This window comes from Pleurodeles waltl, chromosome 5 (assembly GCF_031143425.1).
Source record: "Pleurodeles waltl isolate 20211129_DDA chromosome 5, aPleWal1.hap1.20221129, whole genome shotgun sequence".
NCBI classification, from domain to species: Eukaryota; Metazoa; Chordata; class Amphibia; order Caudata; family Salamandridae; genus Pleurodeles; species Pleurodeles waltl.
In genome coordinates, this window is record NC_090444.1 from 965,780,492 (window position 1) to 965,924,670 (window position 144,179).

The window sequence follows — 144,179 nt, forward strand, 5'->3', positions numbered from 1 at the left end:
GGCCAGAAAGCATGGAGGGAGCAAAATGTGATGAATGCTGTTTGAATAAGAGTACATCAACTATACTATTCAACAAAATCTTTGAAATCAATAAAGGTGAAAATACCTCTCATTCACTTCTAAAATGCTTCTATTTACAGGTTTTAAAATCTCAGTGGTGCATCGTTTTAATGAAAATACATAATTGTGTTAACACGATGTAATTAACATATAAAGAGTTGAACATATTCAGCCGAGCAGCTGTGTTTATTTTACCATTGATAATGCAGGCCGTGCTTCAAAACCATTGTCGCTATCATATTTATGTCTTTTCCTTATCATCCATTCAGTGTGTAATAGATGTTTTGCAAACAATTTTTTGAAACACCTCATTTTCCCTTGTACAATATGATGCTTAGTGCCAGATGTAGCAAAGGTTTTTACCCATTCTGTGTCTATGGGAAAAAGTGTTCGTACATATGGCCCCTAGTTCTCAAACTTCGTGTCCATGCTTTGTTAGCACTGGGAATGCTTTCCCACGGTCTCACCTTTTGGGATCACAATGTGATTCTCATGAGGGCTTAACATTGATTTGTTCTAACTACTGAAGTATCACACAAGCACTGACGTGATTTTAAACTGTATTGTTCTTTCTTTAACATGATTGGATGGGCTTTTCAGACCTTTGCCCATACAAAATGTATGCATCTTATTGTATTTCACTCTATAAAATAAGCACTACCCAGAGAGTGCTGGGTGGACTATCCCCTGTTTTTCAGAAGGCAACACTAACCTCTGATTTATAACTGATTTATTTTCCTTAGAATATAACTCTCCTGGATTCTGTTAATTTTTCTCCTTTTATTCTGAGCTTTATGCCACATTATTGATTTAAATGACTGGATTCAACAGTTGATTTTACCTTCTGTAATGATCTAAGCCTTTAATTAACCTCCATGGGTTTCACTGTAATACTTGTTCGTTTTATTGTGAAGTGAAGGCTAATGTGCTTTACATTTAAATACGAAATTATATTTGATATTAACTAATTGAAAGGCCAGATCCAGAGAGGAGCAACAAAATCCTAAGTGCAGTTTGTGAATCAGATCCAGCATGTCTGATATCTGCTTCCCATTTTTCCCTTAGTCTAGCCATGTTTTCAGGTGAGGTAATAGTCAGCGTCTTACAAAGATCTGATATTTTCCCAGAGATGGAGAGGGGAAACATGGTCAGTTTGGCCTCATGGGGGCTAAACTCTTGTTTGGCTATTGAGTCATTTAGGTATTGCCTGGTCGCATGTCTGTGTTGTAGGTATGTGTGGAACTGGATATGAAGTAGCCCAAATTCCTCCTGTATGTGATTGAATGTTTTAGTCTCCTTTTAAAAGCCATGTCTCCCACAGTGGTGATAAATTTGTTTTTGTTTTTTTTAACAAAAAACTGTATTTAATACTTTTTCAAACTTGAAACAATTTCAGCATTACATTCTTGCATACCATTGCCCCAGAAGGGGACAGGATAAAACAGACCTCCAGTTGATCTTCCATGAAAGTGGTGTTCACTCCTCATTGCCTCCCTTTTAATCCATGCCCTCCTTGCGACATGTCCAGTTTCCATTGTAGTCGTTCTCATGTAGTTGCCTTGGTGGGGGCCAATGTTTGGTGACGGATTTGCATTCCACTCAAGACCAAAATGAGTACTCCATCTATCCCACACCTGCCTGAAATTCTGGGTGCATCCTGTCCCCTTATATGTCACCCTTTTGGCCTCCACGCATATGTTCATGCCGGCAAGCCTTAGTTGTATGGTTGGTGCTTGTTAGTTGGACCTAAATCTAGCTAAGTCTCTTTTTGTCATTATAAAGTCTAGGACACAGAACAGCATTGTAGACCACAGGAGATCTACATCACAAGGTATGCCCAGCATAATAAAGTGGGGTGTGAGTGGTATGTCAATGGCTAATATGGCTCCTTATTCAGAGGCTACTGCCCTCCAGTAGGCTCTGACCAGTGGACGTTCCCAGGTAGTGTGGAAATATGTTCCATCGGGAAGACTGCATTTAATGCAGGTTGAGTTTGTGCCCTCCCCTTCTTGAAAAGTCTGCTCATGTTACAATAAATCCTATACAGGTACTTCAACTGGATTAGAGATTGTCCGCCCTTTGGGGCAAGCACTTTGGTTTGCATCTAGACCACCTTCCAGTCAATGTCTTCCAATGACCAAGGCTCCCTTCCCACATCTTTCTAGGTTTCTGTAGGGTGTCAGGGCATTGTTGATGAAAGTATGGTATATCTGAGACACGGTTCTCTAGTCATCTCTACTGTGAAGATTCTGGCCTTGAGGGGACTATAGTATTGTACCTCCATCCACTCTACATTTTCCACCACCAGGGCATGGGTCAGCAGCAAATATATGTAGGTGTGGGTGAGCACTAGATCCTACTCAGCTTGCACGTCCGCAAAGGATTTCAGTCTCGTACTTTCCATGATGTCACCTTGCTTGGACGTGTCTGTGTTGTCCACTCACCAAAGCCTGCCCGTTTCCCTACATCTTTGAGCACTGCCCCCTTCCGTAAAAGTGTCTCCTTTGTTATTTTCTTCTGCCAGTACAAGTATTTATTAACCCTGTCCCAACAGCAGAGGGCAGTTTGGATGGGTTATTGTAATGTGTTCTGGGTTGCCTTCCCGTACAATTAGTGATCATAGGTCTAAGATTTCCTGTGGAGTCTTTCAAGTCTGAGTGCAGGAGCATTTCTTGAAGCGAATCCTCAATCGTTGACGCTCTGGACTTGGGAGGTCTAGTAGTACACCCACACATCTGGGAGTGCAATCCCCCATTGTACACTGACCTTCAAAGGGTCTGCAGGGACATTCAAGAGATACCTAAAGGAGCATGCAGAGAATTGTTGCTCTTGCCAAAATAAGCATCTGGGATCATAAGTATAGTAACTTAGGCGGTTTATTCATTTTAAAAATAGAGGCTTTGCAATAACGACAACCTGCACCACCTTTCCAGGTCCACCCCTAAATCTTGTATAATGCCTGTCTAGGTTGTTTACCAGGAATTATTTTTTTTCCATTGTCATCACAAAACCTAGCTATTTGAATCCATCTGTGGGCTCTTCAGGTTAGTATTCCACTTACCCTCATTGCCTCGCAATCACCTATCTTTGTAGGACAGATTTATTCCACTTGATGCAGTAACCTGACTGTATGCATTGTTAACATGGCAACTATCCCTATTTTTTATTTCATATTAATTTAGTAAATAATTTTCTAGTGGCTAATGTTGCTGATTTTGGAACTGGGGGACCATATTGAGATTTTGCCCATCTTGATTAATCTTACTATGCCTAAAAGATGTGCCATATAATCCAGTTCTCAGGAAAAGCTTTTAATGAACATGAGTCAAGTATACGTTCTATAAAACAGAAAAAAATAGACAACTCTAAAACGCTTTTTAAATGCTTTTGTCTTATATTTGCTGGTTTAAGTGTAGGAAATATTTTATTTGTTTTTAGCTGTTTCACACCATGTGGCGCTCCAATTGGCCTAAACAATACTTCTCGTTTTTAAAGGATAGGTATTAAAAGACCGGTATAGGGCATGGACAATTCTGTGTCAGGATTGGAGGCGAGGATGATGCATGTCTTTCTTCACTTTATTCTCTTCAGCAGTTGATTACGAAGTATGTTTCTAAAACAACAATAAGCACCACATTTTCCAGTAGACACAGGGAAATTAAATTGCAACAAAAATAACTAAACAGTCCACCAATGAGGGCATTCAGTCCATAATAATGGCCTTTGTCTACTCCATACCCTTCTTTTTCTTCACTGCTTAGAGAAAAGTTAAGTCACTGTTAGCCTTTCTCCTCTATGTATTTAGTTGCTTCTAGTAGGAAATCGCTCCAGCTGCTTCTTCTATGGAGTGAGGTAGATTCTTTCATTAGGATACTTGAACACAGCAAGTTAATTATTGTGGTTCAGGATGAACCTCTAAAGGTTGCTGCTGTCCTTGGTCACCCTGACAGAGTGCATGCCCAGGAGGAGAAGGCATGGAGGAGAAAATATCTTCTAGCTGTTGTGTCAAGAATTTGTAACACTATCAAGGACTAGGAGGTGAGGATTATGCTTCTCATTCCTTACTGCTCAAAACATAGCAACAAATAAAAACATTACAAACAATAAACTTCCTTTCCTATGAACCCTTTCAGTCTTGTCATGGCCCCATAACCACCAATTAGAGTGTGTCTAGCCCTACAAATACTTAAGACACCATAGTTCTTCCTCTGTCTTTGCACTTTCTGGCACAAAATACACAAAGATCCACAATTAACTGTCTGTAAAACCAACAGAGAACACTTAGACATCTCAAGTGTGCTTGATCATCCTCCTTCATCACAACAACAACTTAGGGCCTGATTTACAACCTGGTAGATGGGTTACTCTATCACAACGGTGACGGATATCCTGCCCGTCGAAATCTGAATCCTATTATATTCTCTGGGATGTAGATTTTGGTGGACCGGATATCCATCACTGTTGTGTCAGAGTAATCCGTCCGCTGAGTTCTAAATCAAGCCCTTGGTCTATAGACTGGAAACTTAGCAATTCACTCTGGTAATCGTGTCACTATCAACCACAACCATGATCCATTTGGATGCTGTTGAACCTCAATCTTGTTTCGGTTCACCTCCTGTGAAATAAATGTATAGCCATAACTCCAGATGTGGAAACACTTCATAAAACACCATGGGGGGCAGTGGCATGTATAACTTCTAAATTATTACAACAAACATCAAATATAATAGCTGCATACAACATTAAACCATACTCATACATAAATATCCAATAGGGTGGAATAATCCTCACCTCCTTAATTGAATCGAAAATTCTTGACGCAAAATTTAGAAAACTTTTAATTCTAGGTCAGGACCAGAGGCTCTGATTATGGTTGTTTAAGGCTATTTCACAACAACAGATGCAACATCAACAACTGGGTTATGATTAAATACGATAATCGATTATGAAGACCAATCCACAGCACACATGATATCTTCTAGGCAAGAACCCAAAGAATAAGTCGTAAAGGCCATATCTCCTGAAATCAAGTAATCCTCAACTCCCACTTCTGCAAGAAGACATCTAAACCATCTATCTAACGTGGCTGAGGTCACTGGTCTGAAGGGTTTCTGTTATCCAATAAGTAGTTGGCCAGATGAGTCGTGCCTCAATTCCCTGATTCAGTCTTCATATACTTACAGACATTTCACCACAAACAAATTAGATTGGCCAGCCAGGAAAGCCAGATAAGACACACATCTTGAATTTGTTTTCTGTTCTTTTAGAAAGTGGGAAAAAATATATCATTAGAGGAAAATACTCTACCTGCTAATTTGAGAGCTTGAACGTCAGGCTCTCGGGCATGAACTGAGACATAACAGAATTCTCAGCTTTGCAGATAGCTGTTTCTTTTTCATATCTTCATTAGCAAGCTATCTTTCCAAGAAGTTCAAAACCAGGTTCACTTCCAACAATATTGTGTACTTAGGTGTGAGAAGCTGAACTAATCTAATGCCTTTCAACAACTTGCAAACCAAAGGATGTTTCCCACTGGTTTGCCATCTATCGGATGAGGACCCTTCGAAACCAGATCTGAAATTGTTTACAGATCTGTACGCCAAACCATTCTCATCTAGTTGGGATAAGGAATTTATAACCATGTGTACTCTGCCCCCAAGGGATCCGAAGCCTGTTCATCACACCAACCAACTCATCTACTCCAGGATGAAGAATATCTTTTCCTGGTACTGGCTGAGCACAATACTTAATTTGTAAAAAACATAAGTCCCCAAAGCTATACAAATGGCTCAGTGACAGCACTTGTTGTGCTCATACCTAAATTAGGCAGACAGTGCCACCATGTGGTACTCTGTCACAAGCACCGGTGTTGACAAGTGCTGGGGCCAAACACCAGAAACCACTGGCAGAAATGAAGCACTGGTGGACCAAGATTGTTGGGAGGTGCCAAGAATTTTGCAACAGGCTTTTATCTCCAACATCTCCTGAAACCTTCCATAACACCAAGAAGAACTGACCTGTCATGTCAATTCATGGGGGTGCCCCATGTGGTCTGTCAGAAGTCCCTGAAGATTGGAACCTGCACTTGGTAGTGACAGGACAATTCCAGCAGAACTGGGAACCAAGGCTTAGCTTTCCACCTTAGTGTCAATAGAATCAATTCAGCCAGCTGAGACCTCAGTTGAGACACTACCCTCTGAATCATCACAAACAGGGGAAAGGCATGATATAGGTTCCCCTTCCCATTCTGCAGGAACGTGTCAGAGCACATTGCTAATGCGTCTGGTCTCCAGCTGAAGAAGACTGGTAACTGCTTGTTGAAATGGGATGTAAAGAGGTCTATTGCACATGGACCCACCATCTGATTGAGACTCTTGAATATTTGAGGGTGCAAAAAGCAATAGCAGCTGTCTCGTAGGTATTGAGAGTTCCAGCCCGCTTTCAGATTCTGCTGATCCGGAATGTATTCCACCACCGCTGAGATCTGGTGTTAAAGGCAGAAATGCAGGAAGTGCTTGGCAATTTCTGTCAGCAAACAGGACCATGTGCCTCTCAGTTTGTTCATATAGCTTACTTCTGACATATTGTCCATCTGCAACTGAATACAACAATTTGTCTTGTGGGGAGAGAGGGTCTTGATGGCAAAACAGTCAACCAGACGTTCCAGATGGATGGTATGGAGCTGTAGCTCTGAAGGAACCATCTACCCCCATGGAATGGGGTGGCATCTCACCGCTCAACCACATTTGCTGGCATCTGATTCTATTATTACTTCCGGCACCTGGCTAAACATGGCCCTGCTGTTCCATACCTCTATGTATTTCAGCCACCAAGACAGTTCCCTCTTGGCCTCTTCCGACAGGGAATCCTGCTCTGAAAAGAATATATATTTCTGAAGATGCATAATTTTCGAGTGTTGTAGGGCCTGATAATGTAGGGGCCCTGGAAATATTACATAGATGGAGCAAGCCAACAAGCCTATTATTATGACAAGGGCCCTTAAGGATATGCTCTGGATTGACAATGCAGCTCTCAACTCTTTCTTGATAGATATCACCTTCTGCACTGGAAACCTTAGTTCTGACTGAACTGAGTCCATTTGGAAATCCAGAAAAACTATGCATTGAGCACCAACACCTACTTCAAGATATTTATAATGAAGCTCAGATCTTGAAACAGCTGGCACATCAAAGAGAGGTGTAACATGACTGTGCTCTGTTCTCATGCCATAATGATCAGATCTTTCAAGTATACAATCAGCCTTATACTCTTTGCTCTAATCTCCTGTGAACTCTGAAAATGGGAATGGAGAGATGGGTGTCTTTGAGATCTAGCGAATCTTGTTCCTGCAAAAGAGCTCTCAAAAGATGAATCTTGAAATGACAGTATATGATCCAGGAAATGATGATAAATTATCCAGGAAACTCCCAAAGATTCAGGACAAGCCTGTGCCCACCCCTTTCCATTTGAAGTAATAAGACATTGCTGGTAAAACCTCGGGTGCGGATGTGTGAGACAAATCGCTTCTTTGGACCGTAGATCCTGAATTTCAGAGTTGATAAAGACTCCCTCTTGTTGGGAAAATGTAGAGATCTGGGGGGTGTTCTGTTGAGGAGTTGCAATGAACTCTAGTCTGTACCCCTTCCATGGCTCTAGAAACCAAACATCCTGAGTAAATGTCTGCCAATTGTGTGCAAGTGCAAAGTTTCACCCCATACTGCCTAGAACAACTTTGGATAGAGTAATAATGTTTATCTATGAAGTTGTAGTTAGTAGCTCGCCTCTGTATCCTCTTCTGCAAAATTGTCTCCCCCCCTCTGGATCTGGAGGGTTTAAAAAGGTGTTCCCTCATCTGCTGTTGGCCCAACCTACTCATCTCTGTGAGGCAAAACCTCTTTCGTAGATTGTAATACCCTTAGCCTGGCGATCGAGCTCTAAATTGCCTGGCCTTGGCAAAAAGGCAAGCCTGACTAAAGTGTCAGGATAAGGAAGTCAGGTCTAGGTTAAGGGAAGAATACCTCAGACTCTCTTGAGAGGGCAAGATGACCCAGATCCCAGAGGTTAACACCAGGCTGGGCACTTTCTTTTAACTACATCGAGGACCCAAAACAGGGGATTAACCACTCCTGGAGGACCTGCAAAGATAAGTTCTAGAAGTGTCAGGCTAGCTCGCCACGATTATGAAGTTTGCAGCAAAGGAAGCCAGCACTTCGGACACTTTTTTGTCTGTCGAGGTAGTTTAGTGGGCTCAAGGGGCAGTGTGTATACTGGGTAATGCCAGTTGCACACTGTTGGCAGAACGATGTAGTTCCCTTCTTATTATATTAAATCAGAAAATTTGTAATCTGGCCACATTTGAAGCAGGATCCATCACCCAAGGGAATCTCTTCAGAGAGCCTTTTGTCAAAGAGTTGGGGAAGTTTGTTGCAACTTACGCAGCCCTGCACAAGGTCTAAACATCTAGCAAAATGATTTTCCACGGAAATCATTTTTCAGGGGCCTGAAGAGGCAGAGGCCATGCCTCCAGCTGCCCTTTTAACCAATCCTCCTTTAGAGGGTAGAGCAAGAGAAATGACATTTAGCAGGATACTCACCAAAAAGGAATGTTCTTCCCTTCATGAACCTACTCAAGAGGGAAGGGAGGCAGAGAACCCTTCAGAGACCTATAAGAGTTTTGGAGCAAGAGGAGAACCTTATAGACAAAAAGGTAAGAAATGCTCAAAGCACAATTTACAGGTTGAAATTGCACCCCAGGGGTTTCATAGGCAATATTTTCCTGTAAGGAAAAAGAAAAAGGGTTCAGTTCAGTTTAAATCTTAAGTAATTCAACAAGTGGCTACTTTATTGCCACTTCAGATGGAAGGCCTCCAACTCTTGAGAAATATGCTTCTTATGGGACACTAGATGGTCATGCTCATTCTGGAGGGCGCTTACCTGAACTGAAGGTTCCCATCTCTCCTCCACAAAGGAGATTTTTCCAGCTCATGTGGTAGAATGTTTAAGTTTCAAGCACTGTCATCTGAGCTGTCTTGAGCCCCACAATGCTTTACCAAACTCATGCGCCCTGTAGTAGATTACTTGAGAATGAATGGAGTCAAACTGATCATACATCTGGAAGATCTACTCCTGATGGATCAATCCCGGCACCAACTTTGCACCAACTTCAGTGTGACTACTGTATTGTTACAAGACCTGAGGTTTATCATCAACCAGGAGAAATTAGAGCTATACTAGAGCCAGGCAATGTCATTCCTAGGGTTTATCATAGAATGGGTGAAGGCTACCTCCAGTCGTCCAGCGAAGAAAAGGACAGCCATAACAAAAGAATTGTGAACTGTTGTTCGAAGAGGCAAAATGTCACTCAGAAAACTGGCCAGGGTTGTAGGACTGCCATCATTGTCAATTCAGGCTATTTTTCTGGGGTCTCTACACTACAATGCCCTGCAGAGGTTTAAGGGGAGCCATCTCAGGAGTGGTGTGAAATTCTCAGAGCTCATTCATTTATCTACGGAAGCCAGACTAGAGATCCAGCAGTGGTTGGATCATGTCAAAGCAATGAATGGGAGAGCGATCTTCTAGGCCTCTCCAGATATGATCAATCACCGGAATGCCAGCTGATGCAGTGGGGGAGCTAGATGCTGGGAGATCTCCATGGGGGAGGTGGACAGAGGATGAGCTACAGTTACACATAAACTCTGGAGCTACTGGCAAAGTTGTTTATGATCAGGTTCCTGAGAACGAAAAAAGTGTTTTGTTGTGTGCCCCTGAAAGTGGGTAATATATCATCTGTAAGGTACATCGAACAACTGGAAGACACAGGATCAAGAAATTTGGCAGAATTAGTGAAGAATTTCTGGTACTTATGTCTGGAAAAGAAAACTCAGTGTCAGTGGAGTATCTGGCAGCCAAGCGGAACGGATTGCGGTTTAGAACTCCAAATTCAGATGGGACTCCGGTGACTTGAGGCAAAACCACAAGTTCTTCGAAGCACTCATGTCCAGATTGGGTCCTTATAAGTTGGACCTCTTTGCATCCAGAACCAACAGCCAGCTTCCAAACTACTTCAGCTGGATCCAGGGGCAGCAGCAGAAGATTATTTCTTACTGGAATGGTTGGGAACTCAGAACTATGCCTTTCTCCCTGTTTGCCATGATAGCCAGGATCTCGTCATCAAGTGAGATGATGGATAGCTGATCTGATCCTGGTGACTTCCTTTTATAGACTGAAAGTGTGGTTCTATGGTATACTAGAGCTAACATGGGATGCCCAATAGCGCTTCTGGTCATTTTGAATATTTTAATGGACTGCAAAGGTCTTTTCCACCCTCTGGTTCTGGGAGGGTCATTTCAGACTTATGGCATGGAGGATTTTAGGGGACATTAGACAGACTAAAGAATTTCAGGTGTTTCTGTAAACGTTATCCAATGAGCATGGGCTAGAAGCAAGGTATTGATATTGATTAAAAAGTGTGTGATTGCCCATAGGCGTATTGCCACTATTGTCTGCTAGGCACCATAACTTGTTCATCTAGTTGAGTGGCAGAGAAGTGAAAAGACAGGTTTTACATTGTTTTCTAAAACCGAGATAGTTGGGCTGGCCTCTGAGGTGACTCTGAGGTTCCAGAGTTTACAGGTGTTGGAGGTAAAACCTCAGCCATCCCAAGATGCTTCATTAGTTTTAGGGGTCTCAAATGTTCTTGAAGAAGCAGAAGGAAGGGTTCGACTGGAGGTGTACCATTTAAATTTTGTTTTGAAGTACTCAAGGCCTGTATCATGGAGAGATTTGTTGGCAGTGCATTGTGCCTTAAAGGCAATTCAATTCTTCATAGGAAGTCAATGAAGCCTAAACAAAGCGTGTGAGGTTGATTTAAAATTTGGAATGTTCATTAGGAGGTGGGCAGCTGCATTTTGGAGAATCTGTAGTTTATCCAAATTTTGATGCTGGATGCCCAGGTAAAGTGTGTTGCAGTAATCGAGTCTGGATAACATCAGAGCAATGACTACTGATTTTTGCAGATCGAATGGAATAAATGGGAAAATCTTCCTCAAAGATTTTAGCAGGAATAACCAAGTGGAGGTGAGCTTGCCAATCTGGTCGCAGAAGATCAGGTTTACATCAAAGATTACTCTCAGGTTCCTGACTTTCTGGACCGGCATGGGGAATGGGCCCAAATATAGGAGCCACCAAGATGAGTTCCAAAAGAAGGTTTCTCTACCAAGCAAAATAACTTTGTTTTTTTGTAATTAAGTTTAAGACTATTTTCTCTTGTGCACCGAACAACCTCAGTCATGCAGTTATTAAAGCATGTAATGGTGTCATCAATATCAGTAGAAATTGACACCACAATTTGCTTGTCATCCGCTTACAAAATCATGAAGAAACCAAAAGAGTGGATCAGTCTGGTCAAGGGAGCAACTTTAACGTTGAAAAGGGTGGGGCTCAAAGACGACCCCTGCAAGACACATTAGGGTAAAGAAAAGGGTTGCAAAGTAAACTCTCCCATGGAGATGGACTGTTCTCTGTCTAAGAGAAAAGAACGTAGTAATTCAAGCTATCAGTGCTATGATTTTTTCTGAACCCATATTGTGTCATGTCTAGAAGTCCATTGTCCTCTAGGAATCTAGACAGTTCAGAATTAAGATGTATTTCAAGTGTTTTTGCAGGCATAGGTAGGCATGAAATAGGGTGGTAGCTTTTTGTCTCATGAAGGTCAAGGAAAGGTTTCTTTATTGGTGGATGATTGAATATCTTTTTCCAAGCTTTGGGGAATCGGATCTTGAGAATAATACCGTTCAAAAGGTTAGTAAGAGGACCTGCTACAATGTCTGCTGTTTCATGAAGAATTTTTTTGGGGGGCAGGGATCCATCACGAAATATTGCTCAGCTTGGAGGAATTGGTAAATGTATGGAGAAATGTCTGGACCCTTTGGGGGCAGCAGTTGTCCATATATTAAAAAATGTTTCCAGCTGGAAAGTCTTGACATGTCTAGCCTATGGAATGGTGAATACGTTCAGGTCATGCAGTATACGTGGGATATGGCTGAGTGAATAAGACCCCTGTGGGGGAACACTCAAGGTTATACAAATGAATAGGAGCCATATGATTATCCAAACCTCTGGAGCCTAGGTAGTGTAGCCTATTGGATGTAGATAAGGTCCTAAACTTGTTACTGTATTGGCAGAACAATTATTTTTTATCCAGAAAGGAGCTTTCAGCAGAATTAGGCTATGCTGCTGTGTCTAGTGTCTTTTCACAGGGTTTCTCATGTCAGGGCTTAGGATATTTCCAGATTTATGTTCATGGCAGATGGGGTCACCTTTACTGTTGCAAGAAGGCCCAGACAAATACCAGGTCTATATAATATCCATCTTTTGAAAATAACCCAAAGCTGTGTATACTTTGATGTGTGAAGACCTTTATGAATATAACAGCGGGGTCAGACTGCAGGGTGAAACACAACTATTCATCACCTTAAAGACATCTTTCAAAGCGGTTTCATCTTCATCCATTGCCAGGTGGGTATGGTGGCTTATGCAGGAGGTAGGCATACATATGACACTTTTTGGAGTACATTTAGCAAGGTTGTTATGGCATCTAAAGTAGTTGCAGTAGGATAGTGATTCTAGTACCTCATGAATGCGGCAGACTGGTTGTCAGAATCAACTTTTAAGAACTTTTACTTCATGGCCAATTCAGAGGCCGTATCTTTGCTATCAAGAAGGAAAGTTTCAATTCTATTAAAGACATAGAGGAGAGTATTATCCCACTTTGAAATCTTAGAAGGAAGATTTTTCCTTCCTATGATATATGTCATTGAGAGTAAGTCTATTCCAATGTATTGATTCATTATTGTAATGTATGTGTATGATAATTAATGAAAACACTGGTATAGCTGAAATCAGTTGTTTTTCATTGTTGAGTCTATAATACAGCATATGATGTTACTATTATCATGTTCAGGGAAAGGTGTTCTTCTGAAAGAACGAGATAACAATTTTGCATTGCCTTCTTATATTTGGACCAGAAGAATGGACTGTGAGGTGAAAAGTTAGGATTTCCTAGAAGAAAGCAGAAGTTATGGAGCAGACAGAGGACACTATTATGGACTGAACATAAGGTTGCTTCCTTTCCCAGAAAACACCAGCCATTTGTTCACGTTTTAAGTTTCCATGAAGGCCAGAATGTGATACTTATATAAAACTTTAAATAAAGCTGCTTTATTTTTTGGGAAATCTTTTTATTGCAATTAGTACAACCAAAACCACAAAATCAGTAAACACAAAATCGCGTAGCATCATGACTCTTTCATAAAATAGTGATTTCCCCTCATTCCACTGAACCCTCCTCCCTCTCCACCTTCCCCAATACAGTTTAAAGTGACTCAGTAGACACTGAAAGTCCCCAGTGTCGAGCATACTGAGCAGTGTTCTCAAGATGGGCACAAGTCCCTCCCCGATAGTCGTTCCACCGTACCCATATTTTGCCCCAGATTTTCAGACAGCTTCTGCCCTCATATACCACCCTTTCTGCCACCATGCATTAATCCTTGCCTTTCTCCCAGTAACACAACTGTGGTACCAGTTCAGCCCTCCAGTAACTTGCAATGTTGTGTTTGGCCAACATCTAACCCAGCGTCATCCAGATCTGGACCACTCAGGTAAGGTCTGTGTTATCCCTGATATTCAAGAGGCATCACTTAGCAGAGGCCTTTGTTACCCCCACTTACTTTATTAAGGCAAGTTATAACTGACTACCAGTAGTGCTAAATGACAGGACAGCCCCCAAAGCATGTGAAAGAATTAAACATTTTCTAGCTATCGCGTCAAGAATTTTAGATTCTATTAAGGACACGGAGGCGAGGATTATGCTTCTCTTAACTTTACTGACAAACACAGCAGCCAATAAACAAACATTTTTTCCAAAAACTACATTTCCCATGAGCCTTAGCCCACCAATCATAGCACGATAATGTCCATAAATAGCTCAGACACCACAGTCCTTCCTCTTTCTTTGCGAAACAGTTCAAACATGCGAACTTGCCAACTTGATCTAGAACTCCTTCCAACTCTTTAATGAAGATCTCCCGAACTGGAAGATGAACTCAAAACACCTGCTTCCTTGATATCCTTCATGAAGTCGTATTAGGATTTCCTGAAGTAACGAAAAAACACAACCACTAATATCAAAGTATCATGGGTGGGCATCATTCTCATTATTTAAAAATTATGACAATTGATCATACTCATATTATTGACTTAAATGACCATCAAACCTTAACCATCTTGATAATATAGCTAAAAAACTGGGTGGGATAATCCTCGCCTCCGTGTCCTTAATAGAATCTAAAATTCTTGACGCGATAGCTATAAAAATTTTAATTCTATGTCAGGACCGGAGGCTTCGGATTATGCTAGTTCAAAGTCTGTTTACCACCTCCGATACCACATCCACAATAGGCTTATGATAGAAAACCTTAAATGTAGAATCATTAGACCAGTCAGCTGCAGCCATGATGTCTTCCAATCTGGCTCCTGTCGCATAGGCTTTGGAGGCCATGGCCCCTCTAACTGAATGAGCACCGAACATATTTATGTCAATGCCTGCTTCGGCTAAAAGCCACTTGACCCATCGGGCTAACGTTGTTGTAGATACAGGCTTAAACGGTTTTTGTAATGAAATCAACAGTTGCCCTGAAACATCCTGTCTGAAATCTCGTGTGACTTCTTCGTAACACTTCAAACATTGAACAACACATAACTTTTTGTTGTGTGGAAACGAAGGGGAAGAAATGCATTTGGATGAGGTTTTTGTACGTCTGGAAATAGAAAAGGATACCCCAGTAGGAGTGAATACTCTACCTGTTAGATCCAGAGCTTTAACATCCGACACCCTTCTGCAAGATAATAAGCATAAAAGCATAGTCAATTTTGCAGACAGTTGTTTACGGGATAGCTCCTCATTGTCTGGCCAGATCCTGAGGAAACGTAAAATAACGTTAACATCCCACAACGCGGAATATTTTGGTTGTGGTGGTTTTACCATACGGATACCTCTAAGTAACTTACAAATCAAAGGGTGTTCACCTACCGGTTTCCCTTGGATGTGTGGATGACCGGCTGAAAGGGCTAAACGACAATTGTTAATTGTCCTATAAGCCAGACCCTGGGAAGCCAAATCCGACAAAAAATTGGCTATGACGTGAATCTCTGACCCCAGGGGATCCACACTCCTTGAATCGCACCAACGTAACCATTTCCTCCAGGCTTGTTCGTATCTTTTGTGCGTGGAGGGGCCCAAGATTGGGATAGGAAAAACAATGCTGATTCCGAAACTCCCGGCACTTGCCATCGTCGCCTGAAAGTCTCCAGGCCATCAGGGTTAACAGACCTTGTATCACCAATGGATGAAAGCTGCTCGATGGGTCTAATAGAAGATCTTCCGACCACGGAATTCTCACCGGAAGGTCGCATGACTGATTCATTGTGGAAGGGAACCATGGTTGAGCACTCCACCAGGGAGTCACAAGAATGATCTCCGAACGTTGGCGACGCACTTGTGCCAGGACGCGCGGGATCATCACAAAGGGAGGAAAGGCATAGAGAAGGACTCTTGGCCATACTTGCATGAATGCGTCCGTCCCCTTCGCTTGAGGGTCCGGCCTCCAACTGAAGAAACAGTTGATGTGATAGGATAACTCCCCCGGGGACCAACGGCCTCCTGTCTCCACCCGGCCGCACCGGGCTCCCCAGCCACAACGACTGGCATCCGACTCTATCACTACGTCTGGGGAGGAGGGAAAAATCGCTCTGCCATTCCATGCATCCATGTGATCCAGCCACCACGATATTTCCATCTTGGCTTCCTCTGAGAGGGGAACCAACTCTGAATACTGAAGACCCTTCTGAAGGTGACGAATCTTCAACCTCTGAAGTGCCCTGTAGTGTAAAGGCCCCGGGAAGATCGCCTGAATGGATGATGCTAAAAGACCGACCAGGCGGTCTAAAGTCCTCAAGGATATAGTCGGAGAGGCAAGCGCTCTCCTCAACTCCTTCTTGATCAGGTTCCGTTTGCTGACTGGAAGAATCAGTAATGACGTTAAGGAATCTATCTGAAAACCCAGAAACTCCATATTCTGTGAAGGGATCAGGCTGGATTTCTCTGAATTCAGGACAAACCCGAGGTCCTGGAGCAATTTTATTGTCCAATTTAGATGAATCAGCACTAGATCTTTCTCCTGGGCCATGATGAGAATATCGTCTAGATAAATACTTAGACGTACTCCTCTCTCTCTCAAGTATTGCACTACGGGTCGGAGGAGTTTGGTGAAACACCAGGGTGCTGATGATAGGCCGAACGGAAGTACTTTGAATTCGAACCATTGGGAACCCCATTGGAATTGGAGGAAAAGTCTGTGTGGGGCGAATATTGGAACTGAGAGGTAGGTGTCTTTGAGGTCTAATCGAACCATCCAGTCCCTGTCCCTCAAAAGATCCCTGAGCAGGTGAATACCCTCCATCTTGAAATGGCGATACACCATCCAGGAATTGAAATATTTTAAATTCAGGACTAGTCTGGCTCCGCCGCCTTTCTTTTGCACCGAAAAGATAGTGCTGACGAAACCTCGAGGATGAGGGGAGGATTCCACCACCGCCCCTTTCTGAATGAGAGAAAGAATCTCTTCTTTTATGAAATTGCGATCTGAGAGGGAAAAAAGGAGGGGCGTGGGAAGGTTCGATTGTTTTGGGGGTGCGTAAAACTCTAGATGGAAACCCTGAACCGTCTGCAGAACCCAAGGATCTTGCGTAATGGATTCCCAAATCGGAAGAAACAGACCAATTCTGCCCCCCAATATTACTTCTGAGGGAAGAATGATTCTCACCTGAGTTAGTGCTGTCTTGAATGGAGTTAGCTCCCCGGTACCCTCTTGAATTTCTACCTCGACCTCTGTATCGATTGGGATAGAAGTTGCCTTGGTTTGAATAACTTCCTCTATTACCCTGGGAAGCATATCTGGGGTTCTGGAATCTTCGGCCCGGCGCTCGACCCCTGAAGAGTCCGGCCCGAAGAAAAAGAGTATTGTTGAATACCTTTTTTATGTTAGACTGGGCCTTATCAAGAGCTGTGAATGTAGCCACATATTTGCTTAAATTGGAGATGAATTTCTCTCCGAAGAGCATTCCATTAGCTGCCGGACCGGCTTCGTTAATGGCCAATTCGGCCAGCTTTGGGTCCAAGCGAATCAGGAAGGACCGCCTGCGCTCCGCTGACATGGCGCAATTTGCGTTGCCTAAAAGGCAAATGGCCCTCTGGGCCCATTGAAGAATAGCTTCCGTATCCAGAGGGGTTTCGGATTCTTTGGATTCTACCGCTAAATCCAAAATTTTTGTAAGCGGGCCGGATAAATCTAATAATTTGTCCTGGCAGCCTTTCCAGGCCCGGTCTAGGCCCTTCTTTGGATCCTTAGCGAATTTGCGGAGAAAGGATGCCATGTTGGGATCCAGCTCTGGCGTGTCTGCTACCTTGCCCAGTAGGGAGGGGCGGGGACACTCAGATCTAAGAGTGTTGCGCACATCTTTCTCGAAGCTTTTGCGCAGCCTGTCCTGCACATAGTTTGCAACCTCTTGATGAGGAACCCACTCGGTAGAGCGAGGATGGATGATATCTTCCGGGGAGAATAAAAGGTTCTTGCCTTGATTAACGACCTCTTTAGAAACGCCATGCTTCGTCTTGCGCCGTTTTTTGCGCGGTTGGGGATCCACCTGCGACTCATCTGAGTCCGATTTTGAGGATGACGGGTCGTGATAGCTAGATTGTGATGATGCTTGCACCGGGAAGGAAGATGAGCTTTGAGGAGGCAATAGACCTCCATATGCATGTTCGCGCAACACTGAAGTTGCCATTTGAGACAATATTTCCGCAGAGGAAGTGCCACCTGAGCGCTGTACGTTAAGATCCAGCACCTCACCAGACTCCCCGGTCTGCCTGCGAGGTTGACTACCTTCGCCTAGAAATTCCCTTCTAGCAAAATTAGATAGAGGTTGGGTAAATGGCTTGAGAGCCTGAATTAACGCCCAATTCACGGAATCTTGCACATGGAAACCAAGTGTTTCCACCAGTCTTTCCTCCATATGATGTTCGGAAGGATTCTCTTGCAGTTGCTCATACTGCTCTTCTTCCTCGGCGTAGTACGCCATCCTTAGATTATAAAATTTTGATCTGCTAGGAGGAGTTAACAGGGGGAGGCGCCCTGGACAGGTGTAACAGTTAGAGACTGTATTTCTATCTATATATAGTGGAGGGAGCCACCTGTCCTAATATTCAAAAAGTTTTAAGTCTTATAACAAAAAGCCTCCTGAGCCAGGCTCAGACAGTATTATTACAGCCCCTACGGGCGCTCTGAGGCCACAAAATTGCACGAGGTGCCCAGCGCGTAGCTCGCGTCGCACCAAGCCGGTCGGAAAACTCTTCCGATCGGGAAATGGTGCGCGCGCGCATGGGCATCAAAAGAGGACTGCGTCCTCCAACACGAACGAACGCTCGTTGCTTAAGGCCTGCTCCCACTCCACAAATCAACTGCAATGGTACAGGGAGCAAGAGCTCCTTAAAACAATACAATAACACTTATTAAAACGCATTTCGAAAACATTAGCAATCAAACTTAGACGCGCCGATAATTCCCTAAATAGCTTAAACAAATACAGAGCGCAGCGTGCGTGACTTAACTGGCTGCTGGAGCAGCAAAGAAAGAGGAAGGACTGTGGTGTCTGAGCTATTTACAGACATTATCGTGCTATGATTGGTGTGCTAAGGCTCATGGGAAATGTAGTTTTTGGAAAAAATGTTTGTTTATTGGCTGCTGTGTTTGTCAGTAAAGTTAAGAGAAGCATAATCCGAAGCCTCCGGTCCTGACATAGAATACCCCACTTGACCACAGTTCCTATGACACATTGCATTTGGTGTCTTCTCCATCTTTTCCAAAGAAGTACAGACATAGTAGCACGAATGCAGGACTTTTAGTTGTCTCAGCCGAAACCTATATCATATGGCCACTTCTCGAGTCACTCCTAACTGTTCTAATTAATAATGTGTTTTTTCCGTCTTTGTTTAATCTAATCATCAGTAAGAGCTCATTAAGGCAGCTCCAAGAACACATCTTAAAGTGTTTTCTTCTTGTAATTACTGTTTTAAGTATGTACTCATAAGGGTCAAAAGTACCCGCTTTAGACGCGTTTACTAATTTTTGTACCGTCAGGGACATTAAAATAGAGCTGATACCGGTAAAAAAAAAAAAAACACTCAGCGACGTGGCAACCTTCTACGATACTGTGATTGAGGTACTGTATAGTTATTTTGTTGCAATTTGAGTCCCTTGTGTCCTTTGATGAATTTAGTGTTTACTGTTTAAGAACTGCATGCTGAAGGGAATAAGGGGAAGATAGACATGCATGTCACGGTCTTTAATCCCTAATGGCATTGAAACTTTCCTTCTCGGTAGCTAGGAAATGTTATGAGCCCGTAGAAAAAACACACATTTGATCTTGTCATTAGGTCTGTCTCGTAAGAACCGCAGTGGATTCCATATCCACTATTCTACCAACATGGCGCTCACGAACTGCGCTCTATATCGGGTCATGCAGAAGAACTAGCACTTCCAACCTTTATTAGATCGGTGGTTTTCATATTGCCAACTAGTGTTTGTCCTTTTTCTGTGTTTGTGTTGCAGGTGTCACGTGGAGAGGGTTTTACTTCACGCTAAAGCCCGTATTCAGGGTCACCGCGCATGCGCTGTCTACGTACGCTTTCTTTTACCCTCGCCGGTGCTCCGCTTGGGTCCGGACACACCACCGTCCCGCAGACATGTCGTCTCCCGCGGGCCTCACCTCCGCCAGTTCGGCTCGGAAGAGACTATTGAAAGACGAGGACATGACCAAGGTGGAGTTTGAGACCAGCGAGGAGGTGGACGTTACACCTACTTTCGACACCATGGGCCTGCGCGAGGACCTGCTGCGCGGCATCTACGCTTACGGTGCGAGGCTGGGAGACTATGGGGCCTTGGAGGGGGAGGGGAAGTGGTGTTTAGAAAACCCTTGAAGTTCGCATGACCCTTTTTTTGGGGGGGGGGGGGGGGGGGGGGGGGTAAGGAATGTTGACCGAGTCACATGGAGCTCTTGGGGATGGTGTGGTCATGGGCGAGAGTTATGTGGAATTTTGTTGGTTATTTGTGGAATTGGTGGATGACTTCTGGGTAGCGGCGATCAGTGGGGTTATAAAGATCTTACGGGTGTGATTTATTTTTATTTTTGGGAGAGTTGTGGGGGTCTGGACCTTTTTGAAAGAAAGGATACTCGCTTTGGGTGGTGTCAGCACCTTGAGTGTGATCTCTTAAGGGAACGACTGAGTTTTGCAAAACCTCTTAGTGTGGGGCTTGGTCAGAGCTGTTGGTGGAGTTTTTGAAAGTCGGAAGTACAGGCTGTTGGGGCTTGGAGTTTGGAAGCGCTTGATATTAGACAAGGCCAGGGTGACACACAAGTTAGTACTGGACAAGTGTTATTTATTGCAGGATTTCAGTAGGATCCTGTTAGTGAGGATATGTACGGGCGAGACGACAGCTTTGAGTTGCAAACATTTGAACCTGGTTATAGCTTGCGATATAATAACGATCTCTGCAGTTATTGATAATATCAGCCTTAGTGTGGCGCATTACAACAACTGGAAGGACATTCTGACGCCCCTTTAACCATTGGAAGGGAATCGAGGCGCCTTTTTCATACAATTCTGTCATTCTAATGTTGGAGCTCAAGGTGTCTGGTTTTTTGGTAAGTAGAATTGCTTGTTTTTGGTAAGTAAAGATTGGCGTCTCCAGTGGATTGTTGATTAGTTTCTATTTTGTTAATCTAAAAAAATATTGTATCCAATCCAGTAAAAATCAGCTCTTTAGTTTAAGCTACTTGCAAGGTTAATTTTTCTGAATATTTTGATATACTTGGGGTCAACAGTCGTCTGATTATTAATCTGTTGAGCAATACGGATTTCTAGTTGTAAGGCTTAAATACAGAATGCTGAGGCATGTTTAACTTGTCAGCCGTTCTAAGGTGCATGATCCTGTAAAGAGAAATGTGCCAAATATATCAGTTTGGTACTCTCTTGTGAAGTTGACGTTGTTAGGATGCCTAAACTGTTCTGTGTAGAGGCATAGCAAAATTAGTATGATTGCAATAGAATAAATTTATTGTTGGGTGTTCAGTGATCGCCACCTATGTGTGGAGGGTTTCTGAACTGTTTTGGATGCAAGTTAGAAGTTCTAACTTCTTTTGCTGGTCGATTGGCCTCTGGGGCTAAAGGGAAGAATGCAGAGAATATAAGTAGTCTAATTTCTGGAAATGTATATGTAGTAAGGTAGCCTCTTTCAAGCCTTGTTACCCCCACTTTTGGCCTGTTTGTGAGTATATGTCAGGGTGTTTTCACTGTCTCACTGGGATCCTGCTAGCCAGGGCCCAGTGCTCATAGTGAAAACCCTATGTTGTCAGTGTGTTTGATATGTCACTGGGATCCTGCTAGCCAGGACGCCAGTGCTCATAAGTTTGTGGCATGTATGTGTTCCCTGTGTCGTGCCTAACTGTATCACTGAGGCTCTGCTAACCAGAACCTCAGTGTTTATGCTCTCTCTCTGCTTTAAAATTGTCACTGCAGACTAGTGACTAATTTTACCAATTCTCATTGGCACACTGGAACACCCTTATAATTCTCTTGTATATGGTACCCAGGGTATTGGGGTTCCAGGAGATCCCTATGGGCTGCAGCATTTCTTTTGCCACCCATAGGGACAATTCTTACACAGGACTGCCACTGCAGCCTGAGTGAAATAACGTCCACGTTATTTCACAGCCATTTTTCACTGCACATAAGTACTTTTAAGTCACCTATATGTCTAACCCTCACTTGGTGAAGGTTAGGTGCCAAGTAACTTAGTGTGTGGGCACCCTGGCACTAGCCAAGGTGCTCCCACATTGTTCAGGGCAAATTCCCCGGATTTTGTGAGTGCGGGGACACCATTACACGCGTGCATTACATATAGGTTACTACCTATATGTAGCGTCACAATGGTAACTCCGAACATGGCCATGTACCATGTCTAGGATCATGGAATTGTCACCCCAATACCATTCTGGTATTGAGGGGACAATTCCATGCATCCCCGGGTCTCTAGCACAGAACCCGGGTACTGCCAAACTGCCTTTCTGGGGTCTCCACTGCAGCTGCTGCCAACCCCTCAGACAGGTTTCTGCCCCAGGGGCCTGGGCAGGCTGGTCCCAGAAAGGCAGAACAAAGGATTTCCCCTGAGAGAGGGTGTTATACTCTCTCCCTTTGGAAATAGGTGTGAAGGGCTGGGGAGGAGTAGCCTCCCCCAGCCTCTGGAAATGCTTTGATGGGCACAGATGGTGCCCATCTCTGCATAAGGCAGTCTACACCGGTTCGTGAAACTGGACAAAGGAAAGGGGAGTGACCACTTTCCTGACCAGCACCTCCCAGAGGAGGTACCCAGAGCTCCTCCAGTGTGTCCCAGACCTCTGACATCTTGGATTTAGAGGTGTTGGGGCACAATGGACAGCTCTGAGTGGCCAGTGCCAGCAGGTGACATCAGAGACCCCTCCTGATAGGTGCTTACCTCTCTTAGTAGCCAAGCCTCCTTTTTCAGTAGCCAAACCTCCTTTTTGGGCTATTTAGGGTCTCTCCTCTGGGCTATTTCTCAGATAACGAATGCAAGAGCTCACCAGAGTTCCTCTGCACTTCCCTCTTCGACTTCTGCCAAGGATCGACCGCTGACTGCTCCAGGACGCCTGCAAAACCGCAACAAAGTAGCAAGATGACTACCAGCAACATTGTAGCGCCTCATCCTGCCTGCTTTCTCAACTGTTTCCGGTGGTGCATGCTCTGAGGGCTGTCTGCCTTCACCCTGCACTGGAAGCCGAGAAGAAATCTCCTGTGGGTCGACGGAATCTTCCCCCTGCCAACGCAGGCACGAAACGTCTGCATCACCGGTCCTCTGGGTCCCCTCCCACCCTGACGAGCGTGGTCCATGGAACACAGGAGCTGGGTCCAAATGTCTCCCACATTCCAGTGTCCCTTCTGTCCAAATTTGGTGGAGGTAAGTCCTTGCCTCCCCACGCCAGATAGCAAACCTGTGTACTGCGTGATTTGCAGCTGCTCCGGCTTCTGTGCACTTTTCCAGGACTTACTTTGTGCACAGCCTAGCCTGGGTCCCCAGCACTCTGTTCTTCATTGCCCAACTCGCTGAGTTGGATTCCGACGTTGTGGGACCCTCCTTTGTGACTCTGAGTCGACCGCTGTCCTCAGGTCTTCTAAGTGCCTGTTCCAGTACTTCTGCGGGTGCTGCCTGCTTCTGCGGGGCCTCTCTGAGTTGCTGAGCGCCCCTCTGTCTCCTCCTCCAAGGGGTGACATCCTGGTGCTTCCTGGTCCCCAGCAGCACCCAAAATCCTCAACCGCGACTCTTGCAGCTAGCAAGGCTTGTTTGCGGTATTTCTGCGTGGAAACACTCCTGCATCCTCCAGCACGCCGTGGGACATCTTCTGACCAAAGGAAAAGTTCCTGGCACCTTCCGTTGCAGAATCTTCGGCTTCTTCTACCCGGAGGCAGCCCTTTTGCACCTTCATCCGGGGTTTAGTGGGCTCCTGCCCACCCTGGGCACTTGTGTGACTCTTGGACTTGGTCCCCTTCCTTTACAGGTCCTCAGGTCCAGGAATCTGTCTTCAGTGCTTTGGTAGAAGTTGTGGTTCTTTCAGAATCCCCTATCTCGACTATACTGTCTTTCTGGGGTAGTAGGGTAACTTTACTCCTACTTTTCAGGGTCTGGGTGGAGTATTTTGGACACCCTTACTGTTTTCTCACAGTCCCAGCGACCCTCTACAACTTCCCATAGGCCTAGGGTCCATTCGTGATTCGCATTCCATTTTTGGAGTATATGGTTTGTGTTGCCCCTAGGCCTATGTCTACCTATTGCGTTCTATTGTGATTCTACATTGTTTGCACTACTTTTCTTACTGTTACTTACCTGTTTTGGGTTTGTGTCATATAATTTGTGTATATTACTTACCTCCTACGTGAGGGTATCCTCTGAGATACTTTTGGCATATTGTCACTAAAATAAAGTACCTTTATTTTTAGTAACTCTGAGTATTGTGTTTCCTTATGATATTGTGCTATATGATATAAGTGGTATAGTAGGAGCTTTGCATGTCTCCTAGTTCAGCCTAAGCTGCTTTGCCGTAGCTACCTCTAACAGCCTAAGCTGCTAGAAACACCTCTATTCTACTAATAAGGAATGACTGGACCTGGCACAAGGTGTAAGTACCACAAGGTACCCACTATAAGCCAGGCCAGCCTCCTACAGTATATCACTGCAGCAATTAGTCACCACAAAGCATGAAACAAAGGTAAGTTACCAGCCATTTCATCCTAGGACTGGCACTGATGCAGAGAATGTGAGAATGAGATGTTCCCCATTACTGTTCTACAGGGGACATTATGCCATTTATAATGTTTATACATCTTTTATGGCAGCTATGATCAAGTCTTATTTCTCTATTTTTATGCATATGCCACTGACAACCAGTCTGGCACTCGAGCAGATGCTTCTGTTTTTGTTTCTTTACAGTCTGGTAATCGGATGGCCACAGCACCTTAAAACTCAACTTCAATGAAACGGTGGTTGTAGTTCAAGGTGCTCCTTTCCACTAACCTTTTTCTGGACCTTGGTGGCCAACTAACATAGGCCAGTTATTCTCCAGAGTCTCTACCTCTTGCAGTCAAGGAGTGCAGCTACACTGTTCGATTTTCCTCCACCAAACAAGGTTGCTTCAGTCTGCTGTAATTTTCCAAGAACTCTTTAAAAAAAAAAATAATAATAATAAACCTTAATTTCGAAGGTCTCGTCTTAATTGTTAGAGCCACAATTTCTACCCAGCTGGACTATGGCAACGTCATGAATATGGGTTTGCCAAAATATCTGCACAGCAGTTTCAAAGTCCAGAATGCTGCAAACATATCTCATTTTGGGTCTAAGGAAACTTGGTCCCAGGCCATTGTCAGACTGAACAGGCTAAATATGCCTAATAGGGTCACTTTTAAACCACAGTGCCTAAAGCAGGGGTCTCCAATGCATAGATCACCAGTACCTTGGAAGTAGCTCTCTGAAGCCCAGTACATAATTCAGAGGGTATCCGTATTGAAAAAGGCAGCACTACACCTTGTATCTTTTTGGTGATCGCTAGCCAAATCAATAGCAGGGAGGCATCTTTACTCACAAAAGACACTGTGACACCCTGCAGTATCTGCAGCATGACCGACTGTGTCAACTTTCAATTTAGCAAAGTCACATGGAGAATAGTCATTTTGTAAGCCTTTTCCTATCAGTCCTACAGTTTCTGTGAAAAGTGGACCAAAAAGCTGATAACAGTAGCCAGATACCAGTCACCAGAGTGTGGGAATGCCAGAGATGTTGGCTAAGGTGTGAAACCGTACATTAGCAAACCTGCAGTCAAGTAGATCAAAGCCTGAATTGAGTGGAGACATGTAATGGCTTTGTTTGTTTCAGATGGTCTGGCAGTCCCACACTTTAGTGACTAGAGTCTGGCTATTGCTAGCAGGTTTGCTTTTGGTCCACTGTGTATCCGGTGCCCTGGATATAAGTGTTTAACCGGTTCTGTGCCTTGGACGAGATGATCTCGTCTAAGGCTACAGTTCCCCTGTGCCCCCGTGCACCCCCCTTCCCCCCCCCCCCCCCCCCCCCCCCCAAGTCGGGATGGAAGGGGAAGACCTTCCCCTTCCACCCCCCCCCCCCCCTGTGACGTCTGAGCGCGCGCTGATTAGTCACAGGGGCCTCCCTAGTCGCGCTGGAAGCTCTGCTTCCAGCGCGATTGAAAAAGAAATGCAAAAGCATTTCTTTTTCAATCACTTGGGAGGCCCGGAGGGGCTTCAAAGGGAAGGAAAAGTATTTCCTTCCCTTTGAAGTCCCTCCGAGGGTTTCAAAAGCCGGATTGCTTGCAATCCGGCTTTTGAAACCCCACTAGACACCAGGGATTTTTTTTTTTTATTGAAACTGACAAAAGGGAGCGACCCCTTGGGCAAGGGTCGCTCCCAGGGGGGGGGGGGGGCATTTTTTTGAGAAGGCCTTTTCTGCCCCCCCCGGGGGCAGAAACCTTTAGGCACCAGGGACCATTTTGTTTTTTTTGTAATTTTTTTTTTATGTTTCATTTCTTTTTTTTTTTTTTTGGTGGGGAGCGACCCCTTAGGCAAGGGTCGCTCCCCTTGGGGGGCAGAAACCACTAGACACCAGGGAGTTTTTTCTTTGCGTGAATTTCACGCAAAGGGAGTGACCCCTTAGGCAAGGGTCGCTCCCTTGGGGGGAGGGCAATTTATTTTAGGCCATTTCTGCCCCCCAGGGGGGGCAGAACCCTCTAGTCGCCAGGGCAATTTTTTTTTTTTGTGTTTATTTTATTTTATTTTTTTTTTCTTTTTTTAGAGATGGGGAGCGACCCATCAGGCAAGGGTCGCTCCCCTGGGGGGCAAATTGTATTTAGACCATTTCTGCCCCCCTGGGGGCAGATTGGCCGATTTTAGGTCAATCTGCCCCCAAGGGGGCAGAAACCACTAGGCACCGGGGATTTGTTTTTTGGCACCAATGTCACGCAGGGGGAGCGACCCCGTAGGCAAGGGTCGCTCCCGGGGGGGAGGAGTTGGGGGGGCAATTTTTTTTTCAGGCCATTTCTGCCCCCCCGGGGGCACATCGGCCTATTATTAGGCCGAATTGCCCCCGGGGGGGGGGGCAGAACCCTATAGGCGCCAGGGCAATTTTTTTATTTTTGTTTCTTTTTTCAGAGATGGGGAGCGACCCATCAGGCAAAGGTCGCTCCCCTGGGGGGCAAATTGTATTTAGGCCATTTCTGCCCCCCCTTGGGGGCAGATTGGCCGATTTTAGGTCAATCTGCCCCCAAGGGGGCAGAAACCACTAGGCACCTGGGATTTGTTTTTTGGCGCCAATGTCATGCAGGGGGAGCGACCCCGTAGGCAGGGGTTGTTCCCGGGCAGGGGGGGCTTGGGGGGGTCAAATTTATTTTAGGGCATTTCTGCCCCCACCCCCCCCCTGGGGCCGGCTGAGCTAGAGGCCAAACTCCACAGGTAGGCACTTTGCAAAAAGCACCTCTGTTTTCTGTGAAAAAATATGTTCTGTCCACGTTGTGTTTTGGGCCATTTCCTTTCGTGGGCGCTAGGCCTACCCACAGAAGTGAGGTACCATTTTTATCGAGAGACTTAGGGGAATGCTGGGTGGAAGGAAATTTGTGGCTCCTCTCAGATTCCAGAACTTTCTGCCACAGAAATGTGAGGAACATGTGTTTTTTTAGCCAAATTTTGAGGTTTGCAAAGGATTCTGGGTAACAGAACCTGGTCCGAGCCCCGCAAGTCACCCCATCTTGGATTCCCCTATCTCTCTAGTTTTCAGAAATGCACAGGTTTGGTAGGTTTCCCTAGGTGCCGGCTGAGCTAGAGGCCAAAATCTACAGGTAGGCACTTCGCAAAAAACACCTCTGTTTTCTTCCAAAATTTTGGATGTGTCCACGTTGCGCTTTGGGGTGTTTCCTGTCGCGGGCGCTAGGCCTACCCACACAAGTGAGGTATCATTTTTATCGGGAGACTTGGGGGACCGCTGGGTGGAAGGAAATTTGTGGCTCCTCTCAGATTCCTGAACTTTCTGCCACAGAAATGTGAGGAACATGTGTTTTTTTAGCCACATTTGGAGGTTTGCAAAGGATTCTGGGTAACAGAACCTGGTCCGAGCCCCGCAAGTCACCCCTCCTTGGATTCCCCTAGGTCTCTAGTTTTCAGAAAAAGGTTTGGTAGGTTTCCCTAGGTGCCTGCTGAGCTACAGGCCAAAATCTACAGGTAGGCACTTTGCAAAAAACACCTCTGTTTTCTTCCAAAATTTTGGATGTGTCCACGTTGCGCTTTGGGGTGTTTCCTGTCGCGGGCGCTAGGCCTACCCACGCAAGTGAGGTATCATTTTTATCGGGAGACTTGGGGGAACGCTGGGTGGCAGGAAATTCGTAGCTCCTCCCAGATTCCAGAACTTTCTGCCACAGAAATGTGAGGAACATGTGTTTTTTTAGCCAAATTTTGAGGTTTGCAAAGGATTCTGGGTAACAGAACCTGGTCCGAGCCCCGCAAGTCACCCCATCTTGGATTCCCCTAGGTCTCTAGTTTTCAGAAATGCACAGGTTTGGTAGGTTTCCCTAGGTGCCGGCTGAGCTAGAGGCCAAAATCTACAGGTAGGCACTTCGCAAAAAACACCTCTGCTTTCTTTCAAAAAAATGGGATGTGTCCACGTTGCGTTTTGGGGCGTTTCCTGTCGCGGGCGCTAGGCCAACCCACACAAGTGAGGTATCATTTTTATCGGGAGACTTGGGGGAACATAGATTAGTAAAACAAGTGCTATTGCCCCTTGTCTTTCTCTACATTTTTTCCTTCCAAATATAGGAGAGTGTGTAAAAAAGACATCTATTTGAGAAATTCCCTATAATTCACATGCTAGTATGGTCACCCCGGAATTCAGAGATGTGCAAATAACCACTGCTCCTCAGCACCTTATCTTGTGCCCTTTTTGGAAATGCAAAGGTTTTCTTGATAGCAATTTTTGACTCTTTATATTTCAGCAAATGAATTGCTGTATACCCGGTATAGAATGAAAACGCACTGCAGGGTGCAGCTCATTTATTGGCTCTGGGTTCCTCGGGTTCTTGATGAACCTACAAGCCCTATATATCCCCGCAACCAGAGGAGTCCAGCAGACGTAACAGTATATTGCTTTCCATAATCTGACATTGCAGGGAAAAGTTACAGAGTAAAACGTAGAGAAAAATTGATGTTTTTTTCACCTCAATTTCAATATTTTTCTTTTTCAGCTGTTATTTTCTGTAGGAAACCCTTGTAGGATCTACACAAATGACCCCTTGCTGAATTCAGAATTTTGTCTACTTTTCAGAAATGGTTAGGTTTCTGGGATCCAGCATTGGTTTCATGCCCATTCCTGTCACTGACTGGAAGGAGGCTGAAAGCACAAAAAATTGCAAAAATGGGGTATGCCCCAGTAAAATGCCAAAATTGTGTTGAAAAATTGGGTTTTCTGATTCAAGTCTGCCTGTTCCTGAAAGCTAGGAAGCTGCTGAGTTTAGCACTGCAAACCCTTTGTTGATGCCATTTTCAGGGGGAAATCCACAAGCCTTCTTCTGCAGCTACTTTTTCCAATTTTTTTGAAAAAAACGTAATTTTCACTGTATTTTGGCCAATTTCTTGGCCTCCTTCTAGGGAACCCACAAAGTCTGGGTACCTCTAGAATCCCTAGGATGTTGGAAAAAAAGGACGCAAATTTGGCTTGGTTAGCTTATGTGGACAAAAAGTTATGAGGGCCTAAGCGCGAACTGCCCCAAATAGGCAAAAAAAAAGGCCTGGCACAGGAGGGGGAAAAGGCCTGGCAGCGAAGGGGTTAAAGTGTGAGACAATTGTTTCTATTTCTAACATGATGTAGGCATTGACATAGTAAATTGTACATCTTGAGATATCCATTGCCTTATCATAGCCTAATAGCACCCATCTTTGCCATTCTGTGTAACCCCGGCAGGTGGGACAGCATCTGTGTGAAGCATTTGTACAAGGGAGTTTACAAGTTGACAGTTGAAAAACATGCACGATATCTGATTTAACTGGCAAAATTGTTACTTTTTCCCCGAGGAAAGGCAAGATTTTCTTTGTTTGTGAACCCAAAATTGAACGTGCGTATTTTCTAGAAAACCATGCAATGAGAAATTAATACGCCAGTGTTCGAAAGCAAATTATAATTGAAAATCCGAAACATAATTAAGCTGCTCTTCGAATGATAGTTGTTTCTGAGTTGTGGAGTTTCATAAATTTTTGTATTTCCTTTGTGCCACTGGGATATTGCTGCTGTGGTTGTATTGTCGTTAGTTTTGTGGCTGAATTTTATTTGTACAAAGACTTTCCTGAACATGTTTTTATTGAGCTTTCTAAAATGTATCTGTCACCACAACAGTGCACATCATGAGCTTGGTGCAACAGCAGATGTAATAGAACAAGGTATAGGATGTTCATCTGTCCGAGCCAGGGGGGTGCGCCTAAGTGGCACAGGCAAGTGTGTGCACATAGTCACGGGAGAAAAGAGAGCAACAAGTCAGGGGTAAGCAGTTAAAAACAAAAGGCACACAACTAATGCACAAAGGTGAGTGGTCCCTCACAACACATACATGGGGCAACATCATTGTTAAAGAAAAAATTATTATACTAGTAGAGCGGCTATATTGCAGGTGAGCTTCTGATGTTGGGGAAGGGAGGAGAATGTGGAGGATAAGGAAGGCAGTGGGCTAGGGTTTTAACAGATGACTAGCAGAGTGACGCAATAGGCGAGACTGTGGTGGCGGTCAACAGGTCAAGGGCACCAGTCAGGAAGGCAGGTTCTGCATTGGGGTTGGCTGGTTAGGGATGTGAGAGGTGGTTGTCCTGGATTGGCATCCCATTGATGTGAGAATGGATATTTCTGAAGGCCCTGTAGTCCTTCTGGCTTCAAGGCCGTGCCCTCTGCCACCACCCACATCTCCACCGATCCGGCCCAGGCACACGTGATCCCTCGCTTTGCTGAGAGAAATGCCAGGTCAAGAAACCTGGCGACTGCCCTGTTGTGTGTTTTTTTTTTTTTTTCTTCACCCCCAAAAATTTGTACCCGAGTAAGGGTGCTCGCATTCACCGCAGGTGTTCAACGACGGAATCCCAGTAGTGCGAGAGAGGCAGTTGGTAATAGCTAGTAATCAGTCAGTTGAGGGCATGATCAAAACATGTTCAAAGTTCGCAACCTCACACAAGCAGCAGGGGCAGGAGGTGTCAGTGCGAGAAAGAACCGGTTAAACTGTTCGGGAGTGAGATACGCACTGTGCAAAATATGGGGCTGTATTAGATTGAATTGAGCATTCCTGGAGACATTGGCAGGGCCATCCAAGATTGTGGCCTACTCCGCTTCGCTGGACACACTGCTCAGGTCATCCCACCACAGATCATTAAGCATCAGAAGGGCAGGCGGGTATGTTCGCGCAGTGCTTTGGTGAGCCACGTGACCAAGTGACTCCCCTTGCCCAGTATGTGTAGGTTTTGGAGGACCTGATGCAGTCTTGGTTTGGGCTGCAGTGCTCCCCGCGTGACCGAAAGATATCTAAGTTATATATAAGGAATTGTCCGGGGGAGGAGTGTTGTGGCAGTGTGGATGCTCAGCTCCATGAACAGAGCAAGTGCAGTCACAGACCCATACAGTCAGTCACTCACACACACAGCCACTCGCACACCTACTCATAGACCCACAAAACCACGACCACACCCAGTCACAGAGCTGCACAACCATCTACACATCGACTATCACACCCATACAACTACTCGCACACCCACTCACAGAGTCACTCATACAACCTCAAAACACTCACACACCCAGTTAGCTACTCACATACCGCCTCATACACTCACACACCCACTTACACACCCATACAGCCACACACTCACTCACAGACCCACAGCTTGGGGTTGGCTGCATTTGGGGGATGGGGCATTGGTCGCAGGGCCGGTTTGCAGCTGCTGATAACCTCCTGCAGTGCAAGGCGGTGGTTCGATTAATGTATGGTAATTAAATATTACTTGATGTTTAAAAAAAAAAAAAAAAAAAACCTTAGAAATTTAGTAAAAAACAAACAAACAATGGTTAGTTGAGTTCAAATTTTACACACACACACCCATAGAAATTCAGCAGTTAGTTGCACTTATTTCAAATAGCTCTTTCCCCAAGGTAACTATAACTGGTCACTGCTAATTACTCATGTATTACATCAGTCATGACATCATAGATAATCACTGCAACATTTGCATTAAAATTGGTGAGGGTGGGAATTAGTTACTAGGCACAAGTTATAGTTTCTTGAGATAATTAGAACTGTAACTGCTGAGTTTCTATGGTTGTGTGGAAAGTGAGGAGTGCTGCATGATTCCTTCCCCCGGACCTTAAAAAGGCCCTGGGCTCACCATCCCCCCCAGGGCCATTAGTTTAATTAAAAGGCAGGGGGCTCTTGGAACCCATCACTTGCATACAGTAGTTTCCCCGTGCTCAAGCATGAGCAGGAAATGTGTTTGCTCCCGTCTGGTGGGAGCGTTTTTAGGTTTCACCTGTACGGCGCTTGTGTGTTGTGCTTGCAGAGTCTTTTGTGTAAAAAAAAAAAAATCTTAAAATGGGCTTCAAACCCGCCGCTTACTTACCATTGGCTTAGTCCAACGTCACTCTAATATACCAGCTTCTGATTGGACAACGGATCTGCTTTGACTTCCTGCTCTGCTTTGCTGACCATGCTGTTGTATGGCGTCTGGACAAGATACAGCTTCCGGTCACTGCCAGTGGTTACTGGCCAGTGACTTTCTGTAAAGCTACTCGTTGTTTTGCAGGGTTTTATTATTATTATTTTTTTTCTTCCTTCTTTTTTCCGTTACTACCAGCACTCAGTAGGCTACATTTGTTTTCTAGGCACGGGTGGATGCGGTAATTTGCCCATAAAAACTGGCTTTTAAGCCAATGCCCCAACCTGGTTCCTCAGTTCCAAAGTCAGAACAACACTTGTAGTAGAAAGATAACTTATACCTCTGCACATGCAGTGAACAGATATTTTTTCAGCTGTGCGCACGCGCCTCATGCCTTAAGTTTTCTCCGTCATGTTTGAGAACTGCAATCTAATCACAGCTCTGGTGGCAGAGTGTGATTAAGGAACTTCATAGAGGGCATAAACAGGGTGTTGTGATAGCCGCCCTGCTCTCTGGAAGCATCTGGACTCTGCTGGGAGCTTTGGTGGGGCTGAGCTGCAGACACAAAGCTCTGAGGCGAAAGCAGCAAGTGTGCCCTAGCAGATGACCCGCAAGTCATGGGACAGAACTCCTCTTACAACACAAACTGTAAGGGGCAAGCACCTGTGCCCCAGAGGAATTGGGGTGCATATGGTTGTCAAGGAGAAAAGCTTTGCCAGAATGCACTTTTTTAAAATTATAAGTGACACTCCTGCTTCTAAAGAGTGCCCTACCTCGCGCATGGCCTCATCTTCCTGTTTATGACGATGGAATGTGGATAAGAATTTGGAAGGAATGCTATTATAGACTACAGAAGTAGATCTACTCTGTGACCAAACCTCTAGCCTCCTTCTCCCCCCCCCCCCCCCCCCCCCCCCTTTTCCCCATGCACTCTGCCCTCCTCTGGCTCACTCGCAGGGTTAATGCACACTGAACTTAGCTTAAATGGGAACATAATCACTATGAAGCGGTCACCGCTGGCTGCCTCATAGTGCTTTTAAAAAAAACTTTAAGCCATGTTTCACTTGCCCTGCTGTGCTGCATTTCTAAAATAACATTGACAAAGCCAATAGGCCTTGCATAGGGAAAACCTGTTGGCTTTACCAATGCTTGTTAAATCTCCTACCAAATGTGAGCATACACTGTCTGTCTGCTTCCAGTCGGTGAGAGATTTGAAAACGCCCCCTCCAGCTGGGAGCAGACTTGTGTTCTTTTTCCCTGCCCACGCTGATGTGTACAGGGAAGCAAAACAAGTATTGCTCCCTACAGGCTTGGCCTGCAGAGGCCCTGTCGCACCCCCAAAGTGCGCTTAGTGGGCACCTCAGGGGTTGGGAGTCGCAGCAGGTTTGGAGGTCACCTGGGGGTTTGGCTCCAGGGCCTGATGGCAGGCGAAGCTGTGTAGCCAACCCCCAGATGTGGACAGCGGAAGGCAGTTTGCAACTTGGGAGTGACTGCCTGTGGGGAGGTGCATGCAGGGCTGGCTTTAAGCCAGGCCTAGTGGACGATCTCATGCCACACACGACCACGCTTGACCTAAAAGGGCATTTCCTATGGAAACACGATATAACTATCTGGTGGCGAAAACCACTGGGTAGTATTAAAAAATATATATTTTTTTTCCTTCATGCTATTGTATTAGTTAAAATATGGCAACATACATATTGGGTGGTCAGTACGTGCGGCTGCAGTCTTCCAAAGTCATGAATAGCTCAGGGCTATTTTAATTATTAAGAAGTAGATTTCATTAGAAAAAGATTGGAGAACCTTGGCGTAGACCAACAGAGTTTAGACGCCCACCCACACGCTTTCCTGTTCTTGACTCATTTGTACCCAGTGCACTGTACACATTTTATTGCTATTGCCGGACATCACAGCATATTGCAAGGGGGTCTTGGGTGCAGAACACACCTCCTTGTAGTCTTGCAGCTTTTGCTATTTTATGCAGTGCAAACTGAAATTGCTAGTCTCCTAGTTGTATACCGTTGCTAAGGCACACATGCGAGTTCAGATTTACAACTTTTTCATGTGTGGCTTTTTATTAAGGAGAATGGGTCCAAAATGTTCTCTGTATAGTAGAACAAGGTACGTTGGACATGCTGTGCCATAATCATGCTTACCCTCTGTGGGTATCCCATTTGTACTCTGTACTCAGACCAGCACTCTGTTTAATAATCTGCTGACCCATCCGTACTATTATCCTACTTTCGCAGCTCTGACCAGAGCTCCGATAGGAGGGTTGGGCCGACAGGGGGAACCAGGAGCAGCTTCATAACCAGATATGTGCCAAAGGACACTGCCTGCCGCTGATGTCCAAAAAGCACATCGGCGCTCATTCCTTCTCTAGCCTAATTTGGAAGCTCTCCCACTGTGTTTTTTTTTTTTTTCCCCACATTGCAATCAATAAATGCTTCATAATAAAGCAACATCAGAAAACCACAATCCCTTCACAAAACAAAAAGCTCAAAGTGCTCATCAAGTGTGCAGTCTCAAACAGTGTCTTCCGACCCCCAAAAAGGCTTGTGTAAATTGTAGATGTACACATCTTCTCCTACTGGCTACATGATAATTACCGTTCGTTGACGGTATTTGTGGGATGCTGGCTCATTCTCTTCAGAATGGATTTGTCCCCAAGTGTAGCACCTCTCTGAATAGGAGATTATTTTTCTTTAACTTCAGTGCATTTCCCTGCATTCAGGAGCCATAGCGATCAATTTGGAGAAAGTGTTTGACATGGTCAGTTTAAATACCTATAGCAGTCCGCCAGCGTATGGGTTTTGGTAGAGACCTGCTCCTCATTCTTCTCCACTCTAAACCAACAGCAAGGGTTTGTCCAGGCCATATCGTATCAAATTTATATGGGCCCCTGGAAGGTGGGCAGGGGTGTGGAATTTATTAAATATCTACTTGTCCAGGGGACAGGTTGCTTCTCAAATCTACTTGTCCTGTAAAAAGATCTACTTGTCCCTTTGGTGCCATGTAGTGTGGCGACAAATTATGGCAGCAATTAATAGCCTCTCTGATTATGCCAGGGCTACTACCATAGTAGGGCTTGAATACTTGGAGTTTCAATCCCTACTGTAGAAATTTCCTTATTTTGCCACCTTTCTGCAGATCTGCATACTGGGGCTGGAGGAAGCAGTAAGCAATAGTTAAAGGGCTGGAATGCCTTTGAGTCTGCAAACCTACTAACCTGCATGTTTTAAATATTTTTACCAGCTTCTCTCTAATATTTTCCCATAATAAGAAAGGTTGGACATTTACTCCTGACAATGGCAGAATTAGAACTTCTTCCAGGGTTGGGAAGAAAGTGGCTGGAGGGAAAATGAACTTGCAAATGCTCAATCGATTTTCACATGAGCAAATCTACACATCGTATTTACCCACGCTAAAATACAGTTCACAAATATTTTATAGGGGTTCGACATATACCATGGGTGCACTTTTGTGACTTTCTTTAAGAATTTGGGGCCACAAGTAGGTAGGTTCAGATTTGTGACCTGCAAATTGCGAGTCGCAAATCCGAATGTAGGATGGTGTCCTTGACACCAACTGTGATTCGCAAGGGCTTCGCAAATGCCCACATCATGAATAATCATGAGGTGGGTCGCAATTTGCGACCCCCCTCACGAATGGTGGCCTGCTGGAGACAGCAGACCACCATGTCTGTGACTGCTTTTCAATAAAGCAGGTTTTTTTTGTAATGCAGCCCGTTTTCCTTAAAGGAAAACGAGATGCATAACAAAAACGAAAAATTAAACGTTTTCGTTTCATTTTTTCAGAGCAGGCAGTGGTCCACAGGACCACTGCTTGCTCTGAAAAAATGTTTACAGTGACATTCACAATGGGAAAGGGGTCCCATGGGGATCCCTTCCCTTTTGCGAAAGTGTTAGCACCCATTTGAAATGGGTGCAAACTGCGATTGGTTTGCGCCCGCGTTCGCAGTCACAAAACAATCCTACATTGCACTGCGAGTTGCAATTAGGAAGGGAACACCCCTTACTAATTGCGAGTAGCAAACCCGTTTTGTGATTCGGTAACCAGGTTACTGAATCGCAAAACTGGGTTTGTGCATCGCAATGTGCTTTTTGCACGTCGCAAACAGCGAAAGTCGCTGTTTGCGACATGCAAAAAGCTACCTACATGTGGGTCTTGGTCCCTAATTAGGTCTGGTGTTAACAAAGACATTTTGTTTTTATTAAACTTCTATTTCTCTCTCTTTCGGCTGGCTTTACTGTGAGTGATCGCATTCTGCTCTTCCAGAAGGAGCATATTGCCACACAAAGTAGTTTTGTTCAGTGTCAGGAACTACAGTGGCAATCAGTGACGTAACGAAACTGGAGGGTGCCCCTTTGCAAAGAACATGGAGGAGCCCCCTCTCCAGACTCACTCAGGGCAGGTGCTGTGCTGACGGGGCCCCCTGGAGGGCGGCTGCGGGGCCTTTGTTATGCCGCTGGTGGCAACGTGTGCTTTAAGAGTTCAAAACTTTTTGGGGGGGTTTTGCCAATGTTTGTTACAATGTTGAGGGCCTGGTAGCTCCCACAACAATAAAGTGTTACAAAAGCCATGTCAAAACAAGACACGCATTGATGAAACTAAAAGACTTATAAAAATATGTCAGATCAGTTGGCTTTGTCAGTGTTTGTTTATTTTCATGCTTCCCATAATCGTGTTAAAAATGGTTACACTGATTTTCCATTAGAAATATTTTTGGGAAATACTAGCATGCATCAACACATTTTACAAAATGACACTTCATTTGCATATAATCAGAGAGCATTATACTTAGCCTCTTAGCCTAAACTTTTCAAACATGTGTGTACACGTTTTTTTTTTTTTGTACTGGAACCAACGTCAGTAGTGAAGTGTGACCTTAAAACATTTATTTACAGCACGCACCCTAATAATGAAGGCTTTCAAATAATGAACCATAAATACAAGTTCGAACAGCATTATCCTTTGGAAACACATTACCTCAACTGCAGAGAGTTCAACTCTCTGTAAACAGGCAGCCAAAGGGTTTGTGCTGCAGGGGGTTGGGCCTACTTGTCCCAAGGACAAAGTAAACATAAAACTTGTTGCCCTTGACCCCAAACAAGATGTCCCGGGCGTCGGGCGATAGGAATTCCACATCCCTGGTGGGAGAGAGATTCTTTAAGTATCAAATTGCTGCTTATTAATGCACCCAGTGCTTTTCATAAAATATATGAAGCTATAGATAAGGTGCTTGGATTTTCTCCCAGAGAGGTGGCCATCTCATCACGTTATCGCACCATTCAATGTAAATATCTCCACAAGGTCTATTACCCCTGCTATACAATGTGGTGAGTGGATAACGGAACCTCTCTAATGAGCATTAGATGTAGTGCAGAATAAGTTACATTCTTTCTTACCATATGGCACTACTCACCCATTCATGCCTTTTGGATACTTGGGTGGGAGATTCGCCTTCTCCAGAGTTATCCCTGCTTCACATACTCGAGTGTGTAGAAGCTGACATTTGTCCCTTCTTCACATACTTAAGTGTATAGAAGCTAACAGATACCTCAAGGCACTAGTGAATTTGGGCATAGTGTCTGGCCCAAAGACACATTGTCTGAATATGGCGTGCAGCTGATACAACACTAAACGGGGGTGGGTTTGTAGTATGTATGCCTGCGTGCTCCTATAATATCTTCTCTATAAAAGCTTGTATGCCCTCAAAAACATCAGAAAGTATGGGAGTCATTGCAAAAACATTACTGAGCAGTCCGCCCCTCCTCACAGCTTAGTATTGATTGTCATTAATGGCTAAATCCTTACTTTACACACACACATAGATGTTTCTCTCAAAATGTGTGCATGCTTAACTCCACGTGGAATGTTAACTGTGCAGCATACCTAAATTTTGCACTTTGAATTTTTAAACCTTGAAACTACAGAAATGTTTACTGTTGTGTATGCCTTTTAGAAAACAGTCAGTAAAATTCTGCACATAATTCAGACATAGTCCATGACGTCAACCTGCAATGACGAGGAATTTCAGAAACATGAAAAGAGAAAAGAACGAACGAAATCTGGCTTACCTACTTTCAACTGACAACATATTTCTGGCTCAGTATGCTCATAATAGCAATCTAATCCCCAATATCTCTTAAACGCTAAACAGAATGGGTCTTACAACTCACCAATAATGGTTTGCAACTCAAACTCCATGGAAAAAAGTCCTGTCGCACGCATGATAATGCTTGGAAATTCTTAGCCATCCTCTAATTACAGTTAAGGCTCCCGGTTTTCCGTTTGAACAGATTTGTGCATATAAATACAGACAGAAAAATATTTTTCCTTTGTATTTATTTATTTATAAATAGAAACAGAAAAAGCCTATAAATATGTTCAACTTTGCTGCTGTTTGCAAGGAGAAGACGAGCCTTTCCGAGTGCAGGTTGGAAGATGGCTTATCTGATTTCAGTTGAGCCAATAACAAAGGTCAATGTTGAGGGGCCATCAGGCCTCCTTTTGTTTCAGTATCCTAGCTGGGAGCTATGAAGGGGGGGGGGGATGAATGCACACAACCTATCACTTCCCAGATACTTAAGAGTCCCTGGATCCAAGAGCTATGGATGCACTGTAAGAATGGTAAATGTGTTGGTCTGTCCCAGTCTTTACACAAATTGCAATTTAAATACCACAATAGTATTATTCATCCCAATTTAGGGTGTCCGAGTGCTTACATCGCACATACATAACATAAAAGGCGTGCATTTCCTATTTTAAAGAAATTTGAAAACATACTAGCTGCAGCGCTTTTTTTTTTCTTGCAACAAAATAAAATGTGGATAAATACAGATAAAATGACCCAAAATAAATATGGATAAATACAGATGGGAATGTTAAAAAAAAAAAAAAAAAAAAAAATACCATAAAACCGGGAGCCCTAATTACAATATAAACCATCAGGTCAAGCATCCAAAAATACACCAGTAACAGAAATAATTGCCACCAAGCCCATGAATCACCTTGAACTCGCCAACAAATCAGTCAGTCAAGCCCAGCTACACATGAGAAATTGCTCAAACTATCCATTCCACGAACCACTATATTGCCTGGTGAACCATACCCATCAAGCACGTTCAAGGAGTCTATTGAGAGATCTGCACCAACATTTACAGCTAGTACCTCATTTGTCAGCAAACAAAGCCCCCTAATCCTTGAAGAACTATTATGCGGGGGAAAAATGAGTAGTCCTACTAAAGGCCACTCCAAACCTTTCAGGTGACAAGTAGCTTAGCTGCAGACCTGTACGTGTGACACTAATAGTCCTGCACGAAATGTTGCTATTCACCATTCAAAATGGTTGTACAGCAATACAAGCTGTTGTGCCAGACTGATCTTTCACGTCCAACTAAATCACAAATGATCATGGACTATTTCAACTGACCAAGGTCATGACTAGTAGACTGGTAATTTGCAGGGCTTATTACATACAAATGCCTTAAGAAATGACAAAACTTCCCACGTGAAAAGAAAGTAACAAGGTAGCAGGAGCACTATTCCACGCAAAAGTTAACTATTTGTGATATCCTATTGTTTGTATTGCCTAAAACCTAATTATCCAATTGCAAAAAAAAAAATCCTTCACAGCCAGAACTGCAACTGATAGCCCAAAATACGTTTACACAGCCTGACACTCAAGCAGCTACACCAACTGACAGTTAAGTCAAAGTTCAAATGTAGCATCTCCGCGTTAATTCACAAATTGCTGCATTAATGCCTCTTCTGAATAAACATTACAGCCTGTATCATTCAACACTAGTTTTATGTAGCTTCTGACCGCAAAGCAAAAGCCTTCTTAAAGGATGTGAAAACCAGTTTGAATGTCATTACCATCAACAATTTAAATATGCTATAATGAACATCTTCTCAACAAAGATTGCTGGAAAACTAGTTACATGACATATTTTGGGACAGGAGTATCCCTTGCATGAATCTGGTATACTGATTTTTAGTCCTCAGGTTACTCAGATTGAGAGTGTACACAGAGGCTTAGGCCTGTTCCTGACATGAGCAAGTCCTGGACTTGTCCTAATACATGGAAGAGGCACAATCTGTGCCCTCGTGTACGGACAGTGGATTACTTCTTTTTAACAGAGTGGTGGTGGCAGCAGCATTACTAGTTTTTGAAAATCCAGTGTGATCAGACCTTTTTAGGTCGAGCGCAGAAGTGCTCTGACTTGTTGTAATCTATCTGTGGGCCTTTAACCAGGACCACTGCATGCCCATCGCTATCACTCATTTATGGGCTTTCCTGTCAAAATTATTTGTTATCATTAGTAAATGCTTTATGTTTGTCCCTTCTTGGGGCAGTTTTGTTACCGCCTTGGCCATTGACCCTGTTACATGGATACTTGCACGTTTGGCGATAAGTTTGACTGCAAGCAAACTTTTTTTTCCTTTTGTGTCCTTCGCGCTCACATGGGCCGTGGCGCTTTGTATTGGCTTGCTTATGTCAACTGTTTTACTTTTCATTTTCAGTTTATGTGCAAGAAAAGTCCAGTTAGGAATTTAGAACGCTAATAGCTCCTACCTGAGCAAACGCGAGACCCAGTGCATTGCAAATGCTTGTTAGTTAGGTGATTGGATTGAAGAATTAATGGCGTATTCGTGTATAGTTGTACTTCTATACGCTTAACAGTTTCTTAGCACTAACTTCCAGAGTGCATGTTGATGTGTGTAGCCTGCGTGGCAAATGCGTTTTGTGTGTGTGTGTAGCTCTCTGTGTCAGAGTAATGGAGGTTAGTGGAATCTATTTTGGTTATCAGTGGCCTGCCTTTGCATACGATGGAAGTGAGTCTAGAAGATGGAAGTGTATTGCTCGCATGCCTAGAGCTGGAGGAAGGAGAACTAGATAATGAAGTGAGGGGAGTTGGGACAGTACTGCTTTAGGCATTGAAGTAGGCCTTTCGCTTGGAAAGAAGCTGCTGATTAATCTTCCTGACCAGTACCATTCGGTGCATGGTAGGGGCAAGGGACAAAGCCTTTCCCGGATTACTGCTTCAGTTGGGCTGATGTCATGGGTGTTCAAGTTTGGCGAGTGCCCTGTTTGAAAAGCATTACACTAAGGCTGTATCTAGAGAACAGCTTAAACTACTTTTGAGTGCTTATACAGTTTTCACTTCTAACAGTGAACATTAAAATAAGTCTACAGTAATTGATGTATGTAGCAAGAGTGGGACAAAAGCGTCACAAAGTTCTGACTGCATAGTGAAAAACTGTTGAGGACGCTACTTCTCAAGGTAGAGGGATAAAAAAAGGAAGGAAGGGGATGCCTGTGTGTTTTTGTTTTCTTTCCTTCTGCCTCCTACTTTTTTGCATAGGTTTTGGCCCTCGCCAAACCCTGTCACCCTCTTTTCTTGGTACTGCCCAAAGAATGGGGGGCGTCCGCTTTTCCATTTCGCTAAAGCAACAATGAATACACCCACCTCTTCGCTCTGTCTTGCAGTACTGGTCGCTAACCATTTCATGATAGTAATGCCAGAACAGTTGCTTTTGTCCACCATTAGGTTTCTTTTTCCCTACACTTTGTCTACTTAGTGGGCATCGAGACTGAAGTATTTTACCATTCAATGAAAGTGCAAGGATTGAATGTGTTTCACCTTCCACTTTTGTTTCCAACTGAAATTGAAATATGCTTGCATCCCTTTTGTCTCTGTTATACTAGCTGTCTGTTTTCTCCTGCATTTGCTCTGTCTGGTTGCATCTGTGTGTTGTCACTGTATGTCAGAATGTGCAATTTGTGTGCCCGCACTGTGAACTAAATGGTCTTTCTTGGTAGGCAGTGTTCCTATCTCAAATTCATCTTATTTTAGACATGTTTACTGTTTCCTACATCTGATGCTTTCTTACTAACAATTTATTGTGTATTATTAGAAATCTAATTAGCCTCTTTTATTAGCAGGCATGCCTGTCCCTGTGTATTTTATTTTTTTGTCTTGTCAGTGGAAAACGTAATATTATTGACATAGTTACGAAGGTGATGATTATTTAAAAAACAAAATTCTCAAAAATGTTTTTAAGTTAGGTGGATCAGTTCTATTGCCATATGTTGCATAAAAATAGTGTGGTCCACGGTACGTTTGGTGTCAAATTATTATTAGTATTTTTTGTTGTTGTTTTTTTTTAAAAAATTGTTTTTTTTAATGGTGACTTGATTGTGTCCGGTGCATTGCTCAAGTAGGTCATGAGGGCGTCTTAAAACTTTAACCTGAATCTCTCATGGTCCAAGTAAAATAGTTTGCACAATCACAATTCTTCTCTTTTGCAATATTTTTGTTACCTTAAATTGCTTATGTATGTTCTTGTTTTACTGTGTAAGGTTTTAAATGCTTTACTGTTTCTTTCTTCAGGTTTTGAAAAGCCATCTGCTATCCAACAGCGAGCTATTAAACAGATTATCAAAGGAAGAGATGTAATTGCACAGTAAGTCTGACCCTACACCACAGAAAAAGATTACAGGGTGCAGTATAGTAGTTTTTTCTTTTGTGGCTCTTTCGGACCTCTCGTAACATTTTTTAGGTATGAGTGAATAATGGGTATGGTTTCATATTGGAAATGTGAGTTGATGGCATTCGATGGAACAGGGAAGCATTGATAGCCCTTGTTTAGTACTTTTCTTTATCAAATGGTAGGTAAGGTAGTCGCCTGCGCAACCATGTCTTCTTGCTCAGTAAGTCACCTGTCAAGGTTCAGAGCTTGACCATTAATCCAGTTTTTAACTTGACTAGATGATTAAAAGAATCTAATGAATTGCCTGTGTTTTGTCTTGATGTGTCTGACGGTAGACAACCCTCCAAATCAGGGTGGTGGTACGGTCCTGTATACACCATGCCTCACCTTCACCACCGGCGCATATTGGTGGTCATTAGCTGCTTTTAAGTGCAGCATTCATTTCTTGCTCTATATGGACGTACTGCAACAGTGATACCACTTTGGCTGTCTCTAAAATGTCTCCCTCAGTAAATACGAATAGAAGACCACTTCCAGGGTTGTCTCTAGTCCAGGTACCATTAAGTGTAAGTGCTGCTTCTGCCACATGTTCTTTCTGAGACCTTTTATGAGTGAAGTCGAGATTTCCTCATGTTCATGTTCTACTTTCCATTTTGATGTGCCATTATCACTGTTGTAGAAGGTGCTGGAAGTTTTGCACGTTAGATTATGTCCGCATGTTTGAAATGCAGTAAAGCTGGTTGAAGGAAAATGTTCAACATACAACAGAAGGGCAATCTGAAATAAAACCTAGTTCTTAGGAAATAGCTTTGTACCTAGAGATGGATGCTACAGCCGCCTCACTCAGTATGAAAAAGGAGTCCTGCTGCTAGCTTAGTTTTAAAATGTTTACTAAAATTACACTTTTTTTTATTTATTATCTTTATCTATATATATATATATATATATATATATACATATAATCCCATTGTCTTACACTGGTGCTGCATGGGAAAATGTACACTTTCTGCTTGCTTGACATTGTCTTCCTGTAACATTTACCAAAAATAAGAGTATTCCCTAGTTAACAAATTGTTCCCCCTTTTCCAGGTCACAGTCTGGTACTGGCAAGACTGCAACGTTTTGTGTTTCTGTTCTTCAGTGCCTGGACATTCAGGTGATGTAATAAATTTCATACGTGTATATCTGATACAAACTTTTCCGAATGTTACACCTCTGGCAAAAATGCGTTCTTAATTTAGAGACTGTGAATTAACCACTGACGTTTAAACGTAAATAAATGTCTACCTTGTGATTTATGCAGTGTTACAGCTATGTTGTTTTCAATTGGTGACCAAATCCTGTGGCATATATGGGACAGATATTAACCACCCCAGGAAATGCAGCATATGTTACTTACTTTTTGCACTGTAAGTTAAAACCTAATATTTGATTTCCATTTAAAGCATGCAACAGTATATTAACCCTTCCTTCAATTTGAAATATGTTAGTGTAAAGAATTGTCTGACATGTATAATCTTTGACTGCTGAGCTTTGGTAAGGTACATTTAAAATTGTGTAGTGTTAGTCCTGACATGGGGTACTACTATATCAAACCCAATGTGCTGGAATGTTAAGTGTACATTAGTTTACATTTTGTTTTATTGCATGTAGGTTCGTGAAACCCAAGCATTAATCCTGGCACCAACGAGAGAACTGGCGGGCCAGATACAGAAGGTAAAAATATTAAATGCTAACCTGCATGTTCTTATTCCCCTGATAGTTATACTTTTTGTTTCTTTATTAAGCCACGGTAGATAGGGATCGAATTCAGTAATTGTTTTAAAAAGTTTAAAGGGCCAGATACCTCATAGTAAAGAGAGGTTTGAACATTTTGAACTTGTTCAGAGGTGTAAACCCAGGGGGTGTGGCATTTAATAAAATATCTACTTGTCCATGGGACAGGTTGCTTCATAAATCTACTTGTCCTGCAAAAAAAATAAAAAATACTTGTCCCTTTGGCGCCATGTAGTGTGGCGATAGATTATGGCAGAGCGCTGATATTAGCCCCTCTGATAAAGCCAGGGCTAATATAGAGGGGCTTGAAAACTAGCAATTTTGGACCCTTCTATTGCAATTTCCTTATTTTGCCACCTCTCCACAGACCTATGTACTAGAGCAGGAGGAAGCAGGTCTGGAATGCCTTTGAGGCTTTGCAAACCTACAAAAATGCACGTTTTAAGTATTTTCAGCAGCACTTCTCCAATCTTTTCCTATACTGAGAGAGGTTGGAAAATTAGTCCTGACAAAGGCAGAAGTAGAAGTTCTTCCAAGGTTGGCAGAAAAGTGGTTGTCAGGAAAGTGAACTTGTAAACGCTCAATAGATTTTCACATGAGCAAATTTACACATGCATATTTGCTCATGGTAAAATACAGTTCACAAATGCTTTAGGAGTAGGATTTCTTGGTCTCCTTCTGTAAATTCTTGTGAATTCATGAAGGCCAATAATGTAAAGACATATACCATGGGTGCCCTTTATTGGGCCCCCAGTTAGGTCTGGCATTAACCAAACCATTTTGTTTATAATAGAATTCTATTTCTGTCTTGGTCTGCTGGCTTTACTGTGAGTGATGGCATTCCGCTTTTCTACAATGAGCATGTTGGCACACAAAGTAGTTTTTTTCAGTGCCAGGAACTATTGTGGCAATGTGTGCTTTTTGAGACCGTGTATATATATATATATATATATATTTTTGCTTTTTGTCAGTGTTTGTTACAATGGCAAGGGCCTGGCAGCTCCCACAACCACAAAGTGTTACATAAGCCATGTCAAATCAAGGCACACAATGACAACTAAAGACTGACCACCAATGTCAGATCGGTTGGCTTTGCCAGCACTTGTTTATTTTCATGTTTCCCATAACCTTGTTGAAAATGGTTACACTGATTTTTCCATTATGAATATTTTTCTTGGAAATGCTAACATACATCAACAGTTTACTAAATGGTGCCCCAAATAATTAGTACCTAATATTGCACAGTAATTTAGCAAAACCTTTTTTTTTTTTCTTTTTTTTTCCCTACATTTTTTCTGAACGTTTTATTTTGAAAGCAGAGAATCATCAATCTTGGTTACAAACTTTTGCAAGCATTTGCATCTAATCAGAGAACAATCTGGGAGCATGATATGTAGCCTCATGCTGTTAAACTTTTCAAACGTGTAGAAGGTTTTTTGTTGTTTTTTTTTTTTTATACTGGAACCATTGTCAGTAGAGCAGTGTGACCATGCAGCGTTTATTTAGATGGCTCCCCTAATAATAAAGGCTTTGCATTAGTAGTGAGCCATAAATCATAAATACAGGTTCGAACATCATTAACATATGCACATATATTACCTCCAAAGCAGACAGTTTCCTTCCCTGTAAACTGGCAGCCAAAGGGTTTGTGCTGTGGTGGATTGGCCCTACTTGTCCAAAGGACAAAATAAATATGAAAGCTTGTTGTCCTTGACCCCAAACAATATGTCCTGGGCATCGGGCTATAGGAATTCCACCCTCCTGTAAGCTCTTGTAAGTTGAACTTGGTTGTTACTCTAAACTTGTAGGAAGTGATAATGGTTACTTTTTCTTCATGTCCTGCAATTCTTTAGAACTTACTATTTTGTACATATTCTGAATTCTTGCCTGTCCTCTCTATTCTGACTCTTTCTCCCTTGCTTTTTTGTATTTACATCCTCGCTTGTTGCACTTTGATAGCCAAATTGACACTTAATCCATAAAGGCTTGTCTTTTGTCCTCTGTTGGTTGCTTCTTGAGTATGTCTCTCTCTTTATAGTTGTTGCACTATTGCTTTCACATGGAACGTTGCATAGTTAGTTTGGTGTTGCTCTGATAACGTATATCTCATTAGTTTTGCTAGATTAAAAATTTGGGCAGTTTCACAAGCACAGCTCATTAAATTTATATGCCAGGGTTTGTGTTTTGAACTTTCTTCCTCCTAAGTAGAGGAACTTTGTATATATTTGCACATTTTATTGGGTTTAGTTGTGATTAGTGTTATCCTGCCTGAGACGATAACCGCAATCTGTTTAGCTTTAAGGAGTTCTCCAAAAGGCACGCAAAATTTATTTCGTAAAACAAAAAGAATAACAGTATCTTGCGGTTTTCATTGTCTTATGAGCAAACACCAACACACTGTTGTTAGGCTCTTGTTGTCCCTCACTGATGAAGAGTGTGGCTGCATGTTTTTGTTTAAAGAACCATGTCCACTTAGAAGAATTTTTATCGGTATTTTAGTTGGTAGTTTTTTTCTCACATCATTGAATTAGATATATGGGCTTTTGTGATGTTGTTTTCTAACTCCAATTTTGCTATTGGATGAATGTAACTAGCACAGGTAGCATGCATCTCACATCAAAGTATCACAATAATGCATCCAAAGCAATATCTCCTCCAGTAGCCTGGTACTTTGTGAAAGATATTTTCCATATTGGGAATCTTAAAAGAACCTCAGCACATTCCTTAACTACATTTTAGTTCCCCAATTTTCTCTGAGGTCAACTTAATCTCATATAACATACACATTTGAATTTCGTTCAGAAAAGAGGTTGTAAGATGTTGAGAAACATAACTGGGGAAGTTTCTGTACGTTGCACTTGTGTCCAGTTCAGTGGCAACTGTGAATCCAGTAATCGCTGTTCAGCCAGGGACACAGTGCAGTTGGAGACCACTTAAAAACCCAACTGATCTCAAATTATTATGAGTGGTCGTAGTGGGTTGATATCTACTTTTAGTCCCCATGTGGTACCACACATTAGGAGTTTAAATCTAAAACAGCTAGTCATGCGTCTCTGGTTGGTTGGAGCATCCATGGTATTGGAGGAACCCATTAGACCCCAGTGCTTCATTAGTCCAACAGGGAACTGGATTTTGGGTTTTAACTTAAACTGTGATGCCTGAGGAATTACATGGACTAGAACAAAATTAGGGTTGCCAGCTACAGCCAGTGGAAAACTACCCCCAATGGCTGGATTGTTACGTAGATTCACCTGGCCTCTGTGACACAGAGGACTGAAATGAGGCACTTAAGGTTTTAGCTTTGGACCCTACTTGTCTGTTGTGAGGGCAGATGCTTAATAAGGATGTAACAGCGAGGCCCCTTGCATTGCTGCTCCATGACCCATCCAATGGGTGTTCTGTGGGCTTTATCTTCACTAGCTGTAATGTAGGAACTTAGTGTTTCCTAGGCTCTCTCTGTTCTCCAGTGTGTCTGAGTTCTGTGCAGAGCTTCCTGCTGGTCAGTGCTGGGTTGCTCTTTTTGCATTAGTCGTCATTTTTTTTTTTTTTTTTTTTTTTACCCAGTCTGGACACCGCAGCAACGGTCTCCAGGAAACTGGCTTGACACTAGATTGATGGGTGACCACCATCCTCAAAGGTTCTGTTTCTTCTGTACACCTTCTGTACACTAGTGTGCAAGCTCTTTACAGTGTATCATATTATGTCATTGTCCTTGGGTTTTTTGGGGGCTTCTGTTGCAGGCAGTTGCAGGCCGGGCCAGTTTGAATGTATCTGGGTAGGAATGTATATAGGCTCCACACTGAGTCGAGCAGAAAGCCATCTCTGCTAGACGAGAGACAGCAACAAGGAAAAGGGGGGGTATGTATGCATTTCATTAGACAGAGGAAATCTGCTTGTTCACAATACCTTTTTTGAGACTCAAGATCCAAATAAGAGTACTTGGCAACAAATTAGCTGTATGGTGGTATCCAAAGCCATCACCAGTAATAAATGAGTTAATTTCCATAGAACTGCCCACTAATGAAAATAGTCTATGATTTGAACAATATGTCTGATAGTCCAAATGCCGGAAATAGCTGAGCCTACATGACTTCTGAATCATGTGGTACATGAAGGTAGACGGAATGTCTGTTAATCTCTGCTTGCAGCTTTCACCTTGAAATTCTGTCCCCTGCTCAGGTGCACAGTAGCGGCATCTAGTAAGTCTTAGGAGTCATGAGTAAAGGGAAATATATTCAATTTGATTTATTCACGAAATGCCTAGTTGTCCATCTGTCTTGCAGTTTGTTTCTTATTGTCTGTTTCCAAAGGCAGAAATACGTTTTTTAATCATTAGGAAAATAAGTTTCTAAATGGTGTTGTGGATGCTCTGGTCACAGTCTGTTTTTTCTTTTCTTTCTTTTTGGGGCCCAGGTCCTCCTTGCTCTAGGTGACTACATGAATGTACAGTGCCACTCATGTATAGGAGGAACAAACGTGGGAGAAGACATCAGAAAACTGGATTATGGGCAACATGTTGTGGCTGGAACCCCTGGCCGTGTTTTTGGTAAGCATTTTATTTGTGTGCTGCAAAAACTGAATACTTTTCAGCTCAGCTGATTGCAGGATTATATATCAAGTATTTGGGTGCAATACTGATCTGTGGCTCAGGCACAATTCTTGGAAGGCCATGCACTGTGTACGTTTGAGAATCCTCAACATGGAGTTATAGGTTGGTTTTCCAGAACCCAGTTGATATTGATTCTTGAGTTCTAGTCTAGTTCCTTTGTTTAGGGCTATATAATTTAGATTTTTCAGTACCATTCTTAGATCTAGTACCGGGAATAGGTCTGTCTTTGGTATACAAAAAGGTGTGTATTTCCAGGTGTTTTTTTTTTTTTTTTAATGTATTTTTTGTTTGTTTTTTGTTTTGTTAACAGTTTGATGCCTAGAAAAGCTTTGCCATGAACATAGATGCAAGGTGTGTGCTTTGTGTCAAATGACTAAATCATAAACTGATGGTGTTTTTCCTTGCAGATATGATTCGTCGCAGAAGTTTGAGAACACGTGCTATCAAAATATTAGTTTTGGATGAAGCAGATGAGATGCTCAATAAAGGTGCGTATGCACACTTTGTATTTGAATTTTTTTGTTAATGAAAAATGTTTGGCACTTAACATCACTGTTACGTGGTAGCATCGTTTTCTGTAGCTGAGAGGATGGCTCTACAGTGAGATAGATGTTTGTGGCTCACATATGTGGTGATCTGTGCAATGTGAGACTGCCCTCCCCCCCCCCCCCCGAAAAACAACTCTATACTCTGTTCTTTTGAGGTCAGTAAATTGCATACCATTAGATTGGGTAAGAGTGTGATTTACAGCATTTGAATGGTAGAAGTGCAGTATAAAATGGTGTGTGCCCATATTTATTGCCGAAAAGTGCGGGGGCGTTAATGGCCCACACACACACACACACACACACACCATTTAATAATTAACCTCTACAGTTCCATAGAAGGTGAAAATGTTAATGTATTTGTTATGTTCTAAGAAACATATATGCTTCTGTGACTCAAAACATTTATCAACATTCTGTAGTTTTTGCCAATTTATCATTACATTTCTGCCTCTTCATTAGGTTTCAAAGAACAGATTTATGACGTATATCGGTATTTACCACCTGCAACACAGGTTTGTCTGATCAGTGCCACACTGCCTCATGAAATCCTGGAGATGACCAACAAGTTTATGACTGATCCTATCCGCATCTTGGTGAAACGGTATGTGATATTTTGAAAGCTGCTCCTCTACAAATGTTTTTTTTTTTTCCTTCGAGGAACCTGTACCAACATTTCAATGCATGCTTATAGAATTCGGTTTAAAGAGGCCAAAACAATTTACATATGAGAGTATTTTCTCAAAGTAGGTCAATCTGTATGAGTCCACACCGATCAAAGCTTTAGGGAACCTGCCATTTCTACAACAGTGCACCCTGTGTACTAAGCATTATTTTCAAAACCAATGCCTGTCCTGTTATTTTTTTTTAATTTTTTATTTTAAACTTCTATCAACCATTGATCTGGCATTTTCACCTTCAAAGGAGCACATTTTATAAGAAGTGCTGTAAAAATTACCCAAAACTTTTTGTGATGGGGGATAAACCCTCTCTAAGGATGAAGTGGGTATGTATGCCGCCTTTGAGGCAGAGTTCTACCTTTTGCCGATACGACTGCTTTTCAAATATGTCCTTTGGAAGCATCTTTTCCCTGCAAGTGTCTGAATAAGAAATGCTTAAAGTATGAAGTGGCAGAATCTTGTAGTTCTTCTGTTCGCCTACTACTAATCGCTAACCTTTCCATCACCGATGCTAGGGTGAGGATGTAGAGGTTTGGAGTTGGTTATATGATGTTCTTACACTTAAATGATGCCTCTGGCCTTCTTACTTCAAGGTTGAGATTTTGTGTCCAGGATAATGTTGACGCTATTGAGTAGATCATAACCATAATGAGACAGATAGAAATTTAAAGAAGGAACGGTATGTCTCCCTGACTAGTAAAACAAAAAACACTGAAAGAAACTGCTCACTCTACAGTTTACCAGTTCAGGGACCCTACCTGGACTCCTTGCCGCAGTACAAAAACAGAAAATTTGCTGTGAAGCAGAAATAAACTTATTAAGGATGTCGGACCCTCACACAGACCCTCAGACACAAGGCTGTAGCTTGATTCACAGTGTTTCTGGTTGATTATTCATCTGTACATTAATCACATGTGCCTCACTATACAAGAAACAGTACAAACCTGGCTCAGTGACATGAATGTTCACTGCTTCGAACCCCATCCATCACTGAATTCCAAGTCCCTTGAATTCACCATGGACACCAACTTCGCCCTCCAGGAACACATTGCCCAAACACACTGCCTGGCACAAGCTCTCTCTTCTAAAGAAAGTGAAACCATTTTTTTCAGACATTACTACTGTTCAAAGATTCATACTCAGCACCTGGAAAGTGGTTATTCCATAGGTGCCTATACTCTACACTGGCACCCCTTAAGGGCATCTTGCAGGCCACAGTACATTTCATCCAGGCCTAAGGAAATATGATCAGATCACCCCCACCCTGATAGTGCAGGCCGGCAACAAAGGCAAATACAGTTCTATCTTCAAAAGCAGCTGCATCATTTACAAAGCATCCCAGCCAATACTCCCTGGCAAGGTTGCCATCCCTGATGATTCTCTGCTCATCCATAACCAGGACTCCATCAGATTGCATACAAAGACGTCTAAAAAGTGTGTCAGGAGGGTCGGGGGAGAAGGCATCAGTCCTCTTTCTTGTATGCACGCAGGACCTGCATGTGCCTTATTTTTTTTTGTGTTTGTTTTAAACCTGAGGCCTTGAAGCGATGGGTTATGAATTTCACTAGTCACTATTAGTTTTGAGTCTGCGGATGAACTGGCCCACAGCTAGAATGAGAAGTCCTCTGTGAACTGGTTTAAGTTGCTTTTAAGCAGCATTAGTCATTGTACGACGTTGGAGAAAATGCTTCCTAGCCAGGGTTTATGCCACTGTACTTAACGAGGTCTGGATTTTATGCTGCATCTCATACAGGAGTTCATTGGGTCAGAGCACTTATAACATGTTTCTGTTTTTCCAGTGGCAAATTTTATTCTCCACATCGCTGACTTATCCTTCTTGTTAGTGGTATTTGTATGTAACATGCTTGATTACAGTCTGCGCTTAATGATGTTTGCATCTCTCAATCGAGTACATAAATACATTGGGAGAACACATTTCAGTTGGGGTGACTAACTAGAGGAGGAGAGAGACTCACATGGGGTTTTTATTGGGCCTGGGGTCGTGAGTGTCATACATCCTTATAAGCTGATGATCTTTTATAACACCTAAATTACCTAGATCTTTATTATTTATAGACACCTCGACCTCTGGGTCAGTTGGCACAAGTTGATGTTACTCTCATCGACAAAACCAGCAGTGATTGAGGCATCTACTGTCCCACATGTGGGCCATTCAAATACCAGTTTTTTTGTGTTATCTTACTCCCCGGGGAGTACAGTGTAATTAACATAGCACTGATACTGCTCAAACTTCCGCACCAGATAATAGCATGTGACAGACTCGCAATCTCAATTATGAGAAAAGTAACTTCAAATAAGATATCACTGCCTCAGCTGCCATACACATTATAGAACTTTCCATGTCATGCGTCCCTTTCCTTCTCTAAAGGTCTACATTCTAACTTGACCTCTGAGGTGGTGCACCCCCCCCCCCCCCCCCCCCCCCCCACACACACACACATGTTGCCTTTAATAAATGTTAATTTGCCTTAGGAATGGGTTGAAATCTGGGTTGCTAGAACTAAAGCTTTAATATTGGGCAGTGCTGATGCTTCCCATCAATGACTGGTTGTCTAGGGGGGGAGGGATGGCCCAGCATTTAGACTCAAATTGTCGTGTATTGAGGAACAGGGAGTGTTCGCACTGGTGTCTCTCACTGTTGTCAAGATTGCCCCTTGAATTTTGGTTCAAAATTCTGAAATGGACTGCAGTTAACCAAATGGACACACAATGGGTAGCTGGTTGCCCTTGGTTACCGGATTAGATGGTTTAGTGTCCTGGGGCAGGATCAATAATGCCACATTCTCGGGGGCGTGTAGGCATCTTCATTCACAAATTGTACAGCTATCTAGGTGTCGAGTTTCAAGTGCATAAATCACAAATACATTTTTTCAAAGTTTGTTGCAAATATGCCACGCTCTTTAGAGCTACAAATAGATCCTGGACCCCGTCCCTGACTTTAATCCAATTGGATCTAAAATTGTCCTAGAGGCTTTGAGGAAAAAAGGGGGGGGTCATACAGCTGCATAGAGCACAAAGGGTTAATACATCAGAACCTCTCAAAACCCTAAGAGCAAATGGTCTGTCGACCTAGTTGTTCTGGAGGACATTAACTGGCTTGAAGCCATTATGGTAGTCTATAATCTTGGCTAGATTGTGTTTAGTAGAATTTAAATATTTCCATAGTGCTCACTACATCACGGACCAATTATATAATTATGAAGAGAAGGATCCCCACAAATGAGTGTTAAGTTGGAACATAGCAGGCCTAAAATCTAAACTCGATGGCAAGGGTTGTACTGAATGCATATGTGAAATCTTACCCTGTCTGCTAATTTCAGAAGACCTGAGTACTCGACGAGAGCACTCCCGGCGTTTTTTTTCTTCATGTACCATTGTAGACCCCAAAGGAAAGCAAAGGAAGACCAAGAGGGGAGTTAACGTCCTGGGTATCCCTCAGCTTAGGTATGGTAAACCAGGCCTACCCCCAAATTAGCAATAATTTGCAATAATATCCAGTTCCTGCGAATTTCCCATGAGTTGAGCAAACTACACATGGGTAATGTTTGTTTTTCTACCTGGGCATTCATCATATTTTTATGCACAACTCCAGGAACTAGATAAATGTGTTGCTAAACTTCTCTTTGACTCCTTCCTGCAACCGTGACCCAGTCAGCTTGGAGTCCAGCATCACATCATCCTGGTGTGTTGGGGATTTTGTTACGAAACAAGATGCCTCTCTGGTGGATCTGGATGATCTCCAAGAAGTCACCTAAGCATCTTAGTTCCCCTTGTTTTTCCATCCTTGAGCAATTGAAGAGATGAGCTGAATTTACTTCATTCATATTAAAGAAAAACCTGAGATTACACACTCCTTACACAATATAAAAGCAGTCACCTCGACATATAGGCATGGCAGACTCATGAAGATTCAAGGGAAGAACAACAAGAGATTCTGGGAATTCGTTAGATGTGGCTCTGAAGGGAGTGTGAGACATCAAGAAACCTGTATTTCATCTGATTAATGAAACAAATACTTCTCGATGATATATAATTCAGCCTATTTGTGAACTTCGTCATACTTGGCAAGCCCAGACCTGGCCCCTAAAGAATTCTGTGTCTGTGGTACCCTAACCTTTTCTCCAAATATAGCAGCTGCTATTGTGGAGTCTTCTAATGAATTCAGTGACTAACGACCACCTAAAGTGCAATTTGGCTCCAGCAGAAAGTCCCTGCTTGATGAAGGGCAGCAATTATCATACTTCTTCATAGGAAAGGGCTGCGGAATAACCCTACCAATTACTTCCTGATTTCTCAGCTTGATGGAATTGGCAAGATCTATGCCAAATTGTTACTTACTCGCCTCAGAAGACTGGACCAGGGACGACAAAATTATCACCCCTTTAAAAGCAGGCTTTAGAAAAGGCCATGGTACAGTTGATCAAGCAATGTGATTATACAACAGGTTTAAAATACAACTGTATAAAGGACTCCTGGCTGTATATAACATTAATTGACTCTAAAACTTCCTTTGACGCCGTTAACCAACGCCTGCTGTGGCAGAACTTTTTCGGCCTTGGTTTCCTCAGAGAAATTGGTGTCTGCAGTTAAACTCCGAGGAATATTCGTCGCCAGTCGGCTATAGCTTGAGAGGACAAATTCTTTGCAAATAGCTTTGCAATCACTGTAAAGGTCAGACAGGTCTGTCTTCTGGACCCAGCCTTGTTTAACATTTTAAACAGTGATGTTCTGTAATTTGCCAGTGATGATTTTTTGTTTGCTATGCACAAACATTTTGCTGAATTTTAGGACTACTGCAAAGCTAAGAAGCTTTGAATCAATACCTCCAAAACAAAGTTATGGTTTTAAACGGAGCCAAGATCAGGAATGCATTTAAAATCTATGGTTCTGTTGGAGCATGTGGGAATCAGATTTGATTTAAGAATGTCATGGTCCCCTTAATTATTAGCCAGTATGCTAATGCTGCACTAAGAGTCTCAGACGACTGGGGGTGTAGACTAAATTGTCCCGGTCCTCGTGGCATATCGAGCACAGACTGTAGCTGCTGGGACCTACTGGGACCTACTGGGCTGAGTTGAGGCCACAAGAAAGTTGCAGAATTGTTGAGATCTAAGAACCGGCTCCTATGTCGCAGCCTTCATCTTAGTCCAGGAACCTCAGTGGATGCTCTTAGGCTGGACCTGGGCCTAATTTCTGTTGATCATTGAATAGCACTGCAACCAGTCTCTTATTGGACGACAATCTGGGTAAAGACCGAGACAATTAATTACTTGAAAAATCCTGCATGAGCTTTTGTCAAGTGGTGAGTCAACTAAGCTACCCTGGTGCAATCCGTGACCGCCAACTTGAACTCTGTAGGCTGCCCAGAGTTCTGGTCTAATCCCGAGAGCAATCTGCAGTGAGTGGGCAGATGGTGAAAGAGAAGCTCTGGAATCACAATATTGCCAACTTGAGCAGCAAATTGGTAACATGCTCGCAAGCTTTCAAACACTTTTCCTCTGTTCGAACCGTATTTAGACCACCTGTTTCCAGAAATGGAAAGAGCTCTGTACATTAGCACCTGTTCCAATGAAGCGAGGTGCACAGCTGCCTGTGAACTGTTGCTTTGTCCATTCACCGAGCACGCCAGAAGATGGCATTTAACAGGGTATGGATGCCTTGGATTTTTACATGTGCAATGAACCTGACACTCATTTTTAACCCGCTAGCTTCATATATTTGTGCTGCTTGAAAGGCTACTTAACCGCGTTTTTAGCTATTAAACGCTCCAGTAGGGCCACGGGACTGTAAACTTTTGTCTGCTTTTGCTTTTTGCACTTTGAGTCCTTTGCATCAGCAACTAGTATTTTTGCTTTTTTTCAGCACTCTGTTTAACTGTCCGGTTTCTAGGTAGGACATTCTTCCTTTATTTAATTAAAAAAGAATTAGCACTTGCAGTTTGTCACCTGGCTTACAGCAGGAGCTGCTACTGTAAGCCCCAGATTGGCTTAGCAGTTTTATTGAAGTAATGTTTTTTTTTTGGTATGATAATGTGTTAATTTATATATGCTGTTTTTATATGTAGTTATAACCTAAGTTTATGTTGTGTGATTTGCACCTGTAAACTGAAACAATAAAGTTGACTTGATCATATAGTGCTATCTGTACTAGATGGCACACAATGACTGGAGTGTTGTTGCCAATGATCTGGGATTGCCCGTTGATTTAGATTTACTTGTTGAGCTTATGCCAGTCTTCAAAGAAAAATTGGCATATTGATAACACCAGACCCCAGGTATACTCTCCTGGCTATAGGTCATGGATGAGATAGGTCGAGTGGAGATGAACTGCCGCTGCAAATCCGCCGTTTAGTGGCTGTAAGAGATGTGTGCACCCATGCAATAGCTTCAAGGCATAGATCACTGTGCTTTAGAAGAGGTTCCTTTTGCAAAAGCCGGGGCTTTCCAGAAAAGATAAGGAAATATGGGGTATATGGTTGGAACATTTTTTATGTTTTCTTTTTTTTTTCCTCCTCTAAATTTGCATTCAATGTTAACTATGATATTTTTTAAACACTGCGGAACCCTTAGAAGCAAGGTTTTGGTATTTTATGAATAATTTATGATAATGATTGGTGCAGAGAACTCTGTGTAAGGTCTTGTTTCACAAAATGATAAAGTTAAAAAGATTTGATTAGTTGCACCGTGAAAAGCTAGCTAGTGGTCCTGTTCTTGGCCTGAAAAACAAGTGATGGTTTTGAGGAGTTAGATTGGAGTCCAAGGTCAGATGGGAGTTGGTTGAGAGACTTGGTGCATAGATTAATAAAAAGGCTTGTTTATTCACTCTCTCGTTGTAATGCTAAAAACATAGAACATTACAAGTGCTCCACAAGCACTGTCTGAGATGTGAAGCTTGTCTCAGGTTAAAGCCATATTTTTGTATTGATGGCTTTATCATGTTGTGAGACTTGAATTTGGTGCAGGCTACGGTAGTGCAATTCTTTTAAAGTGAGTTGATATGGTTGAATATCTGCTGATAGGGTATCAGGTAGCTGTTAATTATATCTGACTGCTTTTGGAAGAGCTGGTGCTGTGTGCGGAATATTGCACACAGGGCATTGCTGTTAACATGTTTCTCCACAAAGGGCTGGAAAGTGGCACATAGGTTATTGGGAGGTAGGAATGGGTATATTTGGTGGTGACTTAGTTGCCCTATTGTGGCATCATCAGCCAACTACCTGTAATTCACTAACTGCTGAAGTGGGGGAAGACCTAAAAATAGGCTGTCTGAAGCAGCTATGTATACAAGAAAGGTGTCTCATCTAGTTATCAGTCTACAGTGATTAAATCACACAACCTTATTGTTGGAAATGGCCCTTTTTGCAGGGTTATCTCCAAACCTTTTACCTTCTTCCTCTTAATTTTTGAGGTCTGTTTTTGCTGGTTTATTGTCTCTGCGCACTTTACCACTGCTAATCAGTGCTAAAGTGCAAGTGCTCCCTATTGAAATTGTACTGTTGATTGGTTTATCCATGATTGGCATATTTGATTTACTTGTAAAGTGCACTAGAGGTGCCCAGGACCTGTAAATCAAATGCTACTACTGGGCCTGCAGCACTGGTTGTGCCACCCACATTAGTAGCCCCGTAAACATGGCTCAGGCCTGCCACTGCAGTGTCTGTGTGTGCAGTTTTAAACTGCCAATTCGACTTGGCAAGTGTACTCACTTGCCAGGCCTCAACCTTCCCTTTTACTACATGTAAGGCACCCCTAAGTGAGGCCCCAGGTAGCCCTATGGGTAGGGTGCAGTGTATGTTTAAGATAGGACATATACTAGTGTGTTTTATATGTCCTAACAGTGAAATACTGCCAAAATCGGTTTTCACTGTGCAAGGCCTATCTCTCTCTCTTTGAGAGCAGATAAAAATGTGGAGTTTAGGGTCTCTGAGCTACAATTTAAAAATACATCTTTTAGTGAAGTTGGTTTTTAGATTGTTAGTTTGAAAATGCCACTTTTGGAGAGTAGGCATTTTCTTGCTTAATCCATTCTGTGACTCTGCCTGTTTGTGGATTCCCCGTCTGGGTCAGTTTGACAGCTGGGCTGTTAACACCTCTCCTCCAGACAGTGGCACAAAGGGGGCTGGGGTGTAGCCTGCATATCTTGATTAGCCCTCTGTGCTGGAGGGGAGGGGAGTGGTGGTCACTCACACCTGAAAGGACTTTGCCTGCCCTCACACAATGCCATCTCCGATCCCCTGGTGAGTGTCTGGGGCCTGGCCTGGACAAGGAAGGATCTTGCAAACACTGGAGACTTTGCTTTGAAGTTTGCCAACTTCAAAGGCAGAACTGGGTATAAGAAGAAGACCCAAAACCCTAGACCTTTAGAATCTTTCTGGAATCAAGAGGAACCTCTGCCCAAGAGAAGAGCTGAAGGAGGAGTACTGTCCCTTTGCTATGTTGCTTTGCTGGACTGGCCTGCAGTTGCTGCTTCTGCCTGAAAAGAGTGCAAAGGGTGAATTTTGCTGTGTGCCCTGCTTGAGAAAATTCTTCAAGGGCTTGGAGTAGAGCTTGCCTCCTGTTGGAAGTCTCAGGGACACCAAAGACTTCAGTTTCCTCGCCCTGCAGCACTGGGAACACTGTGTTTTGTGCTGTTCAAGAGGAGAAACCACTGCGACGCCACCAACGATGCCGCTGGCCTGCACTGTGACATGCCGATGCCACACTGAGTCGCATTGCCCTGCTTCGCACCGTGACCCTGGTCTCCCCAATGCCGTCATCGGATGACTTCACCGAGCCGCTGCTCGCACCGCGACCTGTGGGCCCCGCACTCCGGCATCACCTGCTCACACCGCAGCCTGGGCATCCCCTGCGCCGCCGCTCCTGCTGACACTGGTGCTGCTGCCTGCACGTTGGCCTGTGGACACTGCTCGTGAGTGTAGGAGGCTGGACTGGCTTGTAGTGAGTACCTAGGGGTACTTGCACCTTGCACCTTGCACCAGGCCCAGTTATCCCTTATTAGTGTATAGGGTGTCTAGCAGCATAGGCTGATAGATAATGGTAGCTTAGCAGAGCAGCTTAGGCTGAACTAGGAGACGAGTGAAGCTCCTACAGTACCACTTAGTGTCATATGCACAATATCATAAGAAAACACAATACACAGTTATACTAAAAATAAAGGTACTTTATTTTTATGACAATATGCCAAAGTATCTCAGAGTGTACCCTCAGTGAGAGGATAGGAAATATACACAAGATATATATACACAATACCAAAATATGCAGTAATAGTCTTAGAAAACAGTGCAAACAATGTATAGTTACAATAGGATGCAATGGTGGCACATAGGGATAGGGGCAACACAAACCATATACTCCAAAAGTGGAATGCGAACCACGAATGGACCCCAAACCTATGTGACCTTGTAGAGGGTCGCTGGGACTATTAGAAAATAGTGAGGGTTAGGAAAATAGCCCACCCCAAGACCCTGAAAAGTGAGTGCAAAGTGCACTAAAGTTCCCCAAAGGACAAAGAAGTCATGATAGGGGAATAAGGCAGGAAAGACACAAACCAGCAATGCAACAACAATGGATTTCCAGCCGAGGGTACCTGTGGAACAAGGGGACCAAGTCCAAAAGTCACAAGCAAGTCGGAGATGGGCAGATGCCCAGGAAATGCCAGCTGCGGGTGCAAAGAAGCTTCTACTGGACAGAAGAAGCTGAGGTTTCTGCAGGAACGAAAAGGGCTAGAGACTTCCCCTTTGGTGGACGGATCCCTCTCGCCTTGGAGAGTCGTGCAGAAGTGTTTTCCCGCCGAAAGACCGCCAACAAGCCTTGCTAGCTGCAAATCGTGCGGTAAGCGTTTTTGGATGCTGCTATGGCCCAGGAGGGACCAGGATGTCGCAAATTGCGTCAGGAGAGAGAGGGGACGTCGAGCAAGACAAGGAGCCCTCCCAGCAGCAGGTAGCACCCGGAGAAGTGCCAGAAACAGGCACTACGAGGATGCGTGAAACGGTGCTCACCCGAAGTCGCACAAAGGAGTCCCACGTCGCCGGAGACCAACTTAGAAAGTCGTGCAATGCAGGTTAGAGTGCCGTGGACCCAGGCTTGGCTGTGCACACAGGATTTCCGCCGGAAGTGCACAGGGGCCGGAGTAGCTGCAAAAGTCGCGGTTCCCAGCAATGCAGTCTGGCGTGGGGAGGCAAGGACTTACCTCCACCAAACTTGGACTGAAGAGTCACTGGACTGTGGGGGTCACTTGGACACAGTTGCTGGATTCGAGGGACCTCGCTCGTCGTGCTGAGAGGAGACCCAAGGGACCGGTAATGCAGCTTTTTGGTGCCTGTAGTTGCAGGGGGACGATTCAGTCGACCCACGGGAGATTTCATTGGAGCTTCTAGTGCAGAGAGGAGGCAGACTACCCCCACAGCATGCACCACCAGGAAAACAGTCGAGAAGGCGGCAGGATCAGCGTTACAGAGTTGCAGTAGTCGTCTTTGCTACTATGTTGCAGTTTTGCAGGTTTCCAGCGCGGTCAGCAGTCGATTCCTTGGCAGAAGGTGAAGAGAGAGATGCAGAGGAACTCGGATGAGCTCTTGCATTCGTTATCTAAGCAATCCCCAGAGACAGAGACCCTAAATAGCCAGAAAAGAGGGTTTGGCTACCTAGGAGAGAGGATAGGCTAGCAACACCTGAAGGAGCCTATCAGGAGTCTCCTCTGACGTCACCTGGTGGCACTGGCCACTCAGAGCAGTCCAGTGTGCCAGCAGCACCTCCGTTTCCAAGATGGCAGAGGTCTGGAGCACACTGGAGGAGCTCTGGGCACCTCCCAGGGGAGGTACAGGTCAGGGGAGTGGTCACTCCCCTTTCCTTTGTCCAGTTTCGCGCCAGAGCAGGGCTGAGGGGTCCCTGAACCGGTGTAGACTGGCTTATGCAGAAATGGGCACCAAATGTGCCCATGAAAGCATTTCCAGAGGCTGGGGGAGGCTACTCCTCCCCTCCCTTCACACCATTTTCCAAAGGGAGAGGGTGTAACACCCTCTCTCAGAGGAAGTCCTTTGTTCTGTCATCCTGGGCCAGGCCTGGCTGGACCCCAGGAGGGCAGATGCCTGTCTGAGGGGTTGGCAGCAGCAGCAGCTGCAGTGAAACCCCGGGAAAGGCAGTTTGGCAGTACCAGGGTCTGTGCTACAGACCACTGGGATCATGGGATTGTGCCAACTATGCCAGGATGGTATAGAGGGGGCAATTTCATGATCATAGACATATTACATGGCCATATTCGGAGTTACCATTGTGAAGCTACATATAGGTAGGTACCTATATGTAGTGCACGCGTGTAATGGTGTCCCCGCACTCACAAAGTCCAGGGAATTGGCCCTGAACAATGTGGGGGCACCTTGGCTAGTGCCAGGGTGCCCACACACTAAGTAACTTAGCACCCAACCTTTACCAGGTAAAGGTTAGACATATAGGTGACTTATAAGTTACTTAAGTGCAGTGTAAAATGGCTGTGAAATAACGTGGACGTTATTTCACTCAGGCTGCAGTGGCAGGCCTGTGTAAGAATTGTCAGAGCTCCCTATGGGTGGCAAAAGAAATGCTGCAGCCCATAGGGATCTCCTGGAACCCCAATACCCTGGGTACCTCAGTACCATATACTAGGGAATTATAAGGGTGTTCCAGTAAGCCAATGTAAATTGGTAAAATTGGTCACTAGCCTGTTAGTGACAATTTGAAAGAAATGAGAGAGCATAACCACTGAGGTTCTGATTAGCAGAGCCTCAGTGAGACAGTTAGGCATCACACAGGGAACACATACCTATAGGTCACAAACTTATGAGCACTGGGGTCCTGACTAGCAGGGTCCCAGTGACACATAACAAACATACTGAAAACATAGGGTTTTCACTATGAGCACTGGGCCCTGACAAGCAGGATACCAGTGAGACAGTGAAAACACCCTGACATACACTCACAAACAGGCCCAAAGTGGGGGTAACAAGGCTAGAAAGAGGCTACTTTCTCACAGTGAGGCACACAAAGCACCGTCCCATCCCGCGCCGCAGCCCTGGTCCACCGACACCAGCACCATCGACTCCTCTGTCGTCACCAGGCATCCTGCCTGAACCGTGGCCTGTGGACACAGCTCGTGAGGGTCACGAAGCACCATCCCGTCCCACACCGCTGGCTTGGGACTACCGACGACAGCGCTTCAGCAACCACAACACCACTGCTGCACCGTGACCTGACCTGACCTGACCTGTGGACACTACATGTCGCACTTCTCCGCGTCACACCGCAACCCTGGTCTCACTGATGCCGTCACAGAGCCGCTGCCTGCACCGTGACCTGTGGACACCGCACGTCGCATCGTCCCACTTCGCACCGCAGCCCTGACGCCATCCACGCCGGCGCACCTGACTTCATGAGCCTGGCGTTCGTTCTGCAACGCTTGTGACCTCAAGGGCCCACCGACTCCGGAACCAACACCGCCAAGTCAGTGACGCCGCTCTCCGTAGCTCACCGCGAGGATCACAATGCCCTGCAAATCCAAGGTACTGCTTGCGGGCCTTCCTGACACCGTAGCTGGCCCGCAACGCTGCAGCCATCCTGAACTGATGGTTTTGTTGATTACGACGCCGTGCTAGCACCAGGTGGATCTTTCAACTTCAAGGAACTGTAGTTTTGAGTAAATCTTGCAGAATTCATATTTTTCTTACTGTATGTTGGATTTTTATCGTATTTGGTCTTGTTTTACATAGATAAATATTGGCTATTTTTCTAAAACTGGTGTGGTGTCCTTTTGTATGTTTTCACTTATTACTTATTGTAGGAAGTTGGCTCTGTATGCACTATTTCAAAGTAAGGAATAGTATGCACAGAGTCCAAGGGTTCCCCTTAGATGTAAGATAGTGGCAAAAAGAGATAATACTAATGCTCTATTTTGTGGTAGTGTGGTCGAGCAGTAGGCTTATCAAAGGACTAGTGTTAAGCATTTGTTGTACATACACAAAGGCAATAAATGAGGAACACACACTCGGACAATTCCAGGCCAATAGGTTTTTGTATAGAAAAATATATTTTCTTAGTTTATTTTAAGAACCACAGGTTCAAATTCTACATGTAATACTTTGCATGAAAGGTATTGCAGGTAAGTACTTTAGGAACTTTGAATAATCACAATAGCATATATACTTTTCAAATAAAACACATATAGCTATTTTAAAACTAGACAGTGCAATTTTCACAGTTCCTAGGGGAGGTAAGTAATTGTTAGTTCTTGCAGGTAAGTAAACCACCTACGGGGTTCAAGTTTGGGTCCAAGGTAGCCCACCGTTGGGGGTTCAGAGCAACCCCAAAGTCACCACACCAGCAGCTCAGGGCCAGTCAGGTGCAGAGTTCAAAGTGGTGCCCAAAACGCATAGGCTTCAATGGAGAGAAGGGGGTGCCCCGGTTCCAGTCTGCCAGCAGGTAAGTACCTGCGTCTTCGGAGGGCAGACCAGGGGGGTTTTGTAGGGCACCGGGGGGGACACAAGTCCACACAAAAAGTACACCCTCAGCAGCTCGGGGGCGGCCGGGTGTAGTGTGCAAACTAGCGTCGGGTTTCCAATGGGAGTCAATGGGAGACCAAGGGGTCTCTTCAGCGGTGCAGGCAGGCAAGGGGGGGGGGGCTCCTCAGGGTAGCCACCACCTGGGCAAGGGAGAGGGCCTCCTGGGGGTCACTCCTGCACTGAAGTTCCGATCCTTCAGGTGCTGGGGGCTGCGGGTGCAGGGTCTTTTCCAGCCGTCGGGATTTTAGAGTCAGGCAGTCGTGGTCAGGGGGGAGCCTCGGGATTCCCTCTGCAGGCGTCGCTGTGGGGGCTCAGGGGGGACAACTTGGGTTACTCACAGTCTCGGAGTCGCCGGAGGGTCCTCCCTGAGGTGTTGTTTCTCCACCAGTCGAGTCGGGGTCGCCGGGTGCAGTGTTGCAAGTCTCATGCTTCTTGCGGGGATTGCAGGGGTCTTTAAATCTGCTCCTCTGAAACAAAGTTGCAGTCTTTTTGGAGCAGGTCTGCTGTCCTCGGGAGTTTGTCTTTCTTGAAGCAGGGCAGTCCTCTGAGGATTCAGAGGTCGCTGGTCTTGGGGAAAGCGTCGCTGGAGCAGGTTTCTTTAGAAGGCAGGAGACAGGCCGGTAGGTCTGGGGCCAAAGCAGTTGGTGTCTTCTTTTCTTCTTCTGCAGGGGTCTTTCAGCTCAGCAGTCCTCTTCTTCTTGTAGTTTCAGGAATCTAAATTCTTAGGTTCAGGGAAGCCCTTAAATACTAAATTTAAGGGCGTGTTTAGGTCTGGGGGGTTAGTAGCCAATGGCTACTAGCCCTGAGGGTGGGGGATCACATTCCTATCCCTATTGGGGGAATCCTCCATCTGCAAGATGGAGGATTTCTAAAAGTTAGTCACTTCAGCTCAGGACACCTTAGGGGCTGTCCTGACTGGCCAGTGGTGACTCCTTGTTTTTCTCATTATCTCTCCTGGACTTGCCGCCAAAAGTGGGGGCTGTGTCCAGGGGGCGGGCATCTCCACCAGCTGGAGTGCCCTGGGGCATTGTAACACGAAGCTTGAGCCTTTGAAGCTCACTGCTAGGTGTTACAGTTCCTGCAAGGGAGGGTGTGAAGCACCTCCACCCAGAGCAGGCTTTGTTTCTGTCCTCAGAGAGCACAAAGGCTCTCACCGCATGAGGTCAGAAACTCGTCTCTCAGCAGCAGGCTGGCACAGACCAGTCAGTCCTGCACTGAACAATTGGGTAAGATACAGGGGGGCATCTCTAAGATGCACTCTGTGTGCATTTTTTAATAAATCCAACACTGGCAGCAGTGTGGGTTTATTATTCTGAGAAGTTTGATACTAAACTTCCCAGTGTTCAGTGTAGCCATTATGGAGCTGTGGAGTTCGTTTTTGACGGACTCCCAGACCATATACTCTTATGGCTACCCTGCACTTGCAATGTCTAAGGTTTTGCTTAGACACTGTAGGGGCATAGTGCTCATGCACCTCTGCCCTCACCTGTGGTATAGTGCACCCTGCCTTAGGGCTGTAAGGCCTACTAGAGGGGTGACTTACCTATGCCACAGGCAGTGTGAGGTTGGCATGGCACCCTGAGTGGAGTGCCATGTCGACTTAGTCATTTTCTCCCCACTAGCACACACAAGCTGGCAAGCAGTGTGTCTGTGCTGAGTGCGGGGTCCCCAGGGTGACATAAGATATGCTGCAGCCCTTAGAGACCTTCCCTGGCATCAGGGCCCTTGGTACCAGTTACAAGGGACTTACCTGGGTGCCAGGGTTGTGCCAATTGTGGAGACAATGGTACATTTTTAGGTGAAAGAACACTGGTGCTGGGGCCTGGTTAGCAGGGTCCCAGCACACTTCTCAGTCAAGTCAGTATCAGGCAAAAAGTGGGGGGTAACTGCAACAGGGAGCCATTTCTTTACAGGTGTTCTTAAGTGAATAAGGTAAAGAGTGAGGCCTAGGCTAAAGTTTTCTGTAAATTGATACATCAAGTGTATTAAACGTTGTACATAAAGGAGCCTGTGTTTTCTCCATAGGAGTGTGCCAGCATAGCAGGCGTCTGCTTGCCACTATCACTTGTTGCCCCCACCAAGGATGTATTCCCAACTCTCCTTCTGTTGACTTTGCTTTGTCTGTGTGAATGTGACTCGTGGGTGTCCAGATTGCTATCACGTAAGGTTCGTAATTTTAACCTGGGTTCCAAATCTGACAACATTTAAATGTACTTATAAAAATGTTTTTTGTCTGCCTTATAGAGGGCTTCATATATATCTGGACTTTCAGTCAGCTTTTTTTTTTTTTTTTTCCCCTTTCCAGTCGGAATGGGTCAAGCCACTTCAACCATTGGTCCTCCTTACTATGAGTGAATGCAGTTTGCTTGCTGGTTCATACGTGGATCACTTTGTGCCTTTTCTTTTTTCTCCCTTGTGGTGATGGGTCATATGTACTGCACAGTTAGACGGTGGTGGTTTTACTTTTCATTATTTTGTAACTTGTAATGCCTATCACATATCTTTGCTAATACATGACAATCACAGTCTTGGCTCGGCCAGCCCTCAATGATTTTTTTGGTCCCCGCCCCCTTCCCAATGCTTTTTAACCCCTTTGCTGCCAGGCCTTTTCCCCCTCCTGTGCCAGGCCTTTTCCCCCTCCTGTGCCAGGCCTTTTCCCCCTCCTGTGCCAGGCCTTTTCCCCCTCCTGTGCCAGGCCTTTTCCCCCTCCTGTGCCAGGCCTTTTCCCCCGCCTGTGCCAGGCCTTTTCCCCCCGCCTGTGCCAGGCCTTTTCCCCCCGCCTGTGCCAGGCCTTTTCCCCCCGCCTGTGCCAGGCCTTTTCCCCCCGCCTGTGCCAGGCCTTTTCCCCCCGCCTGTGCCAGGCCTTTTCCCCCCCGCCTGTGCCAGGCCTTTTCCCCCCGCCTGTGCCAGGCCTTTTCCCCCCGCCTGTGCCAGGCCTTTTCCCCCCGCCTGTGCCAGGCCTTTTCCCCCCGCCTGTGCCAGGCCTTTTCCCCCCGCCTGTGCCAGGCCTTTTCCCCCCGCCTGTGCCAGGCCTTTTCCCCCCGCCTGTGCCAGGCCTTTTCCCCCCGCCTGTGCCAGGCCTTTTCCCCCCGCCTGTGCCAGGCCTTTTCCCCCCGCCTGTGCCAGGCCTTTTCCCCCCACCTGTGCCAGGCCTTTTCCCCCCACCTGTGCCAGGCCTTTTCCCCCACCTGTGCCAGGCCTTTATTTCATAACGTTTTGTCCACATAAGCTAGCCAAGACAAATTTGCGTCCTTTTTTTCCAACATCCTAGGGATTCTAGAGGTACCCAGACTTTGTGGGTTCCCCTGAAGGAGGCCAAGAAATTAGTCAAAATACAGTGAAAATTTCGTTTTTTTTTAAAAAAAAAAAAAAAAGGAGAAAAAGTGGCTGCAGAAGAAGGCTTGTGTTTTTTTTTCCCTGAAAACGGCATCAACAAAGGGTTTGCGGTGCTAAAATCACCAGCTTCCCAGCTTTCAGGAACAGGCAGACTTGAATCAGAAAAAACGAATTTTTCAACAAAATTTGCCATTTTACTGGGACAAACCCCATTTTTACGATTTTTTTTGTGCTTTCAGCCTCCTTACAGTCAGTGACAGAAATGGGCGTGAAACCAATGCTGGATCCCTGAAACCTAAACATTTCTGAAAAGTAGACAAAATTCTGAATTCAGCAAGGGGTCATTTGTGTAGATCCTACAAGGGTTTCCTACAGAAAATAACAACTGAAAAAGAAAAATATTGAAATTGAGGTGAAAAAAACAGCAATTTTTCTCTGTTTTACTCTAACTTTTTCCTGCTATGTCAGATATTTGAAAGCAATATACCGTTACGTCTGCTGGACTCTTCTGGTTGCGAGGATATTTAGGGCTTGTAGGTTCATCAAGAACCCTAGGTACCCAGAGCCAATAAATGAGCTGCACCCTGCAGTGCGTTTTCATTGTATACCGGGTATACAGCAATTCATTTGCTGAAATACAAAAAGTGAAAAATAGCTATCAAGAAAACCTTTGTATTACCAAAATGGGCACAAGATAAGGTGTTGAGGAGCAGTGGTTATTTGCACATCTCTGAATTCCAGGGTGACCATACTAGCATGTGAATTACAGGGCATTTCTCATATAGATGTCTTTTTTACACACACTCTTATATTTGGAAGGAAAAAATGAAGGGAAAGACAAGGGGCAATAACACTTGTTTTGCTATTCTATGTTCCCCCCAAGTCTTCCGATAAAAATGATACCTCACTTGTGTGGGTAGGCCTAGCGCCCGCGACAGGAAAGGCCCAAAACACAACGTGGACACATCACAATTTTTGACAGAAAACAGAGGTGTTTTTTGCATAGTGCCTACCTGTAGATTTTAGCCTCTAGCTCAGCCGGCATCTAGGGAAACCTACCAAACCTGTGCATTTTTGAAAACTAGAGACCCAGGGGAATCCAAGATGGGGTGACTTGTGGGGCTCTGACCAGGTTCTGTTACCCAGAAACCTCAAACTTTGGCTAAAAAAACACATTTTCCTCACATTTCGGTGACAGAAAGTTCTGGAATCTGAGAGGAGCCACAAATTTCCTTCCACTCAGCGTTCCCCCAAGTCTCCCGATAAAAATGGTACCTCACTTGTGTGGGTAGGCCTAGCGCCCACAAAAGGAAATGGCCCAAAACACAACGTGGACACATCACATTTTTTCACAGAAAACAGAGGTGTTTTTTGCAAAGTGCCTACCTGTGGATTTTGGCCTCTAGCTTTTTATATTTCAGCAAATGAATTGCTGTATACCCGGTATACAATGAAAACGCACTACAGGGTGCAGCTCATTTATTGGCTCCAGGGGGGGCAGAAATGGCCTAAAATAAATTTGTCTCCCAACCCCTTCCCGGGAGCGACCCTTGCCTACGGGGTCGCTCCCCCTGCGTGACATTGGAGCAAAAAAAGAAATCCCCGGTGCTTAGTGGTTTCTGCCCCCTTGGGGGCAGATTGACCTAAAATCGGCCGATCTGCCCCCAAGGGGGGCAGAAATGGTCTAAATACAATTTGCCCCCCAGGGGAGCAACCCTTGCCTAATGGGTCGCTCCTCATCTCTAAAAAAAAAAAAAAAAAAAAAAAAACACAAAAATAAATAATTTGCCCTGGCGCCTAGAGGTTTCTGCTGCCCCCGGGGGGGGGGGGGGGGGGCAGAAATGGCCTAAAATAAATTTACCCCCGTCCCCCTAGGAACGACCCTTGCCTACGGGGTCGCTCCCCCTGCGTGACATTGACGCAAAAAAAAAAAAATCCCCAGTGCCTAGTGGTTTCTGCCCTCCTTGGTGGCAGATTGGCGTAGCAGAAAATCGTCCAATAAATGGCCTAAATAAAATGTTCCCCTCCAGGGGAGCGACCCTTGTCCAAGGGGTCGCTCCCCATCTGTAAAACAAAACATCACCGGTGCCTAGTGGTTTCTGCCCCCCTTAGGGGCAGATCGGCCTAATCAAAATAGGCTGATCTGCCCCCCAGGGGGGGCAGAAATGGCCTAAAATAAATTTTCCCCCCCAAGGGGAGCGACCCTTGCCTCAGGGGTCGCTCCCCATGCGTGAAATTCACGTAAAAAAAAAAAACTCCCTGGTGTCCAGTGGTTTCTGCCCCCCTTGGGGGCAGATTGGCCTCATAAAAATAGGCCAATCTGCCCCCAAGGGGGGCAGAAATGGTCTAAATATAATTTGTCCCCTAGGGGAGCGACCCTTGCCTTAAGGGGGGTCGCTCCCCACCTCCAAAAAGAAAAAAAAAATGATCCTTGGTGCCTAGAGGTTTCTGCCCCCCCCCTCCCCCAAAGGGGGCAGAAAAGGCCTTCCAAAAAAATGCGATGCGCGCTGACGTCACAGGGGGAGGGGTGGGGGAGGGTGGAAGGGGAAGGGCTTTCCCTGCCTTGGGGGGGTGGGTGGGGAGCATATGGGGGGAGCGCTAGCGCTCCCCCCAGTTCCCGGGTGCAGGACGAGGTGATCTCGTCCAAGGCACCCGGGAACCGGTGCCCTGGACGAGATCACCTCGTCCAGGGCACCGTAGGGGAAAAAAAAAAAATAATAATAATATTGCATAGCTTTGTCAGACACAGCTCGTGACACCAGGTAACTCTTGAAAAGAGATACTTCATTGTTGCCTTTTTATATACCTTTAGCTATTTTTCCTTCTTTTGTTCTTTCGCTTACCAATTGACGGGATGTCAGGATAGATTGGTCTCAACATATATTATGCATAATCAGTAATTAATATGGAGACTAACAAGCTAAAGGTTGAAGCGCAAAAAAGTGAGGCCTCTTCCTTGATGTTTTCATTCTGCCACCATGCGCTGAACACTATGAAAGTTTTGGATAATAAATTGGCTAAAGAAATGTGACCTCATTCAGGTAATAAAAGATGTGTTTTTGTACTGAAAATGTATGATTTTGAGGAAATTGAGTGACCAGGAGTCTGCATCAGGTTTACTTGTAAAATGTGTTTGATTTATAAATCCTAATAAGTGTTTTTAAATTGGCATCAGAGTTTAGAGTCACGACTGAGGGAGATACATTTAATTGTTAAGAAATCTGTTTCATAAATGGGAATTTTGATGCATCTGAATGTATCGCTAAACATGGCATTTTTTTCTGTTTTGCTCAGTGATGAGTTGACTCTGGAAGGAATTAAACAATTCTTTGTGGCAGTGGAACGGGAGGAGTGGAAGTTTGATACCTTGTGTGACCTCTACGATACTCTGACCATCACCCAGGCAGTCATTTTTTGCAATACCAAGCGAAAGGTATAGTCCGAGGATCCAAATATCAGGAAAAGTATCCATACCCAATAATTTTGTGTGCATTTCTACAAAAGCATATAACCATTTTTTTCTTATTTAGTCCAGCTCGGACCTTTTTCAAACTAGGAGGCTTTAATAAATTGTCTGCAGAGTTCTGCCCTTTTATCACATGGGTCTAAGGATAGATATGTTGTAAGGAAATGCCTCCTTGGCATGGTTGCCCCCTGACTTTTTGCCTTTGCTGATGCTATGTTTACAATTGAAAGTGTGCTGAGGCCTGCTAACCAGGCCCCAGCACCAGTGTTCTTTCCCTAACCTGTACTTTTGTATCCACAATTGGCAGACCCTGGCATCCAGATAAGTCCCTTGTAACTGGTACTTCTAGTACCAAGGGCCCTGATGCCAAGGAAGGTCTCTAAGGGCTGCAGCATGTCTTATGCCACCCTGGAGACCTCTCACTCAGCACAGACACACTGCTTGCCAGCTTGTGTGTGCTAGTGAGGACAAAACGAGTAAGTCGACATGGCACTCCCCTCAGGGTGCCATGCCAGCCTCTCACTGCCTATGCAGTATAGGTAAGACACCCCTCTAGCAGGCCTTACAGCCCTAAGGCAGGGTGCACTATACCATAGGTGAGGGTACCAGTGCATGAGCATGGTACCCCTACAGTGTCTAAACAAAACCTTAGACATTGTAAGTGCAGGGTAGCCATAAGAGTATATGGCCTGGGAGTTTGTCAAACACGAACTCCACAGCACCATAATGGCTACACTGAAAACTGGGAAGTTTGGTATCAAACTTCTCAGCACAATAAATGCCCACTGATGCCAGTGTACATTTTATTGCAAAATACACCCCAGAGGGCACCTTAGAGGTGCCCCCTGAAACTTAACCGACTGTCTGTGTAGGCTGACTAGTTCCAGCAGCCTGCCACACCAGAGACATGTTGCTGGCCCCATGGGGAGAGTGCCTTTGTCACTCTGAGGCCAGTAACAAAGCCTGCACTGGGTGGAGATGCTAACACCTCCCCCAGGCAGGAGCTGTGACACCTGGCGGTGAGCCTCAAAGGCTCACCCCTTTGTCACAGCCCAGCAGGGCACTCCAGCTTAGTGGAGTTGCCCGCCCCCTCCGGCCACGGCCCCCACTTTTGGCGGCAAGGCTGGAGGGAACAAAGAAAGCAACAAGGAGGAGTCACTGGCCAGTCAGGACAGCCCCTAAGGTGTCCTGAGCTGAGGTGACTCTAACTTTTAGAAATCCTCCATCTTGCAGATGGAGGATTCCCCCAATAGGGTTAGGATTGTGACCCCCTCCCCTTGGGAGGAGGCACAAAGAGGGTGTACCCACCCTCAGGGCTAGTAGCCATTGGCTACTAACCCCCCAGACCTAAACACGCCCTTAAATTTAGTATTTAAGGGCTACCCTGAACCCTAGAAAATTAGATTCCTGCAACAACAAGAAGGACTGCCTAGCTGAAAACCCCTGCAGAGGAAGACCAGAAGACAACAACTGCCTTGGCTCCAGAAACTCACCGGCCTGTCTCCTGCCTTCCAAAGAACTCTGCTCCAGCGACGCCTTCCAAAGGGACCAGCGACCTCTGAATCCTCGGAGGACTGCCCTGCTTCGACGACAAGAAACTCCCGAGGACAGCGGACCTGCTCCAAAAAGACTGCAACTTTATCCAAAGGAGCAGCTTTAAAGAACCCTGCAATCTCCCCGCAAGAAGCGTGAGACTTGCAACACTGCACCCGGCGACCCCGACTCGGCTGGTGGAGAACCAACACCTCAGGGAGGACCCCCGGACTACTCTACGACTGTGAGTACCAAAACCTGTCCCCCCTGAGCCCCCACAGCGCCGCCTGCAGAGGGAATCCCGAGGCTTCCCCTGACCGCGACTCTCTGAAACCTAAGTCCCGACGCCTGGAAAAGACCCTGCACCCGCAGCCCCCAGGACCTGAAGGACCGGACTTTCACTGCAGAAGTGACCCCCAGGAGTCCCTCTCCCTTGCCCAAGTGGAGGTTTCCCCGAGGAAGCCCCCCCTTGCCTGCCTGCAGCGCTGAAGAGATCCCTTGATCTCTCATTGACTTCCATTGCGAACCCGACGCTTGTTCTAACACTGCACCCGGCCGCCCCCGTGCCGCTGAGGGTGAAATTTCTGTGTGGGCTTGTGTCCCCCCCGGTGCCCTACAAAACCCACCTGGTCTGCCCTCCGAAGACGCGGGTACTTACCTGCAAGCAGACCGGAACCGGGGCACCCCCTTCTCTCCATTCTAGCCTATGCGTTTTGGGCACCGCTTTGAACTCTGCACCTGACCGGCCCTGAGCTGCTGGTGTGGTGACTTTGGGGTTGCTCTGAACCCCCAACGGTGGGCTACCTTGGACCAAGAACTGAACCCTGTAAGTGTCTTACTTACCTGGTAAAACTAACAAAAACGTACCTCCCCCAGGAACTGTGAAAATTGCACTAAGTGTCCACTTTTGAAATAGCTATTTGTGAATAACTTGAAAAGTATACATGCAATTGAAATGATTCAAAGTTCCTAATGTACTTACCTGCAATACCTTTCAAACAAGATATTACATGTTAAATTTGAACCTGTGGTTCTTAAAATAAACTAAGAAAAGATATTTTTCTATAACAAAACCTATTGGCTGGATTTGTCTCTGAGTGTGTGTACCTCATTTATTGTATGTGTATGTACAACAAATGCTTAACACTACTCCTTGGATAAGCCTACTGCTCGACCACACTACCACAAAATAGAGCATTAGTATTATCTATTTTTACCACTATTTTACCTCTAAGGGGAACCCTTGGACTCTGTGCATGCTATTTCTTACTTTGAAATAGCACATACAGAGCCAACTTCCTACATATGTATTTCAGACGTTTATGTCTTTGTGGAATTAAATCCAAAGTGCTGCCAGGAGTCCTCTGCGGCATGCATCAAAGTCCATTGAGAGTACAGTCCCTCATCTTTATTTACCTTTTGCCTAAATTATGTGTGCGCTCCAACATTGAATCCTCTGTATAATATCACTTGCCTGTCGATGTCCAATGGCGGTCAGATAAGTTATAAAATAAGCAACACTCATTTTGATGTCCCAGTAAAGTCTTTCCATGGTATTTTAGTTTTGTATTTTAGTTCTAAAATTATTGGTTCGATGGCATCTGTCGCTGTAGATACACATGTTCTGCATAGCTCGCCATCTGGTGTTGGGTCGGAGTGTTACAAGAAGTTTTTCTTCGAAGAAGTCTTTCGAGTCACGGGACCGAGTGACTCCTCCTTCTGTCTCCATTGCGCATGGGCGTTGACTCCATCTTCGATTGTTTTCTTTCCGCCATCGGGTTCGGACGTGTTCCTGTCGCTCCGAGTTTCGGAACGGAAAGTTAGTAGATTTCGGAAGATTTTCGTCGGTATTGTTGCGTTCGGGATCGGCGTAGTTAGATTCAACACCGCATCGAAGATCGACGCGCTCCGGTGCCCTTCGGGGTACTTTTCGATCCCCCGTCGGGGCCTGGTCGGCCCGACCACGTGTCCAACACTGCCGATGGAACGGACCCTGTTCCGTTTTTGTCCCAAATGCCACAACAAATACCCGTATACAGACCAACATTTGGTCTGTAACCTGTGCCTGTCACCTGAGCACAGTGAGGAGACTTGCGAAGCCTGTCGCGCGTTCCGGTCCCGAAAGACTCTCCGTGACCGTCGAGCCAGGAGACTTCAGATGGCGTCCACGCCGACAGCGCACCGAGAGTTCGAGGAACAAGAGGAAGAAGAAACCTTTTCGATCCACGAATCGGACTCCGAGGAATTCGACGATCAAAGAACCGTGAGTAAGACGTCGAAAACAACACATAAGAAAAGTGACAAGGCCCAGGGGACGCCACTGCCACCAGGCCATGGCTCCACCCATAAGTTCGGTGACCGACCATCGGCACCGAAAAAGGCCCAAACAGTGCCGAGATCGTCCGACTCCGGTCGAGACACCGGCACGCAGCCTTCTCGGGATCGAGAAAGTGCTGGAGAGAAGCAACGACACCGAGATAGTGGTGTAGAAACGGCTCGACGCCGAGACAGTGGCACCGACGAAGATCGACGCCGAGAGGTTTCGACTCTAAAAAAGAAAAAAGCCACCTCTGAGCCGAAAAAAGATACAGGCAGGGTTTCGGTGCCGAAACAACCTGTAACCGACCCAGGTCCAGGCTCTTATACAGAGGAGCAATCACTGTCCTCTCAGATGCGAAAGCATAGGTTTGAGGAAGAGCTGCAATCCACCGAAGTGGACCATACGCAAAAATGTATTTTCATACAGCAGGGAACAGGAAAAATAAGTACCCTTCCCCCTATTAGGAGAAAAAGGAGACTGGAGTTTCAAACAGACCAGGCGCCACAAACAAAGATGGTGAAAAAGGTGACTCCGCCACCCTCTCCTCCACCTGTAATTAACGTCTCACCGACGCAAACTCCGTCACATTCCCCGGCTCACACCACCATGAGTCAAGGTGACCAAGACGCTTGGGACTTATATGACGCCCCAGTGTCGGACAACAGTCCGGAGGCATATCCAACAAAGCCCTCACCACCTGAAGACAGCACAGCATATTCTCAAGTGGTGGCTAGAGCAGCACAATTCCACAACGTAAACCTCCACTCAGAACAAGTCGAGGATGACTTTTTATTCAACACCCTCTCCTCCACCCACAGCTCCTACCAAAGCCTGCCTATGCTGCCAGGTATGCTTCGGCACGCAAAGGAAATCTTCAAGGAGCCGGTCAAAAGTAGGGCAATAACGCCAAGGGTGGAAAAGAAATATAAAGCACCTCCTACAGACCCTGTTTTCATCACCACACAGCTGCCACCAGATTCCGTCGTAGTGGGAGCAGCTCGGAAAAGAGCCAACTCCCACACATCTGGGGACGCACCACCCCCAGATAAAGAGAGCCGCAAGTTCGATGCAGCTGGGAAAAGGGTCGCAGTACAAGCTGCAAACCAGTGGCGCATCGCTAACTCTCAAGCACTACTTGCGCGCTATGACAGAGCCCATTGTAGCTGTTCACATAGGCTGCACATTGTTATTCTTAAGTGTTTTTCACAGACCTTTTTTGTCAAGGAGCTGATGATTGCACTTAAGAATATACTACACAACAGTGCTCCGGGGTCCCCGCAGGCGCGCGGAACTATTCAGTGCTTATGACTATACATGGAAATCCCCTACGAGAGAATAGGTCATTATTACAAAGCATGGGAGGAAATAACTACAGACACTTGGGTCTTAGCAATTATCCAACATGGTTATTGCATAGAATTCCTACAATTCCCTCCAAACATACCACCAAAAGCACAGAAATTGTCAAAACAACATTCCGACCTTCTGGAAATAGAAGTTCAAGCACTATTGCAAAAGAATGCAATCGAATTAGTACCAAACACACAAACACAGGAGTCTATTCACTGTACTTCTTAATACCAAAAAAGGACAAAACACTGAGACCAATCCTAGACCTCAGAATACTAAACACCTACTTCAAATCAGACCACTTTCACATGGTCACGCTACAAGAGGTGTTACCATTGCTAAAACTACAGGACTACATGACAACCTTAGACCTCAAAGACGCGTATTTCCATATACCAATACATCCATCTCACAGAAAATACCTACGGTTCGTATTCAAAGGAATACATTACCAATTCAAAGTATTGCCTTTTGGTTTAACAACCGCACCAAGAGTCTTTACAAAATGTCTAGCAGTAGTGGCTGCACACATCAGAAGGCAGCAAATACATGTATTCCCGTATCTAGACGATTGGCTAATCAAAACCAATTCACTAACAAAGTGCTTACAACACACAAATCAAATCATACAAACCCTCTACAAACTAGGTTTCACCGTCAACTTTGCAAAATCCAACATTTTGCCGTGCAAAATACAACAATATCTGGGAGCCATAATAGACACAACAAAAGGAGTAGCCACTCCAAGTCCACAAAGAATTCAAAATTTCAACAAGATCATACAACGCATGTATCCAACACAAACAATACAAGCAAAGATGATATTACAACTCCTAGGCATGATGTCTTCATGCATAGCCATTGTCCCGAACGCAAGACTACACATGAGGGCCTTACAACAGTGCCTAGCATCACAATGGTCACAAGCACAGGGTCACCTTCTAGATCTGGTGTTGATAGACCGCCAAACTTACCTCTCGCTTCTATGGTGGAACAGTATAAATTTAAACAAAGGGCGGCCATTCCAAGACCCAGTGCCACAATACGTAATAACAACAGATGCTTCCATGACAGGGTGGGGAGCACACCTCGATCAACACAGCATACAAGGACAATGGAACGTACATCAAACAAAACTGCATATAAATCACCTAGAAATGCTAGCAGTTTTTCACGCATTGCGGGCTTTCCAACCAATTATAACTCACAAATACATTCTTGTCAAAACAGACAACATGACAACTATGTATTATCTAAACAAACAGGGGGGGACACACTCAACGCAGTTGAGTCTTCTAGCACAGAAAATATGGCGATGGGCAATTCACAACCACATTCGCCTAATAGCGCAGTTTATTCCAGGGATCCAGAATCAACTTGCAGACAATCTCTCTCGAGATCACCAACAAGTCCACGAATGGGAAATTCACCCCCAAGTTCTAAACACTTACTTCAGACTCTGGGGAACACCTCAAATAGACTTGTTTGCAACAAGAGAGAACGCAAAATGCCAAAACTTCGCATCCAGATACCCACACAGGCAGTCCCAAGGCAATGCCCTATGGATGAACTGGTCAGGGATATTTGCCTACGCTTTTCCTCCTCTCCCTCTCCTTCCTTATCTGGTAAACAAATTGAGTCAAAACAAACTCAAACTCATTTTAATAGCACCAACTTGGGCAAGGCAACCCTGGTACACAACACTGCTAGACCTATCAGTAGTACCCCACATCAAATTGCCCAACAGGCCGGATCTGTTAACACAACACAACCAACAGATCAGACATCCAGATCCAGCATCGCTGAATCTAGCAATCTGGCTCCTGAAATCCTAGAATTTGGACACTTACAACTTACCCAAGAATGTATGGAAGTCATAAAGCAAGCCAGAAGGCCGTCCACTAGGCACTGCTATGCAAGTAAATGGAAGAGGTTTGTCTGCTACTGCCATCATAATCCGATCCAACCTATACACGCAACTCCAAAGGATGTAGTGGGTTACTTGCTTCACTTACAGAAATCTAGCCTAGCCTTCTCTTCCATTAAAATACACCTTGCAGCAATATCTGCATACCTGCAGACTACCTATTCAACTTCCCTATATAGGATACCAGTCATTAAAGCATTCATGGAAGGGCTTAAAAGAATTATACCACCAAGAACACCACCTGTTACTTCATGGAACTTAAATGTTGTCTTAACAAGACTCATGGGTCCACCTTTTGAACCCATGCACTCTTGCGAAATACAGTTCCTCACCTGGAAGGTTGCATTTCTCATCGCCATTACATCTCTAAGAAGAGTAAGCGAAATTCAGGCGTTTACAATACAAGAACCTTTTATACAACTACACAAAAATAAAGTCGTCCTAAGGACTAATCCTAAATTTTTACCAAAGGTTATTTCACCGTTCCACCTAAATCAAACAGTGGAACTACCAGTGTTCTTCCCACAGCCAGATTCCGTAGCTGAGAGGGCACTACATACATTAGATGTCAAAAGAGCATTAATGTACTACATTGACAGAACGAAAAACATCAGAAAGACTAAATGTAAGGAAATGCCTCCTTGGCATGGTTGCCCCCTGACTTTTTGCCTTTGCTGATGCTATGTTTACAATTGAAAGTGTGCTGAGGCCTGCTAACCAGGCCCCAGCACCAGTGTTCTTTCCCTAACCTGTACTTTTGTATCCACAATTGGCAGACCCTGGCATCCAGATAAGTCCCTTGTAACTGGTACTTCTAGTACCAAGGGCCCTGATGCCAAGGAAGGTCTCTAAGGGCTGCAGCATGTCTTATGCCACCCTGGAGACCTCTCACTCAGCACAGACACACTGCTTGCCAGCTTGTGTGTGCTAGTGAGAACAAAACGAGTAAGTCGACATGGCACTCCCCTCAGGGTGCCATGCCAGCCTCTCACTGCCTATGCAGTATAGGTAAGACACCCCTCTAGCAGGCCTTACAGCCCTAAGGCAGGGTGCACTATACCATAGGTGAGGGTACCAGTGCATGAGCATGGTACCCCTACAGTGTCTAACCAAAACCTTAGACATTGTAAGTGCAGGGTAGCCATAAGAGTATATGGTCTGGGAGTTTGTCAAACACGAACTCCACAGCACCATAATGGCTACACTGAAAACTGGGAAGTTTGGTATCAAACTTCTCAGCACAATAAATGCACACTGATGCCAGTGTACATTTTATTGTAAAATACACCCCAGAGGGCACCTTAGAGGTGCCCCCTGAAACTTAACCGACTGTCTGTGTAGGCTGACTAGTTTTAGCAGCCTGCCACAAACCGAGACATGTTGCTGGCCCCATGGGGAGAGTGCCTTTGTCACTCTGAATAACAAAGCCTGCACTGGGTGGAGATGCTAACACCTCCCCCAGGCAGGAATTGTCACACCTGGCGGTGAGCCTCAAAGGCTCACCTCCTTTGTGCCAACCCAGCAGGACACTCCAGCTAGTGGAGTTGCCCGCCCCCTCCGGCCAGGCCCCACTTTTGGTGGCAAGGCCGGAGAAAATAATGAGAATAACAAGGAGGAGTCACTGGCCAGTCAGGACAGCCCCTAAGGTGTCCTGAGCTGAGGTGACTCTAACTTTTAGAAATCCTCCATCTTGCAGATGGAGGATTCCCCCAATAGGGTTAGGATTGTGACCCCCTCCCCTTGGGAGGAGGCACAACGAGGGTGTACCCACCCTCAGGGCTAGTAGCCATTGGCTACTAACCCCCCAGACCTAAACACGCCCTTAAATTTAGTATTTAAGGGCTACCCTGAACCCTAGAAAATCAGATTCCTGCAACTACAAGAAGAAGGACTGCCTAGCTGAAAACCCCTGCAGCGGAAGACCAGAAGACGACAACTGCCTTGGCTCCAGAAACTCACCGGCCTGTCTCCTGCCTCCCAAAGATCCTGCTCCAGCGACGCCTTCCAAAGGGACCAGCGACCTCGACATCCTCTGAGGACTGCCCCTGCTTCGAAAAGACAAGAAACTTCCGAGGACAGCGGACCTGCTCCAAGAAAAGCTGCAACTTTGTTTCCAGCAGCTTTAAAGAACCCTGCAAGCTCCCCGCAAGAAGCGTGAGACTTGCAACACTGCACCCGGCGACCCCGACTCGGCTGGTGGAGATCCGACACCTCAGGAGGGACCCCAGGACTACTCTGATACTGTGAGTACCAAAACCTGTCCCCCCTGAGCCCCCACAGCGCCGCCTGCAGAGGGAATCCCAAGGCTTCCCCTGACCGCGACTCTTTGAACCTAAAGTCCCGACGCCTGGGAGAGACCCTGCACCCGCAGCCCCCAGGACCTGAAGGACCGGACTTTCACTGGAGAAGTGACCCCCAGGAGTCCCTCTCCCTTACCCAAGTGGAGGTTTCCCCGAGGAATCCCCCCCTTGCCTGCCTGCAGCGCTGAAGAGATCCCGAGATCTCTCATAGACTAACATTGCGAACCCGACGCCTGTTCCTACACTGCACCCGGCCGCCCCCGCGCTGCTGAGGGTGAAACTTCTGTGTGGGCTTGTGTCCCCCCCGGTGCCCTACAAAACCCCCCTGGTCTGCCCTCCGAAGACGCGGGTACTTACCTGCAAGCAGACCGGAACCGGGGCACCCCCTTCTCTCCATTCTAGCCTATGTGTTTTGGGGCACCACTTTGAACTCTGCACCTGACCGGCCCTGAGCTGCTGGTGTGGTGACTTTGGGGTTGCTCTGAACCCCCAACGGTGGGCTACCTTGGACCAAGAACTAAGCCCTGTAAGTGTCTTACTTACCTGGTTAACCTAACAAATACTTACCTCCCCCTAGGAACTGTGAAAATTGCACTAAGTGTCCACTTTTAAAACAGCTATTTGTCAATAACTTGAAAAGTATACATGCAATTTTGATGATTTGAAGTTCCTAAAGTACTTACCTGCAATACCTTTCGAATGAGATATTACATGTAGAATTCGAACCTGTGGTTCTTAAAATAAACTAAGAAAAGATATTTTTCTATACAAAAACCTATTGGCTGGATTTGTCTCTGAGTGTGTGTACCTCATTTATTGTCTATGTGTATGTACAACAAATGCTTAACACTACTCCTTGGATAAGCCTACTGCTCGACCACACTACCACAAAATAGAGCATTAGTATTATCTATTTTTACCACTATTTTACCTCTAAGGGGAACCCTTGGACTCTGTGCATGCTATTCCTTACTTTGAAGTAGCACATACAGAGCCAACTTCCTACACTAAACAACTATTTATTGCATTCCAAAAACCTCATGCAGGAAACCCAATATCAAAACAAGGTATAGCCAGATGGATAGTTAAATGCATCCAAATCTGCTACCTTAAAGCAAAACGACAACTGCCCATTACACCAAGGGCACACTCAACCAGAAAAAAAGGTGCTACCATGGCCTTTCTAGGAAACATCCCAATGCAAGAAATATGTAAGGCAGCCACATGGTCTACGCCACACACGTTCACCAAGCACTACTGTGTAGACGTGCTATCCGCACAGCAAGCCACAGTAGGTCAAGCCATGTTAAGAACGTTATTTCAAACCACTTCCATTCCTACAGGCTGAACCACCGCTTTTGGGGAGATAACTGCTTACTAGTCTATGCAGAACATGTGTATCTACAGCGACAGATGCCATCGAACTGAAAATGTCACTTACCCAGTGTACATCTGTTCGTGGCATCAGTCGCTGGAGATTCACATGTGCCCACCCACCTCCCCGGGAGCCTGTAGCAATTCGGAAGTTAGCTTCAACTTTGTATATTTGTATATATATTATTTTAGCCTTAAATAGGTACATACTTAGTCACTCCATTGCATGGGCACTATTACTACAACACAACTCCTACCTCACCCTCTGCGGGGAAAACAATCGAAGATGGAGTCGACGTCCATGCGCAATGGAGACAGAAGGAGGAGTCACTCGGTCCCGTGACTCGAAAGACTTCTTCGAAGAAAAACAACTTGTAACACTCCAACCCAACACCAGATGGCGAGCTATGCAGAACATGTGAATCTCCAGCGACTGATGCCACGAACAGATGTACACTGGGTAAGTGACATTTTCATTCCTGTGCTTGCTGTAGAAAAATTGAGCATTGACAATCTCAACATAATCAGTAGTCTTATAGCTATTTCCTGAAGTGTATGCTGCTACCTTCAGCTAATTAAATATAAAACCCTGACTCTGTGTAGCATTGGGTTATGTTCAAGTCAAAATGACCAAAGCAGACACCTGTACCGTTTTTTTTCAGGTGCCAAATATTCTGCAGTGTAGAAAGGTTGTTAAAGTTAAATATTGGTACTTAAAACTTGAAAAGGAACTTTGTAAAATCAAAAATAGAGCAAGAGGCTCCAAAAATAACAGACCTTGATTTTTATTTTTTTTATTTATCTTTTTTTTTTTTTTTTTTTTCCCCAAAAGCACTATTACCACGACAGTACTCTGTTTCATTTCTACACAAGAACCATGTGCGACTTCCAAGCCGCAAGCTCAAGTTTAATCACTTGGAATACTGGAGAAGAGCATGCATAACCTCTTAAAAAAAAAAAAAAAAAATTTTACTTGTTCAAATGTAGTTTGCCCACCAGACACCTTCTTTTATTGCTTATTTGTTTGGTAGATTACTTGGCCACTAGTTGCTACCTTCCTAGCTTTTTTTCATGTTGGTCAAATTGGGGGTTTTAAAAGTTGCATGTACTATAGGACCCTCTTAATGGCTGGCTTAGAGCTACGGAAAAAACTGTCCTAAGTACATTTGGTCTTTCCACCTCATTCACTCTAGTCTAATAGCATTGACACATACTTGTCCTGCAGGCTTGGTCCCTCCTTCTGAATAGACGCAGAAGTGTTGTGCAGATTTATTCTGCAAGTACGTAGGTGGTGACTTCATATTTTCCTTGGTTCTCTTACTATTCTTATCCATATCTAAGCACCATAATAGTGGACCAACCCTTTTAGATCATTCAAAGGAAAAGTTGCACAAAACTAACTTCTAAATGCCTGTGCACCGCTTGTGACTCAGGATTCGGCAGAGAACACACAATACGTGTTAGATTGTTTCTGCAGTCAAGGTAGAGTGTAAAGAAAAGAGGAAAATGGTGAGGCAGTAAGGCTCAGAATTAGTATGGCACTGTAGATGTCATTAGATAATTTAATGTCCAATCATTAATGTAGTTTATAAAAAGAAAAGCACAGGTAAGGATAATAGTACAATTGAAAGTATGATAAAGAAAGGAAAAATGAAGGCCCTAAAACCTGTGTGCCAAAGTTACACCCCCAAATGTCTTTATAGCTCCCTTATGCTAGACTGAAGATTTTTGTTAACACTGAACTTTATTGCCAGTGTTTCTTTTGTTGTGGTTGCTTTTGTTGTCTTGCTAAAGTCCAGAAGTCTTCAGGTATCTTTTCCAACAGTCTTTATCCAAGAGTGCTTAGAAATAAAAGCTGCCGCCTTCCTCAAACAAAGAAAATGACCCAGCTGAGCCTTTGAAAGTCTATCCCAAAAACGCATTTGAGGACAATATGTCGGCACTTCTACAGTCCGGGTGGCATTTTTCCTGCCAACAATCACTGCGAGGTTTCAGAATCCTGTTACTTAAGCCCAGGGACCAGATCATAAGCATTTTGGCTTCTGTTGGGGACAGTTTAAAGGTCCACAGCCAGTTCTCCCTAATTGACCCAAAAACATGTTATCCAAAATCTTTGGGATTGGCTATCTCTGTTTCTGACATTTTTTTTTTTTTTTTTTTCTTGGTGGGTGGTCACAGAGGGACCATCCACAGCGGTATAGGATGACATCAGTAGCTACTAGGTCTCTCTGATGTTTGCTTTTTTCATCAGCCTATAGATGCAATACACCATCAGTTCCATACAGAACAATTTAAAATACATAGAGAGCAATAAAGCAATTAAAAATATAATCCCCACAGTTTGCAATCTTGTCTGCAGAATAGAAGTAAAAAGCTATACACTTTTCTATTCCTAACCTTTTTCTCCATGATTTTTATACAGTTTGCTGTACTGTAAAAACAGAACTGTATCTCCGATTTTGAATATCAACAGCTGTTTTTGGTTTCATCTTCAAGTCCACTAATAAAAGTTTCAGCAGTTTTGAGCCTAATCATATTATAAAAGGGACCAGTAAAATAAGTCTTAACTATCTTCAACCTGTCCCTAATTGCAGTCACATAACTCTTCATTAGTGGGTGCCGATTTTGTAGTTACATTTCTCAACTGTAACATTTCTAAATGAAATTTTAAATATAAGTTACCTTGCATAAAGAGACAATCAGCGTATCAACATCATTTTATTTTACTTTAACGTTTATAACACTTTAAAAAAAAAAAAAAAGCCACCCAAAAACAGCAGTCTAAAATAAAGTTATGCAGACGTCACCTGAATCCCAGAACCTTCCTTAGGACACCTGTCAAGCTAGAATGGTGCTCGTTCACCTGTGTCTTAGACTAAACCTAGGTCTACAGTACAACAAATATTAGTGATGCCTCTTCTCTTCCAGCTCTAACCTTAAAAAATTGCTTGGGGCTGATTTAGGTAATTTTTTTTTTTTTTAAAAGAAAGGTTTGCGCCTTAGATAAACAATTCAAATATACATACCTACCATAGCTCTGCAAGCCTCATGTGGGCTGTTAGATTGGAGTAGATTTGAACTGCTGATTTAACCAGCCACAACTCTGGACAAGACTGCCAAGAGTGGAGAGACTTTATTCGGTATGAAATAAATCAACCCTTCGATTACATAGACAACAATAAATAGACCATAATAAAACAGTAAAATAACAATAATCATGATATTAAAAACAAATAAAACCTCGTTACCGAAGATAACAGTCTAAAAATGTCTTTAGAAAACTCTACGTTACTGTGCCAAGTAATGGCTCCCCTCAGGAACAATCCCACCCTCCTCCATACCAATGCATCTGAAGCCATTTGCAGCCACATAAAATCCGGACGATATTGCACAAAACCCTTTGGCCTCAGCAGGGGTAATAAAAAACGACTTCTAAAAGGTGCATAAAAGACACAAAATAATGCAAAATGGGACAAGGTCTGCAGGGACACCCCGTCACAAGGACAAGGTCTAATAGAATTTTCACCGTACTGACCTAACGGGAAACAAAGATCACTTCTAATGATCCCCAAGCGAAATCGAGTGATGAGTCCTTTCCCTCAAATCATTTATCGCTAAGAGATAGGGCTCAGGACCCGCCCCCATCTTTAACATAACAAAATCCCTGACCGATTGTTTCCATAGTTCCTTCCCCTCTCTTTCAGCGCCCCAGATTCTTAAGAAATTCTCCTTTACCCAATTTTTATCCCGGCTAGTCAGACCCTCAGGAGTGTCAAACAAGTGCGCCCGCTCCAAATCCTGTGCTACCTTTCTTATATTCCTCAGCCAGGGAATATATTTTACATTATCACAGGCCAAACAATCCCTTAAGATCTCTCTATTAAAAGTGGCATATTCATTACTCCAAATCGAGATCCATAAGAAGAGGGTAGCCAACTGAATAGTGTCTTGCACACACTCAAGATCTAGTTCTAGATGAAGGCAAAAACCAGAGTTATTTTGACCAACACCCAATAGCCTTCTACAGAAACGATTTTCTTCAACAATGAGGGCTCTTGTGTCCATATACCCCCAGAGTGCTGCACCATACAACAGGACAGGGAGACATTTTCGCCTGTAGATTTCAAGCAGAGGCTTAATTGGTTTACTTCCCACTCTTACAGCAAAATCAAAAGTGGCACCAACTGGGGCATGGAAGAGCATACTCCTTCTGGGAATACAGGGTTTCCATGAACCTTTATCATCAAAGATCACCCCTAAATATGGGAATTCATGGACCCTGCTAATAATTTGATCATCAACCTTTAGCTCCCCCACCCTACTCAAAGGTCTACTACATACCATGAAATGCGATTTCTTATAATTAATCTCTAGACCCAAGCCTGACATGTAAGATGCATAAGCTCTAATTACTTTACGGAGAACATTCATAGTGCGGGCCATGAGGACCGCATCATCCGCGTACGTCAGCACAGGGACATTAGTGCCATTCACCTTAGGGACATCCCTACAGTGTTCCATCAAAAAATCCGACAATCCATTTGTATAAAAAAGGAACAGAGTGGGGGCCAACACACACCCCTGGCGAACGCCCTTAGTGAGCTTAAAAGCCTCTGAACATTCCCCGTTTATCCCCACCCTCACATTTGCAACCCATCCTGAGTGGAGGTACTGGAGCAGCTTTACAATATTAGGATCCATCCCTAACTGACTTATCCTTTCCCACAATATGCCCCGATTTACCTTGTCAAAAGCACAGCTGAGGTCCATAAAGGCAAGATAAAGGGTGCCCTTCCTGGCTTGCGTATATTTCCCGATCATCATCATCAAAAGATTAAGGCACTGTTCACGCGTGCCAAGACCATCCCTAAAACCGTACTGGTCCCGGCTCAAAATTTCCTTTTCTGCCATCCAAGCCTCAATACGCCTTAAGATGATCCATCCCAAAATCTTCACAGAAGAGTCAAGTAGGGAAATGGGGCGATAAGACTTAGTGTCATTCCGATCCCCTTTTTAAAAACTGGGATAATACAAGCCCTTTTCCAAGAGGCAGGAATTCCCACTGTAACTGCCACATTAAGAACATTTAAGAGAACAAGTGCCCATAGCTGAGGACAAGATTTGTACAAATCCATGGGGATGGAATCCGGGCCCGGGGCTTTATTATTAGCGCTACCTTGGAGTGCATCAATAACTTCCTGGAGCGAAAACCTGATCGCTAGATTGGGGACCACAACACACTCTTTATCCCAATTATTTCTTGGGGGATTCCCTCAAAGATTCTACAGAAATGATTTACCCAGGCCTCCGGGGCAATATTACAGCCCAGACCCTCAGATGTCTGTTGCAAAAGAACCTCTATTCGCCACCTTCCAAAACAGACCAGGATCCTTCATGACTGTAGCACGCTCCAACTCTTCCCAGGCTTTTTCTTTAAATTTTTCCTTACTCTCCCTCAAAGCCCTTTTATACTTAATCCTTGCTACTTTCACCGCAGCCCTACCTCTGGGGTATTCCTGGAGGGCAATTTTCATATTTGCCCGAGCATCGTAACAGGCCTTATCAAAACACCCACCTCTGTGCTTGTTGGGACGAATATCTATTGAAAATAAACAGTCTCTAACTACTATATTTACTTCAGCTATTGCATCCATAACTTCCTTAGGGCTCGGAGTCTCTCTCAAAAGTATATCCATAAACAAGGGTAGGTTGCCCCCCACCACCTTCTCTATAACTCGTTGGGCATCTACCTGTTTCCAACCAAGTCGCCTACCCTGGTCTCTTATCTTCACTATTGCGGCTCCACCCCGTCCTGATTTACTTAGAGCCACTGTGAGATTAAAACACACTGTAAGGGTGTTATGATCACTTATACATTCCCCAAGCACTTCTCCGGTTATCAAATCTTTCAATAGTGGAGACACAAAAATGTAGTCAATTGTGGTGCCCGACCCTCTACCCACAAACGGGAGCTGTTGAAAATCTACTACTTCAGTGTCCCTGAAATTCAGAAGGCCCAACTTCCTAAGTTCCTTAATCAGAACCCTGCCACTGGCATCCTGATCATCATCCGCCGAGTAGGCCACACAGTCCTACTGAAAGGGATTTACCACTGTACTAAATCGACCCAGCTTGGCATTAAAATCTCCCGACGCAATGGCACAGAATTCCAGCCCCATCTCCTCCATTCTACACTTCATCACCTGAAGGACGGAGAAGAGAATCCCAATTCGACACCCCCCACCCCATACAGCATTATAAAAATGAACCAACAGAACATTAAAGTTGTCAGAGAAAATTACCCATACAGGCAATATACCCTGGTGGTTACAATTAATTTGAAAAGCAGCCACGATCTTAGAAAAACGGATTAAGGTAACCAGGCCCCCTTTTGAGCGACCTCCCAGGGACTGAACAGCTGGGATAGCAAATCTATCAAACCCATCCAACGCAGCCAGCCCATCAGACCAGGTTTCCTGTAGCATAATAATATCATAATCTGCCACATACCTCACCCAAGCCTGATCAGATAACTTGGCATCATACCCCACAATATTCCAGAAAATAAGATCACACTTTGAGCCCACCCCCTCCAGCACAGTCAGTCTTGGTGCATTGTCTATCCGCCCCTGCCAAATCAGAGTTTATATTATTGACTGTACTCCTGCAAATTGGCCGCAGGGCATTCTGGCCTAAGGGGGGATTTTGCCAAAATCAGGAGAGGGATCAGCACCCAGTCGCATATGATTGTAGAAATATCCCAGGTGGGCCATACCAATTGTTTCTGCCCTTGAAAAAGCAGGACTATATGAGGAGAGAAGCCGTTGAGCCAGGCCCGGGTATCTAACATTTATAATAACACAATCCTCTTTCTCCTCTTTTTTTTTTCTAGGCCCAACCCAGTCAATTCTTCTAACAAACAAAACATCCACGAGATCCTTACATGAAAAATTGCAGTTTTTGCTCAACCAATAGCCAGTTTTATTTTTTCATTGAGCCATAGATTCAATTACCCCAGGGGCCAAAGCAGGGACATTTGTCAACACCACCACATAAGGGGCACAAGCCAGGGGGGAGATCCAAACGGACCAACGAAGACTTTTTATTCAGCTGTTTCTGGTTAAACTTCCCAACCGGCTGTTGGCAGACCCCACAGCCACCACAGAATCATAGCCAGGTTGCCTGCCGAGGCTGGAACCATTCAAGGCTCCCCTGCCCATTGGTGGGGCTGTAGTTGAAACCAACACAGACGGAGCACAGACACCTTGGCCCCCAGAATTAGTTGGGTTATCCAGTAGCTGAGGCATATTCCAAGGGACCCAGCATCTTCCTCACATCCCCCCATAGATTGGCTCCCTTGGCTTCTAAGCTCACATAGCCGAGAAACTGCATGTTCGATGGCATCTGTTGCTGCAGATACACATGTTGTGCAACTCTTTGGAATTGACCACAAGAGATGTTTTCGTTTTAGGGACTGTTTTCTTCAGTGTCTTTTTCTTCCTCGGCGGAGGACTGCACTTATCCATAGGGCAGGCCACAGGAGAAGACAGCAAGAGCCTTTTACTTCTTCTCGAAGGTCCTGGGTCGCCAGAATCCCCTAATATCTCAGCAAGGTCGCACTGTGGAACAACGTGTAGTTCTCCTCCAGGATGGGCCACCCCCCCCCAAGCCCACAGAGGGATCACTAACTACTGAGACATGACGCCAATCCTCCATCTCCATAGATAGCGTCCTCTCCGCCAGATCAATTTCCTTAGGCACAACCCCAACAGCTCTAGCGAGAAAGGAGTCCAAAGTAGTGTTTTCGCTGCCCTGCCTGCAACCACCTCCATTCATAGCTCCAGATAGCTGGCCCTTTTTCCGCCTCATTTAAACAAGCGGTGGCACCTCAGTAAGCGGAGCAACAGGAATCGCAGTTTAAGCACAGTCTCTCAAGGCAAAAGAGTCTCCAGTCACTTATGATAGGTAATAAAACACAAAACTCACCATCCACGACCAGATGAAAGGGGGGTGGTCCAGCCCAGCCTATGACGGGCGCAAGATGGGCCCGCCCTTGGCCCGCGCACGTCCCGCAATGTGGGCGCACAATGTCAAATTTTAAAGGGGCTTGAGAGTCCCACCCCCAGACACCAGGCAGCTGAGGAGTCCTGCGCGTCCCGCTATGTCAAATTTAAAGGTGCTTGAGAGTCCAGCCCCCAAACACCAGGCAGCCGAGGAGTCCTGCGCGTCCCGCGATGTCACATTTAAAGGGGCTCGAGAGGACCATCGCAGGACGCGCAGGACTGCCAAGACAAAAGTTTACATTAATAAGGAATCCGCATCTGGGATAAAACTTCATGCCAGAAGTGTGAAGATCAGCTGTTTACCAACCCCTTCCAAGGTTAATAAAATATTAGTAGAGGTACACTTTGAGCAAGGAACATGGGCATGCACCTTGTCCTTCTCAATTCCTGAAAGCAATGAAGCTTATAAAACCTACATTTCCTTTCTACCCCTGTGTAGCTTGGATTAGTGATTGGACCTCTTGTCGGCCTCAATTCCCCCCCCCCCCCCCCCCCCCCCCCCCTCCACAGCTAAGCAAGCATTCCTTGGCAAGCAGGCAGCTAGATTTTCTTTCTATTCTCAGGTCAAGTAGCAATGTGGTTCGGGGCTCTTCCCAGACTTAGCCCAGTCTCTATGGAGAATGGAAACACAACGGGTGTGCAAGCCTCCTTGTCCAGTCTACAAAGTTAAACCCAGCACTGGCTGAATGGGGCCAGTGTTACAACTCTACATCAAACTAATTGTTCTAGTATTTTTGATAGTGGAAAGGCTCCTCTAATATTGCAGGAGCCTCTTACTACTGTTGGTAACCAGATCTTTCAGGCTCCTTACCCACTGTCTGAACTGAGACCAGTTAGAACTTGCTGAGGTCTCTTGCTGTTTTGTCAGTGGTCTTTGCCTGGGGAGATAGCCACAGCATAGAAAACAAAGAAGGGAAAGGCAGGGAGTTTCTCTCAGGCAGAGGAAGATGGAAACCAACACTAAAAGAAAGTCTACAGACCTTTGTCCACCCACCAGGTAGACTAGTGTTGATGTCTGATATTTGTGAATATAATGTTCTGCACTGTAGATGAGATTCTTCCTGAGACATCGGTAGCTTACCTATAGATGAGCCACTGAGGAGCATCGGTGGTTGTGTGGCATGTTTTTAGATTGTTGAAAACATTCTTATTAACCAGTTAATACCGAACTAAAAAAAAAAAAAAAAATGAAATCGGTGTAGTAGTGATCTGAATTTCTCTCCTCTTTTTTGCTGTTCAATTTGGATGGTCTATCATTAGATGTATTTGGGATATTTTTAAAGTAGCATTGTCTTTATTTTCCTGTCTACGCTTGGCATCCTTATGCTGCAAAACATGGTTTTCAGATGTGGGTTTATACTCTTTAGGCCAGTTTTCATTTCATTGTTTCTTTTTGGTTAAGATATACTGTAGCCGTTGCTTTGTCTCCTGCAACTATGCTTTCTGTAGGTCTTTGCTTTTTTTGATGCTGTCTTGTTCTTTGTATTATAGAGAGTTGACCATTTTAAGTATTTAGCTTTGTGGGGCTTGTAGGAATAAATGGTTCTCCCTCCTAGCTGCTTTTAATGTCTTAATTTTCTGTCCTTTTAAGTAAGATTTCAGCTCTCTTATAGAGTTGACCTTTAGTCCTAATCTTTTATTTCCCTGTGCAGGACCTATAGCTGGTGATTGGCAGAACCTGTAACTAATGGCATGGTCTTGCGTAATGTTCTCTCCTTTCTGTGATAGGGCCCACATGAGTTTTACCCATCATAGGCACGCTTTTGTGCCTTTCATCAGAAAACTATTTCTCTTCAAACACGGACTATAACTGGTGTATTTCCTTATACTCATTCAAATATATTCTGGATGTGAGTCGGTGTTAAAGGATAAGTGTTTGTAACCCTGGAACTAAAATAAATTGCCTGGCAATTGTATAGCTTTTTTTAGGTTTTTAGTTTGAAAGAAGAAATGTGTTTAATTTGGTACATATTGATGATATTTTTTCAATTCTCTACATAGCAGACGTATAGCCAAAATATGTAAAGTTTTATTATGTTTCTCTGTGGCTTTTGTTGTATGTTTCAGGTTGACTGGTTAACTGAGAAAATGAGAGAAGCCAACTTCACAGTTTCATCAATGCATGGTGACATGCCACAGAAAGAGAGAGAATCCATTATGAAAGAATTTCGATCTGGTGCAAGGTAGGTACCTGTCAAACTGGAATATATATCCGTAGAGAATGATAAAATCCTATTTTTTTTCAAATGTTCTATTTTAGGCAGCATGATTTAAACTTGAATGCTTATCAATTTTTATGTGAGTTGGTTAGGCTCATGTGACAGCTCTCAACAGATAATCTTCTATAGAACTACTTGCTTTTTGTGTACCTTTTTAACATCCATTGGATAATCGGAGCTCTTTTCGTTCACTTATGAACTTCTCTACTTTGCTTGGCAATAGTTGATTTAATGACTTTGATGTTCCTATAATCACTACTCCATTCCGTCACCTGTGCTGTCCTAGATTCCTGTTTTCCTCAATCATAAAATAAACTTTTAGACTTAAACTGGTCTTAGCCTTGTGTTATGTGGCTTGGTAGGTCTCTGGGAGTTCCACATCCTTGAGATAGAGAAAATGTCTCATTAATCCTGAACCATTTTTTCAATTAAGATGGCCATATGACAACTATGTCCTGTATGAAGGAAGTGATTGTTTAACAATCAATCAGATCTACCATTGTGTTCTTCAGTAACTCTTTGCTAAAGTCTGAAGAAAGCCAGAAAGTTTTGTAGCATGTATAAACACCCTCCTAATCCTTCCTTCCAATTTGGGGGAAGTATACTCACTTTTAATCTCTTGAGCTTGAAATCTGCTTTCTCTGATATTTTCCTGCTGGTTTAAATAGGGTTGCTTCACACATTTCATCAAGGATAGTCCTCACACAAATGATCAATGTCAAAGACTCTATACGTAGAGGTCTCGATTGCAACATGGTGATTTTTAGAACTTGTGGTGGGGTACTAGAAAATGTTGGCAGCGATTGCAGTGGCTGACAAAGTTCTGTAGGAGAAGCAAAAATATTTTTTCTTTCGAAAAAAGAAAGTTCTTCGAACAGTAGTGCCAAGCTTGTTATGGAGACATAAAACACTAGGGAAAAAAGTTATTAATGTTAAAAGCTTCGTGCTCTGAAGACTTGGTGGTGGCTGTTGAGCCATAAGTCAGGGAGTTGTTAAGTTTGAATAGGCTTGAACTCTCTTTTGGTGATATCCCCTTGAAAGCAGTCCTCCTCCGGATAGGGGAAGAGAGAGACGATTCAGCATCCCCATAATGGTAAGAGTTTTGTTAGTCCCTGAAACCTTCCATTCCAAGTTATTCGTACTCAAAGCACACATGTATTGTTAATTAGCTTCTTAAAATGTTTAAACTCAGATGTTTCAAACCCGAGTGCAAATAGTGCATGCCCGTATCACGTCCATCTGAAAGTCATTTTGTGTTAAGTTATGGAAATTTAAATTGCCTTGAACTAAACTGCTGATGTTTAATTCAGTTGGGTGAACTGGCAAATTATAATGTTAGTTTTCCCTCTGAAAACCTGCTTGGGCAGTGCGAGTGGGAGTAAGAGAGGTGCAGGAGGTAGGAGGAACAGTTGTTGGGGGAGAAGATTGGGATCTTTACTCTTCTAAGAACTCCAAACACCCCCCTCCCCACACCCGCTCTTTCTTACACTTACAACTTCTTCAGGTGGGTAAAACCAACACTTTATATTAGGTGATTAAGTTTCAATGCCTAAACACCAATAAGGCAATGAAATTGCTTTCTGTGATTTATAATTTGTAAAAAAAAAAAAAAGTGTGGTATTGCTCACAACCTTCAAAGGTCACACTGAACTTTTATGCATCATTTATCAGGTACCCTAGCCCCTTCCAAAGGAGGTGTATTAAAGAGTGGTTCTTTTGCTCAATACATCGAGTAGATAAGATAAGGGTTGAAATTGGATGAAAATGCCAACCATGAGATTGTTTACAGAGTTTAACATAGACCATACTGTACTTAGATGTCACTGCTTTGCAAGGGTACATATCTCACAGTTAAATACGTTAATAAGGTCATCAGCAGGTGAAGAATGTACCAGACCACAAATGTACACTTGACAGTGCAGTCTAGTCAATGAGGCATGGAACATACTAAAATCAATCTATAGGTCTTGATACAGGACTTGCTTGCCCTGCATTTTCTCCAGTAGTAATTGAGGGTGGAGTCTGATAAATTTATTTGATTCCAGGGGTGTGGAATTTATTAAAATATCTACTTGTCCAGGGGACAGGTTGCTTCTCAAATCTACTTGTCCTGTATAAAGATCTACTTGTCCCTTTGGTGCCATGTAGTGTGGCGCCAAATTATGGCAGCAATCACGTTATGTAAGAGCTCTGATAATAGCCTCTCTGTTTATGCCAGGGCTACTACCACAGTAGGGCTTGTATACTTGCAGTTTCAATCCCTACTGTAGCAATTTCCTTATTTTGCCAACTTTCTGCAGATCTGCATACTGGGGCTGGAGGAAGCAGTAAGCAATAGTTCCAGGGCTGGAATGCCTTTGAGTCTGCAAACCTACTAACCTGCATATTTTAAAGATTTTCACCAGCTTCTCTCTAATATTTTCCCATAATAAGAAAGGTTGGACATTTACTCCTGACTATGGCAGAATTAGAACTTCTTCCAGGGTTGAGAAGAAAGTGGCTGGAGGGAAAATGAAGTTGCAAATGCTCAATAGATTTTCACATGAGCAAATCTACACATGCGTATTTACCCATGCTAAAATACAGTTCACAAATATTTTATATGGGTACGACATATACCATGGGTGCACTTTTGTGACTTTCTTTAAGAATTTGGGGCCACATGTAGGTAGGTTCAGATTTGAGACTCGCAATTTGCGAGTCGCAAATCCGAATGTAGGATGGTGTCCCTGACACCATCTGTGATTCGCAAGGGCTTCGCAAATGCCCACCTCATGAATAATCATGAGGTGGGTCGCAATTTGCGACCCCCTTGCGAATGGCGGCCCTCACAGCGATGGTGGCCTGCTGGAGACCGCAGACCACCATGTCTGTGACTGCTTTTCAATAAACCAGTTTTTTTTTGTAATGCAGCCCGTTTCCTTAAAGGAAAACGAGATGCATTACAAAAACGGACCACTGCCTGCTCTGAAATTTTTTTTACAGTGACATTCACAATGGGGAAGGGGTCCCATGGGGGCCCCTTCCCTTTTGCGAAAGTGTTAGCACCCATTTGAAATGGGTGCAAACTGCGATTGGTTTGCGCCCGCGTTCGCAAAACAATCCTACATTGCACTGCGAGTCGCAATTAGGAAGGGAACACCCCTTCCTAATTGCGAGTCGCAAACCCGTTTTGCGATTCGGTAACCAGGTTACCGAATCGCAAAACTGGGTTTGTGCATCGCAGTGTGCTTTTTGCACGTCGCAAACAGCAAAAGTCGCTGTTTGCGACAAGCAAAAAGCTACCTACATGTGGGTCTTGGTCCCTAATTAGGTCTGGTGTTAACAAAGACATTTTGTTTTTATTAAACTTCTATTTCTCTCTCTCTTTCGGCTGGCTTTACTGTGAGTGATCGTATTCTGCTTTTCCACAAGGAGCATATTGGCACACAAAGTAGTTTTGTTCAGTGTCAGGAACTACAGTGGCAATCAGTGACGTAACGAAACTGGAGGGTGCCCCTTTGCAAAGGTTGGACATTTACTCCTGACAATGGCAGAATTAGAACTTCTTCCAGGGTTGAGAAGAAAGTGGCTGGAGGGAAAATGAAGTTGCAAATGCTCAATAGATTTTCACATGAGCAAATCTACACATGCGTATTTACCCATGCTAAAATACAGTTCACAAATATTTTATATGGGTAAGACATATACCATGGGTGCACTTTTGTGACTTTCTTTAAGAATTTGGGGCCACATGTAGGTAGGTTCAGATTTGAGACTTGCAATTTGCGAGTCGCAAATCCGAATGTAGGATGGTGTCCCTGACACCATCTGTGATTCGCAAGGGCTTCGCAAATGCCCACCTCATGAATAATCCTGAGGTGGGTCGCAATTTGCGACCCCCTTGCGAATGGCGGCCCTCACAGCGATGGTGGCCTGCTGGAGACAGCAGACCACCATGTCTGTGACTGCTTTTCAATAAACCAGTTTTTTTTTGTAATGCAGCCCGTTTCCTTAAAGGAAAACGAGATGCATTACAAAAACGGACCACTGCCTGCTCTGAATTTTTTTTTACAGTGACATTCACAATGGGGAAGGGGTCCCATGGGGGCCCCTTCCCTTTTGCGAAAGTGTTAGCACCCATTTGAAATGGGTGCAAACTGCGATTGGTTTGCGCCCGCGTTCGCAAAACAATCCTACATTGCACTGCGAGTCGCAATTAGGAAGGGAACACCCCTTCCTAATTGCGAGTCGCAAACCCGTTTTGCGATTCGGTAACCAGGTTACCGAATCGCAAAACTGGGTTTGTGCATCGCAGTGTGCTTTTTGCACGTCGCAAACAGCGAAAGTCGCTGTTTGCGACAAGCAAAAAGCTACCTACATGTGGGTCTTGGTCCCTAATTAGGTCTGGTGTTAACAAAGACATTTTGTTTTTATTAAACTTCTATTTCTCTCTCTCTTTCGGCTGGCTTTACTGTGAGTGATCGTATTCTGCTTTTCCACAAGGAGCATATTGGCACACAAAGTAGTTTTGTTCAGTGTCAGGAACTACAGTGGCAATCAGTGACGTAACGAAACTGGAGGGTGCCCCTTTGCAAAGAACATGGAGGAGCCCCCTCTGCAGACTCACTCAGGGCAGGTGCTGTGCTGAAGGGGCCCCCTGCAGGGCGGCTGCGGGGCCTTTGTTATGCCACTGGTGGCAACGTGTGCTTTTAGAGTTCAAAAACTTTTTGGTTTTTTTTTGCCAGTGTTTGTTACAATGTTGAGGGCCTGGTAGCTCCCACAACAATAAAGTGTTACAAAAGCCATGTCAAAACAAGACACGCATTGATGAAACTAAAAGACTTATAAAAATATCAGTTGGCTTTGTCAGTGTTTGTTTACTTTCATGCTTCCCATAATCGTGTTGAAAATGGTTACACTGATTTTCCATTAGAAATATTTTTGGGAAATACTAGCATGCATCAAAACATTTTACGAAATGTCACTTCATTTGCATCTAATCAGAGAGCATTCTGGGAGCATTACACTTAGCCTCATAGCCTACACTTTTCAAACATGTGTATACACGTTTTTTTGTTGTTTTTTTTTGTACTGGAACCAACGTCAGTAGTGAAGTGTGACCTTAAAACATTTATTTACAGCACTCACCCTAATAATGAAGGCTTTCAAATAATGAACCATAAATACAAGTTCGAACAGAATTATCTTTTGGAAAACACATTACCACAACTGCAGAGAGTTCCACTCTCTGTAAACAGGCAGCCAAAGGATTTGTGCTGCAGAGGGTTGGGCCTACTTGTCCCAAGGACAAAGTAAACATAAAAACTTGTTGCCCTTGACCCCAAACAAGATGTCCCGGGCGTCGGGCGATAGGAATTCCACATCCCTGGATTCTCTTGCCTTTATTATGTCGAGTTTGCATAATTTGCAATGTGCTTTTTAGTTTTTAAACTACAGGCCTTAATTAGATCATTAAAAATTGCAGATTTGTAAATATGGTTAACTTTCTTACAGCCGAGTGCTCATTTCTACAGACGTCTGGGCAAGAGGATTAGATGTTCCTCAAGTGTCACTTATAATCAACTATGACTTACCCAACAACAGAGAATTGTACATTCACAGGTAAGGGTGAACCTGCTTAAATTACACTTGATATTACTAATTCTTTTGATATGCTATAGTAATGTTATGGTAGAAAGTTTTGTAAAGTGAAACAGTTGCCTCTTACAAATGGGCTGACGAAATCTACGCCCAGTGCAGAAGCCATTGTTGAGCATCCTATGAAGTAGTTCCTGGCACATTTTTGTTGGGCCATCTTGGGAGAGGGCACCAGGGTGAGGTTCAACAGTGTGGAGAGATCGTTTAGGATTTGTGTCCAGTATCGCTGAATCTTGGGACAGGACCAAGCTACATGGAAGAAGTCCGCCAGTGAGTAGGTACACCTGTTACATTGATGGTTCGGCCGGGAAAAGCCTAGCCGGGGTCAGGTAGGCAGAGCGTAGGTAATACATTTGCACCAGGCGCAGCGCGGTTGAGATTGCAAGGATTTGCTGCGCCATCAGTGTGTCCCGCCAGTCTTCAACGCAAAAGGAAATTAAGTGAATTTTGTACCCCCGAACTCCCTCGCTGGCATTAAAAAAAAAAAAAACGTTCATCTGTGTTTTTTTTTTTGTTTGTTTTTTTTGTTTTTGGTTGACTAACTCAAAAGCAAATTCTGGATTGAGAAAATCCTTTTAACGGAACTGCTACAATTCTTTTCTGCTTGAATCCTTTCCACCAGCCAGGCATCTTTTTTTTAGCATAAACCTGTACTGCAGCTGTTTTTGTATATTTTTACGTCTTTGTATTTATCAAATATATCACAAACCGAATCCTGTTTGAATGAGCAATAAATCAGCAGCAGCTCAAATTAGATTTGTCTTATTGTAAAGAAAATTGCTCTAACAGCAAGTCCAGCATCTGTGTGCTGCCTCACTTCTCCATGCACCATAATTCTTTTTAATGCAGTACCTTCTTGCTTTCTCTTTCCAGGCTTTTCTAGACCCATTATTGCGGACCCTCATTCTCCAGTTATTGTGCATCAGCTCCACCTACAGGGATTCCACTCTTAGTTCTGTCCTTGTAACTTTGTGTCCAGTAAACGGTACCAGAAGACGCCTGTTCCACCACATTACCATTCTTAACCCTTATCACCAGTTAATTCAGCAATTTAATTAATTCAGCTGCTTAATTTATCATGGTGGTCTTCTGTTGGGGGCATGGGGGAGCAACGTTCAGTCGTGTGTGCAGCTATAATACGTTTTTGTACTGTGTGCACTTCAATTGGTTAGTGATATTACTTGCACTAATGAGAAATATTTCACAATAAAAAATCAATACCATCAAGTTTTGCAACGTACATTTCCTTTTTTTTTGTTAACTACCTCACAGAACAGATACAGGATAGATGGCAGTAGTAGCATAGGCTTCCTGATATGGATGAGGAAAAAAAGTCAGCAGCAGAGCAAGTTACCCCAAAACACATGCTTAGGGACAGGTACAATAAGTAGCAGTACATGATTGACTTATGTAAATCTGCCTTTCCCCGCTCCTCCAGCAGTTGTGTGAGCGTCCCCTACACAGAGCAAACACGTTGATAATACAGCAGCTGTATGAAATTTCTAAAACCTAATTAGTACGGTGCAGCATTACCTTAAATACATAAGGTACATGGCAGACAGATAACTGTATTGGCAGTGGGTCAATGGGAAGATCTCAATCTAGACAATGGAAGATAAAGACTTTGACATATTGACCTCTCCATGTATGTTATTCACACTTTAATTCTCCATGTTTGTAAAATTTTTGCCTACAATTGTAGAGTATTTTGCCACTTCCTTTTGGGTGCTTATTCTCCATTTTCCCTGATGCTGCCATCAAGAATAAAAACTTCTTAAGCATAATCCACATTCTGCACCAGGAGCCAAAACTGTCACCTGTGGAGATGTACACTAGACCTGCTCACTTTACAGCAAGACTTGGATTGGGCACCACAGATTAACTCAGGGGTGTGGAATTTATTAAAATATCTACTTGTCCAGGGGACAGGTTGCTTCTCAAATCTACTTGTCCTGTATAAAGATCTACTTGTCCCTTTGGTGCCATGTAGTGTGGCGCCAAATTATGGCAGCAATCTCATTATGTAAGAGCTCTGATAATAGCCTCTCTGTTTATGCCAGGGCTACTACCACAGTAGGGCTTGTATACTTGCAGTTTCAATCCCTACTGTAGCAATTTCCTTATTTTGCCACCTTTCTGCAGATCTGCATACTGGGGCTGGAGGAAGCAGTAAGCAATAGTTCCAGGGCTGGAATGCCTTTGAGTCTGCAAACCTACTAACCTGCATATTTTAAAGATTTTCACCAGCTTCTCTCTAATATTTTCCCATAATAAGAAAGGTTGGACATTTACTCCTGACAATGGCAGAATTAGAACTTCTTCCAGGGTTGAGAAGAAAGTGGCTGGAGGGAAAATGAAGTTGCAAATGCTCAATAGATTTTCACATGAGCAAATCTACACATGCGTATTTACCCATGCTAAAATACAGTTCACAAATATTTTATATGGGTAAGACATATACCATGGGTGCACTTTTGTGACTTTCTTTAAGAATTTGGGGCCACATGTAGGTAGGTTCAGATTTGAGACTTGCAATTTGCGAGTCGCAAATCCGAATGTAGGATGGTGTCCCTGACACCATCTGTGATTCGCAAGGGCTTCGCAAATGCCCACCTCATGAATAATCATGAGGTGGGTCGCAATTTGCGACCCCCTTGCGAATGGCGGCCCTCACAGCGATGGTGGCCTGCTGGAGACAGCAGACCACCATGTCTGTGACTGCTTTTCAATAAACCAGTTTTTTTTTGTAATGCAGCCCGTTTCCTTAAAGGAAAACGAGATGCATTACAAAAACGGACCACTGCCTGCTCTGAATTTTTTTTTACAGTGACATTCACAATGGGGAAGGGGTCCCATGGGGGCCCCTTCCCTTTTGCGAAAGTGTTAGCACCCATTTGAAATGGGTGCAAACTGCGATTGGTTTGCGCCCGCGTTCGCAAAACAATCCTACATTGCACTGCGAGTCGCAATTAGGAAGGGAACACCCCTTCCTAATTGCGAGTCGCAAACCCGTTTTGCGATTCGGTAACCAGGTTACCGAATCGCAAAACTGGGTTTGTGCATCGCAGTGTGCTTTTTGCACGTCGCAAACAGCGAAAGTCGCTGTTTGCGACAAGCAAAAAGCTACCTACATGTGGGTCTTGGTCCCTAATTAGGTCTGGTGTTAACAAAGACATTTTGTTTTTATTAAACTTCTATTTCTCTCTCTCTTTCGGCTGGCTTTACTGTGAGTGATCGTATTCTGCTTTTCCACAAGGAGCATATTGGCACACAAAGTAGTTTTGTTCAGTGTCAGGAACTACAGTGGCAATCAGTGACGTAACGAAACTGGAGGGTGCCCCTTTGCAAAGAACATGGAGGAGCCCCCTCTGCAGACTCACTCAGGGCAGGTGCTGTGCTGAAGGGGCCCCCTGCAGGGCGGCTGCGGGGCCTTTGTTATGCCACTGGTGGCAACGTGTGCTTTTAGAGTTCAAAAACTTTTTTTTTTTTTTTTTGCCAGTGTTTGTTACAATGTTGAGGGCCTGGTAGCTCCCACAACAATAAAGTGTTACAAAAGCCATGTCAAAACAAGACACGCATTGATGAAACTAAAAGACTTATAAAAATATCAGTTGGCTTTGTCAGTGTTTGTTTACTTTCATGCTTCCCATAATCGTGTTGAAAATGGTTACACTGATTTTCCATTAGAAATATTTTTGGGAAATACTAGCATGCATCAAAACATTTTACGAAATGTCACTTCATTTGCATCTAATCAGAGAGCATTCTGGGAGCATTACACTTAGCCTCATAGCCTAAACTTTTCAAACATGTGTATACACGTTTTTTTTTTTTTTTGTACTGGAACCAATGTCAGTAGTGAAGTGTGACCTTAAAACATTTATTTACAGCACTCACCCTAATAATGAAGGCTTTCAAATAATGAACCATAAATACAAGTTCGAACAGAATTATCTTTTGGAAACACATTACCTCAACTGCAGAGAGTTCCACTCTCTGTAAACAGGCAGCCAAAGGGTTTGTGCTGCAGAGGGTTGGGCCTACTTGTCCCAAGGACAAAGTAAACATAAAAACTTGTTGCCCTTGACCCCAAACAAGATGTCCCGGGCGTCGGGCAATAGGAATTCCACATCCCTGTTAACCTAATGATTCCAATTGTTAATCAAATTTTTATTTAGCTCAGAGCAATCATAGCCATGAAATACCTTTACAGTGAAGCTACTGGTAAGATATAACTAGTATTTTTAAATGCCTCCAGTAGTCATAGGAAAACCCCACCTGCCTCCAGGTTTCATGCAGAGGATCTAGGTTCTGAGGAATACTTAGATTCTGCTAAGTTTGTGAGTTTTTGGATGAGGCAGTAATCACCCTGCCCTCACCCTTTTGAACAGAAAGTTGGAGACCTGTTCTCTTAGACACGGTGATATGTGAGAGAAGGCCAGCCCCACTCCAATAATTATTAAACAGATCTACAATTTCAGCTAGTTTATATGGAGTAGTATTTGTTTCAGCCTGCCCTCAAAGCTGTGTAAAGAAAGAGTTGAGTTCATACATTCCCACTTTGTTACTTAAATACAAAACAACTGCTGGGAAATAATATGCAAGGATGTATATTTGAATGGTAACATGTAAGTTGTTCATGCATTGAACTAACTCTTCATGTCTAAAGAGAGAAAAAACGAATGTGGGATGAATTAGTACAGAATTACGTTTTTCCTAAGGATGCTATCAATGACTTATGCGGGTAGTTAGAAGACAGCACTTAACTTGTAAACTGCTCAGTAGAAATTGCATTATCTCTGTTACAAGGCCCAGCATCTCCATGACTAATTATATACTTCAGGCCATCTTTAGGAATGCATGGTATGCAAGATGAGGGTCTTTAAATTCCTAAATGCTATGATCCATCCACAGATGAGGGCGTCAGAACAAGGCCAGTACATTGATAGCTGTGTGCATTTGTCTTTAGCACCGACCCAGCTGTTTATGAGATCAAAGGTTTTCAGTGTAGCAAAGGCTCCCATCCATGGTGTGCCATGTGAGGTGGGGTTCCAATCCATGAATAAAGGTATGATGTTGATCTGTAAAGTGCAGACGCTTTCCTGTGGTACATTGTCCTGTTGAGAGTTCCTGCACAGAAAGGACGGTGCAAGTAAGGCATCAGGTAATGGGGACAAGGAGAGAAGAACTTTAGGAGATAAAAATCAGGTTTTACATTTTTCAGTGAAAGAAAGGATGATGAGATTTCATCGGTCCCAGGGAAAGCTCTAAACATTTGCAATTAGAACTGAGAAAGTCCTCTTGCCCATGTAGGACCAGCAGCCGGGTAGACTAACATCTTACTTCACCCTTGGGGTAGCCGATGAGATGATGATTGGGGGCCAGGGTGGGTGGGACTTGGGCAGGTATCTAGTAAATTGTAGGACTGTAGTGCGACCCTTTCCCAGATGTGAGTGCTGTCCTGCAAGGCTTTAGCAAGGCTGGTTGCAGGGTCTTGTAAGTTTGACCAAAATAAGTAATTTATGCTGGACCTGCTTTGGCTTCCATGAGAGGCCAGATCAGTGTTTAAGGAGTTTGCCTGGTATTTAATGCATCATCATGAGCTCAGAATAGTTAGCTTAAGGGTTGGCCTAATGGCCATGGAGCAGCAGACGTCCTAAAGTTGAATATTCAGAGATGGCGATTGTTCAAGACATGAATTGGTTTTTTGCAAGCATGACCGCAATGGTACGGAACTCCCTGACGGTCGCTTCAATGTCTCTTGTTAGTTTTCTGATACAAAAATGAAAATATTTTGGATCAGCTAGTCCAAATAAGTTCCACTTATTAAATCTTCATGTTCTGTGTGCTGGTATATATGTATATCTATATATCTATCTATATATGTATATGTATATATATATATATATATATATATATATATCCATCCATCTATCTATCTATATATGTATATGTTCGGTGGCATGTGTAGCTGCAGATACACATGCTGTGCATTATCCTGCCAACTAGTGTTGGGCTCGTAGTGTTACAAGTTGTTTTTCTTCGAAGAAGTCTTTTCGAGTCACGAGACCGAGGGACTCCTCCCTTTCGGCTCCATTGCGCATGGGTGTCGACTCCATCTTAGATTGTTTTCTTTCCGCCATCGGGTTCGGACGTGTTCCTCTTCGCTCCGTATTTCGAATCGGGAAAGTTAGCTAAAATATCGAAAAATCGCTGGTATTGTTCTCGTTCGGTACCGGTTTAGTGTTATTGTATCGGCACTGATCGCAAAAGCGCTCCGGCGGCCCTTCGAGGCTTCCGTTCTTCAGCGGGGCCTGGTCGGCCCGACCACATCCATTGTCGAAGACTAATGGACTGGACCCCCTTCCGCTTCTGTCCGAAGTGCCACTCGAAGTATCCTTATACAGGCCAACACCTGGTCTGTAATCTGTGTTTAACACTAGAACACAGGGAGGATACTTGTGAGGCTTGTCGAGCGTTTCGATCTAAAAAGACCCTACGTGATCGACGAGTGAGAAGACTGCAAATGGCGTTGACACCGAGAGAACAACTCGACATCGAGGAGGAGGAAAGAATTTCCATCCTGGGGACGGACTCTGACGAATCCGAAAGTGAGCGACCCACGACGATGCAGAAAACAGTGAGTAAAACTGCCTCGTCCAAAACTCACACAAAGATCGTTAAGGCCAAGGGGACGCCACCGCCAGCAGGCCATGGCTTGACCCATCGAAAAGAAGGTGACCAAACATCGGCACCGAAAAAGGCCAGAGATTTGCCGAAGACTTCAGACTCCGGTCGAGATTACGGCACCGAACGATCTCGACATCAAGAGTTCGACTCACCCAAGGTGAGAAAAATAACGTTGGAACCGAAAAAGACTTTATCGGAAACATCGGTACCGAAAAAAGCAGCTAAGGAGCCGAAAAGAAGCTCTTACACAGAAGAGCAAGGACTTTCCAGCCAAATGCATGAAAAACACAGATTTGAGCAGGAAATAAGTATGGATGAACCAGACCATACGCAAAGGAGGTTGCATATCCAGAAAGAGACTGGGAAAATACAAACTTCCTCCAATTAAAACCAAAAGAAAACTGGCATTCCAGGAGACAGAAATGCAGCTGAAGGCGAAGGTGGCCAGAGAAAAAAAACCCACCACCAAGGTTTTCTTCACAACCTTCCCCACTACACTCACCACAGCTGTCTCCGGTGGGAACGCCTCCAATGCAGTCACCTACACATACAGGGATGACACAGGATGATCCTGATGCATGGGACTTATATGATGCACCAGTATCAGATAACAGTCCGGATTGTTACCCAACAAAGCAGTCACCTCCAGAGGACAGTACTGCATATACGCAGGTACTATCCAGGGCAGCTACGTTCCACAATGTAGCAATGCATTCTGAGCCAATAGAGGACGATTTCCTGTTCAACACCTTGGCATCCACACACGCTTCCTACCAGAGTCTGCCAATGCTCCCGGGTATGCTCAAACATGCAAAACAGGTATTCCAGGAGCCAGTTAAAGGAAGGGCTATCACACCTAGAGTGGAGAAGAAGTACAAGCCTCCCCCAACGGATCCTGTGTTTATAACACAGCAACTTACACCGGACTCAGTGGTTGTAGGAGCAGCAAGAAAGAGGGCAAACTCTCAATCGTCAGGAGACGCTCCACCGCCTGACAGAGTAGGAAGTTTGACGCAGCGGGCAAACGAGTGGCAGCACAGGCAGCCAATCAATGGTGGATCGCTAATTCGCAAGCCCTACTTGCTCGCTACGGTAGGGCACACTGGGACGAGATGCAACACATTATACAACACTTGCCCAAAGAACACCAGAAACGTGCCCGGCAGGTTGTGGAAGAAGGGCAAGCAATATCCAACAACCAAATAAGGTCCGCATTAGACTCGGCAGCACAAACCATCAACTCTGCGGTAACCATTCGCAGGCATGCATGGTTAAGAAGCTCTGGATTCAAGCCAGAAATCCAACAAGCGGTGTTGAACATGCCTTTTAACCAAGAACAATTGTTTGGGCCGGAAGTGGACACTGCAATTGAAAAATTAAAGAAAGACACGGACACGGCCAAAGCCATGGGCACGCTCTACTCCCCACAGGGCAGAGGCACATTTAGAAAGCCACAATTCAGAGGGGGGTTTCGAATGCAAACACCAGAGCCTTCCACCTCCCAAACCAGACCCACCTATCAGGCACAATACCAGAGGGGAGGGTTTCGTGGCTCATATAGAGGAGGACAATTCCCAAGAGGAAGGGGAAAGTTCCAGACACCTAAAACAAGCCAAACCAAACAGTGACTCCAATGTCACAAAACCCCAACACTTAACACCAGTGGGGGGGGGGGAGACTTACTGCATTCTATCAGAACTGGACACACATTACCACAGAAGCATGGGTCCTAGCCATTATTCTACATGGTAATTGCATAGAATTCACAAATTCCCCGCCAGAGTGTACCCAAGGGCACACAATATGTCCAAACAACACATAGACCTATTACAAATAGAGGTCCAAGCACTATTACAAAAACAAGCAATAGAGTTAGTACCCAGCCATCAAAAAAGGAACAGGCGTCTACTCACTATATTTCCTAATTCCAAAGAAGGACAAAACGTTAAGGCCTATCTTAGACCTCAGAACACTAAATCTCTTCATCAAGTCAGACCACTTCCACATGATAACACTTCAAGACGTGATTCCCTTACTAAAGAAGGAGGACTACATGTCAACATTGGATCTCAAGGATGCGTACTTTCACATACCCATCCATCCTTCTCACAGAAAATACTTAAGGTTTGTGATACACGGCATACACTATCAATTCAAAGTGTTACCGTTCGGGATAACAGCCCCGAGGGTATTCACAAAATGCCCTGCAGTAGTAGCTGCTCACATAGGGAGACAGCACATGCACATATTCCCTTACTTAGATGACTGGCTAATAAAAACCAACACTCAACAACAGTGTCTTCGTCACACACAATACTTTATAGAAACTCTACACAAACTAGGGTTCTCTATAAATTACCAGAAATCACATCTGCAGCCATCCCAAATACAACAATACTTGGGAGCAACACTCAACACACAAAAAGCAATTGCCACTCCAAGTCCACAAAGGGTCCAAGCGTTCCAAAAAATAACATCAAGCATACAGTCAAACCAACACTACCCAGTAAGGTTTGTAATGAAACTTCTAGGCATGATGTCTTCATGCATAGCCATTGTCCCAAACACAAGATTACACATGCGGCCCTTACAACAGTGCCTAGCAAAACAATGGACACAAGCACAGGGTCAACTTCAAGATCTAGTTTGATAGACCGCCAAACGCACTTCTCGCTTCAATGGTGGAACCCTATAAATGTAAACCAAGGGCGGCCATTCCAAGACCCAGTGCCTCAAGATGTGATCACAACAGATGCTTCCATGATAGGGTGGGAGCACACCTCAACAAGCACAGCATACAGGGTCAATGGGACAATCAACAAAAACAACTTCACATAAATCATTTGGAACTGCAAGCAGTGTTTCTAGCATTAAAAGCATTTCAACCACTAGTAGCCCACAAACACATTCTTGTCAAAACCAACAACATGACAACAATGTATTATCTGAACAAACCAGGAGGGACACACTCGTCACAACTGTCTCTTAGCACAAAAGAATTGGCATTGGGCAATTCACAATCACATTCACCTAATAGCACAATACATCCCAGGCAATCAGAACCAGTTAGCCGACAATCTCAGTCGAGATCACCAGCAAACTCACAAATGTGAAATTCATCCCCAGATCCTACAGGATCACTTCCTACGCTGGGGAACACCAAAAATAGACCTATTAGCAACAAAAGAAAACGCAAAATGCCGAAACTTCGCGTCCAGGTACCCACACCCTCAATCCAAGGGCAATGCGTTATGGATCAGTTGGTCAGGGATATTTGCTTACGCTTTTCCCCCTCTCCCACTCATTCCTTATCTGGTCAACAAACTAAGTCAAAACAGGCTCAAACTAATACTCATAGCACCAACCTGGGCTCGCCAACCGTGGTACACAACACTGTTGGATTTATCAGTAGTACCTCACATCAAATTACCAAACAGACCAGATCTGTTAACACAACACAACACAAACAACAGATCAGACACCCGAATCCAGCATCACTCAATCTAGCAATCTGGCTCCTGAAGTCTTAGAATTTGGACATTTAGACCTTACACAAGAATGTATGGAGGTCATTAAACAAGCTAGAAAACCTACGACAAGACATTGTTACTTAAACAAATGGAAAAGATTTGTTTACTACTGCCACACTAATCAGATTCAACCACTACATGCTTCCACAAAGGACATTGTAAGCTACTTATTACACTTACAAAAGTCTAAGCTAGCATTCTCTTCCATTAAAATACATCTCACTGCAATATCTGCAGATTACACATACAACATCGCTTTTTAGAATCCCAGTCATCAAAGCATTTATGGAGGGACTAAAAAGAATCATACCCCCAAGGACACCACCAGTACCTTAGTGGAACTCCGAGCCCAACACTAGATGGCAGGATAATGCACAGCATGTGAATCTGCAGCGTCTCATGCCACAAACAGATGTACACTGGGTAAGTGACATTTTCCATATCTATATCTATCTCTCTCTTTCTCTCTCTCTCTCTCATATTATCCTGCCATCTAGTGTTGGGCTCGGAGTGTTACAAGTTGTTTTTCTTCGAAGAAGTCTTTTCGAGTCACGGGACCGAGTGACTCCTCCCTTTCGGCTCCATTGCACATGGGCGTCGACTCCATCTTAGATTGTTTTCTTTCCGCCATCGGGTTAGATGTATCTGTTGTTGACATCTACATGTATTGATTGTGTTACTTTTTTTTTCATTTGTTTTTTAAAATACTGAACTTTGGAATATATGGTTCTGCAGGAAAAAAACCAAATAAAAATCAGTTACTGCAGTCAGTGAGCAATTTACTCTTTATATAACGCGGAGTTGGTTCTTCTTCTAGGGGCATGTAAAAGATACCAATCATATATAATTGTTATATTTTTCTTATAATTAATTTTATTTTTCGCACCCATTTTTGTTAGCATTTTATCAATGTTTATGCTTTTATATATTTTAGTTTATCATTGTCACACATAATATGATATGGTTGTTTTGGTTCAATAAAATAATAAACACATTTATTAATTTTGTCCATTGTTAAACAGAATTGGTCGATCAGGTCGGTACGGCCGAAAAGGTGTTGCTATCAACTTTGTAAAAAATGATGATATTCGTATCCTGCGTGATATTGAGCAGTACTACTCAACACAGATTGATGAAATGCCAATGAATGGTAAGTGAATGTGCAGCACAGACTGTCACTATCATTTAACTGTATTTTGCCATGTGCGTAACCGCAGAGGCAGATCCCAGAGCAAGATAATTAAAGGTTTAGGTGACCAGATTTCCCAAACTCATTGAAATTTGTTCATGTTGTGATACAGTGTGTCTACCGTTACTAGGACATTCCCTCAATGGAAGGCAGGGAACTTTAAGCAATAGATCAAAGTTCTCATGCTTGGGATGTTTTAAAGATTTAAGGTATGCTTACAGCAACATGTAGACTCAGAAGTAGTAAATTTAGCTGATTTAGGATGTAGATAAGCTGCATTAGTGGTGTTAATCTTAGTTTGTCGTGCAAGCAAATTTGTATCATTCGATGGCAGTAGCTTTGACCCCCAGGCATCCTTATGAGTTGCAGTTCTAAAGAATTAACACAATCCCGGGCAACTCACACTGGCCATGAGAGAAACTGGGTATTCACTTAATATATGAAATGCCATTTTCAGAAAGGTCAAATGGAATGAAGTCTTAAGCAAGGAGGTAGGATAGCAACAAATGTTACACGAAAAACCTTCATACCTACAAAGAACAGCTGCTTTGTGCCTCCTTCCTGAGGGGAGGGGGGCACATCCCTATCCCTATTGGGGGAATCCTCCATCTGCAAGATTGAGGATTTCTAAAAGTCAGAGTCACCTCAGCTCAGGACACCATAGGGGCTGTCCTGACTGGCCAGTGACTCCTCCTTGTTGTTCTCATTATCTCCTCCGGCCTTGCCGCCAAAAGTGGGGCCGTGGCCGGAGGGGGCGGGCAACTCCACTAGCTGGAGTGCCCTGGGGCGCTGTAACAAAGGGGGTGAGCCTTTGAGGTGTTACAGTTCCTGCAGGGGGAGGTGTGAAGCACCTCCACCCAGTACAGGCTTTGTCACTCTGTGGCTAGTAACAAAGGCACTCTCCCCATGTGGCCAGCAACATGTCTGGTGTGTGGCAGGCTGCTAAAACCAGTCAGCCTACACGGGTAGTTGGTTAAGGTTTCAGGGGGGCACCTCTAAGGTGCCCTCTGGGGTGTATGTTACAATTATTACTTAAATCAGTGTGCATTTATTGTGCTGAGAAGTTTGATACCAAACTTCACAGTTTTCAGTGTAGCCATTATGGTGCTGTGGAGTTCGTGTTTGACAGACTCCCAGGCCATATAATCTTATGGCTACCCTGCACTTACAATGTCTAAGGTTTTGCTTAGACACTGTAGGGGCATAGTGCTAATGCACGTATGCCCTCACCTATGGTATAGTGCACCCTGCCTTAGGGCTGTAAGGCCTGCTAGAGGGGTGACTTACCTACACCTATAGGCAGTGTGAGGTTGGCATGGCACCCTGAGGGGAGTGCCATGTCGACTTAGTCTTTTTATCCCCACTAGCACACACAAGCTGGCAAGCAGTGTGTCTGTGCTGAGTGAGGGGTCCCCAGGGTGGCATAAGACATGCTGCAGCCCTTAGAGACCTTTCCTGGCATCAGGGCCCTTGGTACCAGGGGGTACCAGTTACAAGGGACTTACCTGGATGCCAGGGTGTGCTAATTGTGGAAACAAAAGTACAGGTTAGGGAAAGAACACTGGTGCTGGGGCCTGGTTAGCAGGCCTCAGCACACTTTCAAATCAAAAACTTAGCATCAGCAAAGGCAAAAAGTCAGGGAGCAACCATGCCAAGGAGGCATTTCCTTACAGGAGGGTGCAGTGTTGAGAAGGCATTTATGCATAAGGCTCTAAATAGCACCCTCTGCTCATTGGCAGCCAATGTAGTGATCTTAGCGGGTGGGCCGAGCTTGTGAACTTAGGAGGACAGAGCAGAATCCGAGCAGTAGTGTTTTGTACAATTTGGAGGTGCCTTAATAACTGAGCCACACTCTGGTATAACACCTTCCTATAGTCCATCCTGGAGGTCACCAGTGCTTGGCCCACAGTCCTCTGAGCCGCAGATGGAAGGTAGTAAAGAATCTTCTCAAGACATTTCAGTATTCCAAAGCAAGTAGCTGATACCTTCATAATCTGATGATTCATGGTAAATTCCAGATCCAACCAAACTCCCACATTTCTTACAGCTGGCACTTGAACAGGGAGATTACCCATAGAGTCTGGCCACAAGTGTCCTACCCCATGATATGGCAGCACTCCCTGCCAACAACACCGTTGTCTTGTCAACATTTAACTTTAGGGAGTTGGGTCCCATCCAGGCTGACACCTGATCAAGACAGAAAAGCAAAGCTGTAGCCTTGTGGGTATCCGTAGATAACAAGAATACCACAATTTGTGTATCATCTTCATATGAGAACGGGTTAAAACCCCAGTTCTCAGCAATGTCAGCCGGGGATCCAACATATACATAAAAAATCAGCAGACTCAAAATCGCACCCTAAGACTCACCTGACATTAAACTATGTGGCTTCGATCTGTGCTGATAAGAATGCACCTGGAAGGAGCAGTTCTCAGGAAAGGGTTTAATTCAGTCAAAAATGTCCTGTATTCCCATTCCTTCCCATCTATGTAAACGGTGTCAAATGCTGCAGTGAAATCTAACAAAAGCTTTGCAGCTGCACCACCTTAATCCAATTGATGTCTTAAATATTTCGTAACTCCAGGAAGTGCAGATTCTGTGATATAACCTGCACAAAATCCAGTTTGGGATGGGTGGAGTAGGCGATTCTGCTCAATGTGTTTTGTCAATAGTGCATTCACATGTTTTTCCAGCACTTTAGACAAGGTGGGTAACAGAGATATGGGTCTGTAATTGGTCCACATAAGCGGGTCCGCATTAGACTTTTCAACAATGTCATATTTAAGGCCCTCTTCCAGTTTTTTTGGGACTACCCCTTCTGCCAATAATTGATTCAGTAACCGGCATATTCGCTCATAATCTTGCTGGGTGGGACTGCTTACTCAGTATATGTGAAAGACATGGATCCAGTGGACATCCTGATTTAATAGAAGAGAGGGTGGTCTTAACCTCTAGTGTGTCTAGAACTCAAAATAGTGTTGACTTTAGGAGTTGTTGTCTGAAGGTTGGCTCTAGATGTATTGGAGAAAGTGTTTTTAATATCCTCTACTTTTTGATGAAGAATTTATCATTTTCTTCACACTGTGTGTGGGAGAGCGAAACAATTGGGGCTAACTTAGATTGATCTGAAAAAGAGGAAATCACTTTAGTGTTTTAGGACAATTGTGTGTTGTAGTGATTTTGTTAATAAAATAAGTAGCTTTAGCTTCACAGCAGATTTTGTGATAGGATTTTAAGACATTCTTATAGATTGCCTTATCCTCTTTACTGTAAGTTTTGCTCCATGTTCTTTCAGATTTTTTGCAGGTTTTTTATCCTTATAACAAGACTTATTAAACCAAGGGGCCGGTGGTAAAGACCTATGATATCTCTTGGTAGTCAAGGGTACTAAGGTGTCAATTGACGTCCTCAGCCATTTATCAAACTACATTGCATCTCGTTTCACCGAGTTACCCAGGAACATGGGGTTAGCCTCCAACATTGCATTCCATTTAAGAATGTCATGTTTTGACCAGCGTCTACTCGTGAAAGTAGACCGATTATCTTGTCCATGTGGTACTGTTTCTATAGAAAGGAAGCAAGGAACTGCAAAATGGTCAGACCAAGTCCTAGGCAAAGGCATATCAGCCCGTGCTATTTTCAAGTTTGTAAATATTGGGTCTAACAGATGGCCAGCCTTATGAGTAGGAAGCTTAGTAATTATCTTCATAACTAATGCCAGGAAATCTTCTTTTAGGGATGTCGTTACAGTGTTAGAATTGTCCTCTAAATGTATATTCAGATCCCCCAGGACCATGAAATTGGTATATTTTTAAAATAGCAGGGGATAGCGCTTCAATAAGATCTGAAGTCCTATTACCTATGGGACACGTGGGCTGGTAGATTAATGCTTCTGACATCGTAAATTTCTTTATAAAAGCTATAAAGATCATCAAAGCCTCACATCCAGCCTATATAAATTTACATCCCATGGCCTGTACAGTGTCAAACCACGCCTGTGAGATGTCCAGGGGATAGTTTTGCAGTACATACAATAATTGTGGGACTACCATCATCTCTGTCCTGCAAAGTAAATCTTCGCCAGCTTTGCATGTTACAGGGCACAAATTCAGACTCCAGGCCCAGCTCCTAGGAGATGCTTAGCCCAAGGTTCTTGAAGCTAATCCAAAGTATTGGGATACGAGATTGCCAGTCCTTGTTGCTTCGGTCGCCTCTCATTTGGATTAACAAGGATTTGTTCCAGTTAACACACAGCCCTGATGCTTTTGCAAAGCGTCCTAATATGTGGAGAATCCCGGGCCCAGTCTCAGACAGTTGGGACAATAACTGAACATTTGTCAGTATAAAGGAAAATGTGATCCTCCATAGCAAGGCCCCAGTCAAAGCACCACACTTGAGCATTGCAATGTACCTAGACTGCCAGGGGTTCTGTAGCCAGAACGCAGAGGGGAAAACCCTGTCGGATTTCCCACCTATAGGAAACTCATGAGGCAACAATTGATGTACACTCAAGCTCTGGGGTCAGCATGTAGACCCTTAATTATGCTCGGAATTGAGGTCCGGAGCCCATCTCGCACAGTGTTTCCCCTAGGTAGGACCAATCACCCATATTGAATGCTCTGACCTGATCAAAGCATTTGTGTTGAGTCTGTACCATGCAAGTGTAATCCGGGAAGAGCATTATTTGCTCTGCCTGTAACAAGAGTTATTTTGTGAAGTTGGTGCCCCGAAGAACTGTCTCTCGGTCTTTTGTATTTTAGGAAGCGGGCTCGTATGGGTCTGGGAGGGGTCCCTGGAGGGGGGTTTGCGGCCAAGAGGGATGTGCCTATTCAGTAATGAATTGGTGGGAGAGGTTTGTGGAGCCCAGCAAAGACCAACCAGTGTTTAAGTAAGCTTCAGTAGATTGACCCTCGGACCCCTCAGTGAAGCTAATAAAGAGAAAGATTGTTGCAGCAGGCACTATTTTCAGCTTCCTCTGTACGGTCCTGGAGGAGCTTTGCATCACAGGATGGTTGGGTTACCTCCAGAGAGAGGTGTTTACTTTAGGGGACACCGTTGGAGAGCCTAATCTTTGCCTACAAGAGCCTTTCGACTGTTTCGCAGAAATCCTGGCGGAGCAGGGCCACATCTGCTCCCACTGCTCCTATTTTTGTTTCCAACAGTGCTTTAGAGTCATAAATGGCTCATAGGATAACAGCTGTTATTCTTACTTGCCGGTGTCTCTGGACTACTCCCTGAAGCACCCTTTGGTTCCTCTCCCCCCACCCGCTCTCCCTCAAGGGGGCTGTGCCATCTTAGCTTGCTGATCTGACTGCCGAAGAACGCACTGTTGAAGTAGCAGGTATCAAGCAGCGCCGTGCCAACTCACGAGGATAAAGCAATAGTTGTGTATGGATTGTAGATGACTACCTAAGTGACCAGAAGCTGACCTGCTTGCGCCAGGGGCAGCACAAGCAGCCCGTGCCGATTCCCCTGTCCCTGAATTTGGGGAGGGGGCATGTATGGGCAAAAGCTGCTGGGTTTTAGGAAAACTGTGCTGAAATTTAGGGTTACAATTCACCAAGCAGAGGCTAGCCCCTCATTTCCATTGTTTCTTATGCAGCTGGCAATGAGTCGGGGCCAGTCCAAGGCACTCACCTCCAGCCTGGACGGGTCACCGTCCTGCAGGCCCACCTCGCCAAACTCAACGGTGCTCGTCTGGCTCCAGTCCCTCCAGAGAGCCCGCATCGCCCGCGTCTGGTTTGAGGACTACACCATTAGTCCACCCAGCAGTGTGCAGTCAGAGTTAGTCCCAAATAATGGTATGAGCAATAAGGCCTGTGTGCGGTGAGGAGTGGGCTCAGCTGATAAGTAGGTTCATCTGACGGGGGTGCACGGTTAAAAAGTGTCCCACACAGTCAGTGCACCCATCCACAGCACTTCTTTAAGGGCCAAATAAAGCGGAAGGTCCAGGCTGCGTGCTTGGCCAACGAGGATTCGTGCTGAATAAATGGCAGATCGCTGGTAACCAAGGGCATCACCATAGCAGGCCTCCATGTGTGCATTGGAGATTCTCATCAGCTCCCGGCAGGCAAGTCGGGGGCCTTACAAGCTTCAAGTGTGGGCAGAAGTTGTCCATGGTGGCCCAGCTCTGCCCTGATGGCCCCACAAGCTGGACAAACAGTATCACTGGGAGAAGAGCCATCTCTGGAGCAGCCAGTCTGTCGGAAGGGCCAGGACGTGGGAATCCCTCAGGCTGGCCCCACTGACACTCTCATGGAGGCGACATGCCTCGGGCCGCAATCTTCTTCAACCCTCTGAGCCTTGAAGTCGCTCCCAAAGCAGGCTATATGGCAGTCGCTGCAAGATGGGATGGTTACATCGACCTCCCTCATGCTCTGTAATGCCAGCACCTTAAGGATGTGGTATGGGAGCAGCATTGACTGAAGCTTAAAAACTCACACCCGCCACCTAGGCTGTCCAGCTTCCCCCCCATACCCCCCTGAGACATCTAACTCACAGTTTGTCATCAAATGCACTAAGTTTACCACCCAAACACTGAAGACTAAACATGATAACTGTTAGTTCAAGGTAGTGAGAGCATCTAGGGGTGTGTAGGATATTGGTGAAAGAAAATGTAGGTATTTTGCTCAAGTTAAATATATTGGTCTTGCTACTTTCATCATGGCACCTTGGCATTTGAGTATTTTGTGACTTTACAGATGAGGCTATGTAAGGGCGTCGTGGTCTCTGACCTCTTTGTTCTTGAACAAATGAAGTGTTACCGGTCTATGCTATCTCTGCCCTAAAAGCACCACCCGTACCCTCTGACTCTGTTCTTTCATTTCCTCCCTTATAAGGGGAAATGTGTAGCAGCAGAAAAGAATTCTCTATTCAAAATGACTGAATGCGATCTATGCACAGGGCACATCATTAGAAATGGAGCGTTTACTCTTTCATGTTATGTTCTTCATTTTGTTGTATTACCTGGGACCAGAGCTAGAATTATAAAATAGCCACTCTGCTGTTTAGTGCTCCCTGTTGAGCCATGAGGTGCATATGGTTGACTGTTCTTAGACTGCCCACGATGTCTATAGTGGATATGGAAAAGATCACCACAAACCTTTAAGCCACATCAGTTATTTGGGTAAATCCTCTTCAGCAACCCACCCCTCTCTTTCCCACACTTCTTTATCTGTGTTCTGGAGCCGGTGGTAGTTGATTTTGGTGTGATGACTGGCTGCAGAATGTTTTAACTGAGGGCTCTAATTTGAGCCATTTTTTGCCAAACGCTGCAAATATGGTAAATGTATGTTTTTGAATGTGACAAACTATTGAACTACAATTTTTGATTGTCTTTTGAATATTTCAATTGTTTTGTTTTTTCAGTTGCTGATCTGATTTAATAGAACAGAGGTGAAGACGGGCTCCTGGAAGAAATCCTTTTACATTCATCTTTCTTTGATGGCGCAGAAAACTTTTTTTTTATTTTTTATTTAACAGCAGTTTTAGTATGTTATTGCAACATATTGTCACCTATTTTGCATTTTCAACTGAAAAAAAAACTTTGTAAATAAAACGTTTTGTCTAAAACAATTTGTAACCTTTTGGAAAAATTAAAATGGTTACATTTTTTTATAGCTCTCAGTGCCACTTCTTTAATGATCATCTTTGGTACTCGCTGCTAAATAGGGTAGATACGTTCCTCTAATTTTAATATTGCTGGTAAATCCCTTAGTTAAAGAGCAATACTGCACCAGAATTATTTGAATGGTCGGTTCCTTGAATATTAAGGTATGTGCAAAAAATTGTGTATTCGATCAATCAGTATCTTGTTTAATTATATTTTGTGGCCACAAGCAGTCACTTTCTGGAGTTTTAACTTATGGAGGCATTGCTCTAATCATAATGAATATTCTGCCCTTGTTGCCAAGGCTTTATCTTTAATATATCATGGCTGCCAGACTGAATAAAATGTACACTGGTATACCAAGGGTTCACAGACCTTACAGCAGTATAGTTTTTGACTAAATGGTTGCATCCTGTCTTTGACAATAGATTTGGTGGATGCTGCATTCCCCTACAGTGTCTTTATCCTATGTAAAGTCCGCTTCACTTCAAAGTAAGTGTTTTGCAGCATGACTGTTTTCTGGATTCACAAGCTGTGCATTATTCTGCCATCTTGTGGTTGGATCTGGATTTTCTACTATGCCTCACAAATGCTTGGTCAGTCTTCATTCTCTAGCTCATCTAGTTTGTGGGAGTTGACAGAACCATCTTGTGATGTCGTCACACTTCCTTTGAATATCTACACCCCAGTTCGTCATCTTCAGTCAGATTCCTTTTTTTTTTTGCCGTTGGGTCTGGATTTTTTCTTGGAGATGTTTTCAACTTAATGAGGAACTTCAAAGAATTGTGAGACCATAGAGAAGAAAGTCGGAAGGGTAGAAGAAAACTGAAATAGCAACACCATTGGGGAGAAGTTGAAGTGAGGCGCCTAAGATTTTTGGCTTTTCCATTTACGGTTAGCCAAGAATGCCCGGCTGGTTGTGGGGGGGGGGGGGGGGGGGCCAGGGGGAGGTGTCCACTAGTTGCGTGATGGAGAAGACTCCTTTTAAATTTTGTAAGGATTGTCTCCATAAATAATGCCCTGAAAGACAAAGATCCGGTGTGCAATCTTTGCCTTCACGTCGATCATAGGAGTGAGGTCTGTCTCTCCTGCGTGGTATTTGCATCGAAGGCGCTGAGGGTGAAGAAAAAACAGTGTGTGGCACACCATACTCTTCCGGGGGAAAAATCGCCTCCATCTTTTGAGAGATCTCGGTCTTTCCAGTGACGACGAGAACAATATCGCCGAGGGTGCCAAAGGAGAAACTTCAGAAGGTGATCAGGTCATCGTTGAGATCAGAGAGGCGGTGCTGAAAAAAGAGCCACAAGGAGGTAAGAGCCTCAGACCTCTGTAAAACCTCTCAAGTTGAAAAAAAGTCAGACTTGCTACAGCAAAAGAGGGAGCCTCTGCATCGAAACACTCGCCGTCCGCAGGCAGAACCCACAAGAAACAATCCCATGGAGCTATACCCCCAGTCAAATCCGTCGATGCACACATGAGCCACCGAAGTGTTCAGCCAGAGCAGGCTGCAAAAGAGGCTTCGACATCGGGATTTCAACAACCCTCGAAGACCGGGCACTCAAAATGGAGAGGTAGAGGTTTGAGGCTGAAATGGTCGTACTCATCCAAAAGGAGTTCAAGCTTTCAGGACACCTCAAAAAAACTGACGTTGAAAGAACTCCTACAGCCAGAGCTTGAGGAAATTTGACCCCCCTCTCACATCTGAGCCTCAACAAAAGGAAGAGGAAATGTATTATGAGGAGGAAGACCTAAAGTTCAACCTTTAGAAAGAGAGTACAGGGAGAGTCAATGGGAAGACCTGGAAGGGAACTCCCCTGAAGAGGAGGTCGACTCCCATCAATCAAAACCATCCCTACCAGTTGACATAGGAATGTACAATCTGGTAATAAAAAATGCAGCTGACAAATTCAATGTTCAACTAGAGGAAGATAAACCACAGTCCTTTTTCCTCCTAGAAACACTGCTACCATCACAAACAAACAAATCAATACCTGTCCATGCTTCCTAGTGTATTGGACCAGGCTAGGAAAGCATTTACTTAGCCAGTGACCTGTAGAGTGGTAACTCCCAGAGCTGAGAGGAAATATAAGTTCTCCTTTAAGGATCCACCTTACATAAAGGGTACTGTTCCAGCAGAGTCTACAATCACGGCAACAGCAAGGAAAAGGATAAATGTTCCCTTAACCACAGGACCTCCCCCAGATAGAGCAAGAAAATGGAGCTCATGGGGTAAAGGATAGAACGCAGTGCAGCAAACCAATGGCGCATTGCTAATTCAAATGCTCTCCTAAAAAGACACTCATCAACACTGAGGAATTGGGTGAATTGATGAAACACCTCCCGAGCAATGTAAGAAAAGAGCACATGTGATAGTGGGAAGAATACTGCAAATACTTGTTTAGAATCAGTCTTGGATGCTGCGGATACAGAGGGCTGCCAGCTTATGATTGGGATTTCACTAGGACTGCACTCCTGGTTAAGAATTTTGGGGTTCAAACCAGAGGTGCAGGCAAACATAATAAACATCCCTTTCAATGGCAAGCAATTATTTGGGAACCAAGTAGATGATTGCTTAAACCAACTTAAAAGACAACAAGACTGCAAAATCTGTGGGAGCATTGCAGTTTCAAGGGTGTGTTTCCTAGGGGCACACTGCCTTCAAGTAGACCAGTCAGCACCCCTGCAACAAAACTAGCACTACCAACAACAACGGAGGAGTATCTTTAGGGGTAGAGCCAGAGGTCATGCAGGACGAGGAATTCACCAATAGGTGGAAGAATACAATTGTTTCTTCAAGAGTTGGAGGAAAATAACTTCAGAAAATGGATCCTAAATATAATAAAACATGAATATCACATAGAAATAATAACATTTCCACCAGCAATAGGACCAAAAAAAAGAATTCATTCGACAAAAGAAATAAATCGCCTTCTGAAGGAAGTCCAAGAGATATTGGGAAAACAAGCTATAGAAAGAGTGACAAAACAAAATATCAACAAGGGAAAGCACTCAACGTATTTCCTAATCCCAAAACTGGATGACTCCCTTCGTCCAAATCTGGACATCAGATACATCAACAAATTCAAAATGATCACTCTACAGGAAGATATCCCTCAACTTCAAAAAGGGGATTACATGGGAACTATAGACTCAAAGGACGCTTACTTTCACATCCCAATAAACACAAAAAATATCTAAGATTTGAGGTGGACTAAAAACATTATCAATTCAAACTCCTGGCTTTTGGGATTAAATCTGCACCAAGACTGTTCACAAAGTGTTTAGTGGTGGTGGCAGCCCACCTCAGAAAGAGAGGGATACATGTGTATCCTTACCTGGAAGACTGGCTGGTGAGAGCACACTCTTATCAAAAATGCAAACAGGTCATTTCAAAGGTGATGAGAACACTACACACTCTTGGTTTCTCCTTAAACACAGAGAAGTCATTACCACAACCAGAACAGGAGAAGGTGTTTTGGGGAGCAAGACTGAACTCCAAACAAGCAACGGCGTTACCTAGCGAGAAGAGGACACAGTCCCTGTCGGCGGAAACACTCTGTTACCCGAAGGGACAAGCTCTGACCGTGAGGGCGGTGGGGAAATTATTAGGAAAGATGGAATCATGCATTCCTTTAATTCTATATGTGAGACTACATATGAGACCATTCCAAGAATGGCTTCAGAATCAATGGTCTCAAGCAAAGAGGGAGATCTAGTGGTTGTCATGCAGAAGGTTCAGGAGGAGATGGCGTGGTTCAACAAGGAAAACATTACTCAAGAAGACTATTTCTGCAACCAACTCCTCCACTAACCATAACCACCGATGGCTCACATACGTGATGGAGAGCTCAAATGGACTCTCTAAAGATAAGAGGGATATGGAACAATCAGAATGCAGTGCAACACATACATTAGCTGGAACTAAAGTCTGGTTAGCCAGGAAAGTGTTTCGGGGAAACATTCACAGAAGGATGGTTTTAATTCAGACAGACAACACAACAGCAATGTTCTACATCAATGAACAGGGAGGGACCAAATCACCCCTTTCTCAAGGTTAGCTCAACAGATCTGGAAATGGGTGATTCAGAAAGATATAAAGATTCAAGTAATTCACTTACCGGGGAAGGAAAATTACGAAGCAGACAAATTGACCAGGCTAACAACATGCTCACACGAATGGGAGTTGAATCAGAAGGTGGTACACACTGTTTTCAAGACATGGGGTACCCCCAACAATAGACCTGTCGGTGACCCCTTGGTAATCCAGAGTACCACACCACTAATCCACCTATTACACAGAGTAATCAACAAGTACAAGAGGAGACACATGTCAAATTCTAATAGCACCACAATGGGTGAGGCAAACCTGATACTCTACTTCGATAATCAGCTCAAGAGAATTTACCATGCCTGCTAAAAAGACAACATTTACAGTCCTTGGGGAAGGGGAATGTTCTACACCCAGAGCCTTTCAAATTAACAGTGTGGCTCCTGGAGACATAGAATTTAGACACTTGAAACTACCAAAAGAGACACTAAAGAAGCCAGAAAACCTGTAACAAGGCAATGTTATATGGAGAAGATATACATGATGGTGCATGAGGAAGAATTTAATTAAAAGGGTTACTAACGAGAAAACAGTTCTGAAATGTTTAACACATTTATTACAAGAAGGGCTTACGTATACTTCTTTAAGAGTTCATCTGGCTACGATAATGGCTTATACAATGAGGTCAAATGGGAAGATGTTTTCTTCACATCTCCAGTGGTGAAACGATTCCTATAAGGAGCTAAGAGAATAGCACCCCCAAGGAGGGTCCCAGCCCCACATGAAACCTAAACCTAGTTCTTCCTCAACTCAAGGGTAAACCATGTGAGCCATTACACAACACAACTTTGCAGTTGTTAACGCTTAAAATTGTATTTTTTTTTTTGCGATTACCTCCCTTCATAGAGTAAGCCAGTTGCAGGCAATCACTTTTCAAGAACCCTATTTCCAAATTGACAAAGGCAGAATTGTCATAAGAACGGACCCTCATTACTTACTTAATCCATTCAAATACCAAGTTTCTTTCAAAATCATGCTGAAAAAAGACTACATACATTGTGTAGGAAGTTGGCTCTGTATATACTATTTCAAAGTAAGAAATAGTGTGCACAGAGTCCAAGGGTTCCCTTTAGAGGCAAGATAGTGGCAAAATTAGATAATTCTAATGCTCTCTTTTGTGGTAGTGTGGTCGAGCAATATGCTTATCAGAGGGTAGTGTTAAGCATTTTTTGTACACACACAGGCAATAAATGAGGAACACACACTCAAAGACTTACTCCAGGCCAATAGGTTTTTATATAGAAAAATATATTTTCTTAGATTATTTTTTAGAACCACAAGTTCAAGATTTGAAGTAAATACATAAAATGCAAGTTACTCCACACAGGTAAGTTAGGAACTTTGAATTAAAGCAATATCATATATAGTCTTTGTAAAAATGGCAATAAGCTATTTTAAAAGTGGACACAGTGCAAAAATCAACAGTTCCTGGGGGAGGTAAGTAATGGTTAGATTGTGAGGTAAGTAAAACACTTACAAGTCTCAGTTCCTGGACATAGGCAGCCCACCGTTGGGGGTTCAAGGCAACCCCAAAGTTACCACACCAGCAGCTCAGGGCCGGTCAGGCGCAGAGGTCAAAGAGGGTCCCAAAACACACAGGTGCCTATGGAGAACAGGGGTGCTCCGGTTCCAGTCTGCCAGCAGGTAAGTACCTGTGTCCTCGGGGGAGGGGGCAGACCAGGGGGGTTTTGTAGAGCACGGGGGGGGGCGGAACGACACAAGTAGGCACACAAAACACACCCTCAGTGGCACAGGGGTGGCCCGGTGCAGTATGCAAAGCAGGCATCAGGTTTTAGATAGGAAACAATGGAGAGACCCGGGGTCACTCTAGCGGTGCAGGCAGGCACAGGGGAGGCTTCTTGGGACAGCCACCACCTGGGCTAGGCAGAGGGTCACCTGGGGGTCACTCTTGCACTGAGGTTCGGTTCCTTCAGGTCTGGGGGCTGCGGGTGCAGTGCTTGGTCCAGGCGTTGGGTCCCTTGTTACAGGCAGTCGCGGTCAGGGGGAGCCTCTGGATTCTCGCTGCAGGTGTCGCTGTGGGAGTCCAGGGGGGTCATTCAGGCTACTCACGGGGTCGCAGTCGCCGGGGAGTCCTCCCTGTGGTGTTGATTCTCTGGATCTCGAGCCGCGGGTGTCTGGTGCAGAGTGCGAAGTCTCACACTTCCGACGGAAAGAGTGAGTTCTTTGAAAGTTGCTTCTCCGTTGCAAATATGTTGCTGTTTTTGAGCAGAGCCGCTGCTCACAGGAGTTTCTTGGTCCTGGGGGTCAGGGCAGTCTTCTGAGGCTTCAGAGGTCGCTGGTCCCTGTTGGATGCATCACTGGTTGCAGGTTTTCGACTCTGGAGAGAGGCCAGTAGGGCTGGGGCCAAAGCAGTTGTCGTCATCTGTCGTCTCTGCAGGCTTGCAGGTCAGCTGTCCTTCTTTGTAGTTCAGGTTGCAGGAATCTGATTTCCTGGGTTCTTGGGGTGCCCCTAAATACTAGATTTAGGGAGCCGTTTAGGTCTGGGAGGGCAGTAGCCAATGGCTACTGTCCTGTAGGGTGGCTACACCCTCTTTGTGCCTCTTCCCTGTGGGGAGGGGCGGGGGCACATCCCTAATCCTATTGGGGTAATCCTCCAAAACTAAGATGGAGGATTTCTAAAGTCAGGGGTCATCTCCGCTCAGGGCACCTTAGGGGCTGTCCTGACTGGTGGGTGACTCCTCCTCCTTGTTTCCCTAATTATCTCCTCCAGCTTTGCCGTCAAAAGTGGGGGCAGTGGCCAGAGGGGTGGGCATCTCCACTAGCTGGGATTCCCTGGGGCACTTTAACAAAGGGGGTGAGCCTTTGAGGCTCACCGTCAGGTGTTACAGTTCCTGCAGGGGGAGGTGTGAAGCACCTCCACCCAGTACAGGCTTTGTTCCTGGCCACAGTGACAAAGGCACTCTCCCCATGTGGCCAGCAACTCGTCTGGTTGTGGCAGGCTGGTAGAAACTGGTTAGCCCCACACTAGAAGTTGGGTTGGTATTCAGGGGGCATCTCTAAGATGCCCTCTGTGTGCATTTCTCAATAAATTCCACACTGGCATCAGTGTGCATTTATTGTGCTGAGAAGTTTGATACCAAACTTCCCAGTTTTCAGTGTAGCCATTATGGAACTATGGAGTTTGTGTTTGACCAACTCCCAGACCATCTACTCTTTATTGCTACCCTGCACTTACAATGTCTAAGGTTTTGCTTAGACACTGTAGGGGGCATAGTGCTCATGCACATATGCCCTCACCTATGGTATAGTGCACCCTGCCTTAGGTCTGTAAGGCCTGCTAGAGGGGTGACTTACCTATGCCACAGGTAGTGTGAGGTTGGCATGGCACTCTGAGGGGAGTGCCATGTCGACTTAGTCATTTTCTCCCCACCAGCACACACAAGCTGTGCGGCAGTGTGCATGTGCAGAGTGAGGGTCCCGAGGTGGCATAAGACATGCTGCAGCCCTAAGAGACCTCCTCTGGCATCAGGGCCCTTTTTACCAGTTACAAGTGACTTATCTGAGTGGCAGGGCTGTGCCAATTGTGGAAGCAAAGGTACAGTTTAGGGAAAGAACACTGGGGCCTGGTTAGCAGGGTCCCAGCACATATTCAATCAAAACTTAGGACCAGATGTACCAAAGGATTTTACCCATTCTGTGTCTATGGGAAAAAGCTTTCGTACATATGGCCCTTGGCATCAGCAAAGGCAAAAAGTCAGGGGTTAACCATGCCAAGGACGCATTTCCTTACACATTGGATACAAGATGTTGCATCATGTATTATATTGAAAGAACTAAGGGGCATATTTATACTTGTTTTACCCTGAATTTGCGTCATTTTTTAATGCAAATTTGGAGCAAAACTAACTCCATATTTAGGTGCTAGACCCGTCTAGCACCAAATTTATGGAGTTAGTCATTTTTTGGACATGGAAACCTACCTTGCATTAATGAGATGAAAGGTAGGCGTTCCTGTGCAAAAAATGACTATGGCCTTAGCGCCATATTTATCACCCCGTGCTAAAATCAGGCCCCGGGAGGAGAGGGGCCAAATAATGGGGACAAAGCTTGCTTTGACCCATTATTTAACGCCTAGGTCAGGGCAGGCGTTAGGGACCTGTGGGCCTATTTCCATGGTGGAACACCATGGAATAAGCCCACAGGTGCCATCCCCCGGCCTCGGGGACAACCTCACCCACACCAGAGGGACAGCAGAGGATGGGGGAACCCCATCTTAGGTAAGTACAGGTAAGTATTTTTTTTTATTAAAGTGCCATTTGGAGCCCTGAAATGCCCCCCCCCCCCCCCCCCCCCCCCCCCCCCTCCCTTACATGGCACTGGGTGCAGTGGCCATGCCCAGGGGGCCCTGGTGCCCTGTGCTGGCCATTGGGGTGGTGGGCATGACTCCTCTCTCGTCTAAGACAGGAGTCGTGGTATGAAAATGACACTGGGCAGGTTAGTCCTTTTTATTTATTTTTTACTCTAACCTGCCTAAAGCCATTTTTTGGGTGCAAAAACCCCCTTCTTCCATACCGCCAGCCCCACCCGACAAACGTTTTTTTAAATTTAATTTATTTATTTTTATTTTTAAACACTAGCCTACTCTTTGCACCGGCTTGCACCATTTCCTAAATATGGTGCCTGGCTGATGCACGGAAATGGTGCAAGACGGTGCTAAACTTTTTGGTGCAAAACTGGGTTAGTGCAGTTTTGCACCAAAAAGTATAAATCAAGGCCTAAGCCTTTTAGAAGATCTCAGCAACTGTGTTGCATTCCCAAAAAACTTCAGATGCAAAACCTTTCGCAAATGCGCTGCGTGGGAAATATATAGGGTAAACACCAGAAAAGGCATGCATGCCTTTCACTAATGAAATCAAGTGGATTTTAAAAGGCAAGCCCACAAACCAATGAAAATGACTGACGTAGCATTGGTGTGGTTATAAGTCCAAAGAGATTACAACAGGGACGGAGCGCTTGTGTGCTTGACCCTAAAACATGATCTCAAAATGGATTGCACAATTAATTCAGTCATGCCACTTCAATGTAGGAGAAGCCTTAACTAGTGCTCCTGGAGCGCACTCAACATGGAAGAAAGAAACTGGCTTTTTTGTTGAATACTCCATTGAAGGAAATTTGTATGGCAGCAACTTGGGCTCTTGTGCATACCTTTACAAAACATTATTATATTGACATACAAATGAGTAAGGAGGCTGAGGTGGAACAAAGGGTATTAAAACATTTTATTTTCAAATCAATATCCATTTTCAACCCTGCCACCACAATAATGGGAAACTGGTTTAAAATCAAGCACAGAAATGCGTATCCAGAAAAGATTCACGTTGCAGAACAAAACGTTTCTAAACTGTAGGTGTAGTTTTTGCAGCTTGAAGATTTTCTGGATTCACAAGTGACCCACCGGCCTCCACCAGGAAGATGAGAGGGAGGAATCTGAAGACTGCGAACTGAGGGGGAAACATCTGGAGAAAGTGCACAAGAGGACACCAATTGGTGGTTTCGTTGATGCACACCAACAAACAAAGGTGGAGACGGAAGACGGACACTTTTTTGTTTTTTTGAGGAATAGCAGAAAATCGGGACCCAACCACTAGATGATGGAATAATGCACAGCATGTGACTCCAGTAAATCTTCAAGCTGGAAAACTACACCTGCAGATAAGAAACTTTTTGTTTTGGATAATTAAAACCATAAAAGACAAGTTCATCAGTACACCCGGTAAAAGAAGGAAAAAAAAGAGTAAAATTCACGTATGCCAACAATACCTAAAGAACCAAGGGCCAGATGTATGAAGAAATAGCTATTTCCGAGTCGCAATAGGCCATGTATCATAATTGCGATTAGGAATTAGCGATTTCTTAAAAATCGCTATTTGTGGTTTGCGAGGCCCAATTACCGAATCGCAGTTTGCATTTTCGCAAATTGCGATTTGTTAATTGAAAATCGCAAATTGCGAGAAAGCACACCTGGAGGAGCCTGATGACATCACAAACAGGAAGGGAGTCATCCCAGGCAGTTTCAGGTGCCACACCCAAACCAGCACTCAGAGTCAGCCCAGCCACACTGAGCAAGTCTCTGGAGAAGGCAGCAGCACAGCTGAACAAACATGGACACCTCTGCCCAGGGAAAGGAGAAGGGAGAAAGAAAGCGTAAGCTGAAGTTTAGCGAGCAAGAGCTGGAGGTGCTGACCGAGGAGGCGGTCAGGAGCCATGACCGGTTGTTTGGCAAAAGCTCACTCCAGGTGCCTGAGAGTGAAAAAAGGAGACTCTGGGCAGAAATACAGACCAAGATCTGCGCTGTTGGAGTGGCACAGCGCTCTGTAGAAGAAATTAAGAAGAGGTGGTACGACCTGCGGTCCCGTGCCAAGGAGAGGGTGGCAAGACGACTGCAGGAGGCCAGGAGCACAAGAGGCGCCCCCACCACAGAGACACCCTCCACCCCGATAGAGGACCTAGTGGAGTCCAAACTCCTCCCGGAAGCAGTCAGTGGGGTCACTGAGATTGACACCTCCGGCACACCAAGTACCAGCAAAGGTAAGTGCAATATTGAATTGTAACCCCATATGTGTATGCACAAAAGCCCCTTAGGAATTAGCAAGTAATGTAAAACATTGTGAGAAGTAGTCCATTCCACATCTTAGAAGCAGCACAACAATGCCTTTATGGGAGTGGTAGTCCACAACCCAGAGCTGGCAGTAGCACATACAATGTAATTAAGTAGAGCGACACCCAGAAGAACAAAACACCCACAACACAGTGAAGAGAAGTACCTGTACCTTTATTACCATTGTGTGACCTTAATTATAACAAACATAACTGACATGCTGCATATTGTCGTTGCAGGTGGGCCAGGCCCAGCAGCCACAGCATGTGCCAGTTTAGGGGAGACAGACACCCATCCTGCTTCAGACTCCAATACGAGTGGGTCTCAGAACATTGCGCCACTCCGGCGGCCTAGGGCACTGCCACTGCCAGAACTGAGTCAGGACTCCGACGAGCAGCAGGAAGGCCCACAAACACCATCCCCAGCTGGCAGATGCACCTAGATGCAGGAGCCCCGTTCGCAGCAGACCACAGCACCCAGCAGGATGCCTAAATATGCAGGTGCACAGGCGTATGAGGCAGGTGAGGGAACCTCCTTCTTTGGTGGCCTGGAATCGGCTATGTTGCAGCAGCGCCTGCAGAATAAAAAGATCACTGCATTACAAAGACAGATGCAGCAACGTAAGGCCAACATGAGGGGCCTGCATCGCCAGCTGGAGTGCCTGAATGCCAACGTTGAACAGCTGCATGAGGGACAGGTCCAGGCATCGCAGGACACAAGGGAGCTCACTTCTGCTGTGAGGGAACTGTCAGGAGCTGCGCCATGACAGGGTGAGCCACCGCAGGCAGGAGCGACGCTTCATGAGCATGTTTGGGGGATTTTGTTGCTCTGTGACTAGGCTGGCTAATTCCACCTCCCTAATTTCACGTCGTGCAGTGGCTGCTCAGGTTGAGGCAGCACACAGCAGCAGGGATGTGGCTCAAGGACTAGTCCAAATCACCAATGTGATTGACAATATCATGGGAAACCGGTCAGCCACACCTAGCGAGCTTGGACTGGGGGACACGAAGGACACATCCAGCCTCAGCAGCCTAGCTGTGCCCGCAATGGACACCAGACGGCGCAGTGCCAGGCACAGCACTGCCACAGAGGCAGACAATCGAGGTGGCAGTGAGGCAACTGGGCACTCGAGTGGCGTGCATGGCCGAAAGAAGTGACTGTAGTGGCCACAGGGGACTGTATGTGTGTCTGTAATGAGTACACTATGAAGGAATAGTGCTTTACTGTGAACTGCTATTGTTTTATTTTTTTAAAATCACTTTTGTTGGTATTCGTTGGACTAACATTACCTGACATTAAGGTAATAAATTTACTCATTACAGGTATATTTGTCAGTGGATTTGTGTTTACATACTTCCATCTGAAATGGTTGTGTGTGATGTCAGCACGCCTTTGCCTTCCCTCTGCTGCACTGGTCCTGTCTGCTGGCTGTAGGGGTGGTATGGGATCATCTTCCTCATCTGAGTCTGGCTCCGATATTTCCACAGGTATGCCCCTGGTGGTAGCTATATTGTGCAAGATTGCACAAGTAGCCACTATTCTACATGTTGTCTCTGGGCTGTACTGCCCCTCCACTTTTGTGGAGGCACCGGAAGCGACTCTTCGGCAGGCCAAAGGTGCGCTCCACCACGTTGCGGGTCACCCTGTGTGCTGCATTGTATCTCCGTTCAGTAGGTGTAGTTGGATTTAGGTAGGGTGTCATCATGTAGGGGCGCACTGTGTAGGCACTGTCTCCTGGAAGGGAGAGGGTATATTGAGTAACTGAGCCATCTGACATCAGCACGCCATCAATGCGCCAGTGTACAGAGGGACAATACCTAGTAAATATCCTTCTCCAAACTCCCCAGCTAGCAGTCTTGTGTAAATCCCGCTATGGTGAAAGATGTATGAATCATGGGTGCTCCCTGGGTACCGGGCCACGAGATCAGTTATGATATAAGAGGCATTGCATATCGCCTGTATATTCATTGAATATTGGTATTTACGGTTGCGGTACACATACTCTGTGGCTGATGGTGGACAGATTGCAACATGTGTCCCATCTATGGCACCTAGGACATGGGGGAACTGTGCTATCTGGTAAAAATCTATTTTTGTCTGCTTTATTTCCTGTGGTGTGTGGGGGAATCTGATGTACTGGTGTATCCTGCTCAGCATGGCGTTAATAAATGCATTGAAAAATCTAGAGAGGGTACTCTGTGAGACCCCTCCAGCTGCTGCTATGACCCCTTGATAGCTCCCTGAGGCAAGTAGGTGGAGGGAGCATAATACCTGCACATGGGTGGGGATACTATGAGTCCTATGTGTTCTGCGCTGCAGTATGGGTTGTAGCTCCGCTATCGGATCACGTATCATGGCTGAGTTCAACCTATACCTCTCAAATATTTGCTCCTCTGTCTGGTCAAAAAGTGTAATGCGCACTCTGAAAATGCGCTCCTGTCTCCTCCTGTCTCCTCAAACCTGCCAAGATCCTCATCCTCTTCGCCATTACGTAGAGTGCAGCCATTGTGGAAAAGAGTCTGAGGCATTCTGGGCCTCTTTATATAGGTTGCACCTGGTTTCACTTAGTGGTATTTTGCATGTGCAAAATGCCATTCTGCGAAACATCGCAATTTGTGATTTTTTTGGTGCATCGAATTGCGACTTGGATTTTGCGAATCGCATTTTGCGCCTCGCAATTTCCTACTGGAAATACTGAATCGCAAAATGCGACTCGCAAAAACAGGTTGCAACGCAAAAAATCGCTATTTTTGTGATTTCTTATTTTTGGTCTGCGAATGCCTTTCATGCATCGCAGACCACGTTTTTGCATTCGCAAAAGGCCGAATTTTGCGATTCGCACCGTTTGCGAATGCAAAAAAGTTTCATACATCTGGCCCCAAGGCCCTTACACAGTTTACAGACCTTTGATAGTGCATATCAATGAAATAAGGTATCCTTAACCGGTTCTGTGCCTTGGACGAGGTCACCTCGTCCAATGCTACAGTTCCCGTGTGCCTTGGACGAGGTCACCTCGTCCAAGGCACGGGAACTGGGGGGAGCGACTCCTTGGGCAAGGGTCGCCCCCCTGGAGGGCTATTTTTTATTTAGTATTTTGCCCCCCCCCCCCGATTTTTCACTAGACACCAGGGATTTTGCTTTTATTGTTTATTTTGGGGGCAACCCTTTGGGCAAGGGTCGCCCCCCCCCCGGGGGTCTATTTTATTTAGTATTTGCCCCCCCCCCCGGGGGGGCAGATTGCTGATTTTACGGCCGATCTGCCCCCGGGGGGGGGGGGCGAAATCCACTAGACACCAGGGATTTTGTTTTTATTGTTTATTTTGGGGGCAACCCCTTGGACAAGGGTCGCCCCCCCTGGGGGTCTATTTTATTTAGTATTTCCCCCCCCCTTGGGGGCAGATTGCTGATTTTACGGCTGATCTGCCCCCGGGGGGGGGGGGGGCGAAATCCACTAGACACCAGGGATTTACTTTTATATGTTTATTTTGGGGGCGACCCCTTGGGCAAGGGTCGCTCCCCTGGGGGGGCTATTTTTTTTTTCTGTTTCGGCCCCCCGAGGGCAGACCAGCCATGTTTTTGGACGATCTGGCCCCCGGGGGGGGTCGAAGCACACTAGGCACCAGGGATTGTGTGGTGTTTGGTGGCACCCCTTGGGCTACGGTCGCCCCCCAAAGTGGGGAAAGTTCGTATTGGCCATCTCAGATGGGCCTATTTTTGTAGGCCCATCTGCCCCCAAGGAGGGCAGAAACCACCAATACGCCAGGGATTTCATTTCTTTTTTTTTTTTTCCTTTTTTGTGTTTTGTGCTGGGGGTGCCCCCTTTGGGAAGGGTCGCCCCCTAAAGGCAAAGTATTTGTATTTGTGATTATAACAATTTATTTCTTCTTTTTCTTCTAGTTCAACGCTTTTGCTTCCTTTGCTGTGGATCCTTGCGGTTTTGGCAGTAGTTGTCCTGCGGTTTGCATAGTTGCATGTTTTAGGTAAGTGAAAGCAATTTACTCCAAAGGAGTATCGTTGACATGCATGAATGACATGTTTGTAGGTGGTGTACTAAATGCAGTATTGTGTGTGAAATTTTCCTTAGATTTGAGCACAATGATATTTGTGTTGTCATATGTCTAATTTGCTTTTTTCATTTTTCTTTTTAGTGGGATATCATTGGTGATTGCTGTGTCTGTGCAGAGTAGTTGCTTGGTGAGTAGCTTTTTCAGGCAAGTGAGTGGTATAGTTTTTTTTAGTACATAACTCTTTGTGATAAAGCTACACTTTGTTTATTACTTATTTTAGTGCTAGTTGTTGTTGGCAATCCATTTGTTGTTAGTGAGGATCATGGCTAGCCGCAGAGTGACCGCTCAGCAGGTTGTTGGCATGCTCTTTGAGTCGTCTTCAGACCATGATTACGAGACTGACTCTGCATCTGAGGCAGAGGAGGAAGTGGGAGATTCTGGAAGTGAGTTTTCTGTCCGAGAGTATTCTTCTGATGAGGAAGCTACTCTCAGTGCAGATGAAGGGCCTGTTGTAGAGGAGGGTTTCCCATTAGAAGACCTGACACCTGGATTGCCCCAAACATGGAGCAGCCACAGCTACCTGCATTTACTGGTCTCCCAGGGTGTAGAGTTAATACAGAAAACTTTTTGCCTATCCATTTCTTTCACTTGTTTATGGACGATGTATTTTTGGAAGACATTGTGGAGCAGACTAATTTGTATGCAGAGCAATATTTGCGGCACAACGCTGCCAGACTTAAGCCTCAGTCTAGAGCTACTCAGTGGGTTCCCACATATCTGGAAGAGATGAAATTTTTTTTAGGTTTGACTTTTTTGATGGGGTTGATCAGGAAGCCGTCACTGGCTTCTTATTGGTCTACTAGTCCCTTGATGACAACGGCTATATTTCCTGCAACTATGACACGTAAACGGTATTTTCTTCTTCTTCGTATGCTGCATTTTGTAGACAATGCTTTAGCCTTGCCACAAGATCACCCTGATTGTGACCGTCTTTTTAAGATTAGGCCTGTCCTTGATCATTTTGTAGATCGTTTTTCAGAGGTCTATGTTCCAGGCAAAGAGATAAGTGTGGACGAGTCTTTGGTCCTTTTCAAGGGGCGTTTAGTTTTTAAGCAGTACATTCCTAGTAAGAGGGCACGGTATGGGATTAAATTGTATATGCTGTCAGAAAGCAGTACAGGATATGTGTATAATTTCCGGGGCTACACTGGTAGGGATTCCAGTATTGACCCTCCTGGTTGTCCGGCCTCTTTTGGAGTTAGCGAAAAAATTGTGTGGGAACTTGGTAGACGGCTGTTTAACAAAGGTCACCATTTGTACGTAGATAATTTCTACACTGGAGTGCAGTTGTTCAAGGAGTTGTTTAGAGTGGACACTGTTGCTTGTGGCACAATCTGTTCTAACCGGAAAGGCTATCCAAGGGAGCTTGTCTGTAAAAAAAAAAAAACTTGAGAGGGGACAGTGCAGTGCCTTGCGGAATAATGAGCTGCTAGCTCTGAAATTTTCAGACAGGAGGGATGTGTACATGCTATCTACCATCCATGATGAGAGTACTTCCCCTGTGACTGTTTGGGGTCAGGTTGCGGAAGTGCGCAAACCTGCGTGCATTTTGGACTACAATATGCACATGGGTGGTGTTGATAGAGTAGATCAGAGGTTGGAACCTTACACTGCTCTTCGTAAGTCTTACGTGTGGTATAAAAAGTTGGACCTACATTTATTTCATTTGGCAACTTTTAATGCCTTTATTGTATTCAAGGATTGTTCACCTGAGTCAAGGATGACATTTGTTAAATTTCAGGAGTCGGTGATAGAAAGCCTTATTGTGGTGGAACAGGCAAGAGTTCCTAGAGTAGAAGTGGTGGAGGATGTGGCTAGATTGAAAGATCGGCACTTTCCAGATCACATTCCTCCCACTCCCAAAAAAGACTTGCCCACAAAGAAATGTAGAGTATGTGCCTGGAGATTAATCCGGAGGGAGAGCCGGATGTACTGCCCCGAATGCCCTTAAAAGCCTGGGCTGTGTGTGCCCAGCTGTTTTAGAAGTTACCACACAAGGAAAAACTTCTGGGAAATACCGTGAGCGTAAGCGGTCTGTTTTATATTTTCATATGTTTCACGGTTGGCATCTCTGTCATGTATTTCGTTAGAGCTTTTGTGTTTGTAGTTTTGTGCTTATTTTATAATTAGTTAGTGGTTTCTTTGTTGTTTATAAACAAACAAACAAAAAAGTGATGATGGTGTGCTTGGGGTGGCGCTTGGCTGGCGGTGTGCTTGGGGTGGCGCTTGGCTGGCGGTGTGCTTGGGGTGGCGCTTGGCTGGCGGTGTGCTTGGGGTGGCGCTTGGCTGGCGGTGTGCTTGGGGTGGCGCTTGGCTGGCGGTGTGCTTGGGGTGGCGCTTGGCTGGCGGTGTGCTTGGGGTGGCGCTTGGCTGGCGGTGTGCTTGGGGTGGCGCTTGGTTGGCGGTGTGCGTGGGGTGGGGCTTGCCTGGCGGTGTGCGTGGGGTGGGGCGGAGCTTGGCTGGCGGTCTGCGTGTGGTGGCGCTTGGCTGGCGGTGTGCGTGGGGTGGGGCTTGGCTGGCGGTGTGGGTGGGGTGGCGTGGCGCTTGGCTGGCGGTGCCAGCCAAACGCCAGTCCACACTCCCATCAGCTGGTGTGATTGTTGTATCAGGCATGTGGGCGTATGTAAGTGATGGGCCCTTGAGTGGCGCTGTCTGTCGATGTGAGTGTTGTAATGTGCTGGGCCCGTGGCTGGCGGTGTGAATGGTCTTGTGCGTGTCATGTATCTATCAAAGGTGTGTGAATGGACTGAAAAGCGGTTGGTGCCTTGTCGCGGCTTTACAGCTCACGAGCTGTGAGTCATTGGTTCCGTTTTTTGTCTTTCAGTTATTAACAGTGCATTTCATTTTTGTGAAATCTCTTGTTAATAAAATTTGATCTACTGAACCATCACTCACCCTCGTGCCAAATCCAACCAGTATGTGTGGTACAAATGACAAAACCTGCTCCGCTTTTATCAGGCGTCGCAGCACACTTGACACGCTAGGTGTCTCAGGTGGGACCCCGATGATGAAGCATGCCACCAACTTGGTTGGTGGGTGAGGGGTCTTTTTCACATAACCTAGGTGCTTTTCTTTTCACAATTTTAGTGTTTGCCACATCACAGACACCAGTATGTGGACACATCAAAATGATATATTACAAAACTACCTGTGTTTGGGGGGGAGGGGCCACCTATGTTTTTGGTCCTGGGTGCGGCCTTCATGTAGGGAAACCTACCAAACCCAGACATTTTTTAAAACTAGACACCCCAAGGAGTGCAGGGAGATGAGGCTTGCGTGGATCCCCCAACATTTTCTTACCCAGACGCCTCTGCAAACCGCAAAATTTGCTTAAAAAAGCATATTTTCCTGACTTTTGTTTGTACGATCACCGCTCCAGCACAAAATTCCTACTCCCCAGCGTTCCCCTGAGTCTCCCAAGTAAAATGACACCTCACTTGTGTGGGTCCCCAAAGCAGAGTCAGCCTAAAGATGTATAAAAGAAGAATATGTCCTTATCAACTCGCTGTGCTATCCCCTCTATCTCTACAAGTTTTTGGCCTTATTCTGTTGCAGGCACCTGGCCCACCCACATAAGTGAAGTACCATTTTTATCTGGAGACTTGGGGGAACGCTGGGTGGAAGGAAATTTGTGGCTCCTTTCTGATTCCAGAACTTTCTGTCACCAAAATGTGAGGAAAATGTGTTTTTTTTTAGCCAAATTTTGGAGGTTTGCAAAGGATTCTGGGTAACAGAACCTGGTCAGAGACCCACAAGTCACCCCATCTTGGATTCCCCTAGGTCTCTAGTTTTCAAAAATGCACAGGTTTGGTAGGTTTCCCTAGGTGCCGGCTGAGCTAGAGGCCAAAATCTACAGGTAGGCACTTTGCAAAAAAAAAACTGTTTTCTTTCAAAAAATGTGATGTGTCCACGTTGCGTTTTGGGCCGTTTCCTGTCGCAGGCGCTAGGTCTACCCACACAAGTGAGGTATCATTTTTATCGGGAGACTTGGGGGAACATAGATTAGCAAAACAAGTGTTATTGCCTCATGTCTTTCTCTACATTTTTTCCTTCCAAATATAAGGGTGTGTGTAAAAAAGACATCTATTTGAGAAATGCCCTGTAATTCACATGCTAGTATGGTCACCCCGGAATTCAGAGATGTGCAAATAACCACTGCTCCTCAACACCTTATCTTGTGCCCATTTTGGAAATACAAAGGTTTTCTTGATAGCTATTTTTCACTCTTTATATTTCAGCAAATGAATTGCTGTATACCCGGTATAGAATGAAAACGCACTGCAGGGTGCAGCTCATTTATTGGCTCTGGGTACCTAGGGTTCTTGATGTCCAGCAGACGTAACGGTATATTGCTTTCGAAAATCTGACATTGCTGGAACAAGTTAGAGTAAAACGTAGAGAAAAATTGCTGTTTTTTTACCTCAATTTCAATATTTTTCTTTTTCAGTTATTTTCTGTAGGAAACCCTTGTAGGTTAACTTATCAGTACAGAAATGAAAACCGCTGAGAATGTATTATTTCTAATTCAAATCAGTTTTGTTTTAAAAAAATTCTAAAGTTAAATAATGATTTTTGCATTCAAAGCTTTCTCAATATATAAAAGAACAGTTCTCCGAAGAGAGAATGTCTTAGTGAGCCCTTTCATCTTTAGCACCCAGCAGGTGAATGGCCACATTCATGTACTTAACCAAGCAATATGACGTTTGCACATTTTTGCCACTGGGTGCATAACTTGCAGTCTCCTTCGCGTGACGGCAGCTACTTTGCATAAAGAGCGGTCTTAACCATTTTCTTCCTTCCATTTATAAATAGGGACATGCCCCAATAACGTGAGCTAGTGATTCAAACTTATAACCACGTCAGCGACGGCTTGTACAATGTTTATATGCTGGCCAGGCATGTCTAAATTCCTAGAGGGACCAATATAGGCGAATAAAACAATTTCTGCCTTAGACACGAGCTAAATGGCAGTTTGAACATTTTCTGAAAATGTAGCGGCCGTATAGGTGGAATATTTTTGGAGTCACGTTTCCAAATCTGTTGTGGAGTATAACATTTCCAGTTGCTGCCACCTTACAGGGCTTAACTGACAGTGGTGAAATCCAAAGAGCCTCTAGTTGCAGCATGTTTTTTGCGATGTCTCGTAATCCATCCAGTGGTCACAATTAGGTGCGTTTGGTGCTAGAACAGACTTAAGAGCAGTGTCTGTGACGTTCCTCAGCCTGTTGCAATTAACTAAGAACTGAAGATTCAGCTTTAGTGATCCCTGCCGTAATTAAACTGAAGGCTGATATGCCATTAACTATCGGAATTAGGAATGAATAATATGCCTAAACAATTTAGAGTAAGATCTATTAAGCCCCAGTGCCAACTTCCCTGGAAAAGCTACCAGGCCATAGTTGGTGGAAGGCATACATCTTGCTTGTGTGATAATTAAGGTGCAAGCGAAGAAGATTCCAGATTATTATAAAGTAATTTCATGTGTTCAGGTGTTCTGGTATAAAGACTGAATGACTTTCAATAGTTTGTGAGAAATTCCCCATCTTTGAAGTTTGGACCAGAGAATTGAGCAGTCCACTCCTATAAAGGTAATTCTATAATCTATAAAGCAGGCTACCAGACTGCACCTTTTTAGCTTTAGTAGCACATGTATTAACAGTAAGAAACTAAGGCTGTTATCTGACGTGTTACTTGCTTCCCTGAAGCCTGTTTTGAGGGCAACTTTACATTGTAGGATTCTTTCCCAGATTCTCTTTCTTTTAAAATAATTTTGGCATATGTGGCTTCTACATCAAGTAGTGCAATCAGTAATTTGATGTTATGGAAGGGTCACCTCTCTTAAAGATTGGATGAAAGATAACCCCTGTCATGACATAGGAATAATCTGGGTTTTAGAATAAGTAAATAGGCTTGTGAGAGTCGAAGCCCTGTAGTCAGTTAATGTTTAAATAAAGTGATTGGCAGACCATTGGGGTCACGCGCACCATAAGGTCTTGAGAGTTAAATTTCAGTCTGCACTAGACTACTCCACAACAGAGGCCCCATGGGCAGGTGCGACGGGGCAGTCCCAGCCCATGGGCTACTCGATATATAATGCCTCAATATGGGTAACCTAAGTTGGTTCTGAAATGCCTTACCCAAATTGAATGTTATTTACCTAACGTATTTAAAAACGGCTAAAAATGTTGTGAAAATCCAGGCTTGCTTATTTTTGCGTTTTTTGTAACCATTGATTTTCTGTGTAGATTCTTTGCATCCCATATTCTTTGCTGCCAGTACTTATGGTATTTTCTTTTACCCACTGCACGCACGTTGAGTCAAACGGGAGGATTCTGTTTTGTGTAATAAGGGTGTTCAAGTATTTCTGTAGAAGTCTAAGCTTGTGAGTGAACCAAGAGTGCCGACGACCGCACCCAAAGTGAAGCAGGAACTGTGCTTAGGTTTCTGGTTTTGAAGAGTCATCGGAGATTTTGACACACAAGCCCATATTTCACACGGGCCTCGCTGCAAATGTCTAAGGTTCTCTTCAGCAAACCAATAATTAAGTTTAGCACTTATTCCAGGTAGTCCAGCAGAGGTACTTTCAAAGTTTTGATCCTACAAGAACTCCTAGTAAGGGGAAAATAAGAGGCGTGCACCAGTTGAGCCGCATGATCACTCACTAGTATTATAATGTCAAAAGAAATGAAATAATGAAAGTGCTCAACCGGGGCAAAAGTGTAATCTAAGTGTTTCGCTGACTTGAAAAATGTATTTCATAGTGATGTCTTCCGGAAGCTTGCCTTTAAGCGATTGTAATATGGTTAGTCGCTTGAGCCCCTGTAAATCCCTACATTGGTTGGGTGGGGGACACTGGTGGAATGCTCCATATGTAATCTGTATGGCCTTGCAATGGATTTCCTGCAGAATTACATACTAAATTTAGATTAAAATTGCCTTTTGTCATTGGACAGTCGAATGTGTGCACCATGCTAAGTGTGTTAAGGATTGAAATCGGTTTCTTTATAGCCATTGTTTTAGAATTGGTATTGGGATGCAAGTAGATGTTTACTAAGAGAAGCAGGATGAGAACAGACTCCTTCCCTGTTTCCAGTTCAGCTGTATTGTCTGAAAATGTTCGCACCCTGGGAGAGCTGGCGAATAGCAATGCCACAATTCTTGAATGTAAATATCAGTCTTTGCGAAAGGATCAGGAATCTGTTTGAGTAGTTTTGATAGGAATGTGATGTTCCAGGAGAGCAAGGCGAGGGTTCGATTCTTATCATATGGGATAATTATAGACATGGACCCTCTGATCATAGTCCTTCATTGCTACCTTACGTGTGTCGGGCCTTGATTAAGGGTTGTTGAGAGCCTGCTTCAATTATCTCCCTTACCTTGGGAATGGCTTGTATTTTGGTGCCCAAGTTTCCTTGTTCTCAGAGCATTTAGGTGGCTTTTAAGGATCCAGCTAAAAAGTGTTTTTGGCCTTCACGGACTCTAACGCTGTTAAAACATTCAGGGTATCCAGCGTACATTGGCTTGGACATAATGATCCCCCGTGACCAGAATATTTCCTTGTTTCAAAACAAGAATGAGGGCTTCCTTATTTCTCCAAGTAACCTTCGTAGAGTGTTTGTTCGTAAGGATGACCCTGCCTAGGACCCCATTCCCTCAGTAATTAACCGATTTAACACTGGGAGGTATTAAAACCTCTCGACGAAATCCTGTTGCCGCCTTGTCATGTATTCTGGTGTCAGAAGTATGTGAAATGATTCATCCATTGAGCATGTTTCCTCATACAATTATCTAGATAGCCCGATGATTCAAAATAGAGAAAGAGGACTGTAGTGTAAAGATGGTGAGTCTCAAAGTTGGTGAGCTATCGGGATAGGGAGTATTTTAGTATTTGAGCTAGGGCTTGTTAGAGAGCTTGAGAGGGCTTTTGAGCGCACATTCTGAGTACTTATGGAACTTTTTTGTTTGTTTCCTAGTTGGTGATTTAAACATCTCATTAATTTCAGATGAGAATTGCGGTGGAATGCATACCATGTGGAATGTGCACCACTGGCTACAGTAATTGGATCCTGTAATGGAACGTCCAATTGAGAAATTGGTGGAGAATCACCAATTAAATAAGATTATGGCTCTGAAATGACGGCTAATTAGTTGACAGGCTGCACAGCTACTCTTCTTGAGAGGGACTGATGCTTCTCACATGGCTTACCAAGGAGCTAAATTGAGACAGCAAGCCTCCCAACATATCAGTGGTGGGGCAGCCGTTACGCAACAGGTGTGTGGATCTTGATTCTGCAGAAAAGGAACAAATAAGTGAATTTATGTTGGAATTCCACCGTCCATAGAAGCAACAAAGGTGACCATAGTCTGTAGAAGTTCCATCTGCACCCCAAGCTTATTATCCAATTGACAATTTAGAGCCACTGTGGTAGCCTCTAATGATCGAAAAAGAGCTATCAGCATATAATTAGTGTCCATCTGGGTAGCCGGGTTCACATTAGTGTTACTAAAATGCCTATTAGTTGTATCTGCAGGCGATGTGCAGGACTCTTGAAAAGAAAACTGGGGCGAGCTGGAGGGATTACTGCCCGGAGAAGAGCCAACGACAATGGGTGAAGAGTCTGGAAGTTGTGACATATGTTTGGGCATATGAAGGTTCAAACCATGAAGCTCGTGGAGTGATCCCTGTACAGTGCAGTTTTGACGCTAAGTGTACAAAGAAACCATGCATGTTTAATTGTGTAAACTATACAGCTGAACTTGAAGGGGGGCATCTACCATTGCCTGAACAACTACAGTTTTATTCGCTGAGAAGCCTGTGCCTCTAGCCCTTTATTCTGCTCCTGTTTGTCCTGTGCCTTTGATGCAGAAGCAACCTCAGGTATATGATCTAGAGCTGTTAGTTGCAAAGCGACAGCCTTTGTTCCAGCAAAGGAGGGCTGGAGGGAAGTATTAGTTAAAGCAGTATTTGAGAAAATTTCTACAATGAGGGGCACCTTTACAAAAAGAATCATTTGCAAAGCCAATATGTCTTGCCTATGCAGGAGCTATTGGGTTTGCCAGTATGTTTTAGCCATGTTGTACACCAGCGTGGCTGCTGTTCAGCATGGTAAAAGTTAGTAGGGTAAAAGAGAATTGTGTGGGGTGCTATGGAGTGGCGAGAGTAGAGATGAGTGGAGTGGTGTCTCGTGGAGGGAGAAGAATGTCTGAGGGTAGAAGGGAGTCGAGTAGAATTGAATAGTGGCATAGTGTGCTGTGGAGTGGTGTAGAACAGAATGGAGAGGTGTATGTTGTGTTGCGCAGAGAGTTATAGAGTGGAGTGGCATAAAGTGGAGCAGAATGTAGGGTGTTAGAATAAACTGGAGTAAAGTGGTGTAGAGCAACATGCAGTGGTGTTGTGGAGTGGCATGCAGTAGAGTAGAGTTTAATGGAGTAGAGCTTCATACAGTAGTGTCAGAGTGGCTTAGAGTGAAGTGGCATAAAGTATAGTGGTGCATTGTAGAGTGCATTGGTTTTGTGTAAAGTGGTGTAGACTGCATTGGCTTAAAGTGCAGTGACAGTGGCGTAGAGTAGACTATTTCAGGGTAGAGTGAAGTGGCATTGAGTAGAGTACAGTGGTGCAGTCGAGTAAAGTGCAGTTGTGCACAGTGGAGTGGCGTAGAGTGCACTGGCAGTACAGAATGATGTAGAGATGTAAGAGTGCAGTGATGTAGGTTAGAGTGGATTGGCATAGTGTGCAGTGGCAGTAGATTGAATTGGCAGTAGGGTAGAGTGATACAGACTAGAGTGAGGTGGCAGGGCAGTGGTGCAGATTAGAGTTGCATAGAGTTCAGGGACAGAGTGCAGTGTAGCAGAGTAGAGTGGCATAGAGTGCATTAGTGTAGAGTGAAGGTGCAGATGCTTAGAGTAGACTGGTGCAGAGTGCATTTGTGTAGAGTGCAATGGCAGGGAATAGAGTGTAGGAGAGTGGCGCAAGGTAGATTGCAGTGGCAGAGTGGCATAGAGTACAGTGGTGCAGAGTAGACTAGAGTGGGTTGGCACAGCCTAGTGGTGTTGAGTGGAGGGGTGTAGTGGCATACAGTACATTGGCATAGAGTGCAGTAAAGTGGTGCAGAGTAAAGTATAGTGGTGTAGAGTGGTGTGAAGTGATACAGAGTGCAGTGGCATAGAGTGTGGTGGTGCAGAGTAGAGTGTCTGAGAGTGCAGTGTTGCAGAGTAGGGTGGCAGAGAGTGTAGTGTTGCAGAGTAGTGGCTGAGAGTGCAGGGGTGTAGAGTGGAGTGTCGCAGAGTAGAGTGTAGTGGCCTAGAGAGGAGTGTTTCAGATCAGACTTATAGAATGCAGTGGTGTATAGCGGCGTGGCATAGAGTACATTGGTGTAGAGTGCACTGGTGCAGAGTAGAGAGCAGAGGCACAAAGTAAAAGGCGTAGAGCGCAGTTGGCTTTAAGTGCCATGATGGCGAGTGCAGTGGTGTAGAATAAATTGCAGAGCGGTGCATGGTAGAGTACAGTGCTGCAGGGTAGATTAGAGTTGATTGTCATACAGTGCACTGGCATGGAGTGGTGCAGAGCAGTGTACATTGGTTTAATGTAATGTGCTGTGGTGCACAGTAAACTGTATAGGTGAAGAGTAGAGAGGCATGGAGCGGTGTAGAGTGGAGTATGCATGGTGTGTTAGTGTAGAACAAGTTACTTATCTTCAGTAACACATTATCTGGTAGAGTCTAGCTGCAGATTCCTTACCTTTAAAATTTCCTGGCGTCAGCCTGGAATCCGGAACTTTTGCATAGCAATAAACGTTTGCGTGCGGTCGGGTGGCATTATTTGGATCTGCACAGCATCCTTGGAGACATCTGTGATGACACAGTGGCCTATAAAGGCACCACCCAGGCCCGCATACGTCAGTTATATTTCCACAGGCGTCCGTGCCAAAAGCGCAGAACCATGAAAAGAGCAAACAGTTTTTCTGTGCTAAAAAACTAGGGCTCTGAAAGGGACAATCCCTAACCCTAGCAGAAGTGACCGCGGGTGGGGGTGTGGGGGGTCATGGGTGGGTGTAAGGAATCTGCAGCTAGATTGTCTCTACCAGATAATGCATTATCTAAGGTAAGTAACTTGTTTATCTGATAGTTTTCTGGCTGCAGCTTCCTTACCTTTAGAATAGATACCCATGCCATAACCTCCTGGTGGTGGGCTGCGGACAGATCTTCTCGCACTAAAAAGTCCGACAGGACCAAACGGGCAAAGTGCCCATCGCTGCAGACCTGATTCTCCAGGCAGTAATGTCTTCTGCATGTGTGAAAGGACGCCCACATCGCTGCCTGACAGATGTCCAGGACTGGAAGACCTTGTGCTAATGCAGTGGTAGCAGCCTTGCCCTGGTGGAATGAGCTCTCAAGCCCTTAGGTGGCTGCTTCGTGACCAGCATGCAGCAGATTTTAATGCAGAGAACAACCCAGCGCAAAGTGGTTAGTTTCTGCACTGCCTGACCTTTCTTTGCCCCTACGTACCCCACAAAGAGTTGGTCATCCACACAGAACTCTTGTGCGGTCAAGATAGAATGACAACTCTCTTTTTGGGGTCCAGCTTGTGGTCGCTCCTCTTTCTTAGAGGGATGCGGTGGAGCAAAGAAGGTGGGCATGGTGATGTTTTGACACAGGTGAAATAGGGTCACAACCTTGGGAAGGAAAGAGGCACGAGTTTGAAGTACCACTTTGTCCGGGAGCAATGGTGAGGTACGGTGGTTTAGATGAGAGAGCATGCATCTCACTCACCCTCCTGGCAGATGTTATTGCCACAAAGAAGGCTGTCTTGATGGTGAGCAGCCAGAGGGGACAATTGTATTTTGTAAGTTTGCGCTGCTTTTGTGTCTCAAAATTTGGCAAATGCGGAGCTAAAAAAGTATAAATGTGTCAACACGAGGACAGTGCGCGCTCTACGGGCATCTAGAATGCAAAAACCCAACTCTTGCAAGATAAAGTAATTTATGCATTGTGATGATGTTATTGTTTAACCTTTTGCATTGCAGAATTCCATCCAAAAGATTCATTTTTAAGGTGCTTATAAATACTGTACATTTACAATGTATTGCTGCAGACATTCAGAGTGTGTTAGGGTGTGGTCCCTTTCCAGGGCCTTCTGGAGACTTTCCCTGCAACATGCCTGGGCGTGGTTCTAGGCTGGGCCAAGACTCTATAAAAGAGAGTCAGCCCAACTTCCAGTGCTCTCTATTCAGAGGTCCCGGTGCAGAGCAGCAGCTTCTTCCTGAGCTCCTGTCCAGGTGGCCTATTTGGATTTTCCAGTATTCTGCACTCATCTCTCATTGGTGATCACTGTTTCCAGGCGGTAAGACGGTGTTTGGACATTTCCCAACACCGTAATTGAGAATCTTCATATTCTTGCTTTTAATTCTTAAATGAATAACAGATTACTTGTGCGCTGCCATTTTTTGACATTTGTATAGTGGTTTGCAAATAGGGAGGACGCGCAAGTTATTCCATAAAGATTTGACTTCGTTGTTACATTATTGTTCATTGCGCGCTGATATTTCTTGACATTTACATGATGTTTTACGAGTTGGCAAGACGTGCAACTCGTTTCATGAGCATTTAACTTTGTTGTTCATTGCGCGCTATCTTTTCTTGACATTTACATGGTGGCATTTGAATCGGCGAAAAACGCGCGATTTACTTCTCGTGTG

The 144,179-nt window shown here is 44.6% G+C and overlaps 1 protein-coding gene across 2 annotated transcripts; it reads left to right on the forward strand.

The window, feature by feature from the left end:
- The first annotated feature begins 19,817 nt into the window (after positions 1-19,817).
- Positions 19,818-116,700, forward strand: EIF4A3 (eukaryotic translation initiation factor 4A3). 2 transcript variants are annotated; one of them, XM_069235093.1, is made up of 12 exons: positions 19,818-20,087; positions 42,889-42,961; positions 44,078-44,144; positions 44,642-44,704; positions 49,178-49,310; positions 49,781-49,861; positions 50,381-50,522; positions 70,775-70,913; positions 91,881-91,996; positions 97,529-97,636; positions 108,915-109,042; positions 116,450-116,700. In XM_069235093.1, the coding sequence occupies exons 1-12, from the start codon at positions 19,919-19,921 to the stop codon at positions 116,464-116,466; spliced, it is 1,236 nt and encodes a 411-aa protein (XP_069091194.1). In that variant the 5' UTR covers positions 19,818-19,918; the 3' UTR covers positions 116,467-116,700. The 2 variants fall into 2 exon arrangements, with proteins under 2 accessions (XP_069091194.1, XP_069091193.1); XM_069235092.1 differs by lacking the exons at positions 108,915-109,042; positions 116,450-116,700 and adding an exon at positions 98,546-98,681 and having other exon boundaries at positions 19,825-20,087.
- Positions 116,701-144,179: the final 27,479 nt, after the last annotated feature.

Excerpts from the sequence above, each read along its gene's own strand:
- EIF4A3 (XM_069235093.1), top strand. The coding sequence starts at position 19,919 with ATGTCGTCTCCCGCGGGCCTCACCTCCGCCAGTTCGGCTCGGAAGAGA. Across the intron at positions 49,311-49,780 it reads AACCCCTGGCCGTGTTTTTG|ATATGATTCGTCGCAGAAGT; the intron begins GTAAGCATTTTA and ends TTTTCCTTGCAG. Across the intron at positions 91,997-97,528 it reads GAATTTCGATCTGGTGCAAG|CCGAGTGCTCATTTCTACAG; the intron begins GTAGGTACCTGT and ends ACTTTCTTACAG.